General features: G+C 45.6%; 2 protein-coding genes across 9 annotated transcripts; both read right to left on the reverse strand.

The window, feature by feature from the left end:
* Positions 1–5,959: 5,959 nt before the first annotated feature.
* Positions 5,960–43,332, reverse strand: LOC115655906 (2-5A-dependent ribonuclease-like). 7 transcript variants are annotated; one of them, XR_004001535.1, is made up of 8 exons: positions 43,142–43,332; positions 19,665–21,318; positions 19,247–19,338; positions 18,605–18,822; positions 18,357–18,492; positions 16,734–16,864; positions 15,013–15,598; positions 5,960–5,970 (listed from the first exon to the last, which is right to left on the reverse strand). XR_004001535.1 is itself a non-coding variant. In XM_030571926.1 (7 exons), the coding sequence occupies exons 2-7, from the start codon at positions 21,112–21,114 to the stop codon at positions 15,460–15,462; spliced, it is 2,166 nt and encodes a 721-aa protein (XP_030427786.1). In that variant the 5' UTR covers positions 21,115–21,318; positions 43,142–43,332; the 3' UTR covers positions 13,614–15,459. The 7 variants fall into 7 exon arrangements, 5 of the variants coding, with proteins under 5 accessions (XP_030427786.1, XP_030427787.1, XP_030427789.1 ...); XR_004001536.1 differs by lacking the exon at positions 5,960–5,970 and adding an exon at positions 16,020–16,176 and having other exon boundaries at positions 15,514–15,598; XM_030571926.1 differs by lacking the exon at positions 5,960–5,970 and having other exon boundaries at positions 13,614–15,598.
* A 25,761-nt stretch (positions 43,333–69,093) lies between these two features.
* RGS16 (regulator of G protein signaling 16) lies at positions 69,094–78,532 on the reverse strand. Of its 2 annotated transcripts, XM_030573960.1 has the most exons (6): positions 78,402–78,532; positions 76,137–76,238; positions 75,536–75,643; positions 75,288–75,349; positions 71,518–71,684; positions 69,094–71,219 (listed from the first exon to the last, which is right to left on the reverse strand). In XM_030573960.1, the coding sequence occupies exons 1-6, from the start codon at positions 78,440–78,442 to the stop codon at positions 71,019–71,021; spliced, it is 681 nt and encodes a 226-aa protein (XP_030429820.1). In that variant the 5' UTR covers positions 78,443–78,532; the 3' UTR covers positions 69,094–71,018. The 2 variants fall into 2 exon arrangements, with proteins under 2 accessions (XP_030429820.1, XP_030429821.1); XM_030573961.1 differs by lacking the exon at positions 75,536–75,643.
* Positions 78,533–105,495: the final 26,963 nt, after the last annotated feature.

Raw genomic sequence — 105,495 nt, forward strand, 5'->3', positions numbered from 1 at the left:
CCTGGTGAACACCGATCCAACCCCTTGGATCTTAACACAAGGAGAATTTAACCATCCCCCCTCCTTTCCCCCACCAATTTCTGGTGAGTCCAGATCCAATCCCCTTGGATCTTAAAACAAGGAAAAATCAATCAGGTTCTTAAAAAGAAAGCTTTTAATTAAAGAAAGAAAGGTAAAAACCATCTCTGTAAAATCAGGATGGAAAATACTTTACAGGGTAATCAGATTCATATAGCCCAGAGGAACCCCCTCTAGTCTTAGGTTCAAAGTTACAGCAAACAGAGGTATCAGAGGGGTAGCCGTGTTAGTCTGGATCTGTAAAAGCAGCAAAGAATCCTGTGGCACCTTATAGACTAACAGACGTTTTGGAGCATGGACGTTTCTCCACCAAGCATTCTCAAAACTACAATACCCGCATGAGGAAATAAGGAAACAGATCAACAGGTCCAGACGTGTACCCAGAAGCCTCCTACTGCAAGACAAACCCAAGAAAGAAACCAACAGGACTCCACTGGCCATCACATACAGCCCCCAGCTAAAACCCCTCCAACGCATCATCAAGGATCTACAACCCATCCTGGACAATGATCCCACACTTTCACAGGCCTTGGGTGGCAGGCCAGTCCTCGCCCACAGGCAACCTGCCAGCCTGAAACATATTCTCACCAGTAACTGCACACCGCACCATAATAACTCTAACTCAGGAACCAATCCATGCAACAAACCTCGATGCCAACTCTGCCCATATATCTACACCAGCGACACCATCACAGGACCTAACCAGATCAGCCACACCATCACCGGTTCATTCACCTGCACATCCACCAATGTAATATACACCATCATATGCCAGCAATGCCCCTCTGCTATGTACATCGGCCAAACTGGACAGTCTCTACAGAAAAGGATAAATGGACACAAATCAGACATTAGGAATGGCAATATACAAAAACCTGTAGGAGAGCACTTCAACCTCCCTGGCCACACTATAGCAGACCTTAAGGTGGCCATCCTGCAGCAAAAAAACTTCAGGACCAGACTTCAAAGAGAAACTGCTGAGCTTCAGTTCATCTGCAAATTTGACACCATCAGCTCAGGGTTGAACAAAGACTGTGAATGGCTTGCCAACTACAGAACCAGTTTCTCCTCTCTTGGTTTTCACACCTCAACTGCTAGAACAGGGCCTCATCCTCCCTGATTGAACTGACCTCGTTATCTCTAGCTTGCTTGCTAGCATATATATACCTGCCCCTGGAAATTTCCACTACATGCATCTGAGGAAGTGGGTATTCGCCCACGAAAGCTCATGCTCCAAAACGTCTGTTAGTCTATAAGGTGCCACAGGATTCTTTGCTGCTTTAGCAAACAGAGGTAAAATCTCTCAGCAAAAAAGAACATTTACAAGTTGAGAAAACAAAAATAAAACGAAAATGCCTTGCCTGGCTGTTACTTACAAGTTTGAAATATGAGAGACTGGTTCAGAAAGATTTGGAGAGCCTGGATTGATGTCTGGTCCCTCTTAGTCCCCAGAGCAAACAACCCCCAAAACAAAGAGCACAAACAAAAGACTTCCCCCCACCAAGTTTTGAAAGTATCTTGTCCCCTTATTGATCCTTTGGGTCAGGTGTCAGCCAGCTTTCCTGAGCTTCTTAACCCTTTACAGGTAAAAGGATTTTGGTGTCTCTGGCCATGAGGGATTTTATAGTATTGTACACAGGAGGGCTGTTCCCTTCCCTTTATAGTTATGACAGGAGCCCTACCCACTGCAACCGTAACCCTAGCTCCATTTGTTCTATCCATAGGAACCCTAACCCTAGGGCAGGAGGCTCTCCCCGCAGGAAATCTAACCTTGGGGAGGGAAGGAGCCCTACCCATAGGAACCCTAACCTGGGGGTGGTAGGAAGCCCTACCCAATGCAGTCAACCTGTGGAACTCCTTGCCAGAAGATTTTGTGAAGGCCAAGATTATAACAGGATTCAAAAAAGAACTAGATAAATTCATGGAGGATAGGTCCATCAATGGCTATCAGCCAGGATGGGCAGGGAAGGTGTCCCTAGCCTCTGTTTGCCAGAAGCTGGGAATGGGCAATGGGATGGATCGCTCAATGATTGCCGGTTCTGTTCTGTTCATTCCCTCTGGGGCACCTTCCATTGGCCACTGTCAAAAGACAGGATACTGGGCTAGATGGACCTTTGGTCTGACCCAGTATGGCCGTTCTTGTCTTCTTAGGAACCCTAATCCATAGGAACCCTAACCCTGGGGGCAGGGAAGAGACCTACTCATAGGAACCCTCGCCTTAGGGCAGGGAGCCCCACCCATCAAAACTGTAACCATAGCTTCATTTACCCTAACCATAGGAACCCTAATCCTGGGAGGAGGGAAGCCCTACCCAATAAACCCCTAACTCAGGGGGGTGGGGAATCCTACCCATAGCAACCCAAACCCTATCTCCAAGTACCAAACCCTTAGGAACTCTAACCCTCGGGCAAGGAGCCTTAATCAATAGGAACCCTAACCCTTGGAGGAGGAGCCCTAGCCATAAGAATCCTAACACTGGGGCAGGGAGCCTTACCCATAGCAACTGTAACCCTAGCTCCCTTAACCTTATCCATAGAAACACTAAGTCTAGGGTGGGGAGCCATACCCACAGGAACCCTAACCCTAACTACAAGTAACCTAACCTTAGCCATCCAAAAACTTAGCTCCAAGGACCCTACTATAGCCACCTAAACCTAGGGCAGGGAGCCCTACCCATAGCAACCCCAACCCTAGCTCCATTTACTCTACCCACAGAAACCCTCATCCTAGGGATGGGAACCCTACCCTTAGCAACCCAAACCTTAGCTCCAAGTACCCTAACCTGTAGCTCATTGGGCTAGATTGCCTTTATTATATTCACTACTTTGCATTATATTCTGCTTTGCATTATATCCAGCAGTAAAGCAAGAAACCTACAGGCCTGTATCCTGTGAGAGATTAGCTTCATCAAGTTAGCATACAGTTTTAGGTCTATGAGCTTTGAACAGAAACTTTGCACAGATAAATGGCCCAATGGAAACCTCCAGTACTGGGGAGCTGAAAATAGAGTGTTTAAGGGGAATTTCTGACCAGGAACAGGCCCCAACTAGGGAGCCCTATCCATAGCCATCCAAACCCTTGCTCTAAGTACCATACCCCATGAATCCTAACCCTACAGCTGGGAGCTCCACCTGTAGGATCCCTAATCCTAACTGCAAGAACCATACCGGTAAGAACCCTAACTCTAGCCCAGGGCATCCTAGTCTCAGAATCCCTAATGCTGGCCTGGAGAGCCTTCCCCTTCCGAACCCTAACCCCAGTCCAGGGAGCCCAACCCTCTGGAAGCCTAACCCTAGCATGTGGAGCCATAATCTTTGGAACCTTAACTCTAGCCTGGGGAGCACCACCCTTTGAAACCATACACTTAGCCCCTGGAGTGTTATATTTTGGAACTAAAACCCTAGGCCCAAGAGCCCCACCATCTGGAACCCTGTCCCTATCCCTAATAGTCCTATCATATGGTACCCTAACCATAACCCCACAAGCCATACCTTGGGAACCCTAACCCTAGCCCAAGAAGTCCTACCATCTAGTTTAGATATGTCCACTAGTGGCAGCATGTAGCACTTACACTATGTAGCACCTTTAACCATCAAAGCGCTTTATAAACACTAGCCAGAGTTGCCAACATTTGAAAATGGTTTCAATGGACATTTGCTAATTAAGCTGAGGTCTAGCTGATGAGACCCCAGGCTCTGGAGGGTTGTGTGCATATTCTGCTGAGTGTGAGGTGATTTTTTCCTTTTGAGGAAGAGACAGAGAAAAGTGCCTGAAATTCAGCAAAATGGGCCTCAAACCCTATATTGCGTGAGCCCAGCACCTGCATAACTGGAAAAATTGTCACTCTACTATGTCAAATCGTCCCTCTCCCCAACGTAACAGTTCTCTCTTCCTCCTACTCTCCCACCTCAGCTCTGTGTTCCTATTCATCTCCATTCACTGCTTCTTCTCATGCTGGAGAAGTATTCTACTGTCTAAGCACGAGGTCAAACACCTTGTTTAGGATGTCCCCCAGGCAGGGCCTGGACTGGCCTCTATTTTGCCTACACTTGAGTGTAGATGTGCTCAGCAGGAGCTTGGGAGGTGATGCCTGTAGAGAGGCCTAAATGGCCTCACCAGGTACAGGAATCACCTCCCCTCTCCCTAAGCTCCTGCTGGGCACAGCTGAGAGGCACACAGGTCTTCAGGACCATGTGGTGATTCTTGGAGCTCATCACACCTCATCAGCTGCTAGAAGGATTCTTCACCAATGCACTTGCCCTACACCCTGTGGCCATCTCTGGGAATTGCAGAAGCTCAAAGGCTTGGAACACTGGCAGAGACTGAAGTTACATGGGGCTTATTTGCAAATAGGAGCAACAAAAATGATTAAAGGTCTAGAAAACATGACCAATGAAGGAAGATTGAAAAAATTGGGTTTGTTTAGTCCGGAAAAGAGAAGACTGAGAGGGGACATGATAACAGTTTTCAAGTAAATAAAAGGTTGTTACACAGAGGAGGGAGGTAAATTGTTCTTGTTAATCTCTGAAGATATGACAAGAAGCAATGGGCTTAAATTGCAGCAAGGGTAGTTTAGGCTGGACATTAAGAAAAACTTCCTGTCAAGGGAGTTAAGCACTGGAATAAATTGTCTAGGGAGTTTATGGAATCTCTGTCATTGGAAATTTTTAAGAGCAGGTTAGACAAACACCTGTCAGGGATGGTCTAGTTAATACTGAGTCCTACTGTGAGTTCAGGGGATTGGACTAGATGACATCTTGAGGTCCTTTCCAGTCCTATGATTCTATGAAATACAGAAGCAGCAGGGGCATAGCCACCTTTTTTTATTGGGAGGAGGAAGCTAGAGCTAAAAAAAACCTGTTTAATATTGCTTTAATCAGTAGTTTTGTGGCATAGCTAAATTTGTCCACTTTTAATAGAGACAGATGAGCTTCTTTTCCAAACCTTGTGTTTCCTTTATTTATTACTGCAATCCCTAGCATTTTGGAAGTGCTAAAGTCTCTACAAGCTCCCAGTTCCTACATCCCTGGGCAGTGACTGTAACATGGAGGAAGAAAGTCTAAAGCAAACTCAGAGATGAATGATGGAGCAACCAGCGTGATAGACGATATCCTAAAACAGAGGGGAACCTGCTACCACAGTGTCTAAAATAAGAGGCAGTGTGAGAAGAACTCCTTCAACTATCAGCAACAATAGAGCACTCATCACTAAAGAGTGATGAGGAAAAAAACTGCTCCTGAACCCTGGGAGAAAGATGGGAGAAAGTACAGACCACATCATGCTACAGAGAACCCTGTCAACTCCTCAGGGATGGGCAGTAATGACTAATGGATGCAAAACTGTATGGAGGGCCGGGTAGGGAAGGCTGTGCCTCCGCAAACAGCCTGCCTCCCATCTGACCCCTCCCACTTCTCACCCTCTAACTGCCCCCCTCAGAACTCCTGACCCATACAACCCCCCCTGCTCCTTGTCCCCTAACTGCCCCTGACCAGGACCCCCGACCCCTAACTGGCCCCCGCGGCCCCACCCCCTATCCAGCCCCCCTTCTCCCTGTCCCCTGGCTGCCCAGACCCCTATCCTCACCCCTGCCAGGCCCCCAGGACTCCCACGCTTATCCAACCCCCGCCGTTCCCTGTCCTCTGACTGCCGCCCCCGAACCTTTGTCCCATCCAACCGCCCCCTGCTCCCCATCCCCCAGGACACCCTGCCCCTTATTCAACCCCTCAGCCCTCTTACCATGCCGCTCAGAGCAGAAGTCAGAAAAGCAATTCCCTCAGATACTCCAGTTCCCTTGTATCACCACCAGCACTGCTCCTTATGGGGATGAATGGTTATGAAAACCAATACCCCAGTAAAAGAAAAAAGGTTCTCCCGATCCCAAAGGACCAAGCCCTAGACCCAGGTCAATATACAAGTCAGATATTACCCACAAATCACGCTGTTGCCAGTCCTTTAGAATCTAAAATCTAAAGGTTTATTCATAGAAAGAAATATAGATGAGAGTTAAAATTGGTTACATGGAATCAGATACATAGAACAATTGCAAAGTTCTTAGTTCAGGCTTGTTTCAAGCATGATGGGATTACTGCTGATTTAAAACAAATCAAGTCTCTGGAGTACAAGCATCCAGCTTGGATGGGTTGTTCAGTTGTTTGTTCAGAGCTTCAGTTTCTAGCAAAGTTCCTTCAGTGGTCAGAAGCAGAATTGAAGACAAAAATGGAGGGGTTTCCAGGGCCTTTTCTATCCTCTGCCATGTGGAAGGACACCCCTTTGGTCTTACTGTGGAAAATCACAGCAGCAAGGTGGAGTTTGGAGTCACCTGGGCAAGCCACATATCCATGCATGAGTCAGGGTATGGCTACATTTGGAATTTCAAAGCGCTGCCGTGGCAGCGCTGCGGGAGCGCTGCCGCGGCAGCGCTTTGAAGTGTGAGTGTAGTCAGAGCGGCAGCGCTGGGAGAGAGCTCTCCCAGCGCTGCATGTAAACCACATCCCTTATGGGTGTAGCATGCAGCGCTGGGAACCGCGCTCCCAGCGCTGCTGCCCTGATTACACTGACGCTTTACAGCGCTGTATCTTGCAGCGCTCAGGGGGGTGTTTTTTCACACCCCAGTTGCAGCGCTATAAAGTGTGAGTGTAGCCAAGCTCTCAGTTCTTTACAGGTAGAGCAGCCATTGCTCACATGCTAGCTTGAATGTTCCCAGGGAGGCTCCTCATATGTGGCTTGGAGTCTCCCAAGGTCCATTGTTAGTTAAGTGTTGAGAAAGTAATTTTCAGATTAAATGCCCAATCAAGAAGCTGACCAAATGCTTCACTAATGCTACTTAGAATCAAACATATTGAGATACAAGTACATAGCCAATATTCATAACTTCAAATACAAACATGATACACACATACAGACAGCATAATCATAACCAGCAAATTACAATCTTTTCATAGACACCTTACTTGACCTCCTTTGTACAAGATTTGGTGCAACTATTGGACCTTGGGTGCAACAATGATCTATATGGTCACCATTCATGTCAATAATGTCACAGCAGGCACTCTGTGTTGTTCAGACAGGTCCCCTTCATGGCTTCCAGGTTTAAGTACTGGTATGGGCAAATCAGGGGGCTGTGAGAGGCTGCCACTCAGGTCTTGCTGGGCAATATGTTCTGCCAACTCCAGCCTCACAGGGTCCTCCTGTAGAAGTTTAGCCTCATCCTCCTTTGGTGATGTGGCAGTGTCAGCAGCCCAAAACCCCCATGGTATTATGGTCCAGTCCTGCAGGACCTTAACGTGATGTGATCTGTCGTGTTTCACCATTTTCATGTTTAGTAGAGTACTATTAAGCCATGACAAAATGATGCGAAAACTATAAGATAACAATTTACATTTGATACCAGCTATCTCAAGATTAACAAAACAAGGCACTAACATGTTGATATATTAAGTCAACTGTATTAAGATAATATGTTCTGAATTTTGTTTTAACCTTTAAGACAATAAAATACTCATCCAGAAGAGAGCAGGCAGAGAATTTAGTTCATAATCCATTACCACATCCCCATCACAGAAAATGTTTCTATTTACACATCAGTCACTAGTCATTTGTTAGAATACACAGTTTTGTGTCTTCTTCTAGTGATAGAGAAGCTGTAATCATAAGATGTTTCTCAGGATCATATTAATGAGGGCTGTCGATCAATTGCAGTTAACTGATGTGATTAATTAAAAAAATAAATGTGATTAAAAATTAATGATTAATCGCAGTTTTAATTGCATCGTTAAACAATAGAATACTAATTGAAATTTATTAAATATTTTGGATGTTTTTCTACATTTTTATATTTTGATTTCAATTACAGACTACAAAGTATTTATTTTTATTACAGATATTTGCACTGTAAAAATGATAAATAAAAGAAATAGTATTTTTAATTCACATCATACAAATACAGTAGTGCAATGTCTTTGTCGTGATTGTCTTTCTGTTCCATAACTGAACTCAAAAACAAAACAATGTAAAACTTTAGAGCCTACATGTCCACTCAGTCCTACTTCTTGTTCAGCCAATGGCTAAGAGACACAATTTGTTTACATTTACAGGAGATAATCCTGCCCTCTTCTTATTTAAAATGTCACCAGAAAGTGAGAACAGGCATTTGCTTGGCACTTCTGTAGCCAGCATTGCAAGATATTTACATGCCAGATATGCTAAACATTCATATGCCCCTTCATGCGATATGTTTCCACACTGATGACACTCATTAAAAAAATCATGCCTTAATTAAATTTGTGACTGAACTCTGCCATATATTTCATGTTATAGCAGTCTTGGATGATGACCCACCACATGTTCATTTTAAGAACACTTTTCACTGCAGATTTGACAAAATGCAAAGAAGGTACAAATGTGAGATTTCTAAAGATAGTGTGATAAATGAAGGGCAGGGGTCAGTTCTCTTTTATGGACATCCAGCCAGCCAGCTAGCTGTAAAATCCCTCTTGGTAGCTGTTCTCTACTTGCTTTATCTGTAAAGGGTTAAAAAAGGGGTGAGTGGGCACCTGGCCAAAAAAGCCAGTGGGAAGGCTACAACTTTTTAAAATTGAATCAAGACTCCCCTTTTGTCTGTCTGTAGTTGTTCTCTCCGGAGAGGAGACACAGAGCAGCAGTGCTGTAAGAAGCTTGCGCCAGGTCTGAAAAATCATCAAATCGTACCTAGAAACTATTCATTTGAAACCCCAGATATATAAGTGGATCAGGAAATGTTTAGGAAGATGCAAGTAGGTTTATCTCTTATTTCTGTAAGGCATGTGGATTCCTCTGTGCTAACCCCCAAATGCTTTTCTTTTTCTTGTAACCTTTAAGCTGGGCCTCAAGAAGCTACCTTGATTCTTAATCCTCGTAATTGGTTTTTTTTTAACCTAGCAATAGTCTGAGTTTTTAGATGTATTTTCTTTCTTTTTAATAAAATTTACCTATTTTAAGAACAGGATTGGATTTTTCATGTCCTAAGAGGGTTGTGCATATGTTATTTAATTAGCTGGTGGCAACAGCTGATTTTGTTTTTTTTCTCTCAGCTCTTCCATTGGGATGGGGGGGAGTGTGTGAAAGGGCTTGAGGGTACCCCACAGGCAGGAATTCCCAAGTGCACCTTCCTGGGTTTAAAGGGTTTGCTTGTTTTTGTATGGGTTTTTTTGTATTTGGGTGGTGGCAGCGTCTGCCCATCCAAGGTCAGAGAAAAGCGTCTATCCTTGGGAGTTGAATACAAGCCTGGAGTGGCCAGTATTCATTTTTAGAATCCTTGCAGGCCCCCACCTTCTGCACTCGAAGCACCAGAGTGGGGAATCAGCCTTGACAGATAGCTACAGCACTCAGAGTTTTAAGAATCTGAAGTGCCTTTCAAAATCTGAGAGGGACAAGGTGTGGACCCTGTTTTCAGAAATCTTAAAAGACAACAATACGATGCAGAAACTACAGAGCCCAAACAACCAGATAGCTTAGTGGTTTGAGTGTTAGCCAGCTAAGCCTGAGGCTGTGAGCTCAGTCCTTGAGGGGGGTCATTTAGGGATCTAGGGCAAAAATCTGTTTGGGGATTGGTCCTGCTTTGAGCAGCAGGTGGGAATAAATGACCTCCTGAAGTCCCTTCCAACCCTGATATTCGATGTTTCTAAATTAACCAAAAAAGAAAATCAACTTTCTGCTGCTGACATCTGACTCAGATGATGAAAATGAACATGTGTTGCTCTGCTCTGCTTTGGCTTGTTATCAAGCAGAACCTGTCATCAACATGGATGTATGTCTTCTGGGATGGTGGTTAAAGATGAAGGGACATATAAATCTTTAGTGCATCATGGCACGTAAATATCTTGCAACAGTGCCATGAGAATGCCAGTTCTCACTTTCAGGTGACATTGTAAACAAGAAGCAGGCAGCATTATCTCCTGCAAATGTAAACAAACTTGTTTGTTTGAGCAATTGGCTGAACAAGAAGTAGGACTGAGTGGACGAGTCAGTTGTAAGTTCAACTAACACGATAAAGAGATTGCACTACAGTACTTGTATTAGGTGAATTGAAAAATACTATTTCTTTTGTTTTTTTACAGTGCAAGTACTTGTAATCAAAATAAAGTGAGCACTGTGCACTTTGTATTCTGTTGTAATTGAAATCAATATATTTGAAAATGTAGAAAACATCCAACATTTATATATATATATGGTGATATGCCTATCTCATAGAACTGAAAGGGACCTTGAAAGGTCATTGAGTCCAGTCCCCTGCCTTCACTAGCAGGACCAAGTACTGTCCCTGACAGCTTCCCCCGCCCCCCAATCCTTAAATACCCCACCCTCCCCAGGATTGAATTCACAACACTAGATTTAGCAGGCTAATGCTCAAACCACTGAGCTATCCCTTCCCAATAATTCCATTATTGCTTAACAGTACAATTAATTGCGATTTTTTAAAATTGCTTGACAGTCCTCATTAATTTTTCTGTATTACATTGACTCTTAATATATGGTATCTGTTGTTCAAACCTTTGCTGAGTGTTGTGTCATACCAGGGGCAATAGGGGCACAGTGGGGTGGGTGGGGGGTATCAGTCCCCAGAGCAAGGGGCTGGGGTGGGGAGGGCTCGGTCCCCACAATGTGGGGCAAGGGCCAGAGCAATCGGGACATGGTGAGGGCCAGTGCCCAGAGCAAGAGGCTGGGACAGGGAGAGGAGGGTGGCCAATTTTGGTTGGACGTATTCCTGGAGGGTTTTGTCACATGACAATCTTTAATTTAAAATTAATCTTTAATTCCTGAAAACTCTGGGACAATCTTGGAGGCTTGGCACCTCTTGGGGAGGGGCTGGTCCCTGAAGGGAGAGACCTGGGCAATCAGGGAGAAATGGGGGCGGACATGATCCCACCCCCACATGGCGGCACCACCTACTTCCTGGAGTCCGGTCTGGAAGCCAGCCACTGTCAGGTGTCAGCAGCTGATCAGAGAGCAGCTCCTCCATCTGGCTCCAGCCACAGCTGCTGCTCTTCCCACTGCCTAGTGCTAGAGGACGGGCAGCACACCCAGTCTCCATTAGTGTCAAGAGGACTGGTAACTGGGTCAGGGGTCCAGAGCAATAGGTCTCCACTTGCAACTCTGCCCACTGCCTGGTGTCGAATCCCAGCCCAGGCTGGGCGAGGGCTTCGCCGGACTTGCTGCCCTTTAGAGGGGCCCGGGTCAATTTACCAGCCGCTGAGGGGAAATTATTTTGATTGAGTGGGGTTCTTTGCACCTGAGCCCCCGAGCCAGGTTGGAGCTAACAGATACTGCAAAGTTCCCTGCAGAGAAACAAGGATCCAAGTCTTCTCTATGCTGCGGGTTCAGCCCTAGTACATGGGGTGCAATGGGGAGGTGGGTAGGATGATGTATCCCTGGGGAGCCCTGCTGGGGTGGAAGTGCTGGACACAGATCGGGTTGGAAATCAAGTACCAGGCTGAATCCTGCAGGGATGGATGTTAGGAGGCCGAATCCTGCAGTGGTGACCGTACCTAGCTTGGCCCGCAGCCTCCCACCCGGCCCTTCCCCGTGCTCTCCAGCAGGTGCTGGGCTCACCTTGCTGTGTGGCTGGCTCCAGCCCAACAGACCCCTTCCTTCCTTCAGTTGTGGGGCTCTTGCTTCAGCCCCCTCCCCCTTCCCCGTCTTTCAGCTTTGGGGCTCTGGCAGCAGGCTCCATGCTTCAGCCCCCCACCCCAGCTTCAGCTGCAGGGCTCTGGGCTTCAGCCCCTCAGAGTGGCGAGGCTCTGGGCTATTCTCCCTCCGGATCCAGCCATGGGGCTTCGGCCCAGGGCAGCAGGGCTGGCCTTACTATTCACCATGGTCAAGAGGCAAGGAGCGGGGTGAGCCCAGAGTACAGGCCTGGGGAAGGGAGCCCAGGGCAACATGGGGAGAGTAATGGGGCATCAGGGGACTATGAGAAACCTGGGGGAGACATTGGGGGGGGGCAGCAGAGGCAATGGGTGAGTGAGATCAAGGGAGGCAGTAGGGGCCAAGGGCACTAAAATACAACTGTACATTTTTATTATTGAGGCTGAAAAAAACCTACATAAATAAATTACAATGATTTGGATATGTGGAATGTGAGAATGCCTGGTCTACTCCTGTGACTTGAATCCACCAATCCTTGAGATGAGTGTAACCCCCTAATCCTGCACTGTGTGTATATGGGCATCATTATGTTTCCCATTCCAAAATGGAATCCCTCTTGTTGATATAGTTTCTAATTATGATGCAAGAACATCTGAGACAAAATATCTGACATGCAAGAGCCCCATCAGTCCAGAGGACAAGTGAGCAAAGACCACTGAATTTCTTCTTTCCCACCCGGGTTCCTTGACCACCAGCCGGTAGATCTTCCTGCACAGTGACTCCATATATCCAACTTTGAATCCTAAATGCTGCTGCACCAAATATATTGGAAAAACTGTTTCACACACTCATTAGGGTCTGTCTTGCCTTTCCCCAACCCATCCAAGCAACGTAAACAGATAGCATCTTTAATGGCCTATGGACATCTGAACCTTAGACACATTATTAGCAGAGGTTCAGGACTACGCTACTTACTTTCCCAGGGCTGGTCTACACTATGGGGGAAAATCGATCTCAGATACGCAACTTCAGCTACGTGAATAACGTAGCTGAAGTCGAAGTACCTAAGATCGAATTACTCACCGTCCTCACGGCACGGGATCGATGTCCGCAGTTCCCCGTGTCGATTCCGCAACTCCGTTCAGGTTGCTGGAGTTCCGGAATCGATATAAGCGCGTTCGGAAATCGATATATCGCATCTAGATGAGATGCGATATATCGATCCCCAAGCAATCCATTGCTACCCGCCGATACGGCGGGTAGTGAAGATGTAGCCCCAGCAGTTCAGCTCACTCCTGGAGTAGTTTCAGAGCCAAATTTAAAGTCTCCTTGTCTCTAGTCACTGGCAGCACTTCCCAGGTCCCAATGCACGACTAGAAGAAGCCCTCCAGAGCCTTCGCTCATATCGAGTTTGTCATGCCAATCTGCCCCTGACAAAGATGGCGGTGCATGGAAGAAAAAGGTTAGTGACTGCCTAAGACTGAGTTCCCCCTTGCTATGGGAGCTCACTAGCAAACCAGGCAGCCTCCCTATTTGGTGACCAGTCTCACCCTATTCTCCCGCTCCCTATTCTGTAGCCAGTCCCACCCTTTTTAAGGTCCACTTCTCTGGGTGGAGCATGTTCTGCAGGTGTGCCTAACTGGTGCTGCCTGAGTGCAGGAATGCTCTATACTTTCAACTCGTGGGACAAGGGCATGTCACATCACAGTCTTCCTCTCTCTTCCCTTTCTGCAGCTGAACCTTGACTCCCACCCAGAGTGTTGAAAGGGCCTCTTCTGAGTAGGTGCTGAGCTTCATCTTCCCTGCCCAGTTTACCCCCACAGGAGTGCTGAAGAACTCCTGAATCCTAGGGCATTTACATGGCCTTGTAACCTGCCCTGTCACTAACTCTCCTTCTATGCAGGTGCAACAAGAACTGATTGTCCAACTGAGTTTATTCCAGATTTATCTGGGAATACTGATGACAAAAATCTCACTGTAAAAGACAAAAACCCAATAACTGCGTATATCAGATAGGGCAGAAAGCAGGTACAGTTGAAAAAGCAAAGAATGCTGCAGGCATCTAATTGCACTGATTACATATCATAAGCATCAATATGTGTATTGTGAATAGATACAGGAAAATATATTAGCTCCTGCCAGCCCTCATGCATCAAAGCTTCTGCACCAGTGCTGTGCTGATTCTAGGGGCAGACCCTGTAAAGCCTTACTTACATATGTAATACTTACTTATCCCAGTACTCCCTTTGGCTTCAGTGAGCCCACTCACAGGATTCAGTATTACTTACAATCGTAAGAGTTTGCAAGATCTGCTCCCTGGTTTCCATACTACACAGAAATAGTTCCAGACTCTCATAATGATGTAGCATTAAAATGAAAATGTATGAGATTACCAACTGGATGCATTAAATACACGTCGTAAATGTCTCTCCAACTTCTAATGAAACAACTGCTTATAAAACAACTATACAACGTATACCTGGGCCTGTCACTCATCCAGCTGTTACTGGTACTTATGCAACATTTAAAAGAGAAAGGCCCAGTTTAGTTAGTTTTCAATCCCAACTACAAAGACAGATCTCGAGAGAGCTGGAAAGCTGCTCTCTGGGGAGGAAAGATTAAAGAGCCCAGTCTGGCGTTGAAGCTAGGACTCCCCTCACAGCAAGTTGTCTTTTATGCTTTTAAACAAAATATAAATGTAATGCCAGCCTATTTGATAACTGGGATTGGTAAGCAAAGCCCATGGGAACAAAAGGACCTGCCTGCTCAGGTGAGAGGGAGGCCAAACCTGACTGTGAATACACAGCACAGGTACAGGATGGCAGTGTGACAATGTACTCGTGTCTACACCCTACGCACAATTATAATAATCTTTGTCCAAGACATGTCTTGTAAGTATCATTTGAAGATTAGCTGGTCAATACTGTCCTAATAAAATGTGTGTGGCAATCCTGTATGTGAAATTACACGATTTCCCTGTATGACGTAATTAACACATGTTCCAAACTGTGGTTGGCAACAGGTCTGTCTCAGGAACGTGTGCTCTGCTTAATTTGCATTTAAGCTGTAAACAGAGCCAACAAGCAGGAAGGGAGACAGAGGACTAGGAAACAGGTGGGAAAACTACCGGGGAATATTCTGACACTGTCTTCTGAATATCAGCTGGAAATGTTTTCCAAGAGAGGGACTCAATGATAGAAAGGAGGACTAAATGCTCCAAGGCCCCCCTACGCCTCCCTCTTTCTCTGTCCATCAAGGAGAGGGGATGGGGAGAGCGTAGGGTCCCCAGGCTGGGGGTGGGTGGGGAGCAGTGACATGGAGGGTCACGTGGGGAGGTCATGTGTCCCCCCTTAGCTGGTGCCCCTCCTCCTGTACTGGTAAGAAATGGATTCTACTTACAACACTGCTAACCCTAGCCCTAAGAGCACCACCTTGGGAACCCAGTCCCTATCCCAACACGTCCTACCGTTTGGGGAGCGTTGTTCTCTGGAACAAGACTCTTGTGCACAGACCCCAACCCCTTGAAACATTCTATTCTGACACGTCCTGCCATTTGAAATCATAACCCTACCCAGGGGAGCACTAACCACTGGAATCCTAACCCTATCCTGAAAAATCGTACCATTTGCAACCTACCCCTAGCCCAGGGAGCCCTATCCACTAAAACCTTAGTCCAGGGAAGCCTACTGATAGGAACCCGAACCAAGCTCCAAGTACCCCACCCATAGGAGCTGTCAAGGTTCCTCCCCCACTCTGAACTTGTTACACCTGAGAAAGACTCTCAGGGCTTGGAAAATGTCTACGATGCTGTATGCTGCATAAACACTTGTAGACATAAACTGTCAGTTCTGGAAATAGGTTCATGAAATACTCCGAGGGCTCCTTGATTATTTCCTTGACCCTGAAACAGAAGAAGAACAATTGATTTTTCACTTGGGAAGCCTACCCTGCTAAAAAAAGTGTCAAAGGTTCAGAACAAATGGTCAGGTTTCCCCATTCCTTTCCCTATAGAGGGAAAGCCATTTCAGCACCTTTCTGAAAACAAGAGAGAATTTCCTAGCAATGATTAATATCCATTATCCCTCTGATCTGACACATTCTGCCTTTTCCATTCTCTCCCATTATCCTATTTTTCCATCCCATGGGACTAATCTCTTCATGGATGAGGGGCCTTTTATCTAATTATTTTCAAAATCCTCATATAGTCCAATCATCAAAGCACCTTAATAGGGCATGTCTTCACTGCAGAGATAACATGGGTGATTGGAACCTGGCTTAGCCTAGACATGGTGTGAGCACTGCAGCCATATGGCAAAGCATACTTGAGTTACTGTGTTCTCACTGGTGTTTCACTCCCATCTGTGTGTTGCTAGGACTTCTGGAATCATATCCTACGGTTCATGGTGCTGCAGTAAGCAGAGTTGCTCTATGATTCTTCCCCAGTGAGTTGTGGGAGAACTTGTCTGTCCTTCTGGGCCCCTGTGGGAAGGTTTGGAGGACTATCAGCACTGCAGTAATTTAGCTTGACTCCTCACTGCAATGTGAGCAGAGGCATGGGCTGAAAGCACCATTGAACTTGGGCAACAGAATTTCCTCTGCGGCTGGGAGGAGAAGCTAATGGCCCCATGGAACAAGGACTGTTGATCAATGGGTGACCATAGTGATGATCTGGAAGCTAGTTCCCAGAAGCATCTTGATCGTGTAAATTGCCTTTGGGTGGTGAGCCTGGGGTTATCTAGAGTACCCAGCCTGGCACTTAATATTGTGACTTCATAATATGATACACTGTATCCACATAACATTATTCTATGCAAGTACACAGCATTGTGCTATCCTTCATAACCTGGACACACTTTAGTTTATAACACACTAGGGTATTGGGAAACGGTCTTTTTCCCATACCCTGCATATTTTTACCCTCCTAGAATGGTAATATGTCCTTTGGAAGAAGGGATTCCTGTTCTTAAACATACCGGGACTCACAGACAGATTCCTAGGGACTGTTCATCCCTAGAGAATGTGAAGCAATCACTTACTTTTCTTCCCTCTCATCAAAGTGCTCGCCCATGTTCCTGATGAACCTCAGTAGGTCCGTGACATAGTTTTCATACTGTTTCTTCTTGTTCTTGAAGTGCTTGAGCATGCTATCCAGAACCAATTTGTCAATCTGAAATAAACACACTGGATTATTCCATCCCAGTCACACATCATAAAATACAGCCTCCCCTGGCTGCAGTGGTCTCACTCTGCAGAAATATCACACACATAAATTTCTCATAGATGGAGCAATATTTTATGGCACTTATATTAAAATGTATGCTTAATAGCATACAAAATTTCTATGGTTTTATCTAGTTTGCTAGGGTGTGGACTTGTTAATCTTCTGGACACAACACATCTCTTTCCCAAATGTCCTTCGCTTTGCACAGGCATTTGGGGAAAAGCAGGGCTAAGAGATACAAGGGCATGATTATTATTATGGTGTCATCATGATTTAGCACTAGATTTTCAGGGGTGTCTGAGTTCTACTAGGTGAGAGGGACAAAGGTGGTTTTGTATCACCTTTTCACCCTTATAGCTGTGGCACTATTTGGAAAGGTCCATATGGACTACAATACTGTCCAAGGATCACCAGAGCTCAGAGTACCCCGGCCATCCACATTTCCACTCCAGCAATGCTCCCTACCCCATGAGGGCTAAGAACAGGTGTTAGAGCTGACTACATTGCTTTTATGACACCTGGATATTTTTATGTCCAAGGGGAATCCTCAGTTACTCCATTAGGGCAGCCCTCCATCCTGTGTACACCACGGAAGAGGTCTGAAGGGAAAAGAACTGGATCAAAGGACCTGGGTGGTAACTGTGCCGCTGTGGTTTTTTACTGTGCTGAAACTGAGGCACATGGGGCCTGGGACAGATGACTGTGTAAGTCTTAATATATAAATTCATTAAGTAAGTGAAAGCTGTCTAGAGGCTTGTCTATATTAGAAGGTTTTGCCACTTTAACTATATTGGTATAATTAAAGCAGCAACCTACCCCCTGCTGTGGCCAGTTATATCCATAGGAAAAAGTGTCTTGTATCGGTACAGTTTATTCTGGTTCTGGAAGCAAAATAGGTCGTGCTTGTATAAGGCACCTTTATACTGATGTAACTGTGTCCACATTAGGGCTCATATCAGTACAAATACATCAGCTAAAATAACAGCCCTAGCCGACAGTTATTTACCCAGATACAACTTCTAAGTATAAACCAGGTCTAAGATTCTTCTGTACTGCACTCATTGCCACTGTAGTTAGGCACCTTCCAAGCTCAAATGCTTTTTAATAAGTTCCCTCTTTTTTCCTCCCTTTGCACACCCTCACAGCTGCAGTCCAACACAGGGGAAATTACTCTAACCGCCTTCTCCATTTAAAAGGCTTGTCACAACTTAAGCAGCAAGTCGCTAAGGCGATGTCTACAAACCACTCTCTGGAAGCTCCGTGTACACCACTCCAGCAGACTATGATGGTAGTTTTTAAATCTCTTAGATTTGATTAGATTATGCCTCCATGTTGTCTGGATAGGGTTGGAGTTACACTTCCAGTTAAGGTTTAAAATGGGTCCTGTAAGTCCTATGAGAACGCTTACCCCTTGCACGTCCACAGCAAAACAGCTTACCTGCTCAGTCCACTGCTGCAGAGGGTGCCCATCACAATTCAAAGCTTTCAGAATCTCACTCTTGTTGTTGTGATGCTTGGTGTTGCGTGTTTTGATATCGCTCTCATTCCCAACGTCTCTCAGGAACCTGTACCTGCTGTGGAATCAAAGGCACATTGGAGATGGCCTGCTGCGCTGATTCTTGACAGAATGGGGCAGCTTGCAAATCTGCTGTTTGAGGGTCTGTAATTTTCATTCATGGCACTTACATCTGCTTGCTCCAGAAAAAGGGATGTTGGATCAAGTCTCTCAGCAGGTTCTCAACTGGGCTTCCTTCACCAGGAGAGACCAGACTTTTCCTAAGGTCTGCTATCTCCACATAGTCCTGCACATCCTCTGGACAACTTTTATCCAAATCATCTCTATCATTTTCCTCAAAGGGGACCTTACCCACTGTTACAACATACAAGACCAGCCTGCTGAGCGCCTGAGTATGAGAACAAATGTCTGTTTCACTCCAGGGCACACAACCTCCCACCAAAAAGAAACAGAGACAGAGAAACTATCTTCTAAAATCAGCATTCCGAGTGTGTGTACCCATGTGTGTACGTGTATGGCAGCAATCACTTCAGGAAGTGTTTGTATTAGAGAGCCCACCACACTGAAAGCATAGAGCAAAATCAGGAAGTGACTTCCAGGGGTCAGAGAAAAATCTTCATTCCTAATCACTGTCACTTCCTAGTACTCTGGTCTCCTGTGCTATGGGAATTTCCAGAAACCATGGAGTTATACAGTTCCTTTTGAATATATAGGAAGATCAGCTGATTTGCTCCAAGAAAGCAAAGGAAGCAAAAGACAGAAAAGGTGTAAGGGGTAATCTGAAACATAATATTGGTTTAATAGCAAGTTACCTTCAGGTCTTTGATTATAACATCATCCTTCTGTCCTTCACTCAATCTTTTGCTCTTATCAAAATCCGCTAAGCGAACTTTACCAGCAGCATCTGACAAAATAACAGGAATAGTTAAGCCTGTGGTATGTCTGTCTGTGTGTATGTTGCGCTCCTTTTCTGTGGTACCTGGTTGAATTATTTGCATGACCCCAGACTTCTCTGGTAGATTATTCAGTGGGATGACCTGATCTCTCAGTAGGAGGGCAAAACTAATGTGATACTTACGGCTGCTGTACTACATGAGCACGAATGCACACACCTTCTGTGCATAAAGATCTCTACATTGTGACATATACAATCAGCTCTATAATGCCTCACTTTCTCTACTATGAGCAACAGGAGAAGAGAATAAGACAGATAAGAACACACAAGCTAACCTATCAAAATGTTACGTGGGTGTAGATCCTGATGGCCAAATCCAAACATGTGTAGTTCTTGAACTGCCTCAAAGAGTGTCTTAAGAACACTCTTGCAATTCACTTCATTCTCTGATGCACTCAGGTGTTCTTCAAGGTTCTTCTCACAGAGCGAGAGGCACAAGTACAGGCAGGGTTTCTTTTCTTCAGCACCAAAAAGCTTTACTAAATGGTTGCTGGTCAAACATTGTTCAAGGCACATTTTCTCTTGTTTAGCAATTTCTGTGCCAATGCAGAATATCTTCACAGCCACCTCTTTCCCATCATAGAGTCCCAGGTAGATGCCCCCTTGGGAGGTTCTCTGAATCCTGAAATCATTATGTTGGAGGATTTTAAGTTTTCCAATCATAGGACGATACATGTTGTAGAGAACTTTCAGCTGCTCTCCCCAGCATTTGCTGGTGGGTTCCCAATCTTGAGGTTGACTTGGACCAGCCTTGGCGCCGTACGGGCGAAGAAGATCTGCCATTTTCTTATTGTATTTCCTATTGACAATCCCAATAAGGTCCCCAAGGTCGGTCCTTGCCCCTCTTTCACACAGTAGCTTTGCTATTTCGTAATAGTTTTTCTCTACAGCTATCATCAGTGCTGTTTTGCCCTCTCTGTCAGCATCATTGATGTCAACTTCATTCTTCTCCAATAAAGCTTTCACCAAATCCAGACTTTGCATCTCGACTGCCAGGATGAGGGTAGTTTTCCCATGTTCATCTCTTCTGTTCACATCAACACCACAATCCAGCAGGAAATGAACTATTGGGAGAATTGACTCCCTTGTCTTGTTATCACTTGGAAGGAAGGCATAGATTAAAGCATTCCTGTCCTGGTTGTCACAGATGTTCATGTCAGCCTTCATCTCACTGACAAGCATGTTTACAACTGAGAGGTGGCCCTCCCTGGCAGCATCCATCAGGGCTGTTGCCCCACCTTTATTCAGTGTCCTTTTCTCCTCGTTAACCACCCTCCTCAAATTCACATCTGCCCCATTATTGTATAAGAATCTTAAGGCATCCTCATTCCCATAGCCAGCAGCCTCCATAAAAGCTGTGAAACCATTGTCATCATACTCATTGATTTTTGACCCCTTAGAAAGGAAGAGCTCTAAAAGTCGCACATTTCCGACTATCCCTGCGACAACAAAGGGAGTGGCACCATTTTTCTTCCTAGCACACGGATCAGCACCTTTCTCCAGCAGAAGATCAACGATCTCTTCCTCATCAGCCTGTACAGCACTGTGCAGAGGTGTCCAACCACCTTCTACCTTGGAATTAACATCTGCTCCTTCTTTCAACAGCTGCCGGACTGTATCTATTGAATGGTTTCGGACAGCATTGTTTAGCAGAGAGGGTTTGTCTGCTGCTGTTTCATTTCTGGAGGTCAATATCTCCTCCTTGCTGTTACCAGTGTCCTCCATGACTGTTAAGATAAGTGGCTGTGCTCTTGTTCTGTGTCCCTTTCAAATGGAGATTCTTCAATAGAATGTACCTTCTGGGCTTTCCTTTAAGAAGGAAGGCAGGGATTGGTCAGTGCCTTTGTTGTCGGGACATGAATGGAGTTTTGCTCATGAAGTACACCAGCACTACCCAGCTCCAAGGGCTCCATGCTTCACATATTCCACCTGATTAGCAAAGAGAGAAAAACCTGTTTACTGACTCTTAAGACTTTACAGTTGTGCTTGATAGGTGATAGTTAAGTCTACATTTTAGTCACGAGTATTTTTAGTAAAAGTCATGGACAGGCCATGGGCAATAAACAAAAATTCACGGCCCGTGACCTGTCCATGACTTGTACTATACTATGACTAAATCTTGTGAGTCCTGCGGGTGCTGGAGAGGGGGCAGTGGGTGGTCAGGGGATGCTAGGGTGGGGCCTGTGGAGGCTCGGTGGGGCAACCTGGGGGGCACTGCAAATGCTCGGGGGGACATCAGGTGAGCAGAGGAGGCCTGCAGGTGCTGGGGGGAGTGCAGGGGGGGCACTGTGAGTGCTGGGGTGAGAGCAGCCTGGGACCCCTGCTGGTGCTGGGGGATGGGGAGGGTTGGCAGGATTGACAGTCTCCCTACCCTGCTTCTCGGAAGCAGTAACATGTCCCTCCCCAAGCTCCTAGCGCTGCTAGCTCCACAGCTCCCATTGGCCAGGAACCACAGCCAATGGGAGCAGAGGGGGCAGTGCCTGTGGGCAGAAGACATGTGCAGAGCTAGGAGCTGAGGGAGGGACATGTTACTGCTTCTGGGGAGCCCCCCTCCAAGGTAAGCGCTGCCCTGAGCCCTCATCCCATCCCATGCCCCAACCCCCAGCCCTGAGGCCCACCTCCCCAACTCAAACTCCTCCTTCTGCTATTGGGTGCGGGGAGCGGTGGCCTAAGACTGCCCCAGCAGCAGACAGTGCGACGTGCCCAAAGGCTGCCTGAGCTGCTCAGGCAGCTCCAGAGCCAGCCACACTGGCCGCTGCAGAAGTCATGGAAAGTCACGGAGCCATGACTTCTGTGACAAACTTGCAGCTTTAGCGACAGTCTATTGATCTGTAAGAGACAGGACAGCGAAGGTTACACCACATGGTTTTCAGAGCCACAAGTGATGGGGGAGGAGGGGGATTATATCAGATGTCCTCTGGGTCCACATGCAACAGCCCCTGCTACTTTGGTTCTGAGTTTCTTATCAGTACAGATTGACAATCATAATGAACTGGTAGGGGTGGGAAAAGTGGTTTGCACTTTTAGGCAAACACATGGTACTCTTGGGTGTGCTTGTCAGTGGGGAGAAGACATCCCATGAAGGGTGTTTGTCATTAGATACTGTTGAGGGTACTTGGGTTATATAAATATGGCTCTGTGTATTCTGCAATGCTGAAACTGCCTGAGTTCCTACAGCATTACTCTCTGTACAGAAGAGTGCAGGAGATTCCAATCTTTTAATTTTCAAAAAACAAGTTTCTAGTCATCATGACTGTGGAGATAACCTTTCAAATATGATCCGAATAGAAGCTGATCTTAACTGGATGTTGACTCTGGAATGTAATGCGGAAATTTAATTATTCACTACCAGTAAGTGTATTAGAAAGATCCAGCTACTGTGCTTCTCTGTAACTTCTACATTTTCCAGATGCTGCTGCAGAATTTTCAGTTCACTACAGAAGTTAGCACTGTAGTGCCACAGAAACCACGGGTCTTGCTGTGAAATTAGGTTAAACTTGCTGCAAAATACACATGGCCTTCATTATATGCACCAAATACCCGAGGCTTCCTGTTCTTTGTTGGAGAATATAAGTATACACATATCTATTACCTTATTCAGTTTTGGACAGGCGGCTATGCCCTTAGCCCTGTGAAGGGACCAATCAGAAAGTAGTATTAGACACAAAGTCCCCCCCTTACCCCGCCCCCTTTCTGCCTAGTGAGAAGCCCAAATTTGTCTGTTAGACTTTCTTGACCCTTTCATCATTTTCTGGGGTCAATCGGGAAGGAATTCAGGGTCTGGAGGCACACCTATCACTGACAAGCCATTGTGAGGCAGGTTTTAAGAATAGTGGGCACATTTAAGACGTTTTTCTCCCGAGATATAAAATGGGCCACTAGTGAGTGAGGAGGGGAAAACTGGACAATATGAAATTAAAAAAGGTCTTAAATGAATACTCTCCAGAATCAAAGAGTATTTTATTCCAGTTAAGGTTTGTTGTTGTTCTGTTTTATAAAGGAAAAAAAAACGAGTTACAAAAGTAATTACCTCTTTTCCCCTTTAAAGAAAGGTTATAACCATTACAGAACAATAAAATTCAGCCTAACTGTCAAAGGAGACAGTTGTTAAAGATTTTTACCAAGGACTAGATTCTTCTGGGCTCGCTTGTTTGTGGGTCTGACAGAAAAGAATCCTTTTAAAGGGAAACTGGCAGAGAAGCTGCAAAGTCTTAATTACAGGAAAAGTTTAATTCACATAAGCTTGATTATCTTCTGAGAAAACCAAATGAATCGAGTCACTTATCACAGTTTTTGTTAAAAAGTTTTTAAAATGTATAATTAAGTTGCTTACATATGTTTGAGTTACTTCACAGTGCTTATTTTCTACATCTTTGGAGACATACAGTAAAAATAAAAGGCTCTTCTCCGAGCCATCAAAAAAGCTACAGCCTTGTTAGAGGAACTATTACCAAGAGTCTTAACATATAAAGAGGAGGAAAAACAAGAGTCTTGAAAAAGGGTAGAACAAAGATTCAGAAGTTTACTTACTGAGCACCGGCACAGTCCTACCGACAACATGCTTCTATGACGCTGTCTAGTCTGCCCTCTTTTCCTGATTCATGTCATAGAGGGCAGGTGTTTGTGGGAGTTAGCTAATATGGCGCTTTTTCAGTCAGTGCTGCCACTCTCTCTCGGAATGAGGGAAAGGGTTACTACGTATTTTTTTAATATATAACAAGGAGTCCTTGTGGCACCTAGAAACTAACAAATTTATTTGGGCATAAGCTTTCGTGGGCTAAAACCTACTTCATCGGATGCATGGAGTGAAAAATACAATAAGCAGAATATATATTATAACACATGAAAATATATACCATTGTAACCATTCTAGTAATTTACATGTCAGGATTATTGTTGGTTTTTGAAAAACATTTAATGGAAAAATTGCTTACAGCACTAGGTTTTTAATATAAATTGTAAAAAAGGCTCAAACTAAGTGATCAGTAATAAGGTTGACTTAAACAGCAGGTGTAGCTAAACTTGCATTTTGTTTCCCCACAAATTACCGTAGTCTCTTTTTTTGCTCACATAATCCCACCCACAACAAAGTGCATTTTACTCAGTCCCATTCTCACTGCAGGGCTCTACCTTGGTCCCTATTTATCCTTCTTGATGCTGATGTCAATGCTGATGATGTTCTTTGTTTATTCCAATAGCACCTGCAGTGTACGAGGCCCTTTAGATGAGAACATGGAGAGGACATGGACACTGTCTAACCAAGATGTGCTCAGAGCAGGGACACAGCGGAAAGATACAAATGTCTTACCTCACTTCTCTGCTCCCATGATCCATGGGACTGTGCCTGACATAAGCCAAAGCAGCCTCGGTATTACTCTGACTTGCAGCTGCTTCCTGTAGACCCCTGTGTATCACTTGTACACAGCATGCTCCCAACATACCCTGTATGCCAAAGGCTGTGAGTGGGGTTGGTGTACAAAGCGACATCAAGAGTAAGACTACGCTGTTGAAGCTGTGAAGGCTACAAGTCCTGCTGCCAGTTCTGACATCCTCCTGCACTTCACACAGTTGCTCTCAGTCCCCGTTAGATCCTTTTCCTCTTGTATTTCAGTGAGCAAAACGAAATGGGCACATCATCATCACAAGCAGCTGCTGTCATTAGCAGCAAGGAAGCAAGACTAGTAACACAGCCCAGCACCCTTTCTCCTGAGGATGGAGGTACTTGCTGCACAGCATCTCCATGGCCCCGGCCTGCCTCCCTGCATATGGAACCCATATAGAATCATAGAATATCAGGGCTGGAAGAGACCTCAGGAGGTCATCTAGTCCAACTCCCTGCTCAAAGCAGGACCAATCCCCAACTAAATCATCCCAGCCAAGGCTTTGTCAAGCTGGGCCTTAAAAACCTGTAAGGAAGGGGATTCCACCACCTCCCTAGGTAACCCATTCCAGTGCTTCACCACCATCCTAGTGAAAATGTTTTTCCTAATATCCAACCTAAACCTCCCCCACTGCAACTTGAGACCATTACTCCTTGTTCTGTCATCTGCTGCCATTGACAACAGTCTAGATCCATCCACTTTGGAACCCCTCTTTCAGGTAGTTGAAAGCAGCTATCAAATCCTCTCTCATTCTTCTCTTCTGCAGACTAAACAATCCCAGTTCCCTCAGCCTCTCCCCATAAGTCATGTGCTCCAGCCTCCTAATCATTTTTGTTGCCCTCCACTGGACTTTCCAATTTTTCCACATCCTCCTTGTAGTGTGGGGCCCAAAACTGGACACAGTACTCCAGATGAGGCCTCACCAATGTTGAATAGAGGGGAAATGATCACATCCCTCAATCTGCTGGCATTGCCCCTACTTATACAGCCCAAAATGCCATTAGCATTCTTGGCAACAAGGGCACACAGTTGACTCATATTCAGCTTCTTGTCCACTGTAACCACTAGGTCCTTTTCTGCAGAACTGCTGCCTAACCATTCAGTCCCTAGTCTGTAGCAGTGCATGGGATTCTTCCGTCCTAAGTGCAGGACTCTGCGCTTGTCCTTGTTGAACCTCAGATTTCTTTTGGACCCAATCCTCTAATTTGTCTAGGTCCCTCTGTATCCTATCCCTATCCTCCAGCATATCTACCACTCCTCCCAGTTTAGTGTCATCTGCAAACTTGCTTACGGTGCAGTCCACGCCATCCTCTATCCTCATTAATGAAGGTACTGAACAAAACCAGCCCCAGGACTGACACTTGGGGCACTCCGCTTGATACCGGCTGCCAACTAGACATGGAGCCTTTGATCACTACCTATTGAGCTCAACCATCTAGCCAGCTTTCTATCCACATTATAGTTCAGGGATTGGCAGCCTGTGGCACGCAGCCCACCAGGCTAAGCACTCTGGTGGGCTGGGCCAGGCTGTTCATCTGCTGCATCCACAGGTTTGGCCGATCGCGGCTCCCACTGACTACGGTTTACCACTCCAGGCCAATGGGGGCGGCGGGAAGTGGTTGCCAGCACATCCCTCGGCCCACGCCACTTTCCACCACCCCCATTGGCTTGGAGCGGTGAACCGCAGCCAGTGGGAGCCGCGATCGGCCAAACCTGCGGATGCGGCAGGTAAACAAACTGGCCGGACCTGCCAGGGTGCTTACCCTGGCAGGCCACATGCCAAAGGTTGCTGACCCCTGTTATAGTCCATTCATTCAGCCCATATTTCTTTAACTTGCCAGCAAGAATACTGTGGGAGACCATATCAAAAGCTTTGCTAAAGTCAAGGAATAACACATCAACTGCTTTCCCCTCATCCACAGAGCCAGTTATCTGGTCATGGAAGGCTATTAGGTTAGTCAGGCATGACTTGCCCTTGTGAATTCATGCTGACTGTTCCTGATCACTTTCCTCTCCTCTAAGTGCTTCAGAATTGATTCCTTCAGGACCTGCTCCATGATTTTTCCAGGGACTAAGGTGAGGCTGACTGGCCTGTAGTTCCCCAGATCTTCCTCCTTCCCTTTTTAAAAGTTGAGCACTACATTAGCCTTTTTCCAGTCATCCAGGACCTCCCTCGATCACCACAAGTTTTCAAAGATAATGGCCAGTGGCTCTGCAATCACATCCGCCAACTCCTTTAGCACCCTTGGATGCAGTGCATCCGGCCCCATGGACTTGTGCTCATCCAGCTTTTCTAAATAGTCCTGAACCACTTCTTTCTCCACAGAGGGCCGGTCACCTCCTCCCCATACTGTGCTGCCCAATGCAGTAGTCTGGAAGCTGGCCTTGTTCATGAAGACAGAGGCAAAAAAAGCATTGAGTACATTAGCTTTTTCCACATCCTCTGTCACGAGGTTGCCTCCTTTATTCAGTAAGGGGCCCACACTTTCCTTGACTTTCTTCTTGTTGCTAACATGCCTGAAGAAACCCTTCTTGTTACTCTTAACATCTCTTGCAAGCTGCAACTCCAAGTGTAATTTGGCCTTCCTGATTTCACTCCTGCATGCCTGAGCACTATTTTTATACTCCTCCCTGGTTATTTGTCCAATCTTCCACTTCTTGTAAGCTTCTTCTTTGCGTTTAAGATCAGCAAGGATTTCACTGTTAAGCCAAGCTGGTCGCCTGCCATATTTACTATTCTTTCTACACATTGGGATGGTTTGTTCCTGCAACCTCAATAAGGATTCTTTCAAATACAGCCAGCTCTCCTGGACTCCTTTCCCCCTCATGTTATTCTCCCAGGGGATCCTGGCCATCAGTTCCCTGAGGGAGTCAAAGTCTACTTTTCTGAAGTCTAGGGTCCATATTCTGCTGCTTTCTTTTTTGCCTTGTGTCAGGATCCTGAACTCGACCATCTTAAGGTCACTGCCTCTAAGGTTCCTATCCACATTTGCTTCCCCTACTAATTCATCCCTGTTTGTGAGCAGCAGGTCAAGAAGAGCTCTGACCCTAGTTGGTTCCTCCAGCACTTGGACCAGGAAATTGTCTCCTACACTTTCCAAAAACTTCCTGGATTGTCTGTGCACTGCTGTACTGCTCTTCCAGCAGATATCAGAGTGACTGAAGTCTCCCATGAGAATCAGGGCCTGTGATCTAGTAACATCTGTTAGTTGCTGGAAGAAAGCTTCGTCCACCTCATCCCCCTGCTCTGGTGGTCTGCAGCAAACTCCGATGACAACATCACCCTTGTTGCTCACACTTCTAAACTTAATCCAGAGATCCTCCAGTTTTTCTGCAGTTTCATACCAGAGCTCTGAGCAGTCATACTGCTCTTACATACAATGCAACCCCCCCACCTTTTCTGCGCTGCCTGTCCTTCCTCAACAGTTTATATCTATCCATGAGAGTACTCCAGTCATGCCAAGCACTCACCTCCCTACTACATCAGAGATCTGCAATTAGCAACCAGAGTTCCAGACAAACAGCTCAGCTTAACTGGGCAAAGAAGGGGTGAGGAATAGAGGGCTGGGCATGGGAGAGAGGAAGAGAGAGACAGTAAGAAGTGGCTAAAACTAAAGTATAAATGAGGGGAATGAGAAACAGCATGAACAAGAATGGATGGAGGGGAGGATAACGCAGGGGAAGGTGGATGTAAGAAGGTAAATGTGAACATAAGGACTTTTCTTGATATTTTTTCCCCCTACACATCACAGATAATTCTAATGGACTATGTCAGGGGTCGGCAACCTATGGTACATGTGCCAAAGACGGCACACGAGCCGATTTTTAATGGCATCCTGCTGCCTGCCAGGATCCCAGCAGGCAGCAGCATGCCATTAAAAATCCTACCCAGCCCTGTCCACTCTTCTCCGCCCTCTGCTCCCTCCCCCTTGCAGGGGCAAGGGGCAGAAGCTTGGTTCTGCCGACTCCCATGCCTCTTTCCGCAGAGTGCTGGGTTCCTGCCCCTCCTCCTCCTCCTCTCCATCCCTCCCTCCCTGCTGGCCGATCAGCTGATGGCCCTTGCAAGGGGGGGGTGGAGGAGAAGCGGAGTCAGCATGCTTGCTGCTCCTGGGGAAGCAGAGAAGAAGCAGGGGCAGGGCCTTGGGGAAAGGGGGTGTGGAATAGGGGCATATCCCCTCCAGCCCCCTGCCGTGAGCATCCCACGACCCCAGTCCACACCCTCAGCCCTCTGCCCTGACCTCCCCCCACACACATACTCAGCCCTCTTCCCTGAGCCCTGCAGTCTCACAACCCCACCCCCCACCAGGCCCCTGCCCTGAACCCCCCTCACACACACCCAGACCTCTGCTTGACTCATTCACCACCACCACTCCCGCGATGACCCCAGCCCTGACTCTTGCACCCCCACCACATACCAAGGCCCACCACACCCCACACACTCCCCACATCCCCACCCCCACCCTGAGCACCAAACGAGAGCTCCTGCACCCCCACCCATATTCCCACCTGTACCCCTCACACCAAATGGGAGCTGTCCCAGGTAAGTGCTCCACACCCAAACCTCCTGCTCCAACCCTGAGCTCCCTCCCTCATTCTAGCTCCTGGCCAGACCCTGCACCTCAACCCCCAGCCTGCTCCTTCACCCCAGCCCTGTGCTCAGTGCACTCCCACCCTGTGCTCAGTGCAGAGAGAGAGAGAATGGGCCAGAACCAGAGAGAAGGTAGGTACCCACTGTATGTGGGCAGGGCCGAGACTCCTGACTGGCAGCAGGCTGAGCGGGTCTGGCAGCCAGAATCCTGGCTGGCAGGAGCTGGCGGATGGAACCCCTGAGCAGTGGGCTCAGCCACACATCCCACTGCCAGTCTGGGGTCTCAGCCGCCGGCCCCACACAGCCCGCTGCCGGTCTGGGGTTCTGGCTTCCAGTCCCTTGCCAGCCGGGGTTTCAGCTGCAGGCCTGCTCAGCCCACTGCCAGCCTAGGTGAACAGAACCCAGAGCAGCAGCGGGCTGAGCGGGCCAGTGGTGTAAGATCAACATTTTAATTTAATTTTAAATGAAGCTTCTTAAACATTTTGAAAACCTTGTTTATTTTACAATACAACACTAGTTTAGTTATATAATATATAGACTTATAGAGAGAGACCTTCTAAAAAACATTAAACTGTATTACCAGGATGCGAAACCTTAATTTAAAGTGAATAAATTAAGACTCAGCACACCACTTCTGAAAGGTTGCTGACCCCTGGACTATTTACATGTTTCTATACCTGGGGCAATTTTCTCCCAGCACCAGTTAGACACTAAATCCAAATTTCAAGGCTTTGTGTAGGGTGGTTTTGTGGGGATTCATGGATTGTAGGGCTGGAAGGGACCTCGAGAGGTCATCAAGTCCAGTCCTCTGCCCTCATGGCAGGACCAAATACTGTCTAGACCATCCCTGATAGACATTTATCTAACCTACTCTTAAATATCTCCAGAGATGGAGATTCCACAACCTCCCTAGGCAATTTATTCCAGTGTTTAGAGAAAAGTTCCTAACTGTCAGGGTGTTTAATGTCTAACCTAAACCTCCCTTGCTGCAGTTTAAAACCATTGCTTCTTGTTCTATTCTTAGAGGCTAAGATGAACAAGTTTTCTCCAGCCTCCTTATGACACCCTTTTAGATACCTGAAAACTGCTATCATGTCCCCTCTCAGTCTTCTCTTTCCAAACTAAACAAACCCAATTCTTTCAGGCCTCCTTCACAGGTCATGTTCTCCAGACCTTTAATCATCCTTGCTGCTCTTCTCCGGACCCTCTCCAATTTCTCCACATCTTTCTTGAAATGCAGTGCCCAGGACTGGGCAGAGTATTCCAGTTGAGGCCTAACCAGTGCAGAGTAGAGCGGAAGAATGAATTCTTGTGTCTTGCTCACAACACAGCTGTTAATGCATCCCAGAATCATGTTTGCTTTTTCTGCAACAGCATCACACCGTTGACTCTCATTTACCTTGTGGTCCACTACAACCCCTAGATCCCTTTCTGCTGTACTCCTTCCTAGACAGTCTCTTCCCATTCTGTATGTGTGAAATTGGTTGTTCCTTGGTTGTCTTTATTAAACTTAATCCTGTTTACCTCAGACCATTTCTCCAATTTGTCCAGATCATTTTGAATTATGACCCTATCCTCCAAAGCAGTTGCAATCCCTCCCAGTTTGATATCATCTGCTAACTTAATAAGCATACTTTCTATGCCAATATCTAAGTTGTTGATGAAGATATTGAACAGAGCTGGTCCCAAAACAGACCCCTGTGGAATCCCACTTGTTATACCTTTCCAGCAGGATTGGGAACCATTAATAACTACTCTCTGAGTGCGGTTATCCAGCCAGTTATGCACTTACCTTATAGTAGCCCCATAAGTTGTATTTGCCTAGTTTATTGATAAGGACATCATGTGAGACCGTATCAAATGCCTTACTAAAGTCTAGATGTGCCACATCCACCGCTTCTCCCTTATCCACTAGACTCGTTATCCTATCAAAGAAAGCTATCAGATTGGTTTGACATGATTTATTCTTTACAAATCCATGCTGGCTATTCCCTGTCACCTTACCACCTTCCAAGTGTTTGCAGATGATTTCCTTAATTATTTGCTCCATTATCTTCCCTGGCACAGAAGTTAACCCAGGAAACTACAGATCAGTTAGTTTGTTTTTATTTCCCTTTTTATAGATGGGCACTATATTTGCCCTTTTCCAGTCTTCTGGAGTCTTTCCTGTCTCCCAAGATTTTCCAAAGATAATAGCTAGAGGCTCAGATACCTCTTCTATTAGCTGCTTGAGTATTCTAGGATGCATTCCATCAGGCCCTGGTGACTTGCAGGCATCTAACTTTTCTAAGTGATTTTTAACTTGTTCTTTTTTTATTTTATCTTCCAAACCTACCCTCTTCCTATTAGCATTCACTATGTTAAGCATTCCTTCAGACTTCTCAGTGAAGACTGAAACAAAGAAGTTATTGAGCATCTCTGCCATTTCCAAGTTTCCTGTTACTGTTTCTTCCTCCTCACTGAGCAGTGGGCCTACCCTGTCCTTGGTCTTCCTCTTGCTTCTAATGTATTGATAAAAAGTCTTCTTGTTTCCCTTCATTCCTGTAGCTAGTTTGAGCTCATTTTGTGCCTTTGCCTTTCTAATCTTGCCCCTGCATTCCTGTGTTGTTTGCCTATATTCATACTTTGTAATTTGTCCTAGTTTCCATTTTTGATATGACTCCTTTTTATTTTTTAGATCATGCAAGATCTCGTGATTAAGCCAAGCTGGTCTTTTGCCACATTTTCTATCTTTCCTACCCAGCGGAATAGCTTGCCTTTGGGCCCTTAATAGTGTCCCTCTGAAATACTGCCAACTCTCCTCAGTTGTTTTTCCCCTTAGTCTTGACTCCCATGGGACCTTACCTATCAGCTCTCTGAGCTTACCAAAATCTGCCTTCCTGAAATCCATAGTCTCTATTTTGCTGTAATCCCTTCTACCCTTCCTTAGAACTGTGAACTCTATGATTTCATGATCACTTTCACCCAAGCTGCCTTCCACTTGCAAATTCTCAACGAGTTCCTCCCTATGTGTTAAAATCAAATCTAGAACAGCTTCCCCCCAGTAGCTTTTTCAACCTTCTGAAATAAAAAGTTGTCTGCAATGCAGTTCAAGAACTTAGTGGATATCTGTGCCCCACTGTTATTTTCCCAACATATATCTGGATAGTTGAAGTTCCCCATCACCACCAAATCTTGGGTTTGGATGATTTTGTTAGTTGTTTAAAAAAAGCCTCATCCACCTCTTCCACCTGGTTAGGTGGCCTGTAGGAGACTCCTAGCATGACATCACCCTTGTTTTTTTACCCCCTTTTAGCCTAACCCAGAGACTCTCCACACTTCTGTCTCCTAAGTCCATCTCCACCTCAGTCCAAGTGTGTACATTATTAATATAAGGCAACACCTCCCTTTTCCCTCTGTCTATCCTTCCTGAGCAGGCTGTACCCATCCATACCAACATTCCAATTGTGTATTATCCCACCAAGTTTCAGTGATGCCAACAATGTCATAGTTGTACATATTTATTTATTAGCACTTCCAGTTCTTCCTGCTTATTACCCATACTTCTCACATTTGTATATAGGCATCTAAGATACCAATTTGATCTTGCCCCCCAGTTTTGCCCTGACCCTCCTTTCTCTCTGCCATTATAGCCCATGCTCCCTCCTATTTCCGACCCATCTCCCAGGTCTCCATGTTCTCCACTTACCTGTGGGCTTTGCTCACCTGTCCCCATCAAGCCTAGTTTAAAGCCCTCCTCACTAGGTTAGCCAGTCTGTGTCCAAACAGGGTCTTTCCCCTCCTCAAAAGGTGAACGCCATCTCTGCCTAGCAGTCCTTCCTGGAATAGGATCCCGTGGTTGAGGAGGCCAAAGCCCTCCTGGTGACACCATCTTCGCAGCCAGGCATTCACCTCCACTATGCACCTGCCTCTGCCCGGGCCCCTACCTTTGACAGAAAGGATTGAAGAGAATACCACCTGAACTCCAAACTCCTTCACTCTTACTCCAAGACCCCTGTAGTCACTCTTTGATCCACTCAGTGTCACACGTCACAGCACCATTTGTGTCCAAAGGAAGGCATGGATTCTTTCCTGAAGACAAATAGCTACAATGGGGCCTCTCTACAATAGTTACTGCAGCCTCAGGACTCTAGTAGTATCTGCTACACTTTGCACCCTTTTCCCTGGTGGGGAATGGCCTGTGCATCTGCTCCTATCCCTCTGCAACCTGGGGCTCAGGAGCTGGGCCTCACAGGTGCAAGAACTGAGGATCAGTTGCAACAAAGTAGGCATTGTGTCATCTATAAAGATGGCGCTTGCTTCAAGAAATGTATTGAAATGTAAGTAGCCCCAAAAATTTATTTCCTAAAACTAGGCTTGACACTAGTCAAGAGAGGCCTAGTAAAAGTAAAGTAAAACAATTAAAAGGTATTTTAAAAATAAGTTAGGGCATAACCCTAGATCATGTTGTAAATATGTTTTGGTCCTAACTGGTTTTTACAAATGTTTTAAATAAAATGTTAATGTTTTGAAAAACACTATCTATACTGATAGTTATTAGCTCAGTGTTTATGCAGATGTTAATTAAGAAAATATTTAATGTTAAATAGACAATAAAAAATTACAAAATCTTTCATTATGGTAATGGAAATATAAAAATGGTAAAAGGTAATGTTAATTAATTAAGAGGTGTTATAACTGATTAGGAAAAAAGGAGCATGTTGATTTTAGATTGGCGCACCCATCCACTATCAAGGTACTGTTAGAAAACAAATTATACCCATTCTTCCCATCCAGGGATTAATCACCCCTGCATGCATCATTTCATCTTAAAATGTAAGTATGATATGCAGTGGATACCTATATTATTTTACTTTAAATGAAGTCTTTAATTTGATCTCTCATTGTGATATTTACTGTCCTCCACTAAATTAAATAGTTTGTAATTGCCCTGTAGGCTTGAACCACAAAGAATTCAAGTTGGTTGTATTCCTTATCTTTAAAGTACTAATTGGGACTACATAAATCAAAGGTTACAACAGGGGGTGAATTCTGAAATGTCTCCTTCCACCACCCAAGTGGAACTGCACACAATTTTGCCATGTCTGCAGCCCTTCCCCAATCTAGAGCTGACATGACAGACAGCCACACTAGGTCCACATACATTTAGCAAAGGTTACCAACTGTCAGTAAATCTAAGGCCTATCAGTTAAAACTGAACAGTGAAAATTGCCTGCCAGAGTCAAGACTGTCTAAAAAACATGTATCCATAAGTATAAATGGCAAGATATTCTAGGACGGTGGTTCTCAACCAGGGGTACGTACATAGAGGTTTTCTGGGAGGTACTCGACTCATTTAGATCAGTTTTTCTCAACCTGAGGGTTGCGACTCCCATGGGGGTCATGGGATGGGGCTAGGGCCGACCTTGGGGGTGTGCAAGCAGGGCAATTGCCTGGGGTTTAATGCCACAAGGGGCTCCGCAAAGCTAAATTACATGCTTCCGCCCCAGGCTGCGGGTCTCTGGCTTCAGACAAGGCTCACAAATGAACAGGCTCAAGTATCACATTGAATTGTAAGTACAATCGATTTATTTTATAATGATATGGCAAAAATGAGAACGCAAGCAATTTTTCAGTAAGAGTGTGCCGTGACACACTACCCTAGCAGAGTCACACAAAACCTAGCTCAAAGTATCCTACCATAGCCATGTAACCGTAGCTCCAAGTACCCTACCCATGGCCACCCAAATCCTAGGGTGGGGAGCCCTACCCATAGGGACCACAACCCTACCCACAGGAACCCTCACTCTAGGGACCCTATCCTTAGCAACCCAAACCCTAGCTCCAAGTACTCTAACCTGTAGCTCAGTGGGCTAGATTGCCTTTATTATATTCACTGCTTTGAATTATATTCTGCTTTGCATGATATTCAGCAGTAATGCAAGAAACCTACAGGCCTGTATCCAGTAAGAAATTAGCTTCAGCAAGTTACCATAAGGCTTTAGGCCTATGAGCTCTGAACAGATAAACTTTGCACAGATGGAAATCTCCAGTATTGGGGAGCTGAAAATAGAGTGTTTGTGGGGAATTTCTGACCAGGAACAGGAGCCAGGCACAAGAGTGTCATGGCAACAAACTGATATATTTACTAGGTACAGGAACCACATCTGTAGATACCTAACCACAAGAAGCCCATGGTAATGGATTGATTTATATGATAATAAGTTAAGATAATGGATATACAAACCTATAGGAGAAGGACACACCAAAATTAGTAAGGTGAGGATATACAAATAAGGGAAAAGGGAAATATCCCTACTGAATATGCATCAAACACAGCAGTGTCAGCATATCATATTATAAAAGTTGCATCCCAGCCTAGGGCAGTAGGAGAAGGAGATGAAGTCAGTGGGAGGTGCCAGAATGATGGCCACAGGTGATGAGGGAGAAAGTGATGGCGATGAGGAAGATGATGGTTAACATTTCAGATTGTTCCACAATGGATAGTGGGAGTATATGGATGTGCCGATGTACATTCTGTAGTATCCCTGTCTATCTTACTGAGTTGGGATGTTTGTGACTGTGCTAAATGTAAATACAGAAGAGTTCCTATAGTGTGAGTGTTCCAACTGTGCACGTGGGGGTTCCCAACTATATAATAATTTGAATAATAGTGGGCCTGATCTTGGGACAAGATCTTGTCAATCCTCAAAGTGATAACTGGGGATTCTTAAGTAATCAATGTAATTAATACATAAACTATAGTTCAGGCTATAACCCATAACAACCCACATGCTAGGGCGCGAACCCTACCATAGAAACCCTAACCCTAGCTCCAAGTACCCTACCCATAGCCACCCAAACCCTAGCTCTAAGTACCATACCTCATGAATCCTAAACCCTGGGCTGGGAGCTCCACCATAGGATCTGTAATCTTAGCTGCAAGTACCATACCCGTAGAAATCCTAACTCTAGCCCAGGACATCCTAGTCTCAGAGACCTTAACCCTGGCCCGGGGAACCTTCCTCTTCCAAACCCTAATCCCGGTCCAGGGAGCCCAACCCTCTGGAAGTCTAACCGTGGCATGTGGAGCTATAACCTTTGAAACCATAACTCTAGCCTGGGGAGCACCGCCCTTTGAAACCATACACTTAGCCCCTGGAGTGTTATGTTTTGGAACTAAAACCTTAGGCCCAAGAGTCCCACCAACTGGAACCCTGTCCCTATCCCTAATAGTCCTATCATATGGTACCCTAACCATAACCCCACAAGCCATACCTTGGGAACCCTAACCCTAGCCCAAGAAGTCCTCACCATCTAGTTTAGATATGCCCACTAGTGGCAGCAGAGTTGCCAACATTTGAAAAAGTTTTCAACGGACATTTGCTAACTAAGCTGAGGTCTAGCTAATGAGACCCCAGGCTCTGGAGGGTTGTGTGCATATTCTGCTGAGTGTGAGGTGATTCTTTCCTTTTGAGGAAGAGGCAGAGAAAAGTGCCTGAAATTCAGCAAAATGGGCCTCAAACCCTATAGTGCCTGGGCCCAGCACCTGCATTGACTGGAAAAATTGTCACTCTACTACGTCAAATCGTCCCTCTCCCCAACGTAACAGTTCTCTCTTCCTCCTATTCTTCCACCTCAGCTCTGTGTTCCTATTCATCTCCATTCACTGCTTCTTCTCATGCTGGAGGAGTATCCTACTGTATAAGCACGAGGTCAAACACCTTGTTTAGGATCTCCCCCAGGCAGGGCCTGGACTGGCCTCTATTTTGCCTACACTGAGTGTAGATGTGCTCAGCAGGAGCTTGGGAGGTGATGCCTGTAGAGAGGCCTAAATGGCCTCACCAGGTACAGGAATCACCTCCCCTCTCCCTAAGCTCCTGCTGAGCACAGCTGAGAGGCACCCAGGTCTTCAGGACCGTGTGGTGATTCTTGGAGCTCATCACACCTCATCAGCTGCTAGAAGGATTCTTCACCAATGCACTTGCCCTACACCCTGTGGCCATCTCTGGGAATTGCAGAAGGTCAAAGGCTTGGAACACTGGCAGAGACTGAAGTTTCATGGGGCTTATTTGCAAATAGGAGCAACAAAAATGATTAAAGATCTAGAAAACATGACCAATGAAGGAAGATTGAAAAAATTGGGTTTGTTTAGTCTGAAAAAGAGAAGACTGAGAGGGGACATGATAACGGTTTCCAAGTACATGAAAGGTTGTTACACGGAGGAGGGAGGTAAATTGTTCTTATTAACCTCTGAAGATACGACAAGAAGCAATGGGCTTAAATTGCAGCAAGGGCAGTTAAGGTTGGACATTAAGAAAAACTTCCTGTCAGGGAAGTTAAGCACTGGAATAAATTGTCTAGGGGAGTTGTGGAATCTCTTTCATTGGAGATAAGAGCAGGTTAGACAAACACCTGTCAGGGATGGTCTAGAATACTTAGTCTTGCCGTGAGTGCAGGGGACTGGACTAGATGACCTCTCAAGGTCCTTTCCAGTCCTATGATTCTAGGAAACACAGAAGCAGCAGGGGCATAGCCACCTTTTTTTATTAGAGGGAAGGAGCTAGAGTTAAAAAAATAATAGGTGTTAAACATTGCTTTAATCAGTAGTTTTGTGGCATAGCTAAATGTGTCCACTTTTAATAGACAGATGAGCTTCTGTTCCAAACCCTGTGTTTCCTTTATTTATTACTGCAATCCAGAGTCCCTACAAGCTCCCAGTTCCTACATCCCTGGGCAGTGACTGTAACATGGAGGTAGAAGGTCTAAAGCAGAGTGCAAACTCAGAGATGAATGATGGAGCAACCAGCGTGATAGACGATATCCTAAAACAGAGAGGCAGCTGCTACCACAGTGTCTAAAATAAGAGGCAGTGTGAGAACTCCTTCAACCATCAGCAACAATAGAGCACTCTTCACTAAAAAGTGATGAGGAAAAAAAAAAAACTGCCTCGAACCCTGGGAGAAAGAGGAAAGTGCAGACCACATCATGGTACAGAGAACCCAGTCAACTCCTCAGGGATGGACAGTAATGACTAATGGATATAGGGTGGGGGTGGGCAAACTTTTTGGCCTGAGGGTCACACTGAGGTTGCAAAACTGTATGGAGGGCCAAGTAGGGAAGGCTGTGCCTCCCCAAACAGCCTGGCCCCCACCCCCTATCTAACCCCTCCCACTCTTACCCTCTGACTGCCCTCCTCAGAATATCTGACCCATACAACCCCCCTGCTCCTTGTCCCCTAACTGCCCCTGCCCAGGACCCCCTACCCCTAACTGCCCCCCAGAACCCCACCCCCTATCCAGCCTCCCTTCTCCCTGCCCCTGACTGCCCAGACCCCTATCCTCACCCCTGCCCGGACCCCAGGACTCCCATGCTTACCCCCCCATTCCCTGTCCCCTGACTGCCCCCCCACAACCTTTGCCCCATCCAACCATGCCCTGCTCCCCATCTCCCAGAACCCCCTGCTCCTTATCTAGCCCCCCAGCCCCCTTACCATGCCGCTCAGAACAGCATGTCTGGCTGCCGTGCCGCCTAGCCAGAGTCAGACACACTGCCATGCTGCTCAGCAGGAGAGCACAAACCCACTGTCCAGAGTGCTGCCCGCATGGCGGCATGGGTGCAGGGGAGGGAGGGACAGCAGGGGCGGGGCCGGGGGCTAGCCTCCCCGGCCAGGAGCTCAAAGGCCAGGCAGCATGGTCTTGCAAACTGAATGTGGCCCACAGGCCATAGTTTGTCCACCTCTGATATACAGGATCAATCTCAAACACATCAGGAAGCAGCCCTATCCCAAGCAGATGACCAGATGACTCCCAGCTCTGACTCCCTGAGGTGCTGGCTCCTTTCAACTCTTTCGCAACACTGATAAAGCTTTATTGAGTGGAATGTGTCAGTCTTGCCTCTCCACTTTTAGATGTCACGGGCCTTCCGTGGGAAACGGACAGGGAAAGCAGCTGCAGGACGATGGAGGGGGGGGGAGCAGAAATACTGTCACTGTGGCCCAACTAACTGCCTTGGAAAGAGGAATCACAGTCTTCCTGGATGTAATCATTCCTCTGCTTATGTTCCTCTTGCACTCTGCCTTTGGAATACAGCTGACTAAAATTGAACCAGGCCTTCAACCACCCGTAGCCACAGTTGCCAACTTTCACATGGTAAATAAGCACCCCAAATTCCACAAGCAGCCAAAAATCAAGCTAATCCCCATTTCAAAACAAGGCCAAAACAAGCCAGTCCCTCTATGTGACTTACAGGGGTGTCACATTTGTATAATTTTTGGTGGTGCCCAGAACGGGTCCAAGCCATGCCCCCCTCCAGCACACACACATCTCCCTAAGGGTCTGGAAGGAAGTTTGGGTGTGGGAGGGCAGAGGGGTGGGGCTCTGCGAGGGCATTTGGGTGTGGGCTCTAGGCTGGGGCAGAGTGCAGGGGATGGGCTCTGGAAGGGCATCTGGGTGCAGGCTCTGGGCTGGGGCAGGGGTTTGGAGTGCAGGAGCGGGTGTGGGGGACAGGATCTGGGAGGGCATTTGGGTATGGGATGCGGGCTCTAGGCTGGCAAAGGCAGTTGGGATGCAGGGGCCAGGCTCTGGGAGGGAGTTTGGATGCAGGGTCTGGGCTGGGGAAGGGGGTTGGGGTGCAGGAGGGGGCTCAGGGCCAGGGCAGAGGATTTGGGTACAGGGGGTGAGGGCTCTGGGGCAAGGCAGGGCCAGGGATGAGGAGCTTGGGATGCAGACAGGCTGCCTCAGGGCTAGGGCTAGAGAGGACTCCCCCCAACTCTCTCCCCACAAGTGGCGGTGCCAGCAGCCAGGGCCGTCCTTAGGATTTATGGGGCCCTAGGCAGTATTATTAAACTGGTGCCCCTATGCCGGATGGCAGCCCAAGCTCACAGCCTGGTGGGGGAGGGGGAGGAGGGACTTGACAGCAAAGGATAATGAGATGCCCAGCCTGCCTCATGGTGGCGGAGAGTCACAGTTCCCCACAGAGACTTCCATGCACTCTCCCTCTTGCAGAATGGACATGAAGAAAGTACCTAATTAAAAGCACTAAAATTTGGGAATAAAAAAATGTCAGTCACAGGTTTTTTGATATGCCCTGAAGTTTGTCAGAGATTTATTTGCAAAAACTTCATAGTAAGGGTGAGTCAGCTGTCCTGCTGAATACAACATTACATATAATGGAATACATGATGCAGCTCTTCTCTGTTTTACATTTTCTTCATCAGTATTTCTAAGTTGAATTTATATTTTAAATGTACTCAAATCTTAAACCAGCATTCCAGATTACTACATATTTAACTCACTGAAACAAAGGCATTCTTTTAAATTAATCAGAGAGGTTTAGTGTGTTCATAACAATGTTCATTGCTTTTAGAAAAAGGGAACAGTAATTTACTTTGTGTGATCTCCATAACAAGAGACATGGTTATGAAATTTCACCAACTTTAAAAAAATATGTTTCCAAAGATTTTAGTTATAACAAGGATTTTGTCTTACTCAGGCCTTGGCTACACTCACACTTTACAGCGCTGCAACTGGGGTGTGAAAAAACACCCCCCTGAGCGCTGCAAGATACAGCGCTGTAAAGCGTCAGTGTAATCAGGGCAGCAGCGCTGGGAGCGCGGTTCCCAGCGCTGCACGCTACACCCGTAAGGGATGTGGTTTACATGCAGCGCTGGGAGAGCTCTCTCCTAGCGCTGCCGCTCTGACTACACTCACATTTCAAAGCGCTGCCACGGCAGCGCTCCTGCAGCGCTGCCGGGGCAGCGCTTTGAAATTCCAAATGTAGCCATACCCTAAGGTACTGATTTTGCTGGAGGGTTCTTTTAAAACTAGTTTGTCGGATAGTCAGAAGTAAAGAAAGGGAACTCTTTGTCCAGCTATCTGGAAGGGAAGGACTGTTGTCCCTTTAAGGGCTCTCTTTAGTGGGGAGTGGGGGGAGAGGTGGTGAAGGGATGGACAGAAAGGACAGGAAGACTTGGAAGCACTTTTTTTTTTAACTATAGTAATTAAAATGTGTATTTTAGATAAGGGAGGTCTTTTGAAGGATTTATTTAAAAAACTATGTGTGAAGATCCACACATTTAAGGCTAAAGATGATTGTGCATCTAAAACTCTATGCAAGCATTTTTTAGAAATGTGATTTTATAATCTTCACCAGCTCACTAATGAAATATTTTTAAAGCAAATTTTAAACTAAGGTCCTGTAGACTGACATGTTCTGTGTAAATATTACATTAATGCACAACTGTTTTTGTCAGTAAAGTCAGAAACTGACAGTATAAAAATTTATTTGGGCATAAAAGCTTTCGTGGACATCTGATGAAATGGGTTCTAGTCCACAAAAGTTTATGTCCAAATAATTTGTTAGTCTTTGAGGTGACACAAGGACTCGTCCTTGTTTTTGCTGATACAGACTAACAGGACTACCACTCTGAAACCTGTCAGTATATACCCTGGGGTTGGCAAATGCCTGTTAAATTGCTTTATTACCCCTTGAATGTCTCTTTAACAGTTTCAATGTTGTGCTAATAAGTCTGGCAGACTGGAGGTTTTTTTCACTTTTAACTACTAGATTCCCTCCCAAGGAAGGCTCACCAGGCTACAGCAGCCATCTGTGGGAGCCTGCAGGAAGGGTCAAAACAGGGATAGGAAAACAAGAGGGTGGACACTAAGACCCAGTGGTGCCCCAAATTTTCAGGTGCCCTAGGCAGCTGCCTTTGCCTAAGGACGGCCCTGCCGGCAGCAGCGAGCTCCAGGGAAGAGACCCCACCTCTTCCTCCCTCCCACCCCGGGAAGCACACTCACCCTGCACCACTGTCACTGCACATGCTCCTAGGGCCACTCTCAGGTCCAGGAAGTCCCCTTGCCTCTCTTACGGTGGGTGCCAGGGTGAGGGTGGGGGCTGCCATCACATGTGGCCTCCTCCCCTGGTGCTGCCCCTCACCAGAGCCTCACTGGGGGAGGGGAGATGGGGCTCCCCTTGCCCAGCATGGGGCAGCAGCGGTGGCTCGGGGGCACGGGCAGATACTCACCAAAGCCAGGGCAGCTGCTCAGGTTAGTGAGGTCCAGATGTCTCCTGGCCAGAAGTGCTGGGGGAGGGGAAGTGAGGGGAGGGGAGGGAAGGGCTGCCAATCATGTGTGCACCTCCTCCCCTTCAGCAGCAGCCAGCTGCCTTGGCCTGATGCCGCTCTGGTGCTCTAGACTAGCCTTACGCAGTAGCCGGCAGTGCAGGCCAGGGACAGCAGGGCGGAGCGGCAAGGCAGCCACCAATTTTATCAGACAGGGACACTCTGGGGCCGGGGGAACATGCACGGGGGGCGGCAGACAGGGGCTGGGGGACGCTCCAGGCAGGACTGGGAAAGAGACCTGGCTCAAAACATTTGTGGAGCCCGGCCCTGAATATTCCTGGAGCCCAGGCGCCATGGGTCACCCCGGGTGACTAGATCCTCCTGGTGTGCAGTCTGGGACAAACCTGACTCTCTACCACCGTTGCTCCGGCTTGCCGGGAGCCGATTTAAAAAACAAAACAAAACAAAAAAACGCAACAAGCCAAACAAGCAACTCAAAGCCAATTAAGCCAAAACCAAGCCCAATTTCTGCGTTTTTTGCAAGGTTGGCATGTCTGCCCGTAGCCCGTCTTTCTTTTAGTAAGGCACCACAGACACATTAGAAGATAAAAAAATCATAGCAAACAGTAAATATTTCCTCATTAAAAAGACTGAAATAACTCAGCCGACAGCCTTCCCACTGAGGATCCAAACAGCCCTCCCTGTCTGCCTCAGCCCACTGTGTATATACCAGTCACTCACCTCCCTTCTTCCTCAGACCCCTGCGGTCCCACGTAGGAGTGTTTGCCTGCTTGTTTGTTCAGAGTTCTAGCGGCACAGCTCGGCAAAGAGGCAGGAGAACAGAGGGTTGGACTGCAAGGGAAAGAGAAGAAAAAAGCAGAGGGAGGCGGAGAGAAAGAGAAATGCACTGAGGGCCCGGCTACGTATTTTAGTTTCGTTTCTCCTGCAGAGTCTTAGGAAGGAACTTCCTTATGGTCTTTTCCTTTACGACACACATCATAGATGATTCTAACGGATATATTTGTGTTGGGTCTAAACTTTTGGTGAACTTTGGAGCCAAAACACACCCAGACTGGCCGTCTCTGCATAATCCTTTCTGAACCCTTTATCGAACAAAGCACTGACCTGCAAACTACTCATGACACCCCCTTTATCAAGTAGCCATTAGCCTTTATCTCTATGCATTTACTTGTTAAACTTGCTTTTCCTGTAAAATCTTGATTGATTATGCATGACCATTATCTTTTATTAATCACTTTGTTTACTTCTGTGTATAAATATTGATGCTCACCCCTAATAAAGGGGCCACACTTATTCTAAAGCTTTTGGGTTAGTGTGAGCCCGTTGATCAACGCATTTGTGTCTGGTCTCTGACAGAATTGTGTGCCCATAGCCTCCCGCACGAACTCGGGTGCTGGAGAGGTGAGTAAGGACTTGCTTTATTACCTAACAATTTGGGGGCTCGTCCGGGATACCTTCTGGTGCGGTACCTCTGTCCAGTGGTCAGACCACTCATATATGAATTGGCAAGGCGCCACAGGAGATTTCTCCCAGCCAATTCAATATTGAGGGGTCGTGTATTGGACAGCAGGGTAAATGCCAGTTGGAGGGCTCCTGTCAGACACCATGGGTCAAGGGACTAGCGTGCCTCTTGAGAGTCCGTTGGGGATTGTAAATAAGTTATGAAACGAAGGGAAACTCCCAGTACAGACAGGAATGTCTAGGAAGAAATTGTACACACTATGTGTAAGGAATTGGACTGGGTATACCGCGGTATTGGCCGACCCGGAGATAAGGTGGCCTTCGTATGGCTCTTTCGAACAGGCTGCCTTAAGAGGAGTAAAGAGCCAGATCGAAAAAGACCATCCGGGACAGTTATGTTACTGGTTTTGTTGGGACACAGCAGCAGAGCTGTGGAAATCTTTAAAAATTATGGTAGTCAGGTACTCTCCCGAGAGTGAACCCCCTCCAGGTTATTTCGATGAAGGGTGTAGACCACGGCGTGTTTTGACTCGTCAGCTGGTCCCCTCTGCACCTGCCCCTATTCCTCCGCAGGGGGACTCTCTCCTTGTAGCAGAGGGGAATCTGCAGGATACCAGATTGGAATTTCTGCAGAAGGATGAGGAGGAAATGGAGGGGCAAACCTCGGGAGGAGTAGTTACTAGGCTTATGTCCAAGCAGGTACGGCAGGGTGCATGCCCCCCCCCTGAGGAAAGTATAGTTAGAGAGATGCCTTTACAGGTGCATGATCAACCTTATATGGGCAATGATGGACGGCTGCAACATGCTAGTATTGTGGAATATAAAGGATGGCTAGAATGGGACTTGAAAGAGTGGGGACAGTTGTCAGGGTCTTTTGGGGAAAATCCCCGAAAGATCATAGAACTTCTAGAAAGATTGTTTTTAAGTTATAATCCTACTTATACGGATGTGGATCAGTTGTTAAGTAGAGAGAAAAAGGAAGAATATAAGCTGATGGCTTTAGCTTTTCACGGCAGTGTTCGAGGCAAAGGCCGTGGCCGTGGCAGGGGATTCCAGGGTGCCCGAGGAAGAGGGTCCTGGCGACCCCAGCCATCAGGAAATTGTTTTCAGTGCGGACAGCCTGGTCACTTTAAACGTGAATGCCCCTGGGGATGCCCAGAGGGTCTGGTTGCATCCGCAGATGCTTACACAAGTGAGGAATACACCCCTGCACCACCAGCTCAGCCAATTCCCCAGGCCTGGATCAACTACGGGAAACAGCAGCAGCTGCAGCAAACTCAGCCTCCTCAATGACGGTACCCCGGGGGCGAAGGCAAACAATGTGATGGTCTTATTTCCTTAATGTCTTTAGCCGGCTCCTTTCTCACTTTCTCCCCTCCCAGCAAAGAGCCTCGTTTAACCCTTTCAGTCCAGGGACTGCCTGTCTCTTTCCTCATTGATACTGGGGCTACTTTCTCTCTTTTAAATCATGCCCCCTCTCCCTGGCTATCCTCTGAGGTTAAAACTGCGACTGGGGTGGAGGGCAACCCACAGTCTCTGGAACTCACTTTGCCTTTGAATGTTGTTTATGCTGATAAATGTTTTCCTCACCGTTTTCTTTTTTCCCCAGCTTGTCTGATCCCTTTGATGGGCCGGGATTTACTCTGTAAGCTTGAGGCTACTTTAACCTGCACTCCTGAAGGGGTAGGATTATTGATGACAGTGTTAGGAGATTCGGCCCCTACTCAGGGTAATTGGGAAACACCCCTCTCTCTCTCCCCTGACCTCACTGACTTGCCTTCAACCCTCTGGGGAATTTCTGACACTGATGTTGGCCTGCTCCTTTCGGCAGAACCCGTAAGGATTCAGGTGAAGCCTTCCTTAACCCCCCCGTCAGTCCCTCAATACCCCCTGTCGCTGGAAGCCCGGGAGGGCATCCGCCCCATTATCGAGGGATTCATTGCACAAAAGCTAGTCCGCCCTCAGCGCACTCCCTGTAACACCCCTATACTGCCTGTCAAAAAGCCTCCTAAAAAGAACGGAGACCCTGTTCGTTGGCGCTTTGTACAGGATCTACGAGTTGTTAATCAGTATGTGGTCCCTCTTCATGCAGTAGTCCCTGACCCAGCTACTATCATCAGCCAAATCCCCTGGGATGCTGAGTGGTTCACTGTTATTGACTTAAAATCAGCTTTTTTCAGCATTCCTGTGCACCCAGACTCTCAGTATCTCTTTGGTTTCACCTGGGAGGGACAAAGTTATGTCTGGCAACGACTTCCTCAAGGCTACAGAGACAGCCCCACGATTTTCAGCCAGTGCCTCCGCCACGACTTGGAAGGTTTCACCAGTCCGCAGGGATCCACATTGGTCCTATACGTAGATGACATCCTATTAGGTAATCGCGAAAAAGCTGCCCTCCGCATCGATGGTAAGGCACTTTTATTATACCTACACACCAGAGGCCACAAGGTAGACCCTAAAAAGATTCAGTGGGTCTCACAGAAGGTCCGATATCTGGGCTTCCTGTTAACCCCAGAGGGAAAACAGATGGACCCAGCCCGCATAAAGACTATTCAAAACTGCCCTCTACCGAACACCAAGAAACAACTTCGAGGTTTCTTAGGATTAATTGGCTTCTGTCGCCCCTGGTTGCCATCCTGCGGGGAGTTAAGCAAACCGCTCCACCGACTCACTGCTAACCTTGCTCCTGACCCTTTGCAGTGGTCCCCGGACACTATTAAAGCCTTTCAGTTACTCAAGGACAGTGTGGCCTCCTCCATGTCTCTCCGCCCCCCCAATTACAGCAAACCCTTTCACCTTTTTGTCCACGAGAGGGGCGGAATTGCTAGTGGTGTCCTTACCCAGCTGAGCGGGCCCCACCATTTCCCGCTTGCTTTTTACTCTCAGCAAATCGACCCTGTCGCTCAGGAAACCCCATCCTGCACCCGGACTCTGGCAGCAGCTGCCCTGCTGATCACAAAGGCAAAGAGCCTAACCCTGGGTCATTTTACCACGGTTTGGACCTCTCATGCCTTGTCAGCCCTTCTGCGTAGGGGCACAACCCAAGTCTTTTCGGCCCATCGTCAGCAACAGCTAGAGGCCAAACTCTTAAAAGACACTAACCTAATTTTTGAAAGGTGTGGACCCCTTAATCCAGCTACCTTGCTTCCTGACCTGCCAGTCCTCCAGGATCAGCACGACTGTGTGGAAGTAGTTTCCAGCATCTTACAGATAAGGGACAACCTGTTTGACGTGCCACTGGACAATCCCGATTGCATCCTCTTCTCGGACAAAAGCTCCTTCTATGTTAATGGCAAGCGTTTCACTGGTTATGCTGTCACCTCTGAATGGGACATTCAAGAGGCCGCCTCACTGCCAGGCAACTGGGGAGCCCAAGCCGCTGAACTCTATGCCCTGGCCCGAGCTTGCCAGTTGGCCGCTGGTAAGACCGTTACCATTTTTACTGATAGCAAATATGCTTTTGGAGTTGTGCATTGTCATATCCACCTCTGGAAGTTTCGAGGTTTCCAGACAGCTGCCGGTAAACCCATTCAGCACCTCCCCCTCATCCACAAGCTTTTGGACGCCCTCCAAAAACCCTCTGTCCTGGCTGTAGTTCACTGTCGGGCCCATACTAAAGATAGTAGCCCCGTTACCCGTGGGAATGCCCTGGCTGACGCCTCCGCCAAGAAGGCTGCCACCTTACCTTTAGCCATGCCCACATTGGCTATTGCAACCTCCTCCTTTACTCCACCGCACCCCGTACCAGTACCCGCTGCTGAACTACAATCGTGGGAGAGCCTCGGGGCCACTCTGGTCAAAGGGACCTGGCTTATGCCAGATGGCCGAGCCTGCCTCCCTCGCTCCACATACCCCGTGGCAGTTCGCTGGCACCATGATAAAGGGGGTCACTACGGCACGCACGCCCTCGTGGACACTATCGCTCGCTTTTGGTATGCTCCAGGCATTCAACCCTATTGCCTATCAATAGTGAAAGCATGCAGCACATGTCAGCGTAATGGACCTGCTCCGCCTCTTAACAAAATTAAGGGTGGAAGACCTCCGCCTGCTGCTCCATTTCAACATCTTCAAATTGACTTTGGGGAAAAAGCACCTCCTTGTTTTGGTTTGCCCTCTGACTTCCTGGGTCGAAGCTTTTCCTACTGCTAATTGTACTGCTGCCACAGTGGCGAAGATTCTCCTTAGAGATATTGTACCCCGTTTTGGCATCCCTCTTGTGCTCGACTCAGATCGCGGACCTCACTTTACTGGTCATGTCCTTGGCCGTTTAGAACAAGGACTGGGCATTTCACACTCCTTTCATACACCCTACCACCCCCAGTTTAGCGGGAAAGTTGAGCGTATGAATAGGAAACTTAAGTTTACATTGGCTAAATACTGTCAGGAAACAGGATTAAAGTGGCCTCAGGTACTTCCCTTGGTCCTGTTTCACCTTCGTACTCGCCCAACCCGCGCATTGGGATTATCCCCCTTTGAACTGCTCTATGGACACCCCCCTTTCAAAGGCGGGGCGCTACCACGTGCTGATGTTTCACTATTGGGAGAGGATCATATGACCGCGTGTCAGTTTCTCTCCCTACAGGCTCGCCTCCGTACCCTTTGGAAAGCCTCGCAGTTTTCCCAGACCGTGCCGCTGGAGGAACAAATCCACCCGTTCCAACCAGGGGACTTCGTCTGGGCCAAAAAGTTCCTTCGTGACGACACCCTCCAGCCAAGGTTTACTGGACCCCACCAGGTTCTTTTGACAACCCAGACTGCAGTGTTCCTGAAAGGACGCAAATCTTGGATCCACCACTCCCACGTCAAGCCAGCCGTAGTGGACCACAGTGACGGACCAGCAGCTCTTGTCACCACTGAGGACACTGCCTTCGACCAGTGGACCAGCTTACCTCTCTCAGACATTAGACTTAAATTAACTCGGAAAAAATGAGAGGACCCTTTATTCTGACAACTGTATGTTTTTTATGCTTTTTTAGTTTATTTTCTGCTTATGAAGATAATGCTTTTATTAGATATTCCCACGAGGTTAAAACTCGTATTTTAGAAAATAGAAGTAATTGCTGGGTATGTACTCAATTTCCAGTAAATGCAGCACAGGGACTCCCCTTCACACCCATTCCCCTAACCACTGCTAATATGACTTGGATGCCACCGACTAGAATAAAAGATCCAGTCCAACCCAATCTTACATGGGACAAAACAGAAGTGCTAATTAACAAATATCTCAGGGTAACCAATCAAACAGGATCACTGTGTTTTGTTAAAGAAAAAGGGTCAACTTTTGTGGGAACAAGTAAATGCAACATATATTTTAATGGCACCGCCTTTAGTAAAAATCTTGGCTTCAAGCCTTGCGCATCCCACTTATCCCATATGTGGATCCCTCACCCCGATCCAACCTTTTCAACTTTTTCATGGAGGGGCAGGTTTTCAGAGTCAGTTTTTAAAAAAGCCCTGCTCAGAGGGTGTCCAACTAATTGTTAAAGGATACACAATTGCCTTCTACAACTGCTCAAGCAGTACTACACTGCCCTTTGAGGACCACACTACCAAATTGTGCCTCTGCAGTTCACACAACGACCCCTCTGCGTTACCAGGGGAACAGTGGTACACCGGGTGGTGGGTTACCTCCTACTTTGAGAAATGGAATACCCAAAACGCATTATATGGAACATACTGGGTGTGCGGGCCCAAGGCTTATTATTTTCTCTCCCCTGATTGGGCAGGGTCATGTTATTTGGCATGGCTAGCACCGCCTTCTCGCATCTCCCTCACTCCCCCTCATTTTCCCCACGTTCGTAACATTCGTGAAACTGACAGAGATATTAATCTCCGTGATGGTTTGTCCTGGCAGCGGTGGGCTGGTCACACTAGCTTGAAGGGTGCTATCATCCGTCTACAGGGACTATTAGAATCTTTGACCAATAAAACTGCAACCCTATTTGAAAATCAGGCCGGGGAAATGTCCCAGCTGCGCCAGTTAGCTTTGCAAAACAGAATGGCTTTAGATATGATGTTAGCAGCCCAGGGAGGAACTTGCGCCCTCATAAATGAAGAATGCTGTGTTTTTGTAAATGACACCTACTCTGACACTTTTCAACATACCAAACACCTAAGGGAAATGGCTAAAAACTACTCCTCTGGCCAGCCACCTTATGATTGGTGGGGAGCCTTATGGAATTGGCTGCCCGGACTTGGGTGGGTTAAAAACCTCTTGGTGGGTGTTGTTGGTGCCATAGTAGTCCTTATAATACTGTGTTGCTGTATTCAGTGTGTCCCCTCCCTCATAAACTCATGTAAGTCAGTTTATTCTTTTCCCACTTCAGCTAAAAGCCTTACTCTCTTCAAATTGGCCCAGGCTGAAATTGCCAAGCGGCCCTTGAGATCTTGAAATAGGGTGTAGCTTTTTGATTAATAGTTATCTCAAAGCTACAAATGGAGGAATGTTGGGTCTAAACTTTTGGTGAACTTTGGAGCCAAAACACACCCAGACTGGCCGTCTCTGCATAATCCTTTCTGAACCCTTTATCGAACAAAGCACTGACCTGCAAACTACTCATGACACCCCCTTTATCAAGTAGCCATTAGCCTTTATCTCTATGCATTTACTTGTTAAACTTGCTTTTCCTGTAAAATCTTGATTGATTATGCATGACCATTATCTTTTATTAATCACTTTGTTTACTTCTGTGTATAAATATTGATGCTCACCCCTAATAAAGGGGCCACACTTATTCTAAAGCTTTTGGGTTAGTGTGAGCCCGTTGATCAACGCATTTGTGTCTGGTCTCTGACAGAATTGTGTGCCCATAGCCTCCCGCACGAACTCGGGTGCTGGAGAGGTGAGTAAGGACTTGCTTTATTACCTAACAATTGCAGTGTAAAACTTTCAGCAGGGTTCCTAGCTGTTGGAACATGTGTAGCCTATCCTCAGTATGACAGACAGCAACAATTGCCTGCCAAAGACAAATCCATCCAAAACCACTACCTATCTAGTCAAGTTGCAGGGTTCTTGAGGAAATGCCTCCCTCTTATCCAGGTCACAACCTATGTATTTTCAGAAGTGAAAATAATACAATATAGTTTTCAGATATAAGTTGTCAGCTCCCAAAGCTAGAAAGCTTAGTCACTACTCAGCTCACTGACTCACGCAAAACAGACTCAGGAAAATAACCCCAAAGAAGTGTGGAATCTGTAAACACTAAGTGATCATAAACAGAAGTATTGGAGCTATTATTAAAAATAGAATAAAAATCAGAGCAGATTTTCTACCTGGTTTTGCTCTGTTTGCACCGATCAGAAGCATACGTGGACAAGAGACTGGCTGGCCACAACCCCCTAACTATCCTATGTGAGCATAGAGCTGGCTACACTCCCCTCCTCACAGCCTCCAGTGCAGGGGATATGTACTAAGCACAATATGCTCCAGCAATCTCCAATTGGTGTTTTGTCTCACTGAATAATGAGGTTGCCATCTACTGGCGAGGCATCCTTTAGGAAGCATTTCCAGCTCACATGATAGAGTAGCCCACAGGCTGCTCTATTTTACACCCTGGGCTGACTGGAGAATCAGGGCATCATAGCTAGCTCACAGATCATCCTCTTCCTACTACACCCAGTGGGAGTTGGTCATGGGGGAGCTCTGGCCCCTTATGTTTCCATATAGTCAGGTTGTTTTTATAGTTAATCTTTACTCTTTGGTTTTTAGAAGCTGATGAAACGTCATTAAAATGTGAACGGACATTTGCGTTTGTCCAACTTGTTGATAAATCAGCATTCAGTCACTTACCAATAAAGGGCCCATGTATGCTACTAACTGTAAGAACAGAAGGATTAGAACCCAGGTTTACAGAGCTTGGAGCAGCTGATAGTCCCACAGTGGCATCAGGGGGCTATGCTGGGCCCCATCCTGGGAGCACCGTGGAGAGTAGGCACCACAGGACATACGGCCCACAAGACCCAGAGTGACAGAACCTGCAGTCCTCTAAATTGGCCAAGTGCCCCTTCATAACCCAAGGGATTGTTCAGGCAACCATACAGACCTTGGCCTGTTACAGTGCTAGACTTTGTTTTGGCTCCTGATCGCCAGTCTGAGTCCAGCCTGACTTCTGCCCTGAGTTTCTCCAGTGGTCAGAAGCAGGACTGAAGACAAAATGGAGGGGTTTCCAGGGCCTTTTCTATCCTCTGCCATGTGGAAGGACACCCCTTTGGTCTTACTGTGGAAAATCACAGCAGCAAGGTGGAGTTTGGAGTCACCTGGGCAAGCCACATATCCATGCATGACTCAGTTCTTTACAGGTAGAGCAGCCATTGCTCACATGCTAGCTTGAATGTTCCCAGGGAGGTTCCTCATATGTGGATTGATGTCTCCCAAGGTCCATTGTTAGTCAAGTATTTCTTGATTGGGCATTTAATCTGAAAATGCTCAAGAAGCTGACCAAATGCTTCACTAATGCTACTTAGAATCAAACATACTGAGATACAAGTAGATAGCCAATATTCATAACTTCAAATACAAAAATGATACACATACAGAAGGCATAATCATAACAAGCAAATTGCAACCTTTTCATAGACACCTTGCTTGACCTCCTTTGTACAAGATTTGGTGCAACTATAGGATCTTGGTTGCAACAATGATCTATATGGTTACCGTTCATGTCAATAACGTCACAGCAGGCACTCTGTGTTGTTGTTCAGACAGCTCCCCTTCATGGCTTTCTGATTTAAGTACTGGTATGGGCAAATCAGGGGCTGCCACTCAGGTCTTGCTGTGCAGTACATTCTGCCAGCTCCAACCTCACAGGGTCTTCCTGAGTGATGTGGCAGTGTCAGTAGCCCAAAACCCCCATGGTCCTATGGTCCAGCCCTGCAGGGCCTTTACATGATGTGATCTGTCCTGTTTCACCGTTTTTCATGTTTAGTAGAGTATTATTAAGCCATGACAAAATGATGCAATGTATAATTTACAATATAATTTACATTTGATACCAGCTTTCTCAAGATTAACAAAACAAGGCACTAACATGTTGATATATTAAATCAACTGTATTAAGATAATATGTTCTGAATTTTGTTTTAACCTTTAAGACAATAAAATACTTATCCAGAAGAGAGAGGCAGAGAATTTAGTTCATAATTCATCACCACATCCCCATCACAGAAAATGTTTTTATTTACACATCAGTCACTAGTCATTCATTAGAATACACAGTTTTGTATCTTCAAGTAATAGAGCTGTAATCGTAAGGTGTTTCTCACAATCATATTAATGAGGGCTGTTGATCAATTGCAGTTAACTCAAATTAATTGCAATTAAAAAAAAATCACGATTAATCGCAGTTTTAATCGCATTGTTAAACAATAGATACAGAAAACGATACAGCTTTTCTCTGACCTTGGATGGGTAGAAGCTACAACCACCCAAATGCAAAAAGAGAATCTACATTTGTAAATTGCACTTTCACGATAAAGAGGCAAGACTACATTGAACTACTGTATTTGTATGAGGCAAATTAAAAATACTATTTGTTTTATATATCATTTTTAAAGTGCAAATATTTGTAATAAAAAATAAATACACTTTGTATTCTGTATTGTAATTGAAATCAATATATAAAAATGTAGAAAAACATCCAAACTATTTAATAAATTTGTTTTTCCTAAAGTTAATTAAGTATTTTAGGAAAATTTATCAGAGCAGCCACCGCAAGAGGCCACCAAAAAATCTGTTGTGACAACCCCTGGTTTAGTCCTGTGATATGAATACGCCAATCCTTGGTATGACTGTAACCCCCTAATCCTGCACCAGGGCTGGCTCTAGGTTTTTTGCCGCATCCAGCAAAAAAAAAATTTTGGCTGCCCCCTGTCCCAGCCCTGGGCTCTCCGCCCCCCACACCCCTGCCGCCCCAGTGCTCGGCTACCCCCTTCCCCCCACACACACCTCCTGCCGCCCCAGCCCTAGGCTCTCCCCCACACACACCTGCACCCTCCTTCTGCCGCAGGCCTGGGTCACTGGTAACTCACTCCCAGGGTGGGTCATTCAGCAGGAATTTTGGATGTGCACAGAACAGACAGGATTGGGTCCCATATGGTTACAGAACTGCAGTAAAGTGGAAGAATTTTCAGCTTGTGTGATTGGAGGATATCTGGATGCATATTATAAGATTGTCCTCCATAAATGAGGAAAAGTTGAGGTGCCTTTATTATTCTTTTGTTCCACTCTTTGTTTCTATGGGGAATTTGCCAATGCAATATCACTGTCTTCCTTTTAAACAAACAAACAACAAAAAGGCAACGGCTGTTGACAATAGCAATTCCAGTCCTAATAACCACTGGGAAGCATTTCTTGCTCAATTTTATCCTAGTTTTTCTACAGCAAATTACAGTGGATCAGTATATTTGATTTGGGAGAAATGAAGCAACAGCTGCCCAAATTGAGCTTGAGCACTCCTGAATTTTGAGGTGTTCAAATCTAGAAGGAAAGTGCTGGGGGTGGGGTGGGGGGCTGTGGGCTCTGCGGGGGAGCACGGCAGCATGTATGCAGCAGTGTGTCTGGCGCTGCATGGAGCCAGACAAGCTGGTCTGAGTGGCACAGTAAGGGGGCTAGGGGGTTAGATGGGGCGGAGGTTTGGGGGGGGCAGTCAGGGGCAGGGAGAAGGGGGGGTTAGATGGGTCAGGGGTTCAAGGGGGGCAGTCAGGGGACAGGCAGCAGTTGGATAGGCATGGGAGTCCCAGGGGTTTGTCAGGGGACAGGTAGGGGGTAGCATACTGGGGAGGAAGTTGTGGGGGCTCAGGAGGGGGCAGTTGGGGACAAGAAGGAGCGGCACTTAGATAGGGGGTGGGATCCTGGGGGGCAGTTAAGGGCAGGGGTCCCGGGAGGTGGTGATCAGGGAGCAGGGAGCGGGGGGGTTGGAGTTTCAGTGGGGGACAGTCGGAGGGAGTGGATGGGGGAAGGGTGGGGCTACCCTCCCTCCCCGTGGAGTGTCCTGTTTTTTGAATGTTAAAATATGGTCTCCCTACCATTCACAGCACTCACAGCACGCTGCCACATGAGGTTCCTTTCCTTCCTTTCCAGTTGGTTGTGGCCAAGGGGATGCTGGGAAACCAAGCTAACCAAGGAACTACAGCTCCCATGACGCCCCTCCAAATGGGCTGCCCCAAGCAGGTGCTTGCTTTGCTGGTGCCTAGAGCGGCCCGTGTCCTGCACTGTGTATATATATGCATAATTTTGTTTCCCATTCCAAACTGGAATCCCTCTTGTTGATATAGTTTCTAATTATGATGCAAGAACACCTGAGACAAAATATCTGACATGCAAGAGCCCCATCAGTCCAGAGGACAAGTGAGCAAAGACCACTGAATTTCTTCTTTCCCACCCAGGTTCCTTGACCACCAGCTGGTAGATCTTCCTGCACAGTGACTCTGTATATCCAGCTTTGAATCCTAAATTTTGCTGCACCAAATATATTGGAAAAACTGTTTGACACACTCATTAGGGTCTGTCTTGCCTTTCCCCAAACCATCCAAGCAACGTAAACAGATAGCATCTTTAATGGCCTATGGACATCCGAACCTTAGACACATTATTAGCAAAGGTTCAGGACCTAAGCTACTTACTGCTCCCAGCAGTTCAGCTCACTCCTGGAGTAGTTTCAGAGCCCAATTTAAAATCTCCTTGTCTCTAATCGCTGGCCTCACTTCCCAGGTCCCACTGCAGAACTAGAAGAAGCCCTCCAGAGCCTTCGCTCATATCGAGTTTGTCATGCCAATCTGACCCAGACAAAGATGGTGGTGCATGGAAGAAAAAGGTTAGTGACTGCCTAAGACTGAGTTCCCCCTTGCTATGGGAGCTCATTAGCAAACCTGGCGGCCTCCCTATTTGGTGACCAGTCTCACCCTATTCTCCCCCTCCCTATTCTGTAGCCAGTCTCACCCTTTTTAAGGTCCACTTCTCTGGGTGGAGCATGTTCTGCAGATGTGCCTAATTGGTGCTGACTGAGAGCAGGAATGCTCTATACTTTTAACTTGTGGGACAGGGGCATGTCACATCACAGTCTTCCTCTCCCTTCCCTTTCTGCAGCTGAACCTTGACTCCCACCCAGAGTGTTGAAAGGGCCTCCTCTGAGTAGGTGCTGAGCTTCATCCTCCCTGCCTAGTTTACCCCCACAGGAGTGCTGAAGAACTCCTGAGTCCTAAGGCATTTACATGGCCTTGTAACCCACCCACTTGTCACTAACTCTCCTTCTATACAGAGATCTACATTATACTCTATTCCTCTTCAGGTGCAATAAGAACTGATTAGAATAAACTCAGTGGACAGATTTAGATCTGTATCTGGGAATACTGATGACAAAAACCTCAGTGTAAAAGACAAACAAATCCAATAACTGCATATATCAGATAGGGGAGAAAGCAGGTACAGATGAAAAAGCAAAGAACCCTGCAGGCATTTAACTGCACAGATTACATGTCAAAAGAATCAGTGTATTGTGAATACACACAGGAAAAAGTATGCACTCCTGCCAGCCCCCATGCATCAAAGCTTCTGCACCAGTGCTGTGCTAAATCTGGGGCCTGACCGTGCACAGCCTTACATAAGTAATACTTACTCATCCCAGTACTCTCTTTGGCTTCAGTGAGCCCACTCACAGGATTCAGCATTACTTACAATTGTTAGCTTTTGCAAGATCAGCTCCCTGGTTTCCATACTACATAAAAATAGTTCCAGACTCTCATAATGATGTAGCATTAAAATGAAAATGTATGAGATTACCAACTGGATGCATTAAATATACCTCATAAATGTCTCTACAGCTTCTAGTGAAACAACTGCTTATAAAACAACTATACAACTGTAAACCTGGGCCTGTCACTCATCCAGCTATTACCCGGGTTCTTGCATTTGTGTTTGCCACATTTAAAAGAGAAAGGCCCGGTTTAGTTAGTTTTCAATCCCAACTACAAAGACAGATCTCGAGAGAGCTGGAAAGCTGCTCTCTGGGGAGGAAAGATTAAAGAGCCCAGGCTGGCATTGAAGCTAGGACTCCCCTCACAGCAAGTTGTCTTTTATGCTTTTGTAACCCTTCTGCCCCTCTGAGTTGGCAGCAACAAAGGCCGGGTTCAGTATCCAGGGGTTCTGTTTCAATAACCCAATGCCAAACCAGCTCGAGCCCCCACCCAGTGACCTGGGAAAATCTTACACACACCCCTCTTACACACACATCCCTCAAAGAGGCAATGCTTCCCCTCTCGCAAGCACAGAGTCTCGGTGTAGCAGAAAAGATTTAATACATGAGATAAACAACAAACACTAAATTGGGAAAAACACCTCAACTAGAGTTCATAGACCAAACCGTGAGCAAAGACCCACCCCAGGAAATTGGGCTGTGTCCTCTTTCCTGGGCTCTTGAGGCCCAAATCACCCACAGTCCCAAAAGTCTCTGTCCTGGGTCAGTGCAGCCCCAAAGTTCGAGAGTCTATCTGCAGAGGTCTCCCCCCCTCAGCCTGGTAGAAAGGGGCACCTTACGTGGTCCGGAGCCAACTGCCCTGCCTCTCCGTGGGTTCTGCTCCCGCCTTCTCCACGAACTGCTCCGCTTTACCAGCCGCTCCACTCTGCTCCTCCAGCCGTCCTCAGAAACTGCTCCGCTCCACCAGCTGTCCTGTGAGCTGCTCCAGTTGTCCCTGCAAACTGCTCGGCTCTGCTCACTCTGTGGGCCGCTCCACCTGTCTCACAACTACTCTGCTCTGCCAGCCACTCCGCTGCCACCAGCTGTCCCGTGATCCGCTCCAGCCGTCCCCACAACTGCTCCACTCCACAAGCAGCTCTGTTCTACAGTATAGCTTTGGGCTCCCCATTAGTTAGCACAGTACTCAGTGCTCTCAGCTCAGTGATTTTAGCTTTTTAGTGATTTTCAGCTCTTAGTGATTCCAGCTCATAGTAGGGGAGCCCCAGTGCACCATTAGCCCAAAGTGACTTCAGCTCAGTAACCTGTATTTAAATTCTTAAGGGAATAAAAAAAATCAACTCTGACATTCCACAGTGGAGAGAGGAGGGGCTAGAACTGGTGCTTCTGGCTCCATAAGGAGACTACACCACCAGGCACAAATACCTGTCCCCAGCCTCTCTCTCTCCATTCTCTGGGTTTTGGAACCCATGTCCCTTGTCTAGCAAGTACCACCCAACTGAGGGTGAGCAATTTGTCACCAAGCAGTCCCACAGCTTGGCAATCTGGGATAGGGTAGGCGTGCCTATGCAAATACACTCTCTGACATTCTTTCCACCAGATGTCAGTGTAGAGCTTATCCTGACTCTGCTTACACTTTTAAACAAAAAGTAAATGTAATGCCAGCCTATTTGATAACTGGGATTGGTGGGCAGAGCCCATGGGAACAAAAGGACCTGCCTGCTCAGGTGAAAGGGAGGCCAAACCTGACAGTGAATACACAGCCCAGGGACAGGATGTACACATGTCCGCACCCTATTGTAATAATCTTTGTACAAAGGCATGTCTTCTAAGTATCATTTGAAAACCCATAATTTGCTGGTCAATATTGTCCCTGAAGCCCTTTCACCCCCCGCTCCAGGGAAGAGCTGAGAAAGTAAAAACAGGAAATCAGCTGTTGCCACCAGCTTATTAAACAACATATGCACAAACCTTGTTAGACACAAAAATCCAATTCTATTCTTAAAAAAAACCAGTAAATTTTATATTTTAAGAAAAAGAAAATACATCTAGGAACTCAGGCTACTGCTAGATTTTAAAAGAGCAACTACAAAGATTAAGCACCAAGAATAGCTTTCTTGAGGTCCAGATTAAAGGCTACAAGCAAAACAAAAGTATGTGGGGTTAACACAGAGGAATCCACAAGAAATAAAAAGGGATAAACCTAATTGTGTCTTCCTAAACATTTCCTGGTCTACTTAATGATCTGGGGTTTTAAATAAGTAGTTTCTAGGTATAAATACTAATGATTTTTCATATCTGGCCCAAGCTTCCCATAGCACAGCTGCTGCCCCATCCGCTTCTCCCCAAGAGAACAACATACAAAAAGAAAGTCTTTTCTTCATTTTAAAAAGTTGCAGCCTTCCCATTGTCTCTTTTGGCCAGGTGTCCACTCACTTCCTTTACCTATGTATAGCAGTGAGACTTTTTGACCCTTTACAGACAGAGCAATTAGAGACCAGCTACTAAAAGGGATTTTATAGATACTGGCTGGGTGAGTGTCCATAAAAGGGAGCAGCTAACCCTTCCCTTCATTTATCTCACTTTAGGTGCTAACTTTGCCTCTTCACCTTTAGCCTCAGCTGCTGCTGAAGATTTGGAAGAAAGTTGCATTTGCATTCTGGGGAAGAAAGCGGGAGGTGAGTTTGGCAGTGTACTTTTACTTTTGGAAACACAGACCAACTAGCTGCTTTGGAAAGTGAGATCCCTATCTCCCGGATTTAATAATTCCCTTGGTTTACAGTCTTGGTCTGAGTCCTGCGGGGAATGTTCTTTTAATCCACTTCCCATCCAGCCCTGCCCTGCCATGCAGTATCCATTCCCATCCCTCCCCTCCCCTGCATTATTTCTTCCATTTTTATCCTGCTCCCAGCCACACAAAAAAAAACCCTTAGATCCCACAAGAGAGGTAGATTCTCCCACGCCACTTAAAACAAAACAAATGGTTAGTTAACATATAGAAATGGAAATTCAGTTACAATTTTACCGCTAAAAGAATAAAACAAATCCTGCTTAAACCATGTAAAAATTACTTTAACTCTTGTTATAATAGACATCGCAGCTTTACATTACTGAATTTCTATTTATTACAAACTGCTGTCATGTGTATATCACAGGGAACGTCAAAATAAATTACACCACGGTTTTGCTCTAAAACGTGCAGACTTTGTTTAATGATTATAAAAAGTAAGTTGTTTTAAAAACCTGGAGTTTTTTAAATCACTTAAACACTGTTTTTAGAACTTTGAAACATACCATTCAAGTTAGTTATATGTCAGGATTATCGTTGGTTTTTTAAAAGCTTTGAATGGAAAACTTGCTTACAGCCCTAGTTTTTTGACATAAATTGTAAAAAGAGGCTCAAACTAAGTGATCAAGAATAAGGTCAATTTAAACAGCAGGTGTAGCAAAATTTGCATTTTGTTTCCCTGCAAATTACCATAGTCTGTTCCCCCCACACACACAATCCCACCCACAACAAACATTTTACTCACTCCCACTTTATGGCAGCAGGTTCTGCAGGACCCATAGGATCCCATTCTCACTGCAGGGCTCTACGTTGGTCCCTGTTTATCCTTCTTGATGCTGACGCTGACGATTTTCTGTGTTTATTCCAATAGCATCTGCAAAGTACAAGGCCCTTTAGATCAGAACATGGAGAGGACACCGACTCTGTCCAACCAAGATGTGCTCAGAGCAGGACCACAGGGGAAAGGTACAAATGTCTTGCCTCACTTCTCTGCTCCCCTGATCAATGGGACTGTGCCTGACGTAAGCCAGAGCAGCCTCAGTGTTTCTCTAACTCGCAGCTGCCTCCTATAGACCCCTGCATATCACTTGTGCATAGCATGCTCCCAACATACCTTGTATGCCAAAGGCTGTGAGTGGGGTTGGTGTACAAAGCGATATCACAAATACGACTACGCTGTTGAATCTGTGAAGGCTACAAGTCCTGCTGCCAGCTCTGACATCCTCCTGCACTTCACGCAGTTGCTCTCAGTCCCCATTAGGTCCTTTCCTTCTTGTATTTCAGTGAGCAAAGCACAATGGGCACATCATCATCACAAGCAGCTGCTGTCATTAGCAGCAAGGAAGCAAGACTCCTAACTCAGCCCAGCACCCTTTCACCTGAGGATGGAGGTACTTGCTGCCCTGTATCTCCAAGGCCCCAGCCTGCCTCCCTGCACACTGAACCCATATATCAAGCACTCCCCTCCCTACTCCATCAGAGATCTGCAATTAGCAACCAGAGTTCCAAACAGCTCAGCTGAACTGGGCAAAGAAGGGGTGAGGAATAGAGGGCTGGGCATGGGAGAGAGGAAGAGAGACAGTAAGAAGTGGATAAAATGAAAGTGTAAATGAGGGGAATGAAAAACAGCATGAACAAGAATGAGTTTGTGGGGAGGACCACAACTGCAGGGGAAGGTGGATCTGAGAAGGTAAATGTGAACATAAGGACTTCCCTGTGATATTTTTCCCACGACATGTCACAGATAATTCTAATGGATCATTTACATGTTTCTACACCTCAGGGCAATTTTCTCCCAGCACTAGATACACACAAAATCCAAATTTCAAGGCTTTGTGTAGGGTGGTTTTGTGGGGATAGGAAGGCATGAATTCTTTCCTGAAGACAAGGAGCTGCAACGGAGCCTCTCCACAATAGTTACTGCAGCCTCAGGACTCTAGTAGTATCTGCTACACTTTGCACCCTTTTCCCTGGTGGGGAATGGCCTGTGCATCTGCTCCTATCCCTCTGCAACCTGGGGCTCAGGAGCTGGGCCTCACAGGTGCCAGAACTGAGGATCAGTTGCAACAAAGTAGGAATTGTGTCATCTATAAAGATGGCGCTTGCTTCAAGAAATGTATTGAAATGTAAGTAGCCCCAAAAATTTATTTCCTAAAACTAGGCTTGACACTAGTCAAGAGAGGCCTAGTAAAAGTAAAGTAAAACAATTAAAAGGTATTTTAAAAATAAGTTAGGGCATAACCCTAGATCATGTTGTAAATATGTTTTGGTCCTAACTGGTTTTTACAAATGTTTTAAATAAAATGTTAATGTTTTGAAAAACACTATCTATACTGATAGTTATTAGCTCAGTGTTTATGCAGATGTTAATTAAGAAAATATTTAATGTTAAATAGACAAAAAAAAATTACAAAATCTTTCATTATGGTAATGGAAATATAAAAATGGTAAAAGGTAATGTTAATTAATTAAGAGGTGTTATTATAATTGATTAGGAAAAAAGGAGCATGCTGATTTTAGATTGGCGCACCCATCCACTATCAAGGTACTGTTAGAAAACAAATTATACCCATTCTTCCCATCCAGGGATTAATCACCCCTGCATGCATCATTTCATCTTAAAATGTAAGTATGATATATAGTGGATACCTATATTAATTATTTTACTTTAAATGAAGTCTTTAATCTGATCTCTCATTGTGATATTTACTGTCCTCCACTAAATTAAATAGTTTGTAATTGCCCTGTAGGCTTGAACCACAAAGAATTCAAGTTGGTTGTATTCCTTATCTTTAAAGTACTAATTGGGACTACATACATCAAAGGTTACAACAGGGAGGTGAATTCTGAAACGTCTCCTTCCACCACCCAAGTGGAACTGCACACAATTTTGCTGTGTCTGCAGCCCTTCCCTAATCTAGAGCTGACATGACAGACAGCCACACTAGCTCCACATACATTCAGCGAAGGTTATCAACTGTCAGTAAATGTAAGGCCTATCAGTTAAAACTGAACAGCGAAAATGCCTGCCAGAGTAAAGACTGTCTAAAAAAAATGTATCCATAAGTATAAATGGCAAGATACTCTAGGACAGTGGTTCTCAACCAGGGGTACGTACATAGAGGTCTTCTGGGAGGTACTCGACTCATTTAGATCAGTGTTTCTCAACCTGAGGGTTGTGACTCCCAAGAGGGTCATGGGATGGATTTAGGCCTGATGTTAGGGGGGTGGGGCAAGCAGGGCAATTGCCTGGTGCTTAATGCCACAAGGGGCTCAGCAAAGCTAAATTACATGCTTCAGCCTCAGGCTGTGGGTCTCTGGCTTCAGACAAGGCTCAGAAATGAGTAACAGGCTCAAGTATCACCCTGAATTGTAAGTACAATCAATTTATTTTATAATGATATGGTAAAAATGAGAAAGCAAGCAATTTTCAGTAAGAGTGTGCTGTGACACTTTTGTATTTTTGTGTCTGATTTTATAAGCAAGTAGTTTTTAAGTGATGTGAAACCTAGGATACAGAAGACAAATCAGACTCCAGAAAGGGATATAGTAGTCTGGAAAGGTTGAGAACTACTGCTCTAGGACAATGGTCCCTGAACTCTGGGGTGTGGCCCCTTGGGGAGCATGGAGGAATGTTCAGGGGGATACACAGTGGGGACTGGCTCCACCCCAAGCCCCCGGGGTGTGGGGGGAGAGCACCACCCAGCCCCACTTTGCCCCCAGCTGCACGTCCACTCTTCCTCCAGCCACAGTTCTGCTCTGCCCCCAGCCCCAGATCCACTCCAACCCCTGCTCTGGCCCCACCCTAGCTCTGCCCTCATTCCCTCTCTGCTCCACCTCTAGCTCCAGCTCCTCCCCCATCCACAGTTTTCCCCCCAGCTCCACCTTCAGCCTGGGCTGCTCTGCTGAGTAATGTAGTAGTGCAGTAATGGAGGGGGCCTGAACAGATTCCATTACTGGTAAGTGTGTGTCTGTGAGGGAGATGACAGGAAAAGTTTGGGTACCACTGCTCTAGGAAATATTTTCCTATTATCGTGACATCAGTCTCCTTCTCCTTTTGCAGCAGTGAATTTAATACAGAGAGAGAGGTATCAAAAGTAGTCAAAAGCTGCATTTTCTATTTTTGTTGTGCTTTTCTCTTCCCTGTTGTGTGCATGTTGTTTTGTCTTCTGTGAAATGGGATTGGATTTAGAAACAATAATGACAATGATGACTAGGATAATGTGATGGGGTGTTCATCCCATGCTTGCCCAGAAAGGGTTAATGAAAACTAAGATGGGGGCTAATTAACCCAACAAGCCACAGCTGAGGGGAATTAGGTGGCCAAGTAATCCTCTGACTGAGTGAGGGAGCCCAGCTGAGGAGGAACACAGCTAGGTTGGGGCTATAAAGGCAGGGAATTGGCAGCAGAAGGTAGAGTAGTTTGCAGTCACATCCTGGGTGAAGGGTAGTGGGTAGACCCCAGTTACTCCCTGGAAGGATGGAGTTGGGAGACTGACAAATCCAAAGAGGGGGGAAGGTAGGAGAAGATTGGTGGAAAGCAGCAAAGAATAGGAATGCAGGTCTTATCTGCTGACTAGAGGGTCCCTGAACTGGAACCTGGAGTGGAGGATGGGCCTGGGTTCCCCTGCCAGCCACTGTAGACATGGCACGGACCAGGCAAAGAACAGTGGACTGCCTGGGATAACTTGTTCTGGAAAGATTTTGATTACCCCCTGTAAGGGAGAACCACATAGCATCTTGGCTGGAAGGAAGAGTCACAAAGAGGAGGGTGCAGTTCCTGGAGTGAGATTGGTCATCATAGTGAGAGGATGATAGGAGAAATGCTACCAGAGGAGGGCCCAGTGCTTGGCCAGAGCTAATCCCTGGGGTGACCTGGAAGAAGTGGCACCTGTGGTGAGTGAACCCTGTGAAAGGAGGCCACTTATGCATTCCTGGAATATGGGACATTCTCATACTTCTAGAAATGGTGTGGGGTTGCTCCCATCAGTGACATTGCCCCCAGTGGTGGGACCTTGCACACGTGGTGTGTGTAAAGTGCCACATGGGGGTGCCATTTTACAGTGTGTGCCATCCTGCCCTTGCTGGCATGACCTTACATGCACAGTGTGTGTAAGGTCATGCTGGAGGATGGGGGGGGGTGTGGAACTGCATGCTCTTCAAAATGATGTCCCCTGTCTGGTACTGGAGATAACCACATCTGTGCCCCTTCTCTTACCCCTCATCTCACTTTGTGTCTCTTCAGACTATAGGGCATGGACTTTGCCTTCCTATAAGTCAGTTCAGAGCCTAGCATAGTTTGGACGCTACTGGAATAGAAATAATGAAAGGCAGATACGCATCCTAAGGCAGTAACAAGAGCGCATGGTAGGGAGGAGAGAGGCTTCCAGCTGTGTCGCAGACAAGGCAGATGGAAAGAGAGAGCGGTTGAACCCTCAGAAGGGAACTGAAAGAGAGACACATGCTTCATGAAGAAGATGGAGGAATGACAAGCAATGTCTTGCCAAATGCTGTAAGGGAGTGTGGGCTGATGGCACCCTCTCAATCACACCAGCTGAAAGTGGCAGGCCACTTGGCTCCCCTCAGAAAACTACAAAAGGTATGAGAAGCCAAGGTCTGTTGGGAGGAATGATTGTTCTGGAAAGGTCACAGAGCCTGGGGAGGGAGGGTAGGGGGGCTCTGCAGTTTTGCAAAACCTTCTGAACTTGAGGCTGCGTATCCAAACCACTCGCAGATCCTAAACTTCTGGGGAATCCCCTCACTGATTCGATATGTGTTTTTTTGCAATGTTTACTGTGGGGGTTTCCATGCTCTTATTTGTGTTCAAGAATTCCCCCGCCCCCCCAGCTATTTAATTGTACTCTCCAATCAAGAAAGTTCTGGGCCAGGGATGGGAGGAGGTGAATTGGCTAGCTCTGGGAATGGGAGTGAGAACGGGAAGGGGTGAATGGAATCAGGAATGGGTGTGACTCACAGAAGCCATCTCTCAAAGGAGACTGAGAGAGCACACAGGTCAGCTCAGCAGAATGTGATGTCTTCAGAACTTTTGAGCAAAGGGTGAATTACAGGGACTTTTTTCTGAAGGCAAAAATTACACGATGTTCTTCCCAGGTCTTAGAAAAGGTCAACATGATAATACAGTTCTGAGGACCAGTCACGCCCACTTGTGATTTTTGAAAATCACCAAGTAAAGGTTCCCATGGGAATCTCAAACACAGAAGGCTGAAGTGTTTTTGCTGGGTACTGATTCTGAGATTTGAGTTTGTTTCTGACTTTTCAAAACCCAGAACCAAATCTTGTTTTCTGATTCCAAATTCACAGCCCTTTCCCTGAGAAACTGTCAGACTTTATTGGAACCAAACATAATCACCATGTCCAAATAAAATACTAACATAAGGGTTTTGATTAAAAAGACTTGAGAAATATAGTGTTTTCAAAGCTTTAAGGCCCTAAACAAATTAAGATTGGATTTTGCTAGCAAAGGCTGTGCCTATGATTATCACTTGCAGAGTTCCAGTGTGGTTTCCGTGAATATACTGGTCCACTTCTACTCCAGAGAATCTTGCTAGAACTGTGATGAAATCAGACTGCAAACTTGATAATGTGATTTCAGCCACCATGGAAAGAAGACAGTTCACCAAGGACCAAATTACTCCCAGTCCAGTGATTTCACTGAAGTTACATCAGGCATGGATTAGACCCCATATCTTTTTAAAGAAAAATGGAGAGTCAAGTTCACTGCTGGCATGAATGGGTGTGTAATTCCATTGACTCTATTTACCAGTAGCAAAGTTGTCCCTAACTACCTAATATGTAAAAAGAGCTACCTGACAACCTTTAGTTTTTACTTAAGTATCGCTCATATAGGGTTAAATTTTGCCCTCTGTTATACTAGTGTGAGTTCTTCCAAATTTGCAATAATTGAGAACAGAATATGGCCCTGTATCGCTCCCTTAATTTTTAGAGACTATTCTTCAGGCTCTTGAAAAGATTTCAGTTGCCTCTTAAATATTTTCTGTTCTTCTATGGTAATTTAAATATTTTGCTCTATTTAAAGATTTTCTACAATAACTCAGTTTCAGATTAACCTTTAATGAGTATTAAGAAACACAATTACTTTGATTTCTTTTTAAACTAAAACTCCTAACTGAAAAGTGTTTTTCCTGCTTTAACACTATTTTATTGAAAATCCTCTCTAACCCTTTCCTTGCTGTGTAACCTAACAAGTGCTTTCTGGACATCTCTCAAACTTCTTTCCTCTCTTATGCAAAAATTAGCCAGTATCTAAGTACAGTGACTTTAATTTATCTGACTCATTAAGGAAAACTACGTTTAATAAAGAAAATGAGAAATTAAAAAAAAAATCTATACCTCAAATGGGCACTTGGCGGCAGCAGCAGAGTTAGAATAGGAAAGGAATGGTCATACTTCATAATGTATCACTGAGTTGAATTTTGGATTCTGTACACTAATATTTCAATGGTTGGGTTGTGTTTATTTTAACCCCCCCCCCCAAAAAAAAAAAAAAAGATTTAAAGAAATAGTTGCTGGTAAAGGACATTTTTAATGAGAAGGAGCAGTCTGGCCCAGTGGTGTTTAGCATAGGCTTAGCAGCTGGGACTCCGGAGTCACAATTCTATCTGACACCAACTCTCTTTGAACTTGGGGAGTTTGAGGCTCTGCCCTGTTCACTCCATCCTCCCTCCCTCTGTCGCTTGCTCTCGCTCATTTTCACTAGGCTGAAGATGGTCCCTTTTCAACCGGGTGTTCCAGTTGAAAACTGAACACCTGGCAAACCTACTTTACTTTCTCCTGCTTTGGTTCCCCCCATGTTAAATGGGAATAGTAGTAGTACTCTTCATCAATCTCATATTGGAGTTGTGAATTGTAAATGTTTGTAAAATGCTTTGAAGATGAAAAGTGCTATAACAGGGCTAAATACTATTAATGAACATGTTCTTAAACTTAACCAGTTCCAAAGATGAAAGTAATCTCTATTTCAGAGAAATTAATAAGCTATCTCATGAAAGATGTTGTGTGCCCCCCTCCATTTTCCATTCCTTTAGTGTGTCTGCTTCTGGTAGTGTAATTGTTTTTAAAACAACACTGTGAGTGACATGCAATCTATGTGCGATGTTGCCATAAACTACAATTTATGTCCCATGATTACCAATGCAAAAAGAGTGTAATTTAAAAACAAAGACAAGAGGGAAGCCATCTCAATTTTTTTTATTGTCTAATAATAATATAATATTGTGTTAGCCATGCAATCAGAACAATGTATCTCATAGCATTATGAAACTAGTTCCAGTTGTGAAAAATAAATAATAAATATTAAAGCAGCTAGAATCTCCTGAGAACCCAGCTGGAACCCATGAAGACTCAGAGGTAGAATGGGAAGGAAGAAGAGAGGAGGATGCAGAAGAGTCCAGCCACTAGTTCTTGAGATTCTTCAAGCCAGTGGCCAGACAAATTGCAATAGGAGGGCACCACTAATGATCCAGGGCAAATTCTCTGTTCTTACTCAGGCAAATGCTCATGAAAGTCAAGAGGAGGCTGTTTGGGCAAAGACTGAGTAACAACTGAGTAAGGATCTCAGGATTTGGCTTCTGTGAATAAATTGCTTCAGGTAAGATTGCACTATGTTTGTCTTACCAGGAAAGTTTGCTCAAGGCAGGTTATCAATGAGACAGTGTTGAAAACACCTGAGCCTGATCTACACTTGTATTTATACTGTTGCTAGCACCAGTGTAGCTGTGTCTGAATAATTATCTAATTGATCTGTAAATACTTCATCATAAACAGATAAGTAAGAGTTAATAGAACAGAAGTACTTATCTCTTTTGCCTGTAAAATGTTAACAAGATCAGTGAGCCTGGCTGTCACCTGACCAGAGGACTAATCAGGGGACAGGATACTTTCAAATCTTGAGGAAGGAAAGTTTTTGTATGTGCTGTTAGTGTTTGGTGGTTGTTCTCTCTGGGTTCTGAGAGTGACCAGATGTGCAACCAGGTTTCTCTCCAATTTCTCTGATACAAGCTCTTATGTACTCAGAATAGTAAGTACTGGGTACATAAGGCGAGTTAGGCTTGTTTGTTTTCTTTATTTGCAAATGTGTATTTGGTTGGAAGGAGTTCAAATTTGTATTTTGCTGAAAGGATTTTAATTTGTACTTGTATACTTAGGCTGGGAGGGTATTCCCAGTGTCTATGGCTGAAAGACCCTGTAACATATTCCATCTTAAATTTACAAAGATAATTTTTACTGTTTCTTTCTTTAATTAAAAGCTTTTCTTTAACAACCTGATTGTTTGTTTGTTTTGTTTGTTTGTTTTATTCTGGTGAGACCCCAGGAGACTGGGTCTGGAGCCACCAGGGAATTGGTGGGGAGAAAGGAGGGAAGGGGGGGAGAGAAGTTAATTTTCTCTCTGTGTCAGGATTATTTTCTCTCTCAGGGAGAGTTGGGAGGGGGAGAGAGAAGGAGAGGGGAAGGTGAATTTTCCTCTCTGTTTTAAGATTCAAGGAGTTTGAATCACAGTGATCTTCCAGGGTAACCCAGGGAAGGGAAGTCTGGGAGAGGCAGCGGTGAGGGAAAGGGTTTACTTTCCTTGTGTTAAGATCCAGAGGGACTGGGTCTTGGGGGTCCCCAGGCAAGGTTTTAGGGGGACCAGAGTGTACCAGGCACTGGAATTTCTGGTTGGTGGCAGTGCTACAAGTACTAAGCTGGTAATTGAGCTTAGAGGAATTCATGCTGGTACCCCATCTTTTGGACGCTAAGGTTCAGAGTGGGGAATTATACCATGACATACCTAATCAGGGTGGGATTCTAAAAATCAAGTCTTATGCCAGAAATCTCAGCAAATGAAATGTTCTACAAGCCCCACAGAGAAGCATTGGGCAGCAACTTCTAGTTAAATGCGTTTTTCCAACCACTTTCACTGTCTTGGAGCTTTATGCTTAGCTTCATCTCCCAAACTCTATTTTGTGTGGATCACTAAATGCAAGTAACCTGCCTATTGATCTCACCAGCTAGAGGACTTAAGCCCAGATTCAAAACCAAGAGAAATCTCCATATTTCCTCTTCCACATTTCATTCAAGGACCTATTTGACTTTCTCTGTAGACACATGCCTGAGAAACAAATTCCACAAGCCTATTGGGGGAAGATTGGGTGGAGAAGACATCTATCTCCTAATCCATATTTTGCAGGGCTCCTTTCATGGCAGCAGAGACACAGGCACAGGGGAGGAGGCATGGTCTTAGAGCGCTTCTGTATTTGAAGAAGGCACGTAAAAAAGAGGAGCCCTGGCACAATCACCAAAGGGCACGTTATGCAGGTGAAAACACAAAATGATAAAAAAAATTATGGGAGTTAGTAGCCTAAATACCTTTTAGAAATCTGGCCCTTTGAGCCTTTTTAAACATCATTCTCCAATTCCACACTCATACAATAAATCTATCAACCTTCCCCTTTCTTCTTAAAAAAAAAAAAAAAAAAAAAAAAAAAAAAACAATGCCAGCCCGACCAATTAGGACTCCAGCTTTTGCCACTCTTGTGCCTCATCCTTGGACTGTATTGGAGTTCTCTCTACCTGCCTCTCTTGGGTTTTTATGTAGTGCCTGTCACCATGGTATCTAAGGACTGTGGTATCTACAATAAATCCAATTTCAGTTGTAAGCTCCTCAGGGCAAGGGCTTATCCAAAGTATGTACTTTGTAAAGTGCTGTGCTCATCTATGAAATTTTATCAATAATAAAAAGTGGGACAGGCAATCCAAGATTGCACATAATTTAGAGGACCAAAACATGAGCTCATGTAGTTTATATGGGGGGGAAATGTTCATGCTATGCTGATGTCTTATTGGAAGGAGGTGTAAAGGGTCACCCAGAGCATGCATTGGAGAGGGCAGAATAGAATCTGAAATCCCTCTCAATCAAAACAGAGCAGATGCAGGACTCCTGTGGCTGAAAACCCAAAGTTGTGCTTGCATCTCTATGATTTGAGATGCTGGAAATTCCAGCTGGTGCAAGAACATGCAGACAAGTGTGGGTTCATTGGCCCCAGCACTGTGGAAATTGCAAACTTCTGAGCGCTATGTATTGTTTGTAATTTGTGTCGGTACAGAGGCAGGGTCTTGAGAGCAGACTGAGGCTTTCTCTTTATGCATGCATGTCTATATCTGTCTGTATGCACAAAGTTCAACATCAGATGAAGGACAGTTTTTGGGGGGGAATTGAATCTACCCTGTTTCCAATGGAACCTGCCACTCAGATGGAGCCTCTCATCCAGCTTCCCCCCCGCCCCGCTTTTAGTGCAAGTCTCTTCTTGCATACTTTTTCCCCACTACCCGTCACTGAAGCGGTTGCTTGCATATAAGCAACTGTCCACCCATCTCCCTCTCTCCCAACAGTTCCCATTTCACCATCTCCCATGCCAGTGATGGGGGACAGGTGCTCCTCACTACAGCTCGGAGGTACATGGAAGCATTTGAGATCCTAGGGATCCTGATAAGGATAAAATCCCAGGACTTTAGCCAAAACCCCACTGCTCAGAGCTCTTTCTGCCTCAGTTGCTGTTTCTCAGGCTCCTGCCTCCTCTACCTTTGCTTCACAATGTGGCTTTTCCCTTCTCCCCCCAGTTTCTGGCAGTGCAGGTGACTTGGATCAGGTATGCAACCGCTTGCTGGTGCTATGGCTGATGACTTGCTCTGTCAAGCCCTGGTAGGAGGTAGATTTCAGGAACCTGGGATAGGAATCCTTCTCCATCAAAGTGCGGGTTTTTGCCTGTGCAGCATCGAAACAAGTAGTAGTAGCCGCTGTCAGGTTCTTCCGGGTTATTTCTCTGGTTTCATGGTCAATATTCACCTGTGAGGAAGGACAGAACACACAATATTCTTTTGGTGTGGGAACATTATCATATGCAGAGGGAAATGACTTCCCTTCCTAAATAAAATGGGGGCATGACTGTAAATATTATGTATGGTCTTCTGGGAAATCACATGCTGTGCCTTCCATATAAGACAGCACTTGGGGTGTGGGAACTAATTTTCCCATTGTATGAGCAGAGAAAGCACATTATTGTCACAAACTTATGTTAAATAAGTGAAACAGTTCTCAATTCCACACCCATACCATAAAATGCAAAGCTAGAAATAATTCTGACCTCTTTAGGTGCTTCGTTTTGAACAAACTCCTTAAAGATCCTGTGAGCCTTGGATGACAGTTTAGTTTTTGACCGGGACTTTTTAAACTCCTCACAAGCCAGCCAAAACTCAAGGTTCTCTTCACTGAACTCTGTCTTCAGGAAGGCATGGAATGTAGCCACCCCATCTGTGAAGAACAAGGAAAATTAGATTTAGGGATGGAAGAAGGGGAAAAGGAAGCAGCTTCATACAGCTTTGGGAGATGAGGAATGCTGCCAGGTTTTAAAATACATCTTGCTTATTGAGTAATTTAGCATTATTGAAAAGTCTCTCTTGGAGTTCAGACCATGACATAATAAGATTCTACTTCACCCTGGAGAGATTCCACCGTTCTCAGATTGTTTATTGGCCTCTGGGTTCCAATAAACCACTTTCCCACAGACAGGCATGGAACAGGGCATATCCTGTGTCTCCAGCATGTTCTACATGTCTGACCTTCTATAATTGTTCTCCAAAGTCTATTCCCTGGGGCTTTGGAACAGATTTCTGTAGATCTATCTAGGTATTTATATGCCCTCCATGAGTATCTGAGCACATCTGAGTGGTGACTTTCTCCTTCTTGGCTCAGTTGTACAGGGAACAAGTCACAAGCCGTGCAGAAGCACACATGCTCCATGTTCAAGAGAGTCTATGATGTCACATCTCCAAATGTCACCCCTTTTGGTTAACAAGTACAAAGTTTGGGTTGTGCTGAAACAAGGAGCACATCAGTAGAGAAGGGCCTCTCCTCCATGGAGTCATTTCTATCGTATTAGTAACATTTTCAGTCCACTTTAGTTTGAAGATTTGTCATTTCTAATGTCACTTATTTAACTCCTGGGCACTGCGACCACGTAGGAAGGAGATAACCCTCCCCTGATTCCAAAGTGTATCCCTGGAAAGTACTTACATGTGTGTTTGTGTATGAGAGAGATTTTCTTACTGGGACTCTAGTGCATAGCACAGCCAGTACTTCTGCAAGTACAGACAGTCTTGATGGCAGGATGGATATACTCAGGCCTGGTCTACGCTACGCGTTTAAACCGATTTTAGCAGCGTTAAACCGATTTATCGCCACACCCGTCCACACTACGAGGCCCTTTATATCGATATAAAGGGCTCTTTAAATCGGTTTCTGTACTCCTCCCCGACGAGAGTAGCAGCGCTAAAATCGGTATTACCATATCGGATTAGGGTTAGTGTGGCCACAAATCAATGGTATTGGCCTCTGGGCAGTATCCCATAGTGCACCACTGTGACAGCTCTGGACAGCAATCTGAACTCTGATGCACTGGCCAGGTAGACAGGAAAAGCCCCGCGAACTTTTGAATTGCATTTCCTGTTTGCCCAGCGTGGAGCTCTGATCAGCACGGGTGGCGATGCAGTCCCAAATCCAAAAAGAGCTCCAGCACGGACCGTATGGGAGATACTGGATCTGATCGCTGTATGGGGAGACAAATCTGTTCTATCAGAGCTCCGTTACAGAAGACGAAATGCCAAAGCATTTGAAAAAAATCTCCAGGCTACACAGTGCTGCGTGACAAGCGTAACGGAAAGCCAAAGAATCAAATGGACGCTCATGGAGGGAGGGGGTACTGAGGACTCCAGCTATCCCACAGTCCCCAGCAGTCTCTGAAAAGTATTCGCATTCTTGGCTGTGCTCCCAATGCCTGTAGGTTCAAACACCTTGTCTGGCGTGGTTCAGGGTATAGCTAGTCAATTTACTCCCTCCCCCCCACGTGAAAGAAAAGGGAAAAAAAATCATTTCTTGACTTTTTTTAATGTCACCCTATGTGTACTGAATGCTGCTGGTAGACGCGATGCTGCGGCAGTAAAGAGTAGTATCTGCTCCTCTTCCCTCCCCAGTGGCAGATGGTACAATATGCTGGATAGCTGCTGAGTGCTCCTGGCTGGCCTCAGGTGAGGCCGGCCGGGGGCACCTGGGTAAAAATAGGAATGATTCCTGGTCATTCCCAGTAGATGGTACAGAATGGCTGGTAACCGTCTTCATCATAGCAACTGAGGGCTGAGCTCTATCAGCCCCCTTCCTTTCATGTGTAAAGAAAGATTCTGTACTGCATGGACTATCATAGCAGTGGGATGCTGGGCGCCTCTCCCCCACACCACTTAATGTCCTGCCTGGACTATCATAGCAGCTGGAGGTTGCCTCCCCCTCATTTTATCTCATTAACAAGTCACTGTTTCTTATTCCTGCATTCTTTATAACTTCATGACACAAATGGGGGGGAAACTGCCACGGTAGCTCAGGAAGGTTGGGGGAGGAGGGAAGCAACGGGTGGGATTGTTGCAGGAGCACCCCCCCGTGAATGGCATGCAGCTCATCATTTCTGCGGGATCTGACATGGAGCAGCTGTGCTCTCTGGTTCTCTGATACACTGGTTCTCTAGTACACTTGCCCTGTATTCTAGGCAGGACTGACTCTATTTTTAGATACCATAAAGGAGGGATTGACTCAGGGAGTCATTCCCATTTTTGCCTTTGCGCTCCCGGCCGCCCTCAGCCAGGGGCACCCATGATAGCACAGATGGTACAGAACAACAGATAACCGTCATCTCATTGCCAATTTACAATGGCAGCAGACGGTACAGAATGACTGATAACCATCTCTGCTGTCATGCAAAGGCAAATGAATGCTGCTGTGTAGCGCTGGAATATTGCCTCTGTCCGTGGCATCCAGTACACATACGGTGACTGTAAAAAAAAAAAAAAAAAAAAGCTGAACGGGCTCCATGGTTGCCATGCTACGGTGTCTGCCAGGGCAATCCAAGGAAAAAGGGCGAGAAATGTTTGTCTGCCGTTGCTTTCCCGGAGGAAGGAATGACTGACGATATTTACCTAGAACCACCTGCGACAATGATTTTTGCCCCATCAGGCACTGGGATCTCAACCCAGAATTCCAAGAGGCGGGGGAGACTGCGGGAACTATGGGATAGCTACGGAGTGGCTACCCACAGTGCAACGCTCTGGAAATCGACGCTAGCCTCGGGCCATGGACACACACCACCGAATTAATGTGCTTAGTGTGGCCGCGTGCACTCGACTTTATACAATCTGTTTTACAAACTGGTTTATGTAAAATTAGAATAATCCCATAGTGTAGACGTACCCTCACACAGAATCAGTACTTCTCCACTGCTGAGTGTTTCCTACCATTCTGGAAGGAAGCTGTTGAATTCTCCCTCTCTAAGAAAATTCTGAATAGTACAAGTGGTAGCATTGTCTCTCAACCCCAAAGTTGTTAAACGACATCCATTTTCATGGGTCTCTACTGAATGTGCATTGAAACTGGAATGGGTAATTACCTTAGCCTGCAGGACAATTTACAGTCCACGTTCTGACAAAGTGATACATCCCACTGACATAACATCAGGATGATAACGTTTATGCCCCAACAACATGTCATTGCATTGTGATGCAACATCTCAGCCAGAAAGAGGACCATGCCTGAAAAATGGCAACCCTACTTGGCCATGCAGCAGTTCTGTTTGGTTTTTACCCAGCTTGTTCAGACAGTTATCTGCTCCACTGTCCTCTTTGCATCAAACAATACTCTCAGGAGGGAGAAGGAAGCAGTTCTTAAAGACCAACCTTTCTTTTATTCTAGTCTGAGAATGGATAAACATTGCCTATTGTGCTGAACTTATGCACACAATTAACCCTTAGTCTCCCCTCCCACTCAGTCTTGGTGTACTTCCCCCTTCATTCTGTCATACAAGAGACTCATACTCACTTTTACTCTTCAGCAGGTGATCAAAGGACTTCTTCCATTCTAGTGCTTCCTCTGAGGAGTTTCTGGAGAGGAAAAGTAAAGTTAAGTATTAACCTTGTTTTATGGAAACAAGCTCTAACAAGTGTTCAATCTAGCCAAATTCTCAGGGATAGAAAAGCTCCATGGCAGAGGCTACTGTGTTAGGGGAAGAGGAGAGGACTGCATCACTCCATAGAAAACTAAAGTAAGAGACCCAGCAATCTCATTACCTCTGGGGTCTTCTCCGTCCTTTCCCTCTTTCTTTCTCCCTCTCTCTTACACTTCCAGATGACTCGCCAGATCTTAGCTCCATCGTATAGCTATGGCCAGTTGTTTTTCTAAATAAAGATTCAAAAGAGCCAATTCCAGCTGGTACAAGCTCTGGCAAAGAGTTTCCCTTCAAATAGTGAGGGTTCTGGTTCTAAGGTTGACTACAGTCCACAGATAGAGTCCAGCAGCTGGTTGGGGGACTTCAGTAATTGGTTAAGTCCACTCTGGTGTCTAGCCTGAAGCTGGGACACCACACTGTGTCCCAGATGCCACTCACTAGGACTCCTGTTGTCGAGTCTGGTTTTCTCTGGTAGAGCTGGGTAATAAACATACCCCTCTGAAAATCTGGGGGTGTGGCTTAGTGGGTGGAGAGCTGTGAGTTCTGCTGATGTATTGTGCTTTCTTCCTCATATGGAAAGGGGCATGAACATGATCCAATCCCAGGGCAGTCCTTGGGGACCAATACAACTCTCTCATGATACAGTGCTCTGCTGCCTATGTCTACCCATGTACAGCAGCAGGGGGCCTGGGCTGAGTTGGAAGATGGCAGGCTTGGCTTACCTCAGTTTGGTGCCCTGCTCAGATGTGCTGAAGCTCTCAGCCTCATGTCCCAACTCTGGTTTATGAAGCAGGATCCCTAAACGAGTCTTGAGTAGTTTGGCTCTGAAAGACAGAAGAGGAGCAGATGGGTATGGAATAGATACTAAGAGACAAGGAATGGTCACTAGGAGGCGGAAGCGCATGCTCATCAAACTGAGGGAAGGCCTGTTGCTAGGACAGGCTTGTTAGCGTTATAGCCTTACAGAAAAATGCCTCGGGATGCAGTTAGCTAGTACTCTCTCTGAATCCAGCTTGGATACACAGGGCCAAATTAAACACTGATAGAAACAGGTACAGCTCCATGACTCTAGTGGAATTTCAGTCCCTTATTCCTGTAATTGGTTTAGCCCACTGTTATCTTTAGTATGAGTTATTGTGTACCTATTTATGAATTAAAACCTTTCTTCGCCAATCCCACCCTTTGCCACCAGAAGCCACTAGAAAACTCTCAGTAACTTCTTGGGAGATTGTTTTCTTGTATACACATATAGAGCATGTGTGGAGGTGTTTGCCTGGTTAGTGTACAGCAAGGGTCAGTAACCTTTCAGAAGTGCTGTGCCGAGTCTTCATTTATTCACTCTAATTTAAGGTTTTGTGTGCCAGTAATACATTTTAACATTTTTAGAAGGTCTCTTTCTGTAAGTCTATAATATAGAACTAAACTATTGTTGTATGTAAAGTAAATAAGGTGTTTTTAAAATGTTTAAGAAGCTTCATTTAAAATTAAATTAAAATGCAAAGCCCCTCGGACCGGTGGCCAGGACCCGGGCAGTGTGAGTGCCACTGAAAATCAGCTTGCGTGCTGCCTTTGGCACACATGCCATAGGTTGCCTACCCCTGGTGTATAGTATAGAGACAGCTGCCTGCCCTGTCTGGCACTTTCATTATCCCTCTGGCTTCCTCTTCACTATGGTGTCTGTTGGTCAATCTCTGCTCTACTCTCCTGATCCTCTTGTCCTAAGTACTTTTCCCTTCTGCTCTGGAGTCTCAGGGAAAATAGCGAAACTGCTCTCTTCTCGACAGCAGTATTGTGACAGCTCAACAGCAGTATTGAGTCCTGCTGTCTCTGCCACACTATGCAGACATCCCCATACCACAGTGTCTCTGCAACACTACAGAGCTATCTCTGTGACACATGCAGGAGCGGCACCAGGGTTTTTGGCGCCCTAGGCGCAGGGCCGGCTGTAGCCATTTCGCCGCCCCAAGCCGGTCCCGCGGCTCCGGTGGACCTGCCGCAGGCATGCCTGCAGATGCTCCACCGGAGCCGTGGGACCAGCAGACCCTCCGCGGGCACGCCTGCAGGACGTCCACTGGAGCAGCCTGCCACCCTCCCGAATCCTGGTGCCCTAGGCGACCGCCTAGGTCGCCTAAATGGAAGCGCCAGCCCTGGCCACATGGTCTCTGCAGCAGTACTGGTGCAGCTGCCTGCAGTGGCATCTCTGCGCCAGCACAGAGACAGCTCCGTGCCACAGCATCTCTGCGACAATATTGAGACACCTCCCTGCCACTGCATCTTTGCGACAATACAGAGAGAGCTACCTGCTATATCACCTTCTCCCTAGAGTACCATCCCTAAGAAAGGGTACAGATCAAATGTTGTTTATACTAATGCTTATACAAGGTCTCAGAGGACTGTTATAAAAATTATCAATTCAATGCCAAACAAGTACACCTCTGTATCGATATAACACGACCCGATATAACACAAATTCAGATATAACATAGTAAAGCAGTGCTCCGGGGGGGCAGGGCTGTGCACTCTGGTGGATCAAAGCAAGTTCGATATAATGCTGTTTCACCTATAATGTGGTAAGATTTTTTGGCTCCTGAGGACAGCGTTATATCAATGTAGAGGTGTAGCACAAGCCTCTGCTACACCGCATCCACATCGTTTATTTTAAATATGCTTTATGCTGTCGGAACGAAGCAAGTTCTGCAATTGAAGGGGATAGCAAGACAAACCTCAAGCACTTAAAACAATATAAAAGCAGTACTACCTCTTCATATTGCTTACCCCTACATTACCCTCCTCCCTGGTACTATATTGCTAAGTTATACTGCTTGAACCACTGTTAGCTATGATTTAAACACAGTGTGTGTCCCAGTTTTACCAATGCAGCATCATTGCCCATGCAAAAGTGGCCATAAGGTCTAGTACTGAATCTAATCTTTCTGTATCAACAAGTCCTTTATTTCCCAAAGTTCTGGTATTTTAAAATCTCTTACCTTTCCAAGCAGGTGGAAAGTGCAGTCAAACCCCGGCACATGCTGAGAACTGGGAAAGCAGAAGGGTAGGTAGCTGACAACGGGTTTAGTCCTTGGCACTGGAATGGAAAGCAACAAGCAGCTGCTGTAGTCCTGTGCTGTAGCCTGGAAACAGGGCCTGGGAGCTGTGCTTTATATCACATGGGAAGTGGGAGGGGTTAGCCACACACAGCTCCAGCCTCTAGCCAACCAAAAGCTCTGACAGGAGTAAGAAAATTTGATAATGGTTTAGGTGGGTTTCCTTTGTGTGTGTTAAGAGAGGGAAGTGGGGGAGTATCAGAGCTGTCCTTGAACAACATAGTCCTAACCTGTTCCCAGATAACAGGAAAAACAGACTATTTTCCACCTATAAACTGTACCTGCTATGTAAACATCAGAAGCTGCTAGCATTGTGACTGTCCCTAGACTCTCTGCCGTGAAAGAAGAAGTATATGCTGTTCCCGGTGGCTGGAGAATGGGAATCTTTTCTTTTTCTTAAAATAAAACAATCTGTTTAATATACAATATATGAAAAGCAAAGCAGTTATTAGCTAAGTACCACTGTCTGGAGAGCACTTAGTCCTGTCTGCACTACAGATACAAGCATGTTGGGAGAATACCAGGTACAATGTGCTTGTCCTCACTGGAGTTTAAACAATGGGCCAGATTCACTGGTGCATTCAGAGCAGAGCAATTGGTTTACAATCTCCAGAGCAGTGCAAAGCAGCCGGCGCATGTGGGTGAAACTGGCCCAGTGTCTCCCTTGCATAGTCAATGGGGCAAAATGGTGTTTTAACCATGCCTCCAAATCACGCTATCCGTCCAAGCTGTGGCAGAACTCAGAGACAATAGTTAAAACAGAGTTTGGCCTCACCTATATTTTGAAACCGTGCAGAAGGACAATCTTAGTTATCGAAACTATATCCCTCGATATGGGTCAATGTGCAACGTACACTGGATCATAGTTGCAGACTCTGTTTCATTCTGCTCTGCATGTGGTGAAGGGAGAGGAGTAGGCAAGAAGAGGAGAGAAATATAGAGTAAGGGAAAAGATACCATGGTAACAGGCAGGATGTAAGAACCTGACTAGGAGAGAAAAGAAGAACAGAGAAAATAAAACCGGGGAAAGAGAGAATGGAGCAGGAGATAAAGAGACAAGAGCTAAAGAGAATAGATTAATAGATTCTAGGGCTAGAAGGGACCTCGAGAGGTCATCGAGTCCAGTCCCCTGCCCTCATGGCAGGACCAAATACTGTCTAGACCATCCCTGATAGACATGTATCTAACTTACTCTTAAATATCTCCAGAGGTGGAGATTCCACAACCTCCCTAGGCAATTTATTCCAGTGTTTAACCCCCCTCAGAGTTAGGAACTTTTTCCTAATGTCCAACCTAAACCTCCCTTGCTGCAGTTTAAACCCATTGCTGCTTGTTCTATTCTTGGTGGCTAAAATGAACAAGTTTTCTCCCGCCTCCTTATGACAGAATGGGGCAAAGAGGTAGAGAAAGGTCAATTTTCTGAAAATTTATCACAGTAGGAGACTGTACTGCAACCTGATAGTGCCCCCACATTCCCATGATGTTATAACAAGCAGAACGTCACTCCTTCTAAGGCCACACCAAGGGCTCCACTGAAACAGCCAAATGCGTAACAGAACAGCTTCTGACAGAGGTGCGGCTATCAAGAATAAGTATCCTGCTGCTGCACTATCTCATATGCCATATTGTACTGCAGTGCTGGAGAGAGAAAGGGAAGCAAGAGAGACCTGCAGACAGAGATAAATGGGAAACAGAGATATAGCAGAGGATAGATGGATGGATAGGATGCAATTGCCATACCAATATTCTGTCTGAAGCAGTGACCAGTATCATATGCTAGAGGAAGGTGTAAAACCCCTGTGGTGGACAAACGTGCCAGACAGACAAGCAGAGTCTAAAGCTCTCTGCTGTGGAAATGCAGTTCTCCCTCTGAGTAACACCAACTCCCTCTATTACTACAGTCACCAGGACGGCTTTTGGACATTAACTCTTTGTGGTTCCCTGTTTTTGTTGCATTCTCTGGGCATCAGAGTTCATAATATCACAGCTCTTACGTTCCTCATCTTTCAATACAAATCTGTAAGCGGTGATTCTAAACCCATCTGCTCCTTCCTTCCTGACTCTCAACCAGCCCCATGGCCACTGTGAGCCCATCCACCCGGTTTAACGTTTTTCACAAACACTAACTACCCTCCTCTGCATCTGTCCATGGGCTGCATCTGCCACAACAGCCGTTCACATTAGACTGTCTGAACTGCAGCGAACTCAGGACAACAGCTCATTTAAGCTGCTTTAGCAGCACCCGTGAAGCACGTTTTTATCTTCCTAGCTATGTCTGTCTGAACAGCAATGGAATAGTAGAACTGAAGTAGTATACAGGAAATAATAAATACAATGAAACAATAAGGGGCCAGATTCACTGGTAGCAATGGGTTGCTTAACTGGTCTATTATACTGGGTTTATAGCTGCTTTGGATCACTGGAACAGCTGGAAATATCCAGAGCATACCACTGACTCTTGCCCTTGATATTTGTCATAGACCCTCTACTGTCTTAGACTCCATCCCACAGGATCACAGTAACCTGGTAAAGATCAGTCACTTACTGAACACTGCATTCAGTCTATTCCAGAGTAGGGCGGTGGCTGTGATGTTTCCTGGGAATACCCAGGGCTATGAGGATCTTGCTACCCCCTGCCTTAACATGAGGTAACTTTGTCTGTGCCTGCCGTAGGTCAGCTTTCTACCTCCACCAGCCAGGGGCTACACAAGCAGTGCTCCCTTTTGGTCTCGCAGGCCCTCCTGTCACAGCAGGTTAGCGATGGACACATTCCACCCCTCAAGCCCTCTGAGCATCTTCCTGGAGTGTCCAGCCCCTGGTCCACTGGACACTCACTGTTCATAGCCACTGCTTCCAAAGAAACAACACCCTAGCTTAGTAGTCACTCCTGAGAACTTCGCTCTGGCTTAACACCCAGCACTCAGGCATGTGTATGGTGAAATCAAGCATATGTTTATTTAACAATGCACAGAGATTCAAGTAGTATCAAGTAGAAGTATCGGGAACAAATGCTTATATATAAAATAAAATCATAACACACATTCTAGAGCCTAGAACTTAATCAACAAGAAACTCTTATGTCTTGTAAAGTAATACTCACCCCAAATCCTGGCAGTGCTTTACAGCCAGGCTGGCAGTGACCCTCCTTCAATGGGACAAGCACGTTGTCAGTTTCCCTCCTTGGTGAAGGACTCAGTGTGTTTCCTTTTGCATTCTGTGATATACCAGGCCAATCCTTTGTCTTCATTCATAAATGGGATGCCTCCTGCTGTCTGTTTCTTCCTGTAGATTTCTTCTGTAGATTTTGCAGTCTCTCAGTTTGTACTCAGCTCAGTATGCGCCTGGGACTACAATACACAAATGGCCAAACAGGGAGATAGGTATCAGTTATCTCCTGCCTGCAAAGAACATCTCTGAGGTAAGTCATAGTGACCTGCCTTACCTCCAAGACCTTAAGAACCTAGGTATTGATACATAACTCCTTAAATATTACCTGTGCATACATTTCACAATGATTATTACAACCAGTGAGCTTCTGGCTCTCAGTAGAGACCTCACATGCCATCCCTTGTGCCTTCTGCCAGCTGGCACTTAAAGGTCCCTGGAGCACACAGGAAAGTTCAAACCTTTCTCTTTAATTCCTAAAAGCACTGGAAATATTCTGAAACAGGATAGGTGTGTAGCATACGTGAGAGGGTTAACTCTTTCTAGGTACTTATTGCCATCTCTGTAGTATCTCAGTGCCTCACAAACACTAGTGAATTTATCCTCGCAGCATCTTGGTGAGGTAGGGAAGTAGTGCTACCCTCATGTTACAGACCTGGAACTGAGCCTAGGAGAGTTTAATGCTGGGATTTTTGAAAGAGCCTGAGGTAGAGTGACCTATAGGCGCCTGGGTGTTCTGGAAATGGAGCACCCACAGGGAAAAAAATGGTGGGTGCTGAGCACCCACCAGCAGCTCCTCTGTCAGTTCCCTCAGCGGTCCCCGCAGATCAGCACCTCCCCACCCTCCCGCTCACTGCGATCAGCTGTTTTGTGGTGCACAGGAGGCTTTGGTGGGGAGAGGGGAGGAGCGAGGAGATGGCATGCTCAAGGGAGGGGGCGGAAGTGGGCAGGAAGAGATGGGGTGGGGGTGGAGCAGGGGCAAGAAGAGATGAGGTGTGGGTGGGGCTTGGGGGAAAAGGGTGGAGTGGGGGCACGACCTGGGGCAGAGCCAGGGGTTGAGCATTCCCCGGCACTTTGGAAAGTCAGCACCTGTGGGGTGACTAGATAGCAAGTGTGAAAAATCAGGACACTTTTCGGGTTGGTGGGGGGGAGAGAAGAGTTGCATATATAAGACAAAACCCCTAATATCAGGATATCTGGTCACCCAAGCCTAAGGGAGTTGAAATGTAACGGGAATTGGGCATCTAAGTACTTTAGGCACCTTTGGAAATCCAAGGTGAAGAGACTTGCCCAGGGTCACACAGAAAATTTGCAACAGAGCCAAGAATTGAGTGCAGCTCTTCTGAGCCCCAGTCCAGTGCTTTAATCAGAAGACCAACTCCCTCTCCTCTAGTTTAAGAATTTTTTTTTGTTTACTTTAGCTGTAGAGACATATGTTTAGAGCTAGAGGGAGTATATGTTAATGTATCCCTGTGCCTTAAAGTTGGGATTTGAGCTGTAGTTTCTTATGTTTCCCCTTTTATATGGGTTTTTTCCTGGGTTTCAAGGAGTACAAGGGAAATGGAAGAGTGAATATGTGAAGGATGCAACACTGCATTTGCCTGGATATGCTCTGGAAATTATGGGGATCTGGCTACATGCCTCTTTTTATTGTGTACCATACTGATCAAACAAGAAGAAAGAAAAGCTTAAAAAAGATTACCTGCCCTCAGCCTGTACAGTTTGTTCTCCTCAGTAATCTGCATGTTCCTCTCCATTTCCTCTCCATTCTTCTGCTCAGACACACAGTGAGAAAACATCCACCAGCTTCTTCTAGGAGGAACTGCTGCTGCAGCCACAGTGCAGCCTCAAGGCACGTGGGCTGTCTCAGACTCTCCTGGGAGTTCTGGTTATGTGTCTGCACGTGTGCATGGGGCACGGGCTGCTTCTCAGAGTATGTTAATGCTTGCTTTGCTGTGATGAGTTCTGCAAGTGTGTGTGTGCGTGTGTGTGCATATGTTTATGCTAGTAGCTATGTCTGTACATGCGTGATGGATACATTCATTTGTATGCACGCATTGTAGGAGGGAATCTGTGTATCACTGATTCATAGAACCATAGGGTTAGAAGGGACTGCCAGGGTCTTCTAGTCCGGGGGGTTTCTCACACTTCGTTGCACCATAACCCCCTTCTGACATCAAAAATTACTACACGACCCCGGGAGGGGGGCCAAAGCTCCAGGGCTTCTGCCCCAAGCAGGGAGCCTGTAACCTGAGCCCCGTCACCCACGGCTGAAGCCCTCAGGCTTTGGCTTCGACCCCATGTAGTGGGGCTCAGGCTTTGGCCCCAGGTGATGGGGCTCGGGCTCAGGCTTCAGTTTCAGGCCCCAGCAAATCTAAGACAGTCCTAGTGACCCCATTAAAATGGGGTCATGACCCACTTTGGGGCACCAACCCACAGTTTGAGAACCGCTGATCTAGTCTAACCCTCTGTGTGTACATCTTGGGGTACTCCTGAGTATATTAGTGGTTGCATTCTGATGTCTAGATGTGAATGTGTTTTGGGAAAGTGGGGATCACATGGTTGTGTAAAGAGATGGTAAAGATGTTTGCAGAGTCAATTTTTCTACATAGGAATTGTCCACAAACAGACTGATTTTTAGAAGTTTGTTCACTATTCACAATTGTTTGAGAAGCAGCTTGTGCAAACACATTTCAGACTGTTAGTTGCAAGTATCTCGTGACTGTTCCTTGCTCATACTCTGAGCTGAGTGATTGGTCATTGAAGTTACATAGGGCCTGATTTTCATAACTTGTGAGCATGCATAGCTCCCTTTGGGTTCAATAGAATTTTAAGAGCTAAGCCTTCTTAAAAATGTTGCCCAAAGCATTTTTCATCTTCCTGATTGGATGCCAAAACCTTTATATTTTTCAGTGTGAATACAAGATCCCCCAAACATTTGCTGAACAAAACCTTGCTCAATTTAGTGTTCTCAGACAGCAAATAAGAAGGGCTTGCAAATACTGTTGAATCAAACTCACCAGTTTTACATACACAAATGTTTGTGGATACTTATACAGTATGTTTCCAGCTTCAGCTGTATATGTGTGTGTGCATATAAATCTGAGGAAAATAGGTTTGTGTGTTGCTTTTGTGAGAGTATCAATTACTGTATTTTAGTGGATCAGTACGAGTGTGTGTGTGTGTGAGAGAGAGAGAGACAGAGAGAGAGAGCAAGAGAGAGCAGGTGTGTGCATATGCATCTGGGTGGATCCATATATACCTGTGTGTTAAGAAAAGAACCTGTTTGTCTGTTGCTTAAGGTTTCTCTATGTTTGTGTGGATTGTGCCTCTCTGCGTATCTCAGTGGCTTTGCTTATGAAGTGTAGACACTGCCCTGCATAACTACAGAGACCCTTGGGGAGCTCATATTTAGACTGCGTTCCCCTCTTTTAAACTGGAAGGATGTAAACTCATGTGAGTTTAGCCAGGTATGGTGTGTGTGAGATTGTGTGATTGGGAGTGAGGGAGTGGACAGGCGGAAGGCAGGGGAAGGGAACAAACATGCCTGTGTTCCTATCTACAAGTTTGTTGCATCTCATTTAATACGCTCTGCAAACTCTCCTTTATGTTTTAAGAAGTCCTTAAGAGATTTCAATGTTCCAGCTAAACCACCTGAGCCCGGGAGGCTGAGTATTTATCACCGCTATACAAAGCTAAGCTGTGAGGTCACACATGGCTTTTCTGCTGCAGTCAGTAGTCCATTAGGACAAATGTGCTCGAAGTTCCAGAGGCTGCTATAGAAACAGCCACTTCAGTACAACTGCTCTAAACTGATGTAATATTGTGCTTATGCAACGGGAGAGGGAAGGAGAGTGTGTTTCTCTGCTCCCCACTGCACCCTGCTTGGCTCTGTTAGTATTCTGCAATGTCCTAGGCGGAGGGAGGGGGGTGTCTCTTTATTAATATAAATTGTGGGGGGCAGGGGGGTGGCTTGCCTTGTTAACAATGACACCAGGTAGCTATCTCTAAAATCAACGTCACCTCCTCCCCCACAGGCTCTTTCTGTTTGTGCTGTTTATTATTCCTCAGACACAAGACAAGGAAATTTCCGAAACTGCACTGTCACTGAGTGCAGCCAGCCAGCCCTGCCCCTGGTACAGGGGGTGGGGGCAGTGCATGAGGGGAGGAGACAGTGGTGAGCAGCACCAGATGGGAATTTCCACAAAGACTTTGGACTTCAGAGCTGTCACTCTGGTTCACGGAAAGCCACATGACAGAGCTCATCCGTTCATCACATCTTTAAGGGTTTAATACACAAAGACTGGAATGGGGGAGTGGTGTCTCCCAAGTTCTGTCACAGGTCCTCCGCTGTCTGTACCCACACACACAGTTTAAGCTCATGGGAGAAATGCAATTGACAGGGAAGAGTAAACCATGCTGGATTTGTGGATGTATGGTACCATTTCGTTCATCCTTGTCAACTATGTCCCACTCTACCCTCAGTTGTGGGTCTGGCCTTTAACATTACAAACTCCCCCAATACAACCCTTCTCAGAATACACATTTTAGGGCTGTGGCAGGGGCAGATCAGAACTGCCCATTATGCCCTTGACTCACCCCATCCTCCTACCTCCATCAAGGAGAGCATCTTCCTGAGAAGGCCCTGCTTTGCCAACATACTGAGATCCATGCCTACTGCATGCTCTGAACAGAGCTACACTGCAGGGGAGCTAGCCTGCTGTACGTGAATTGATGTTCATGAGTTCTAATAATATCAGCGTTAATTGTCTGCATAAATTATGGAAATACTAGTCTGTGAACTTTGCCAGAAACAGGAGTGGAAGAGCTTTGTCACTGCCCTAAACGCCAGAGGAGTAATAGGAATATCACGATGATGATGATGATGATCATGACTCTGTGAACTAGTTGAAATTGCAAAGGCACAAATGGGGATGGTCTGTGTAGCGCTGCAAATCTGCCCTTAAGTTGAAGAGCACTGATCAGTCCTAGGACAGGGTAGAAAGGAACAGTTCCTGCCCTCTGCTGTGCTGATTTGCTGATGTGGAAAGAGGGCATAGGGAGCCTCTTTCTGACTCCAAACCCCTGCCAAGTAGGAGATAAGTACAATTCCATTCTAGCGTTCAAGACTAGCATGCATTTCGATACACATGTTGCAGGCTGTGGTATGTTTGCAGGTGTTACACGGTGAATGCAATTTAAGGCGTGTTTGCACAGACTGGTCCTGACTCTCCACCGTATTGGCCTATTTGTAGACAGTTGCCCTCTGTGAAGTTAGTGCCAAGTGGGCATTGAACATCTCCACTTGTAAACTGCATTCAAGCCACACTTCTGCGATGAGCCTGCCCTTATGCAAAGTAGAGCAATTGCAGTTACACTGGCTGACTCTGTGAGCTGAGCGTAAATTAGAAAGGGCATGGCTGAGACAAAAAGTGGCATGGTTAGCAGGGCTGGCTTTAGGTTTTTTGCCACCCCAAGCAAAAAAACCCAAAAAACCTCTGCAACTGCTGAAGCAAAAAAACCCACCTGGAATGCCGCCCCTGGAATTGTGCCGCCCCATGCACTTGCATGGTTTTCTGGTGCCTAGAGCCGGTCCTGATGGTTAGCAATAATCTATGCTGGGCTCAGTCTCCAGGTGCCTGGATAAAGTTTGTGTGAGTTGCAAAGCTTGCTCCTGTGGGGATCCTGCGTCACTGTGCATGCGCAGAATTCATGGCCCCACAGATTTCTTTGCTTACCCACAAAAAAATGACTTCTGATGGGGAAGCAAAGGGAAGCTGCAGGAGCAATCATGTGCCCACTCCCTGACAGTGCAGACAGGTCGGTTTGGGCATCCAGAGCAGCCAGTAGAGACGTAAATCACTGCCTTGGGGTGGGGTCTGGGTAGTCGTGTGTATGAGAGAGAGAGAGACGCCCATCCCTCTCACTTGCTATTGCAGCACGCTCAGTGGGGAGGGGCAGGGCTTTCGGGTATTTCTGAAGAGCTAGGCATGGGGCAGGCTCTGTTCCCTCAGGCAAAGGAGAATGTAGCAGCCTGCATGCTTAATTAATTGTTCCCATTGTTCTTAGTGAATTCCCCCCAGAATATAAAACGGGTGTAAAAATTTTAAGGCTCCTTTACATTGTCAGAGTGGTGTATAGGAGCCTTATTGTAAAGGACACTATGGCCTTATAAATGCTTATGGTGCTTTCGTGATTAAAACTGATCTAAATTTTTGGACTGAAAAAATTTCCTGTCAAAATGTGCCCCATGAACTCTTTGATACTGACCTTTTCGGAGATAGTCAGTAGTCAATATAAATTGTGAGTTTGAGTCCCCAGTCCTCGCTAGCTCTTCAGTTGCCTGTGATGTAACACTGAGCATATGGCTGCATATATTTGTTGACTAATAATTAGAGGTAAAAGGTCAAACCTAGCTACATTACTATTAATAATGGAGATATACCCATCTCCTAGAACTGGAAGGGACCCCGAAGGGTCATCGAGTCCAGCCCCCTACCTTCACTAGCAGGACCAAGTACTGATTTTGCCCCAGATCCCTAAGTGGCCCCCTCAAGGACTGAACTCACAACCCTGGGTTTAGCAGGCCCATGCTCAAACCACTGAGCTTGGTGATTTCCTCCAGTGCTTCCACTCCCATTCTCCATCCATTGTATTATTGTTTAAATAAATTACCGAAATAATTGAAACTAGCTGGATTATATTGCATTATTTTGACAAAAATATACAGAATTTTGTAGAATTCTAAAATAGTGTGCAAAAAAAATAATTTTTGGTGCTGAATTTTTAATTTTTTGGTGCAGAATTCCCCCAAGAGTAAAAGATATTGTAGAGGAATCCTACCAAGTCATATTTATGAGAGCCATGCTCCATGTCTGCCCCTCTGCTGAAGTCCCCTTGTGAGACACATCTCTTTTCTTGCTACTTTCTCTGTACTGCCTTTTTTGTACAAGATGATTGCCTGGCATCTAGATAATGGAAATTGCAATCAGTCAGCAGTAGCTGTGGGTTGGATTAATCAATGTATTCCCCAGTGGATTAGGAAACAATGAACGGAACCTAGATTTTTGTAGAACACTTTTTCCACCAGAACAGTTTCTACAAGCTATCTGACCCATCTTCATCTTACGGTTGTTAGTTTCATTTTCCAGCTCAGAATTATTTGTCTCCTGGCTGCTGTAGGATCTGTCTTTCTAACTATCAAGTGCAAAGTATTGGATATGCAAAAGAAAGAGGGCTGAGTTTTGAAATTTGGGCCTGAATAGAAGGTAGAAATCCCATGTTCTGGCTTTGAAATCAGCACTTGGCTATATCAATTTTTATTTAACACATCTACCATAAGTGCCAATCTGGGCATCAAAATACGGAAACTGGGTGTTCTATCAAAGTATCTAGACAACGCAGACATTTAACCTGTATTACAGTAGATATATGATTAGCAACCCACTGCCCCAAATTTAGCTCATAAAAGGCAGCTCTAATGCTTTCTTACTTATAGAGCCCTGTAAATCTGCAGATATCCGCTTTATATCCATGGATCATGTTTGCGGATCACGTATCGGACGCAGATACAGTTTCTGTATCTGTGCAGGCTCTACTTGTACCTTACTTCTGACAATAAGCAGACTCTTTGCTTAAAGCATGCAGCTCTGTGCAGTGAGAGATATTTTAGGTGCAGTAATTTATGCTATAAAGCCATTTATTTATCATTGTGTGATAATCTTTTAGTTGTATTACATATGTGTACACACGCTTTATTTTTTTGCCAATCTAAATCTAATTTAGGGACAGGTTTCTTCTTTAATTTAGCTAGCAGGTTTGTCACAGGTCTATTCTTAAATGCACGTGTTATCAATAGGGAATTTGGAACACAAAGTTTATTCTGCATTGTAATTGCTCTGGATGAATTCCTTTCTTGTAACTCTGCCTTGACTTTGTTAGTTTAAAACTCATCACTCAGCTGCAGGCACTGGAAGAACTCCACATTGTGTATCCCAAAGAGGATGTTTAATCCTAAACTCTTTTAATGTTTCATTTCCACAACTTTCCCTGTTTTTGAGCTGTGGCTGAAAACAGAACTACAGAGAGGCGTTGTTCTCATGATATTTCCTGACCATCTGGAAGTGGGAGATATGGAAAATTTTGTGAGCATGCACCTGTGATTCTGCACAATTGGGCTAGAAGAAGTTTGGATTATTCAGATATAGGTTAAATAAGTATCTTCTGTAGTTTAAGAGCCACTTCCTCAGCTTATGTAGATCAACATAGTTCCATTGACTTCACACTAGCTCAGGATCTGGCCCTATGTGCTAGAACCAAAACTCTGAACTAAACAGACGATGTATATATGATGAGAAACTCATGACAGGATGTTTGTGTGAGTGTGTGTATGTGTGATTTAAAAACAAATCAGCAGAGTGATCAAGTGGGAAAGAGTATGGTACGGTTTATTAGTGTCATGATTTTTTGTTTAGAATCATTTTTTTAAAGATCTTATAATGTCTGTGATGCTGCATTGTGGGGAAGACTAGGATTTATGGAGTTGATTTTCAAAAGTATCTAAGTGATTTAGGAGCACAAGTCCCATTGACTTTCAGTAGGACATATGCTCCTAAATCTCTCAGGTGCTTGTGGAAATTCCCCACCCCCCCAGGACTTTTTGCAGAAGTGTCTTTTCAGGAGGACTTAAAGGAAGGGATGGAGTTATGGTGAAGTGGGACAGGGAATGAACCTCGGGCAGAGAGGACTGCATGGAAGAAAGCTCAGGGATGAGAGTGGGAGAAGGATGCAAAATGGATGGATGATCATGCAGCATGGGTGGAATGCAGGAGCTGAGGGGGAAATGGAAATAGATGACAGTGGAAAGGCAGGTAAGAGCTTAGTTGTGTGTGACAGTGGGGACAAGGAGCTTAAATGTATTGTGACCAGTGAGGGGAATGCACCCATCACTGTTTATAACAGTTATTCTGCAATGAGCAGGCAGATTCCCTCACTTGGAAGCCGAACACTCACTTCCCAAGCCATGAGTTCTGCTGATTTCCGTTGGTCATCAATAATAAGCATGAATGTAATGTCCTATTTTTGCATAGTGCTTTACAGAGATTAAAACAGGCATGGCTCTGTCCCAAAGAGCTGTCAGTCTAAAATCGGAGATACACCGAACTCAAAGATAACAGACAGTGGATGGCAGAAGGGAAGGAAGAGAGTTGAAAGAAATCATTATCATGTGTATTATAATATAAAAAACTTACAGTTTCTGGTCACTTTTAAATGCAGATTGAGGCAAGACAAATAGTAGGTATAGATAGCTCAGGAAAGGGAGCCAACCTTGGAAAGCCTAGTGAAAGCAGAGGGTTTGAGGAGGGATTTGAAAGAGCTGAGTGAGGATATTTGGCACCTAGAACTGCAGTCGGATCCCGGGTACAGGAGCATTGTGAGGGAAGGCATGCAGGCGAGAGAGGAAAGAGGTGATAAGGGAGGAACAGACCACTACTATAGCCAGTTAGATTCTAGCATTTCTACATAGCGCACCTGAATTTGAGCAGGTAGCCTGAATGCCTTTGATTGATGTTTTCTGATATGTCTGTCTTCACCCAGCCGTGGAGTGTTCAGAAGTTTCTCTTTCATTGGCGATTTGTTCACTGACTTTCCATTGCTATGGAGACCAACAAGTGCAGCTTCGAAGTGGGCACAGCGAGGGCATTGTTTCTGTCACTGGGACCTTGTAAGACGCTGTGACCCTGTAAGATGCAGCAACAGGATGCTGTGTCTTAAAGGACAAAACCACTCATGTTTTTGTAGGTTGTTCCTATTCTTCTGCTCCCCAACTCCATTTCATGGAGCAGTCACTGGCACATCATTTCAACACCCAGAGGAAGCCATTGGGCAGCAATGATCCTGGAGCTACTGCTCTCTGTCTGCACACTGCTGTGCAATAGCAGAAACCACATCCCACATGGGCAGCTGGGGCTATCTCCCTGTGGCACAATGCTCTAAGGTAGCAGCAGCTTGCAGGAGCTGCATCTTGGCTGCACAGAGCAAGCAGTAGCTCCTAGGAGATCTCAGGATCTGAGTCCTGGATGCAGTGCTGGGGGCAGCTGAAGCTGTTAAGAGCAGATTTCTGGCATAGTGCCCAGAGCAAGAGGCATTCAGTCCTGGCACGGATCTTAGAGGCAGCAGGTGCAAACAGGCTCCAAGCCCCAAAAGAGTGCTTAGAGGGGTGAGATGTTCATAGAGGCTCAGATGTGACTTTTTTTTCACCTCCTGCTTTAAGTTACAGCATTTTATTTTTCACTAGAAAAGGACAAGCCAAAGCAAGTAACTAGCCATCGCTAATCAAATAGATCCGCTCAGTCCCATTCTGCAGGACTCACATTATATTAGTCTGACCTCCACTCATCCTTTCCCCAGCTCTGATTGGCTCTGGAAGCCTTTGAATCCTGAAATGTAGGTATGATTTTAGTAGAGTTTTGAGCCCTGCTCATATACACACATGAATGGACTGCTCTTCTTATGTGACAGCCACTGTGTAGGTCCCTCTGCCTAGCCTGGAGACAGGCCACCTTATGGGTCATTTAATTGATTCAGAACAAAAGAGCACGCTGTAGCTGCATGCACCAGAAATGGAAACTGCTGCTGGGGAAATTTGTAGCAGTGCGGAAGGAGATTATTTAAATAAAAAATTAGAATTACAAATGAGCTTTTCAAAGGACTGCTGTTCTCTGTCCTCTCTCTTTATAGAGTATCTGAGCATATATCTGCATGGAGAAAGCTGATGGCAGGTTTTAAAATCTTCTCACTTCATTCCAGGCAACTGTTCTTGAAAATCACTCTACAGCACATCATGAAAACGATGGCTAAACGTCTTATCTCAGAAAAGAGACAGCAATATTAAAGGTCAAATTCTGCACTTGAATGCACACACATTGGAAGGAGGAATTCAGTTCAGAGACAGATTTAGAGAGATGAGTCAGGAAACCAGGGAAAAAACAAAGGGAGGAGGGGGGCAGGGAATCAGGAAAGGAATGAGAGAGTGAGAATGAACAGCAGATAAAGCAGTTTCCTTGTAATGATTCCCGCTGAAAACAGTTGTTCAGCCTTATTAAAAAATAACACCCTGTGGGAGCTCAATAATAAGCAAGACTGTCCCCTGGGGCAGGTGAAGGGCTCTGTGAGCAAAGTCAGTTTGGATGAGATTGCGGGCGACCAGGAAGAGGAGAACACTGGGAAGTACTAGGCTGGGCATCAGCAAAACCAAAGGGAGTCTGGGCAAAGTGTATCAACTGGGAGCTGAAGACTGGATGTCAAATCACAGAGGCCATTTAGTGTCTCAGGGTCTGGCAGGTACTCTTCCTTCTCCCTCCCACTGTCCCTAATGGTCCCAGATGGTTCTTTCCTTGTCCCCCTCCTCTCCTCTGTTTACACCCTTTCTCTGGACCATGCCATGGATCTCTCACCATCTTGATGCTAATAATTTGCTTCTATCCATCCAATCCTGCATCTCAGCCTAGCTCTCTTATGCCTTCTCCTGGTTGCCTCATGTTTGACTAAACCAAATTCCTTATATTCTCTCCAAAACCATCTCCTCATCCTCCATTTGTTGTCACCACCATCCACACAGTCACTCAGTTCCGTAGTCCAGGGGTCATCTTTAACTCCTCCCTCCCTCTGGCCCCACACATTCAACCCTAATGCTGCTGCTTCCAAATATTTCCAGGTTCCATCCGTTCCGCTCCACCCACACAGCTAACTCTCTTATTCAGGCCCTTGTAATCTCCTGTCTAAATTGTTATAACCTCTGCCTCTTTGACACTCAAGTTGCCCACCTCCAGTTCACACAAAATGCTGTCTCCCTACCATCCCTCGCCCTGATGTCAGTCCCTTCTTTGAATCCCTCCATTGACCCTCCATCCTATACCATGTCTGCCTTTTGCAACTCTGCCCCTCTGTATTATCCATCTTTAGCTCTGCTAATGACAGTTGCTTCTTTGCCCATTTCCCTACTGCTCCCACCAGCCTCTCTGTGGTTTCTTCCATGCCACCCTGCATGCATTAAACGCCTTCCCTGAGTTGGTCTGTAGGGCCCCTATCCTCTACCCATTCAAGTGGAGGACTCCTGCATGTACCGAGACACACACAAGAAGCTGGCTGGTTATGACTAGCTGGTGGTGCTTGGAGAGAATATATGTGTCTTATCGAAAACAGAAACGAACTCACTGTGCTATTCAAACATTACATTACTCTGGCCAATTCTCACCTTGACCACACCCATGTTTCACCACTTCCCTTTGTGTGCTTTCCAGGGCAGGGAATAATACACTTTCTTTTGTGTTTTGTAAATGCCTAACACATTGAGGATGCTACCAAAAACAAATAGTACATTATAATCATTGTACTAATAATACAGTATCAGTAGCATAGGGGAGATCCATAAGATCCTTCTACATATGGAGCAGCATGGTCATGTGAAAAACTGATGACCCAGACGTGCTGCCTCCAACACAGCCGTTTCATTCCATACCTAGCTGAACTAATGGGCCAGTAAAGGTAGTTTGCCCTCTGAACACATCACTGCTTCTGACTGCTCTCTGAAAAACAACAGGCTGCTTACGTAACATGTCCTGCAGAAGAACACCTGTAAAGAGAGCTTTATGTCTGGCTTAGCAAGCAGATTTCCCACAGCCACTTTCCTGTTGCAGGGAGATTTACATGTGGCTCAACAAACAGGTGTCTGCGTTGCAGTCCTCACTTCATAGACGGGTTTTCTTGTGGCTGAGAAGGGCCCCCAGATTTACCTTTGACTAAGTGACCAGGCCTTCCCCCAGCACTGTTCATGATAATGAGTAATTTGCCCATAGAATCATAGACACATAGAGCTGGTAAGGAGCTGCAAAAGATCATCTAGTCCAGACCTCAGTGCAGAGGCAGGACCCAAGTATACTTAGACCATCTCGGACAGGGATCTATTATCGACCACCTGACCAGGACAGTAATAGTCATGATGAAATGCTAAGGGAAATTAGAGAGGCTATCAAAATTAAGAACCCAATAATAGTGGGGAATTTCAATTATCCCCATATTGACTGGGAACATTTCACTTCAGGATGAAATGCAGAGATAAAATTTCTCGATACTTTAAATGACTGCTTCATGGAGCAGCTGGTACGGGAACCCACAAGGGGAGAGGCAACCCTAGATTTAATCCTGAGTGGAGCGCAGGAGCTGGTCCAAGAGGTAACTATAGCAGGACCGCTTGCAAATAGTGACCATAATATAATAACATTTAACATCCCTGTGGTGGGAAGAACATCTCAACAGCCTAACACTGTGGCATTAATTTCAAAAGAGGGAACTATACAAAAATGAGGGGGTTTGTTAAACAAAAGTTAAAAGGTATAGTGACTGAAGTGAAATCCCTGCAAGCTGCATGGGTGCTTTCTAAAGACACCATAATAGAAGCCCAACTTCAATGTATACCCTAAATTAAGAAACACAGTAAAAGAACTAAAAAAGAGCCACCGTGGCTTAACAACCATGTAAAAGAAGCAATGAGAGATAAAAAGACTTCCTTTTAAAAGTGGAAGTCAAATCCTAGTGAGGCAAATAGAAAGGAGCATAAACACTGCCAAATTAAGTGCAAGAGTGTAATAAGAAAAATCAAAGAGGAGTTTGAAAAACGGCGAGCCAAAAACTCCAAAGGTAATAACAAAATGTTTTAAAGTACATCAGAAGCGGGAAGCCTGCTAAACAACTAGTGGGGCCCCTTGACTATCGAAATACAAAAGGAGCGCTTAAAGACGATAAAGTCATTGTGGAGAAATTAAATGGATTCTTTGCTTCAGTCTTCACGGCTGAGGATGTTAGGGAGATTCCCAAACCTGAGCTGGGTTTTGTAGGTGACAAATCTGAGGAACTGTCACAGATTGAAGTGTCACTAGAGGAGGTTTTGGAATTAATTGATAAACTTAACATTAACAAGTCACCAGGACCCGATGGCATTCACGCAAGAGTTCTGAAAGAACTCAGATGTGAAGTTGCGCAACTATTAACGAAGGTTTGTAACCTGTCCTTTAAATCGGCTTCAGTACCCAATGACTGGAAGTTACCTAATGTAACGCCAATATTTAAAAAGGGCTGTAGAGGTGATCCCAGCAATTACAGACCGGTAAGTCTAACATCGGTACCAGGCAAATTAGTTGAAACAATAGTTAAGAATAAAATTGTCAGACACATAGAAAAACATAAACTGTTGAGCAATAGTCAACATGGTTTCTGTAAAGGGAAATTGTGTTTTACTAATCTGTTAGAGTTCTTTGAAGGGGTCAACAAATATGTGGACAAGGGGGATCTAGTGGACATAGTGTACTTAGATTTCCAGAAAGCCTTTGACAAGGTCCCTCACCAAAGGCTCTTACGTAAATTAAGCTGTCATGGGATAAAAGGGAAGGTTCTTTCATGATTTGAGAACTGGTTAAAAGACAGAGAACAAAGTGTAGGAATTAATGGTAAATTCTCAGAATGGAGAGAGGTAACTAGTGGTGTTCCCCAAGGGTCAGTCCTAGGACCAATCCTATTCAATTTATTCATAAATGATCTGGAGAAATGGGTAAACAGTGAGGTGGCAAAGTTTGCAGATGATACTAAACTACTCAGGATAGTTAAGACCAAAGCAGATTGTGAAGAACTTCAAAAAGATCTCACAAAACTAAGTGATTGGGCAACAAAATGGCAAATGACATTTAATGTGGATAAATGTAAAGTAATGCACATTGGAAAAAAATAACCCCAACTATACATACAATATGATAGGGGCTAATTTAGCTACAATGTGTCAGGAAAAAGATCGTGGAGTCATCGTGGATAGTTCTCTGAAGATGTCCACGCAGTGTGCAGAGGCGGTCAAAAAAGCAAACAGGATGTTAGGAATCATTAAAAAGGGAATAGAGAATAAGAATGAGAATATATTATTGCCCTTATATAAATCCATGGTATGCCCACATCTTGAATACTGTGTACAGATGTGGTCTCCTCACCTCAAAAAAAGATATTCTTGCACTAGAAAAGGTTCAGAAAAGGGCAACTAAAATGATTAGGGGTTTGGAGAGGGTCCCATACGAGGAAAGATTAAAGAAGCTAGGTCTCTTCAACTTGGAAAAGAGGAGACTACGGGGGGGATATGATAGAGGTATATAAAATCATGAGTGATGTTGAGAAAGTGGATAAGGAAAAGTTATTTACTTATTCCCATAATACAAGAACTAGGGGTCACCAAATGAAATTAATAGGCAGCAGGTTGAAAAAAAATAAAAGAAAGTTCTTCTTCACGCAGTGCACAGTCAACTTGTGGAACTCCTTACCTGAGGAGGTTGTGAAGGCTAGGACTATAACGGTGTTTAAAAGAGAACTGGATACATTCGTGATGGTGAAGTCCATAAATGGCTATTAGCCACGATGGGTAAAGAATGGTGTCCCGAGCCTCTGTTCGTCAGAGGATGGAGATGGATGGCAGGAGAGAGATCACTTGATCATTGCCTGTTAGGTTCACTCCCCCTGGGGCATCTGGCATTGGCCACTGTCGGTAGACAGATACTGGGCTAGATGGACTTTTGGTCTGACCCGATGCAGCTGTTCTTATGTTCTAGGTGTTTGTCCAATCTGTTCTTAAAAATCTCCAGGGATGGGGATTCCAAACTGCCCTTGGAAGCCTATTCCAGAGCTTAACCTTATCGTTAGAAACATTTTCCTAATATCTAACTTAAATCTTCCTTGCTGCAGATTAAGCCTATTATTTTGTGTCCTACCTTCCATGGACATGGAGGAAAAATGAACTACTACCCTCTTTATAATAGCCCTCAACAGTCAGACCCCTCTTCAGTCTTCTGTTCTCAGGACTAAACATGGCCAGTTTTTTTAACCTTTCCTCATAGATTAGGACAGTTTTCTAAACCTTTATCATTTTTGTTGCTGTCTTTGGGGCTCTCTCCATTTGTCCACACCTTTCCTAAAGTGTGGCACCCAGAATTGGACACAGTACTCCAGCTGAGGTCTCACTAGTGCCGAGTAGAGCAGGACAGTTACCTCTCAGGTCTTATATATGCTTAAAACTCATGTTAATATACCCAAAATTATATGAGCCTTTTTCGTAACTTATCACATTGTTGACTCATTCCATTTGTGATTGACTATAACCCCCATCCTTTTCAGCACCCAGCCAGTTATTCCACAATTCACAGTTGTGCATTTGATTTTTTTCTTCTTTAGTGTAGTCCTTTAGACTTCTCTTTGTCAAATTTCATCTTGTTAATTTGTCAAGGTCATTTTGAATTCTAATCCTTGTGACTTTCTACCTCATAATGCTTTATAGAAATATGCTTATGAGTGTAAATATAACATAACTGAAATACTTTTTATGCTAGATATGCCATGTAACATATCTTTGCAAAGGTTATGATCTACTGAATATATTTATCCTATTTGTATGCATGTATCATTTTTATATCTGAAGTTATGAGTGATTGCTCTATGCTTGCATTTAAATTGTTTGCTGTAGGAAGCACATAAAACAGATTTGGTCAACATATTATGTGAAGGGGTTATTCAAGTAATTGGAAATACTTAGCTAACAACGGACTTTGGAAACGCTAATCCACATCTGAGCTTTCCTGGGAATGTTCAAAGTAACATGTAAACAATGGCATTGGCCTGCAAAAAGCTGAATCATTCATAGATATGTGACTTGCCCAGGTGGCTAGAGACCCCATCTCGTGATTGTGAGGTGGGACAAGAGAGAGACTATATAAGCCCTTGGAAACCCCTCCATTTTGTCTTCAGCTGGCTCAAGAGATAGCCTCTCCATGCCAAAGAAATGCCTGAAAGAAACTGGAACAAAGGACAGTAACTAGGGGGTGTGAGTGATTGCTGGACCCAGACTAAGAAGGAGTCTAGTCTGTGAAAGAAGCTTATTGGAACATCTCTGAGGGTGAGATTTACCTGCATTTAGTTTCCTACTGTATTAGGCTTAGACTTGCGTGTTTTTGTTTTATTTTGCTTGGTAATTTACTTTGTTCTGTCTGTTATTACTTGGAACCACTTAAATCCTGCTTTTTATATTTAATAAAAATCACTTTTTACTTATTAATTAACCCAGAGCAATTATTAATACCTGGGGGGGTGTAGCAGTGTGGGACTCACCCCTGTAGTGCCTCCTGCTGGTGTCTCAGGGAATTAGCTCGTTTTCCAGCCCAGAGCATTCTCTGCAGGCCAGTGATCTGTCACAGCTTGACCCCTGTGTCCCTCCCAGGACCCCGGTGCACCTTTAACTGGGTGTTGCCCCCTGGCAGTAATCCCACAGTTCTGCATCTCCCCCTCCCAGGGGAACCCCCACCCACTATCCCCACTTCACCTCAGTCTTGGCTACTGCCCAGTCTCCATCTAGCCCCCATTCACTGGGGCAGACTGCAGTATAAGCCACTCATCACAGGCAAAGGGGTTCGAACCTGCTGCCCTATTGCAACCCTGCACCTATTTGGCCTATAATCAGGCCTGCAGCCTGGGGCTTTCCAGGCCAGAGTGCCCAGCTCCTCTGGCCCTTCCCCAGCCCTGCTCCCAATCTAGGTGTCTTGCTTAGGTCCCTGCAGCCAGGCCCTTTTCCCTCTACAAGCAGAAGAAGACTTACTGGGCTTCTGGTTCACAGCCTCTTATAGGGGCCAGCTTGGCCTGGCTGGGCCATGGCCACAGCTAAGCCTACTTTCCCCAATCAGCCCAGGCTTCTTGCCCCAGCCACAGCCCTCTCCTGTGCTGTTTCAAGCCCCGCAGGGCAGGAGAGGGTGACCACCCCACTACAGGGGCAAACAGCTGTGCATATCTCTCTATCAGTTTTATACAGGGCAAACAATTTATGAGTTTAGCCGTAGAAGCTTTATACAGAATAAAGCTGATTTAGTTGGGGTTTGGATCCCATTGGGAACTGGGTCTCTGGGTGTTGGAGACAGGAGCGCTTCTTAAGTTGTTTTCAGTTAAGCCTACAGCTTCTGGGGGATGTGGTTCAGACTTGGGTCTGTGTTTGTAGCAGGCTAGCGTGTCTGTCACAACCAGGCAGATTACTGAAGTCTGAAGCTGCTAAGGAAAACGGACTTAGAGGTAGTCTCAGCACATCAGGTGACAGTCCCAAGGGGGTTTCTGTGACCCAGCCATCACAATCCTGTCTTCTGAAGTGCTTGCAATCCCTCCCCGCTTGGTGTCACCGCAAATTTTATAAGCATACTCTTCACTCCATTATCCAAGTCATTAATGACAATAATAAACAGTACCAGACCAAGGACAGACTCCTGTGGGACCACACTGTATATGTCACCTCCCATTTGACAGCAAACCCTTGATAACTGCTTTCTGAGTGTAGTCTTTCAACCAGTTTTGCCCCAACTTTCTAGTAATTAAATTTAGACCATATTTCCCTAGTTTCTGAGAATGTCATGTAGGACTGTGTCAAAATCTTTACTAAATCAAGATACATAGGTGCTGACTCCATGGGTGCTCTGGGGCTGGAGCACCACGGTGAAAAAACGGTGTTTGCTGCCTGCCGGCAGGCCATGCTTGTCAGCGCTTCCCCCTCCTTCCCTGCGCCTCCCACCTGCCGTGATCAGGTGTTTGGTGGCATGCAGAAGGCTAGGGGAGGAGTGAGGGCACTGTGCGGTGTGGGAACAGAACAAGGTGGAAAGAGGCAGTGCAGGTATGGAGTAGGGGCGGGCAGAGGCAGGGCCTTGGAGAAAGGAGTGGAGTGGGGGCAGGGTCTGAGGCACAGCCAGGGGTCGAGGCCCCCTGGCATATTAGAAAGTTGGCGCCAATATCTAGATACATCATGTCTACAGCTTCATGCCATTCACTAAGCCAGTAACCCTGTCAGAGAAGGAAATTAGGTGGTTTGTCATGATTTGTTCTGGACACATCCATGTTGGCTATTACTTGTATCCTATTAAATGGCCAGTTTTTCCATTTGTTGGAACTAAATTTCTTCTCAAAAGGCAAAGGGAGGAAATCTGTCATCACTTTGTGTGTGATCTCCCCCACTCTTGAAGCATTCTGTCTCCTCGCATTGCTGCTTTCCTCTATCTTCTGCTGACATATTGCACTAACTGCATTATTCTATTAGAGTAACTTCCCTTGCTCTGCTAGATTCATCTGGCAGAAGTGGCTTCTTCTGCACCCATAAAGTGTACAACAGGCAGGGGAAGGGAGACCTGCTGCTGGTCCTAGTTGCAGTTCTGCTCCACAAAGCTTAATGTCTTGGCTGATGTTTCCTCCATATATCAGTAGGTATGCATCTTTTTAGTCTACACCCTGACTAATCCCTTTGCAGACACAAGCAATAGATGACATTTCGGGAATCATTTGCACTATTCTTATAGAAGAAAGGTCATGCCCCCACAATATTTTTTTGCCTTAGACACTAGGCGGACTCTCTGAAGCTGATGACAATAGTAGATTTAGGTGTGCTGTCTCCCTCTTCAGCTCTGAACATGGACAGCAGTTCCTCAGGAGAACCCGAGGGACCATCCTTTGCTTTTCCTACATTCCCTCTGCTGCCAGTATCCTTGTCCCTCTCCTCCACCACTTTTCTTCCAACACAACTAGATCTAGGTTGCTGTACCACAAGGCAGGGCTGTACAGAAGACCTACTGCTACCATGGAATCACTGAAAATCTCCAGGCCAATCAAATCAATACACAGGATGAGAATAGCTGTGGGGAGGAGGGGGAATAGATAGATTCCGAGCAGATAGATAAAGCACTGAAAGATCTTTTCTCCTCCTGAATGTGAGTGAAGTCAGAAGGAAACCCACAGACACAGAAGAAACAGTTTTCAGTTTGTGTTTATTACATCCTCACAGTATTTGCTACAGTAAAGGTGAATGACAATATTCCACTTTACATCGTAATGACATAAATCAGTGATAATGACAAAGACATCATCAGCCAAACATCTCATATGAGTTGGGTGTAAGTGACTCTTTCAAACAAGAGCAGCTAATGTAGAGGGAACTCCAGACGGAAACCCTAACCACTGCCTTCATCTTAAACTTGCATGGCAAATAGGAAGGATCTATAGAGATCAGCTTCTAGGTCCTGTCCAAACTGTAGTTGAAGCTCTGCTAAACAACAACTTTGGTGTGCATTTGTCATGGTGATGGTCATGGCATAAGAACCTAATTAAAAGAGAACCATAGAATAGACAGCGTCTTAAAGGAGCTGGCTTCCCAGGCAAGATGTCCAGTGATTCAATTCTCAGTTCACTCCTCCCTAAGCTAAGGCTTTCATGAGTCCCTTCTGAACCACACAAAGTTCCTGAAAGCATGTCTGGTTAGGAAGACACCTTAACTTGCATTCTACTCAGGCCTGGTACCAAATTACCCAAACTAGTAATATCAGCTGGTACTGAAAGTTCCCTCTCCCTGTTCAATGTTTTCACTGGCACCCTTATTTCTGATGCTTTTAATGAAGGATACAGATTCAAGGTGGTATTGGTGGCTTTGACACAAGGAAAATGGAAACCCAGGTCCCTGTTCTGATTGTAAAGAAAGGAAGAGAGTTGATATAAGGGAGATGAGAGACTTGGCTCACAGTTCTTAAAGAAGCCAGTTCCATCCCATGGGTTACTCATTGCTTGCTCTCATGGCTGGAAATCCCACTGAGACCCGTTCTGTTGCATAAGTAAATATAAAATCAGACATGTCCTTCTCCCCATGCCCGTCTCCCATCCCTTTTTAACTGGTGGATGTAGACATGAGCAGAGCAATATGCAGATACTCCTCACACTGCAATGTGGTTGGTTCTACAGTATGTGAAAGCAGAGCTGATCCTGATCTGCAGTGGTTTAGATTCAGCCTGTGGGCCCAGCAGTGTGAAAGGGTGAAGAGTACTGGGATATATACAGATACAAAAGCTGTCCATTGAGCCAATAGCAGCTCCACCACTCTAGTTTAGCAAATTGTACTGTGAATACCAGAGAGGAAAATAAGCTGGAAATTGGACCACAGCCCATCTGGATTGGCAGACTGGTCAGCTGGGCTTCAAACCAGACAGAAAAGGACTGGAAGTGTGAAGCAATGACTGGAGACAAGAGACTGACACCAGAGCCAAGTCCTCCACAACATCCTTGGGGTGTGGATTCTCCCAAGAAGAGCCTCAGACAGCCAGTCTCTCCTTACGTGCCTTTCTGCACAAATGGTTCATTTTTTAGGGACTAGACTCTCAGCCTCACAGTTCCTTTTCTCCTCTGCCCCCTAGCCCTTCCAATTATACACCCTGGAGCTTCAACTGAGTTTATTACACAGCCTTGAATTAGAGGTACAGCTTTTTAATAAAGCTGAGGAGAGGTGCAGAGAAAAAAATAACCCACCTTGACTACGCAAATATATGACACATATCTGTAGATGAACACTACCTTGTGGAAATTGGGAAGCTAAAAGGAAGCACAGCAGTAATCCCAACAAAGCAGCTATTGACTCCTAATCTAATAGGAGAACTGGAGTAATGACAGCACCAGCCCCCACCTCACTTTGCCACACCCTGTCAGCAAACATGGCATTTGGAGCTTTAAAGACAGAGAAAAGGGGACACAAAATTAGGAACAAGCCAAACTCTTCAGAAAGCCCAAAAAATATGTCTGAGGCGGGAAATAATTTCTGAAGTAGCAGCAAACATGCCTTGGTTTCACTTCCATGATCTTTGACTTGTGTGTCAGAGCGAGTGCTGTGCTAAGACGCAAGATGACTGCAGCAGCTCCAGCACAAGAGGTGAAATGGAATGTAGCCACGATGTGTGAAACTGTTCCCCATAGCAAGGGACAGGTGACAGGTAAGATGACAGGCATTTGTTGGGTAGGGACAGGTAACAGCTACGCAGCGCAGTGTGTAATGACAGTCAGAGGTATGCTGCAAAGATATTAAAAGACAGCAGATAGGTATCTGGGGGGAAATGAGGGGGAAAATGAGAGGCATCATGAACGGGTATGTGACAACAGAAGACAAGTATGTGGGGACAGGGATGTGAGGATAAATGAGAAGCATGAAATAATAAGTATTCAGTGATGGCTGAGAGGTTGCTGGGAAGAAGGGAAAGGTATCCATGGACAGGAGGTATTCAGGGACAGCTTTGTGAGGATATAGAACATGCGTGCAAAGATAAATGAGAAGCACTGGTAGCTAGGGACAATTCAGCTATGGGGAATGTGAGGGTAGGTTTATAGGGACAAGTGAGAGGCGTACATGGAGAAGAGACAGATTTGCACTGACAAATGAGAGGCACTCGGGGATTGGCATGAGGTATGCTTTGATATTGCTCTGAATGCTGTAAACATTTCAATTTTGTTTCTGTATGAATGAACATTCAGTTCAGTTTGATATATGTGCTGTTACGGGTCATTGGAAGTATAGCAGAACTTTACGTCTCCCATTACTAACCAATCTTACATATGCCACAAAGAACTCACAGTAACGATCCTCTACTGGGAAACATTAAATAATTTATATATAAAGTACATACACATTCGCTCATACACGCACTCACACATACATTCCCTCAATACTCAGGCCTAGTCTACGTCTTAAACTTATATCAATCTAGCCACATTGCTCAGGGCTGTGAAAATTTTTGCACCCATAATTAGGGTGACCTAATCCCTGTGTAGACACAATCAAAGGAAGGATTCTTCCATCAGTCTAGCTTCCTGCCTCTCAGAGCAGTGAATTAACTACACTGATGGAAAAACCCATTCTGCTGATGTAGAGCCATAGTGTAGATGCTTGCTGCCATGCCATAGACTAGGCTGTAGTGTAGACATACACGAAGATGATCAAGACCTGGCCCTTCATATTTCCCAGTGTGAACAGCATGGACTCGTCAGTGCACTAATGTTTACATTTAAAGGGACGTAGACAACTTCTAATCTGGTTAATTGGGGGAAAAGATTAAAAGCAGTTTCAGTTTCTACCCCTGCCTCTGAGTCCCACTGTGAAATTTGGTAACTTTAAAATTATTTTTAAAAATAGGAAAATGCATTTGCTCTTCCCTCGTTGTCAGAGAGCCTCACAAACTGACAAGCTGTTGAGGGGAAATAGCAAATGGGATCATATGCAAAGTGTTGTCAAATGCAAAGGTAGAAAAAACCTATTTTTTCTCCCACCCTTTTGATTATAGCAGCCTTTGTTATAACAATACTGGGTCCAGAATTTTCAGAGGGAAGTGTGAAAAGTTGTTGATGCCCCTTTAACATCAATAAGAATTGAAGAAAAGGCAGGATATTTCTCTTCGAGAATTTATCCCTACAGACTAGCTAGTGTTTGCAATGGCTGAGGCTAAATCACCATTTTCTTTACAAGCTCCTGATTTTAAAGGAGAAGATTACATAACTTTCCTATTTTAATTCAGTTCAGGCTGACTTTGGCATAAAAGACAGCAAATGATGCTAATTTCTTGTGTTTAAAAAAAAGGCTTTAAATCATTAGGTTGTTTTCTATCTATCCTTACTGCCATGAATAGTAGTGGAGTTCAAGACAGCAATGTTGGAGGGGGAAGCTCACTGAGCATACACCAGGAAGTCCTGCAGATATCTTATCATGGGGATGGGCACTAATCTGGTGAACTGCCCAGTCTGTTCCAAAATGTGCAATAGAGTGTCAAATTTTCCATAGTTTCACCCCAATCACCTAGTCTGGATGAAGAGATAGAAGCAAAGGGGTGGGGGCATACAGCTTACATCAGGTAAAATTAGGGCCAGCTCCAGCGTTTTTGCTGCCCCAAGTGGCAAAAAAAAGGAA

This window comes from Gopherus evgoodei, chromosome 8, assembly GCF_007399415.2.
Source record: "Gopherus evgoodei ecotype Sinaloan lineage chromosome 8, rGopEvg1_v1.p, whole genome shotgun sequence".
Taxonomy (NCBI): domain Eukaryota; kingdom Metazoa; phylum Chordata; order Testudines; family Testudinidae; genus Gopherus; species Gopherus evgoodei.

Excerpts from the sequence above, each read along its gene's own strand:
- LOC115655906 (XM_030571926.1), bottom strand. The coding sequence starts at position 21,114 with ATGGAGGACACTGGTAACAGCAAGGAGGAGATATTGACCTCCAGAAAT. Across the intron at positions 19,339-19,664 it reads CCCACGTAACATTTTGATAG|ATGCTGCTGGTAAAGTTCGC; the intron begins GTTAGCTTGTGT and ends TTATTTTGTCAG. Across the intron at positions 16,865-18,356 it reads TGCAGCAGTGGACTGAGCAG|ATTGACAAATTGGTTCTGGA; the intron begins GTAAGCTGTTTT and ends TGTTTATTTCAG.
- RGS16 (XM_030573960.1), bottom strand. The coding sequence starts at position 78,442 with ATGTGCCGGGGTTTGACTGCACTTTCCACCTGCTTGGAAAG. Across the intron at positions 76,239-78,401 it reads CTTTCCACCTGCTTGGAAAG|AGCCAAACTACTCAAGACTC; the intron begins GTAAGAGATTTT and ends TCTGTCTTTCAG. Across the intron at positions 71,685-75,287 it reads TCACCTGCTGAAGAGTAAAA|ATGGGGTGGCTACATTCCAT; the intron begins GTGAGTATGAGT and ends TGTTCTTCACAG.